The 144,179-nt window shown below is 37.7% G+C and overlaps 1 protein-coding gene across 5 annotated transcripts; it reads left to right on the plus strand.

Annotated features, from left to right (window-relative positions):
• Positions 1–10,621: 10,621 nt before the first annotated feature.
• PLS3 (plastin 3) lies at positions 10,622–109,120 on the plus strand. 5 transcript variants are annotated; one of them, XM_066356667.1, is made up of 17 exons: positions 10,624–10,762; positions 59,732–59,835; positions 64,002–64,085; positions 74,598–74,761; positions 82,160–82,289; positions 82,805–82,937; positions 84,979–85,060; positions 85,937–86,102; positions 96,923–97,065; positions 99,511–99,606; positions 101,034–101,229; positions 102,872–102,950; positions 104,068–104,182; positions 104,392–104,525; positions 105,421–105,544; positions 106,452–106,576; positions 108,145–109,120. In XM_066356667.1, exons 3-17 carry the CDS (start codon positions 64,013–64,015, stop codon positions 108,275–108,277), a joined length of 1,893 nt encoding a protein of 630 aa, XP_066212764.1. In that variant the 5' UTR covers positions 10,624–10,762; positions 59,732–59,835; positions 64,002–64,012; the 3' UTR covers positions 108,278–109,120. The 5 variants fall into 5 exon arrangements, with proteins under 5 accessions (XP_066212766.1, XP_066212764.1, XP_066212765.1 ...); XM_066356668.1 differs by having other exon boundaries at positions 59,732–59,815; XM_066356670.1 differs by lacking the exon at positions 10,624–10,762 and adding an exon at positions 45,873–45,911.
• Positions 109,121–144,179: the final 35,059 nt, after the last annotated feature.

A 144,179-nucleotide genomic window follows, 5' to 3' on the forward strand; every position in this document is an offset into this window, starting at 1 on the left:
AAAATACGTATGTTAATAATAATCATTAAATTGGAGTTCTACCTATATTATATTTGTCGATTTTTTAAAAATAAGATTCTCAACCAGCATCCAAATGGTTCTTTCCATGTTTAAGGCATATTTTATCTGCTGGAAAACTACTGAAGCAGTGAAAATTAGTGCCACAGGAGATCCACATGCTACCTTCTTGACACCTGGTAGCTCGCTGTTGAGTTGGGGATCTCCAGCAGGTAAGGCCAGAATCTTTTCCAAACTGAACTGTGTAGCTCTAGATGGGGGCCACTTTTCCCTCAGATACTCGAGCTGTGCAGAGTCCTCCCTTAACACAGCCAAATCTTGGGCCTTGGGGACCTGGTAAACACTGCTGCTTTCCCCTGACAACTCCAGAAGACCCCCACCCCATCACAAAGGTTTATGAATCCCCAGCAGGTGGCATCTGACTGTTGTATGCTAGGACTTTTACTAAGTGGCCTCACCCAGCACTGACACCGAGTCTAAATCTGTATTAATCTGGTGAACAATACTTACCCATACTTGGTGACTCACAGAGAAACTACCTCATGAAACTTGCATACTGCCAAAGGCTCTTACAGTGACTGAGTCTAAGAGGAGCCTGGCAGGCGGGAGGCAGGTGCAGGCAGATCTCGGGGTGCTTTGGGACTTTAGCTGATGTGCTCCCTGGCTCAGTTGTTAGAGGAAGGTTGGGCTTGGTATGCACCTAGGCCCTTCCCACACACACCCAGGCTTAGGAGAAGAAGCCACAAACTATGGGTCATTTTGTATCTCCAAACAGGTAGCCCAAAACTAGTCACAGGCAGTATCAGATATTGACCTGGACCACAGTCCCTCCCAAGAGGCCCCAGAATCAACACACCCATAAAAAAGCTTCAGAAAACATCAGAGTAAGATCCAATTATCCCCACAAACAGCATATCCAAAGGATTATCTTAGCAGGCACTGGACTGTGCTAAGGCAAATTCCACTTTGTGTGGTCAGCTCCTGCACAGCAGCAGTTCATACACTGTTGTGGAGGTTAATCCTCATAGTCAGGGAGCTTGAGGATTGAACCCATACACATACAGATGGGCCAACAGCAATAGAGACTTAATGTCAACAGAAAAGCTCACAAAAACCACACAAGGGACATACCTGCAGTAGCCAACTCAGGTGATCAGGAAGACTGCACCACTAGGTCCCACAGGACATCTACTATATAAAGCCACCATAGTAAGACTGAGAGACATAGGAGATCTACCGAATACATAGAAACAAACACAGAGGGTTAACCAAAATGAAAAACAAAAAACAAGTCACATGCAAAAAAACCAAAACAAATAAACAAACAAACAAACAAAAACCCAGATATCTCCACAAAGAGAACTAAATGAAATGGAGGCAAGCAATCAACCAGATATAGAATTTAAAACAATGGTTATAAGAATGCTCAATAAACATAGTGAGAACTTCAACAGCATTAAAAAGGACATAGAAAACATAAAAAAGAAGCAGTCAAAAATGAATAATATAATATTTAAAATGAAGAATACACTAGAAGAACTAAATAGTAGTTTAGATGAAGCAGAGGATCAAATCAGTAATTTGGAACACAAGGTAGCAGGAAACACCCAATTAAAGCAGAAAAAAGAGAATAGAATTCTAAAAATTAGGATAGTTTAAAGTACCTCTGGGACAACGTGAAGCATAATAACATCCACATCATTGGAGTACCAGAAGAAGAAAGAAATCAAGGGATGGAGAACCTAACTGAAAAAATAATGACTAAAATTTTTCTTAAACTATTTAAGGAAAATGATACACATGTCCAGTAATCACAGAGAGTTTCAAATAAGATGAGTCCAAAGAGATCCACACAACACACATCATAATTAAAATGTCAAGGGTTAAAGACAAAGAGAGAATATTAAAGGAAGCAAGAGAAAGTTAGTTACCTACAAAAGAGCTCCAATAAGGCTCTCAGTTGATTTCTCAACAGAAACATTTTAGGCTAGAAATAATGGGCACAAAATATTCAATGATGAAAGGCAAGAACATACAACCAAGATTACTCTATCTAGCAAAGCTATCATTTAGAATTGAAGGTCAGATAAAGAGCTTCTCAGACAAGAAAAAGTTAAAGAGTTCATTACCATCAAAACAGTATTACAACAAGTGTTAAAGGGTCTTCTTTAAAAAAAACAATAAGAAAAAAAAGGAGCAACATAATTATAAAGAATAAAATGGTAATAAATACATATCTATCAATAATCATTTTAAAAACAAATGGCTTAAATGCTCCAATCAAAAGACATAGAGTAGCTGAACAGATAAGAAAACAAGATCCATATATATGTTGTCTTCCAGAGACCCACCTCAGAATGAAATACACAGGAGACTAAAAGCAAAGGAATATAAAAAGATAATTCATGCAAATGAAAATGAAAAAAAAAAAGCTGGGGTAGTAATACTTATTTCAGACAAAATAGACTTTAAAACAAAGTCTATACAAGGAACAAAGGAGAATATGACAATGATAAAGGAACCAATCCAACAAGAAAATATAACCCTTGTACACACTCATGCACCCAATATAAGAGCAACTAATTATATAAAACAAAATTTGATGAACATTAAGGGAGATATTGACAGTAATACAATCATAGGAAGGGATTCTAACATTCCATTGACATTAATAAATAAATTTTGCAGACTAGAATTCAACAAGGAAACAGCAGTGTTAAATGATACTCCGGAGCAGATAGATTTAAATGATATTTTCTGAGCATTTTACTCTAAAACAGCAGAATATATGCTCTTTTCAAGTGTACATTGGACATTTTCTAGGATACACCACATGTTAGGACACAAAACAAAACTCAATAATGTTAAAAAGATTGAAATGATATCAAGCATCTTCTCTGACCACAAGGTATGAAACTAGAAATCAGTTACAAAGAAAAAAAACTGTAAAACAGGCAAACATATTGAGGCTAAATAACATGTTACTAAACAATAAATGGTTTAACAAGGAGATCAAAGAAGAAATCAAAAGATATTTTGAAACACATGAAAATGAAAACACAAGTCAAAATCTATGGGACACAGAGAAAGCAGTCTTAAAAGGGAAATTCGTAACATTTCAGGCCTAACTCAAGAAGGAAAAATATTTCAAATAAATAATCTGACCTTACACTTAAAGGAACTAGAAAAAGAACAACAAACCCAGCCCAAACTGAGTAGAGGAAAGGAAATAATAAAGATTAAATAGAAAATAAATGAAATAGAGTCTAAAAAACAATATAAAAGATCAATGAAATCAAGATCTGGTTCTTTGAAAAAATAAACAAGATTGATAAATCTTTGACCAGAATGAACAAGAAAAAAAAGAGAAGACTCAAATAGATAAAATGAAAGAGAAGTAGCAAAAGGCACTACAGAAATACAAAGGATTATAAGAAAACATACTGTTCACAAAAATTAAGGGATATTTTATAGCTTCATATTCATTTTGAAATATCCCCTAATTTTGTGAGTATATTATGAATAACTATATGTCAACAAATTGGGCAATCTTGAAGAAAAAGATAAATTCATAGAAACATACAGACAAGAGTCAAGAAGAAACAGAAATTCTGAAGAGACTGATTACAAGCAATGAAATAGAGGTACCAGAAGAAGAAGAGAAAAAACAAGGGACTGAGAATTTATTTGGAGAAATAATGACCTGAAAGTTCCCTAAGCTGGTGAAGGAAAATGACACATTACAACTAATGAACCTGAATCAGTAATCAAAAAACTCCCAACTAACAAAAGTCCTAGACTAGATGGTGTTTAAAGGGAATTTCACCAAACATTCAAAGAACTAATACCTATCCTTTTCAAACTATTCCAAATAATTCAAGCAGAAGGAATGCCCCCAAGCTCATTTTACAAGGCCAGAATTACCCTGGTACAAAAATCAAATAAAGACTATACAAAGAAAGAAAATTATACATCAATATCCCTGATAAACATAGATGCGAAAATTGTCAACAAATTATTAGTAAACATAATCCAGCAACACATTAAAATGATCATATACTATGATCAAACGGGATTTATTCCTGGGATTCAAGGTTGGTACAATATCTGCAAATCAATTAACATGATATATCACATTAAAAATGATAGTAAAATTCAGATGATCATATCAATAGATGCAGAAAATACATTTTACAAAATCCAGCACCAATTTATGATTTTTAAAGGAAAACTCTTAGCAAAATGGGAATAGGGGGAATGTACCTCAACATAATGAAGGCTATATATGACAAATCCACAACTAACATCATACTCAATGAAAGAAAACTAAAATTGTTTCCCGGCCCTGGCCGGTTGGCTCAGTGGTAGAGCGTCAGCCTGGCGTGCGGGGGACCCGGGTTCGATTCCCAGCCAGGGCACATAGGAGAAGCGCCCATTTGCTTCTCCACCCCCCCTCCTTCCTCTCTGTCTCTCTCTTCCCCTCCTGCAGCCAAGGCTCCATTGGAGCAAAGATGGCCCGGGCGCTGGGGATGGCTCCTTGGCCGCTGCCCCAGGCGCTAGAGTGGCTCTGGTTGCGGCAGAGGGACACCCTGGAGGGGCAGAGCATCACCCCCTGGTGGGCAGAGCATCGCCCCTGGTGGGCGTGCCGGGTGGATCCCGGTGGGGCGCATGCGGGAGTCTGTCTGACTGTCTCTCCCCGTTTCCAGCTTCAGAAAAATACAAAAAAAATAAAATAAAATAAAATAAAATAAAATAAAATAGTTTCCCTAAAGATCAAGAACAAGGCAGGGATGTCCACTTTCACCACTCTTATTCAACATAGTAATGGAAGTCCTGGCCACAGCCATCAAACAGAAGAAGAAATAAAAGACATACAAAATTGAAAGGAAGAAGTAAAACTTGCATTATATACAGATGATATGATACTGTATATAGAGAACACTAAAGATTCCAGAAAAAAACTAGTAAAACTAATAAATTAAAATAACAGGATACAAAACAAATACCCAGAAATTGGCTGTATTTTTATACACCAATAATGAACTATCAGAAAGGAAAGCTAAGAAAACAATCCCATTTACAATTGCATTAAAAAATACTAAGAATATGGCCTGACCTGTGGTGGCACAGTGGATAAAGCGTCGACCTGGAAATGCTGAGGTCACCGGTTCAAACCCCTGGGCTTGCCTGGTCAAGGCACATATGGGCGTTGATGCTTCCAGCTCCTCCCCCCTGTCTCTCTTTTCTCTCTCTCTCCTTCTCTCTCTCCTCTCTAAAGTGAATAAATAAAAAAATAAAATAAAATAAATACTAAGAATAAATTTAACCAAGGGGGTAAAATACCTATTCTTGGAAAATTATATGATACTGAAGAAAGAAATTGAAGATACAAATAAGTGGAAGCATATATTGTGCTCATGAATAGAAAGAATTGACACTATTAAAATGTCTATACTATTTAAAGCAATCTATAAATTCAGTGCACTTACTATCAAAACACCAATGGTGTGGCTCTGGCCAGATAGAGCATCGTCCTAGTATGCCAAGATTGCAGGTTCAATCCCCAGACGAGGCACATACAAGAATCAACCAATGAATGCATAAATAAGTGAAACAACAAATCATTGTTTCTCTCTCTCTCTCTCTCTCTCTCTCTCTCTCTAAAAATCAATTGATAATTTTTTTAAAGTACCAATGGCATATTTCGCCTGACCAATGGTGGCACAGTGGATGGTGCATTGACCTGGGAGGCTGAAATCCCAGGTTCGAAATCCCAGATCGCTGGCTTGAGATCTGGCTCATTCGACTCAAGCACAGGCTTTCCCACTTGAGCGTAGGGTTGCCAGCTTGAGCGTGGGATCATTGACGTGACCCTGTGATTGCTGGCTTGAGCCAAAGGTTGCTGGCTGGAAGCCCAAGGTCACTGACATAAGCAAGGAGTCACTGGTTTGGCTTGAGAACACCCCCACCCTTCACAGCATCAAGGCATGTATGAGAAGCAATCAATGAACAACTAAAGTGATGTAACTATGAACTATGAGTTGATGCTGTCATTGTCTCTCTCCCTTCCTGTCTGTCTCTCTCTCTCTCTGTCTGTCTTACACACACACAAATATCAATGGTGTATTTCACAGAATTGGAACAAATAATCCAAAAATTTGTATGGAACCACAAAAGACCCTGAAAAACCACAGCAATCTTGAGAAAAATAACGAAGTTGAAGGTAGCACACTATATCAAACTATACTACAAAACTGTAATAATCAAAACAGCACAGGCCTGATCAGGCGGTGGCGCAGTGGATAGAGCATCGGACTGGGATGCAGAGGACCCAGGTTCGAGACCCCGAGGTCATCAGCTTGAGCGTGGACTCATCTGGTTTGAGCAAAAGCCCACCAGCTTGAGCCCAAGATGCTTCTCATCTCTCTCTCTCTGTTCCTGTCTGTGTGTCCCTGTCTATCCCTCTCTCTGACTCACTCTCTGTCTCTGTAAATAAATAAATAAATAAATAAATAAATAAAATTAAAAGTGAAATTTGGAGGCAGTGAGTTAAAAAAAAAGCACAGTACTGGCATAAAAGCAGACATATAAATCAATGGAACACAATAGGAAGCCCAGGAACAAGGCCATGCTTATATGGTCAATTAATATTTGACAAAGGAGGCAACAACATACAATGGAATAGAGACAGTCTATTCAATAAACAGTGTTGGGAAAATTGGACAGATATATACAAAAAACGAAACTAACCCACCATATATAAAAATAACTCCAAATTGTTTAGACTTAAATGTAAGACTTGAAGGCATAAAACTCCTAAAAGAAAACATAGGTAGTAAGATCTCGAACATTTCTCTTTATTATTATTGATTTATTTGTTTTTTAGAGAGAGAAACATTGTTGTTCCATTTATCCACACATTCATTGATTGACTCTTGTATGTGCCCTGACCAGGGATTTAATCCATAACCTTGGCACATCAGAACGATACTCCAACCAACTGAGCTACCCCCACACAAGGATCGGACATTTATCTTAGTAATATTTTTTATGATATATCTCCTCAGGAAAACGAAACAAAAGAAAATATAAACAAATAGGATTATATCAAGCTAAAATTTTTTTGCAGCCCTGGCTGAGTATCTAAGTTAGTTAGAGCATTGTGATGATGCACAATGGCTGTGGGTTCAGTCTCCGCTCAAAAGACATACAAGAATCAACCAATAAATGTATAAGTAAATGGAACAATAAATTGATGTTTCTCTGTTTCTCTTCTTTTCTCTCTAAAATCAATAAAGTTTTAAAAAAGTATTTACGCAGCAGCAGAAAACCATCAAGACAAAAAGCCAACCCAATGAGTGGAAGAAGACATTTGGCAATGCAACATCCAATAAATGTTAGTATCTAAATTTTGTAAAGAACCCAGACAACTCAACACCCAAAACAAATAATTCAATTAAAAAATGGGCAGAGGACCTGAATAAACACTTCTCTGAAAAAGACACACAGATTTCCAATAGACATATGAAAAGATGCACAATGTCACCAACCATCAGCGAAATGCAAACTAAAATTAAAATAGGAGATTACCTCACACCTGTCCAATGGCTATCATCAATAAATAAACAAATGAGTATGGGTGAGAATGTGAAAAAAAAGGGAACCCTCATGCATCGTTGGTGGGAATGCTGATTGGTACAGCCACTATGGAAAACTGTATGGAGGGTCCTTAAATATTAAAAATGGAACTGCCTTATGATCCAGCGATTTCCACTTCTGTGTTTACATCTGAAGAAACCCAAAACACTAATTCGAAAGAATATAAGTCCTCCTATGTTCATTGGAGTGCTATTTGCAGTAGCCAAGCTATGGAAGGAACCCAAATACCCTCAATAGACAAGTGGATAAAATGTGTGGTACTTACATAAAATGGAATATTACTCAGCCACAAAAAAGAATGAAATCTTACCATTTGCAACAGTATGAATGTACCTGCAGAGTATTATGCTGAATGAAATAAGTCAGTCACAGAGAAACAAATATATGATTTCACTTATATGTGGAATCTAATGAGCAATATAAACAAACAAAACAGAATTAGACTCATGGATATAGAGAATAGCCTGCCAGATGCCAGAGGGGAGGGAGGTTGGAGGACTGGTGAAAATGGTGAAGGGATTGAGAACTACAGATTAGTAGTCACAAAATAGTCATGGGGATGTAAAGTACAACATAAGAAATATAGTCAATAATGTTATAAAAAGTATGTATGAGGCCAGATGGGTATTGGATGGAAATATTGGGAAGAATACTTTGTAAAGTACGATATATGATTGTCTAACCACTATGAAGTACACCTGAAACTAATATAAAATAATATTTATAAACTTTAATTTTAAAATATATAAATAAATAATAAATAATATTCAAATGAAAGCCTATAAGCAACAAAATTAATATTTAGATACAATTGCATTTTGGAGCCAATGCCAAAATCAAACAAACAAATTGTCATCACTTGGGCACTCCGCAGCTTTGAAACTATGGACCAGTGCACTTCTATTAAAATGACATTTATTGTCAAAAAAAAAACCTCTTGCTGAATTCTGAAATCCTTGACATTAATAATGAACAGAGACTTTTATTAAAGTTTTTATGTAAGCTTTTTTGAATAATAAACAAGAAAGCATAAAGAGCATATGTATACGATTCTTAATATTTTTACTGATTCTAAATTCTAGAACTTAAAAACAAACTAAAATGCATGTTAAGTTAAATAATCAGGACAAATATATCCATACTTGAAATCTTAGCTTGCAGAGTCCCTTCATTCTAAGTCTGTAGATTTGAATTTAAAGCAGGTGACTTACAGACAGCATGAGGGTAGAAAACTGAGGTATCATATTTAGTGTATCTAGAAATTTTGGGTAATTCTGTAAAGAATTACAGAAACTATTCCTTGGGCCAATCATTGAAAACTAGTAATCGCATTTTAGAGCTGATTGTAAATGTGCATGGTGATGCACTGTGTGGTTAACTTAAAACCACATTGAGTCCTACCTAGCAAGATAGCTCAGTTGGTTAGAGCATCGTCCCAAAGAACAAAGGTTGCTGGGGTTCCATCCGCGGTCAGGGCATATATAGGAACAGATTGATGTTCTGTCTCTCTCTCTTCCTCCCTCTCTAAAATCAATAAAATGAACATTAAAAAAATCCTGTTGAAACTGGTATTTTTGTATTGACCCAGTACAAAAATCTGTCACGACAGAAATTGAATGTTTCTGAAAGCATGACCGCCCTCTCATTTCTTTTTCACCTTCCTGTGCCTTTCATAAGGTTTTGCAGTTGGTTAATCATTAATTAATATTTAACGAGGCATTTTCCCAGTGCCAGGCCCTTCTCTGCTTGTCTAACCTTTAGGCCTTATATGTACTGCCCCCATTCTTTCCCATTTAAGAAGCCCTGGCACTGACTACAGGTTAATTTCTTTAAAGAAATTAATAACAGCAGATGAAGTGGGAGGAGGCGGGGTTCCTTCACGGAAGCATTCAATTTTTCAGGCCACTCTTAATTTAGCATTTTTACTGAAATGCGTGTAAAATGGTGTTACTGAACCAATTTGAAAATCTTTTTAAAAATTTCCATGCACACATTTCCTGAACAAACTGGTTCAGACTGGAACAAGAAAGGCTTTATTTAGACATTGTCTTCTACAGCTGTCCCACAAGCCGATCTCTTGACCGGACTCTGGAGAAAACCTCAAACTCTGGACCTCTGGACCTGCAGAGAGTCAAAGGATGGAAATGCAGATAAGGAGGGGACACCCCCACGTGTGTTAATGAAAGAGGTCAGCTATGACTTGGAGGCAATCTCATAGGCAAAGAAGAAGAAAAGGTACTCTGGAAACAGGAGCCTGTCTTCCAAGTTTTCCCTTGTGAAGGGAGACTGATGAGGATTCATGTCCATTTCTAGTCAAACGAGTGGAAGCACTTTAGTTCCACCATCCCTTTCCTCCTCCACCTCTTTCCGCCTGGATATACATACCAGACAGGTTATTTTGGTTAACAGTTTACTTGGCACGAAGCCAAAGACTTGAGAGCCGGGTCCTGGCCACAGTCTGCTCTCCAGACCTCCTAAGGAACGGGAAGATTGCTGAATTTTCCCCTCCGCGCTGCTCTGCACCTGGGCTGATTGGAACCGATTAAGCTAGTAGAAATGTCCCTTCCCATACCGAAATTCCCTTCAAGATTTCGGGGACAAACTGTACCCTGCATAGGCTTAAATAGGGGCTTGATGGCATTCAAGCTTCGTTCCCAACAGTCTCATCTTTTCATTTTTTTCAGAAGATTTTTTTGAACATTTTTCTGAAAACGAGCTGTACACTGTGGACTTTTCTAATTTCTTCTAGCCAGGGAAAGGAAGACGCTGGCGCGGGGGGACCAATCTCAGATCCCAGCAGCACAGTTCCAGTCCCCATCGCGCCCGGGCGCCCATCCCAGTGATTATGCTCCCAGCACCCCACCCAGCTGATGTGACAGGTTCGTGGCCCAATCCGCTTCCTGGTTCCCAGGCCGCCTGCAAGCATCACCCGAACCAATGGCGACGGCCGAGGGGCGGAGGGGCTGGCCCGAGGGGAGGGAGTGCTGGCTTTAGAACCGCAGCCGCAAAGATTCCGAGAGGCAGAAGTTGTTTGAGCGCGTCGGTTGGAGGCAGTCGGGCCAGATCCGGTACTCTGCGACTTTAGGTAAGTGCCTTCTCGGTAGGGGAGGGCACGAGGGTAGAGGGTGTGCCTGGGCGTTGGCAGGAGCGGGTCCCGGGGAGAGCATCACCCGGAGCCCCAGCAAGAACATGCCGCACACTAGGGCGGGGGCCAGAGCGCAGAGAAGGGGGCTGGAAAGACCTTAGCCCTAGCCTTTAGGCGCCAAAGTTGTCACTACCGTCAAGGATGGGTGGGAGAGACAGTGTCCCCCATGACCAGCACCCGCCGTAAGCACGTTTTCTGCTCTTCACTGTAGAGACGGTACTTTCCTAATACTTGCTCTTAACTTGTTGCCAACCTTGAGCTGGAGTCCCTGACGCCAACCCTTGCCCTTCTTCCCTTCTGTGGCGACGCCCCGAAATGGAAAACGAGCGCCTAACTTCCCTCTGTCGTCCTTCTCCAGCTACTACCACCCCTCCACCCCCTCCCAGCTCCGGATTCAGGAAATCCCAGAGCCCACAGCCTGCGACGCCTCCAGCCCCCGCTCACCCGCGTCGGGTGACCTCGCGGGCTCGGGAAGGGGGGTTGCCGTGTCCCCGGGAGCGAACGAGGCTCCGGTGGCCCGCGCTCCGCTCGCTTCCCTTGCCCTGAGCGAGGGCGTCGCGATCGCACCGCGTCTCCCTATGAGTAAGCACTTTTTTTCCTTTCAGTAGCCGAACATCTCTCAGGCCGTCGGGCAGTACCTTTCTGTTCTCCTCTCCCTCGCCTCCCCACCGCCCCGCCCGTCGGCGCCTTCTCAGCTCCTCGGGCTCTGTAGCCCTGAGCGCGCGCTCGGGACTGAGGCAGCCGGGGACCTCCCGGGACGCCCTGGGAGGCAGAGCCCTAAGCAGCGCCGGGAGGGTGGGTACTGTCCCCCTCCCACCACACAGCTGCACTTGTCGGTATTTACTTTTCTCCACCAGCAGTTCTTAAGCGCTGTAATGAGGGGCTAGGGGGCGCCGACCACCCCCGACCCGGCTTCTCGCCAGTCTCGAAGTTGCTGCCGCCGCCGCTGCTACTTACACTAGTGTGAGGGCGGCTCCGATGGCCTCGCTCCAGGGCAGATGATCTCAGCCAGGGAGGTGGAGTAGGGTTAAAGCCGGGCACGATGCTTCTTGCTCCTCACCTGATCAGTACCACATCCTTAGTGGGCTGAACGTTGAATTTAAGACTGAGTTGAAGATCCTCGCTATTAGGAATAGCAATAGACAGGATGCTTGGGTTGCCTGGCCTGCTACAAGGAATGGGGGATGGGAAGGAGCCTGGTTGGCCACAAAGTAGGTAGAAAACATAGGTGAAGTAAAAAACGGAGAGGTAAGTAGTACTCCACTTAAGTGGCTGTCACAGTGTAATGGGGAGCCTAAGTTTGATCCTGGAGATGCAATTTACAATGAATTCCAACGAAGTTGTGGGGAGTCCCACACATGCCAGTGGACATCACATGCCCCAAGTCTCTCATGCCCTTAGGGTAATGATCACATGGTTTCTTTTGACTTTAAGATTGAAATGTAATGGCTGAAGCCCCTATTCTAAAAATTAAAACTTCAAAAAAAGGGGAGGGGAGTGTTAACTGGTCTCTGCTCTAGGGAATTCTACTTGGATTTGAATGAGGGGTACAGAGAGGGAATTTAGTGGTCAAATACTATTCAAGATAAAACAGAAATTGTTTTTAAAATAAGGGTATGAAATATGTTTGTGCTGGGACATATCTTCCCAATGGTTCTTCAATCTAGTGATGGCTTTTATAACTTTAAATATATCTTATTATTTTTCTAGGAAAATTGTTCTTTTATTCACTCCCTATTTCATACCTAAATGATAGATTTGAGGCTATATTCCATAAGAAAGTGTTAAAAAAAAGTGAGGCTTTATCCATATTTTTGGGTCTGGCTTATATTCTAACTGTAGTATTCTCTATATCAGACATCTGTTTGAAGGTGATGGATCATCTCTTGACTAAAATAAACCACCAGTTGGCAGCCAGAGGGGAGGGGTGCGCAGGAACTGAGTGAAAGAAGTGAAAGGATTGAGAGGTACACATTAGTAATTACAAAATAGTTAATGGGGATGTAAAGTACAACTTAGACAATATAGTCAGTAATACTATACTGACTGTGTTTGGTGCCAGGTGGGTACTGGAACTATCGGGGAGACACTGTAAAGTATATGACTGTCTAACCACTATGCTGTACACCTGAAATTAAAACAAAATAACATTGAATGTAAACTGTAAGTAAAAAATTAAAAAATAATGATAAAAGAAAGAATAAAATTAAATTGACCATCAGTTATTTGCAGTTTGGAATTGATTTGATCATAAATCAAGCACAAAAACAGTGCTCACAAAATTTAACAAATCAGATTGTTTCAGTCTTTGCCTGTCAAAAGTTTGCTAGAATAATGAGAGGACACTGAACTCCCATCTTAACCAGTACCCGCCCTTGTGGCCCAAGTTATGGCTGCTTTAGGAAAAACGTGGCAGTTTTGCTATTCAGATTATATATTCCAGAGTAGGGAAATGGTCAGAGGAATCTCTGAGGTCGTGAGTTTTAAAAGTTTTGCGTATTTATAAAATAGATGTAGTTGAGACATAAAGTGAGCCTTAAAAACAACTAAAAATGAAACTGGGAACATTAAGAGATTTTGGCTTTGTATGCCTTAGCCAAAACCCCTTTGTTTTCTGCAGCAACCTCTGATTGACTCCTGTACTCCATTTTCCTGCTGTGCACGGTTTCTGAGCCAAAGAAACCAGAACTACTTTAAAGCACATAGTTCTGACCCCAAGGCTAACCTTGGGGCACACTTAGCTGGAAGGGAATTTAAACTGCACCTCACTTATTGAAGTTAATTACACTGGTAAATAACACCCCCACCCTTAGTGGAAGTGAGTTGATAATTTTGGTTTGAACTTCTGTAAATATATATATATATATATATATATATATATATATATATATATATATATTATTTTAGACAAGGAACATCAATTTGTTGTTCCACTTATTTGTGCATTCATTGGTTGATTCTTGTGTATGCCCTGACCAGAAATCAAACCCTCAACCTTAATGCATTGGGACAACACTCTAAACAACTGAGCCACTCGGCCAGAGATAGATTGAACTTCTAATAAATATTTAACCTCAACAAAAAAAGGTCCAATTAGGTTAAAGTGTTGGGAAGATAAGCTCTTTAAAATATTATTAACTCGTGTCAAAACAGGTTCACCACTAGGCTCTTAGTCCACAATATTTCATTGTGTTGAGAAGTCCACTCATCTAAAAACGCTGACTTCATTTTTTTAGTGGTATAATTTAATGAACCCAGGTTTATGATTAAAATTAAGGGCTTATAAGTCTAATTCTTAATTTCCACTGTTAGCTCTATCAACTTAAAAGCCTCTTTACCTGAGGTGGGTAGCCAAATTATTCTCTGCCTTGACCTAATATAATCAACATTGAAGCCCAAGGTCTCTAGTATGATGCCATCATTGAGATTCAAATGCTAAAACTATATTGCTCACAAAAAATTAGAGGATATTTTATCACTTCATATTCATTTTGAAATATCCCCTAATTTTTGTGAGCAGTATATATAGGCTTTATGGCATTTTAGGTAAAAGGATTAATTATAACTAGTGAATATGATTTGTTTGAGATTAAGTCTCTTTTACAAATGGTCACATGCACATTAGATTTGACCATGACTATTTATACTGGCAGAATGTCAGTATCCAGGGCACTATCAAAAACCAAATAAAATTTTGCTGCTAGGCAAACAGCGTGACTTTTACTGAAAAGAAGAGGCTGGTTTGGCCATGGTGCTTGAGCACTAAAGTAATTATTTTGGGTGAAACTGACAAGGAGAAGGAAGAAAGTCTACTTGCCATTCATTATTCCATATTCTGTTCTAGGCACTATTTCTACTTGCCTTTCCAAGAAACTTACTGGCATAATAGTCTCAGTACATATGATAAATTTGTGCATGTACTATTATGTTTAATGTAGGCTAATCTAGGTGGAATGTGTATGCTGAACCATTTCTTTATGCTATTTAGTACAGATTCCAAAAGAAGCAGGTATAAAATTGCAAATGAACATCTATCTATATATGACAACTTGGGTATATGTTTTTAGAATCATTTTGTACTTGCTCATATGATAATTTTTCTTTTGGTGAAAAGTAATCCAGAGGGGGGAAAATTTGATCTGTGAAAATAATAAAACACAGTTTAGAAGAAAACAGCTAGATCATGTTCTGAGGCTGTATAAATTATTCTGAAGAGTGATGTAACATGTAATGTATGTTCTGCTAGAAGTTTCAAAAGCTTTTTTGATACATTACACTGTTGGAAGCTCTTTTAGATACCAGTGGTCAGGACGAGCTGTTTTTAGTTATGAGCGAGCTTTGGTAAAAATTATGGCTTAGAAATACAAAAACTATCTACTCATGAAATGTCAGCCTCAGGAAAAGATCTGATAATACTTGGGCCAACTTGCAGGTAGTTATGGAGGAGAGAGAGTTTCAAAAATTCAGTATGTTTAATATTGAATTTGCCTTATTTTTAGCGCATGAAAGACAAATATTGGTGAGTATAAACTGTTTTAGGAATAAAAAAATCATTGCTGGTTAAATGAAAATTAAAATACTAAGGGGAAGCCTGACAAGGTGGTGGCACAGTGGATAGAGCATCGGCCTTGGACACTGGGGACACAGGTTCAAAACCCTGAGGTCACCGGCTTGAGCATGGTCTCATCCAGCTTGAGCACATGGTTGCCAGCCTAAGCATGGGATCATAGACATGACCCCATGGTTGCTGGCTTGAGCCCAACAAACATTGCTGGCTTGAAGCCCAAGGTCTCTGGCTTGAGCAAGGGGTCACTGATTCAGCTGGAGCCCCCCCCCACACACACACTGGATATCAAGGCACATATGAGAAAGCAATCAATGAACAACTAAGGAGCGGAATCAAAGAATTGATGCTTCTCATCTCTCTCCCTTACTGTCTGTCTGTCTCTCTTTCTATCTCCCTCTCTCACTAAAAAAAGAAGAAAGAAAGAAAGAAAGAAAGAAAGAAAGAAAGAAAGAAAGAAAGAAAGAAAGAAAGAAAAGAAAAGAAAGAAAAGAAAGGAAAAAAAGGAAGGAAAGAAAGGGAAAGGGATTAATTGGAAAGGCATTGAGTGTGGAATCCAAGGCTTTTTAGTCTTCTACAGTTTGGACAGATAGCCCATCTTAAGTAAATCATGGAAGTTCTCTGTTCATATCTGGATTTTACTTTATTTGTTAGCCATCTGTTTCCAATCTATGTATTTCACAGGCATGCTGAAAGGATAAGTAAGCTATGTAAGCTTTGGCTCTTCAGCAGACAGGTGCTATATAAATTCAAAGTAGTGTAGTAGTATATCATAGAAACACTAGAACTTTAACAAGTTTATAGAAATAGTAGTGTTCTCATCACTTAAGTCTTGCTACATTTTTATTTGTCTGTAAATGTTCTCCAGCCATCCAATTTCATGAGCAAAAGAGAAATAAAGCCAGACATAATATAATGAAAAATAAGAGAAATGATCGATAACAAGAGAATAAAAACCTATACGTAATACTTTCTTATATTTTTTATACCCTCAACTGTGCCAAGTAGCCTGTAAAAGCCATTAATATGGTGGTGGGTTTTTTTTCCCCTTCTCAAGTGACTACTGAGAAGTGTTTTGATGTTCATCACTAATCATTACAGAATCTGTTGGCTTATCATACTTCAGTCTGTTTTGTGATTGCCTGTAAAAGGAGGTTTCATGTGAAATTGCTCATGGAAAATCAAATGTTTCTCCTTATAATTGCACTCTGAGGACAACGCGCCACCATGAAAAGTGCATAATGAAGAAGGTAATCTATATTTAAGTGGTATGCCATCATTAACACAGAAAAGATAAGTGAATATAGATCTTCATATGTAAAACAAACGTGTTAGACTAGGTGGGTCATTTTCACCACCACCCCCCCATCACACACACAAGCACACTCACTCAAATTTGTTAATTTGGAATTTTTAATGTTTATTATCATCATCTTGACAATTTTATGATAGTTCTTTAACTGATGTTCTTTTGTGTGACCATGCATTTTTTTCCATTGGTTAAAATTATATTTGATGACATTTATTAAAATATCATTTGTAAAGTGATAGTAGTTAATTAAAATGAAATAAGCAGAAAGCCCTGGGTTAAAGGACTTTTAAGATAACCTGGTATTATAAGACTAGTTCTGAAGAGTAAATTGTTTTTGCTAACAGAAATCATTCTCATTTGTAAAGTCTAAGCTCTTATTTTTACCATCTCTGGTTTGAAAATTAATAGCAAATTTTTTTGTCATTTTATAAACCACTCTTTGAAAATATAACTCTGATTATCTTAAACTGTTTTATATGTAAAATTTTACTTACTATAAAATAAAATTTGTAAAGGTAGAATCATAGCTTTGAATATTGATATTATTGTGTCCTATAACATATGCTCAGATTACATAGTCACACTCAGAGTGACATTCTGCTATTGACACTGAAAGATAATTTTTAAGCTTCTTTTCTTGAATTTCTTTTTTTCTTTTTTTTTTTAATTTTAATTTTTAGAGCAGGAGAGGAAGGGAAAGAGAGAAACACCGATCTGTTCTTATTTACATATTCATTGGTTGATTCTTATATGTGCCCTGAGAGGGTTAGAACCTCCTATCCTGACATATGAGAACAATACTCTAATCAACTGAGCTACCCTGCCAGGGCCCTGTATTTTTTAACTTGCTTGCATATTCCCATTTTGCCAATTTTTATGGTCTTTTTTGATATTTTGGGGCTTGTATTTCAGGTCAGGGAGAGTTACTATTATAGACTACAAAGTGTTCTTTCAGAGGTGAAAATGACAGGAAATGGTTTCATGGGTGTATCCTACTGCTATAAAAGTCAATATGTATGATTTAGTAATCTAAATGTTACTAAAGTAATCTAAGACACTGGAAAAGTGTCTTAAGTGGTACATACTTAAGATGTTTTTAATCACTTTACTTTGGATTCAAGAAATACAGGGTCATTATAAAAATCTTAAAGGAAAGCATTAAAGGGTTTATAAAGAAGAAAATTTTAATTACTTAAAATTGTACTACCTACCATTCCTTCATATGTTTTATCTATTTCCTTTGTCAAGAGAAAGACATTTTTACCATTGGGATCATATGGTATATACAGTTTGTATCCCATTCTTTTTACTTATTACATTCTGAACATGTTTTTATGTGATCAGATATTTTTGAAAATGTTTAAAATCACTGTATGATAGTCTATCTAATGGATATTTCATAATCAATATTACTGATTCCAGGTTGTTGGAAATTTATATTATTTTCTCATCTTATAGAAAATGCTTCAGGAAACTTCCTTGGGCAAGTACCATTTTGCAACTGTTTCTCAGAGACAAATATGTAGAAGAGAAATTACAAGAAGTTTTGTTTTTAAAGATGAATTCCTTTGACAATCTCTGAAAGTTAAACATTGGCTTAAGCAAAAAGAGCCTTATTACAAACAGTGATACTCAAGGGGAAAAAAAAAGAGAGAAAGAAAGAAAGCCACTCTTTATATAGCATATCATACATGACTAAACTGGAACTGGTTTAGGTAAAGTATATGTCTTGGAAATATTTTGGTTTCCTCTGATCTAGTTAACAGGTGCAAAGCAAGATGAAGTAGGATCCTGTGCAGTATACAATCATAGGAAATTCTGTTTTTTGAAACGGAACCCTCAGTGGAGGAAGGGAGACAGGTTTGTTCTTAACTAGTCTGTAGATTTCAGGTTACTATAAAGCTCAGTTCAAGTATACAGAGTTTATTTGTGATCATAAACCTTTAGTATCCTACAGAAACATTTATTTTATTTATTTTTTTATTGCTTGACTTTAAAGAGATAGGAAAGGAGAGAGAGACAGACAGAAACATTGTTCTGTTCCTGTGTGTGCCCTGACCGGGGATTGCACCAGAAACCTCTGTGCTTCAGGATGATGCTCTAACCAACCAAGCTATCTGGCCAGGGCATCCTAGAGAAACTTTTATTCCTGTAATTGGTTAAAGCAGGGGTAGTCAACCTTTTTATACCTACTGCCCGCTTTTGTATCTGTTAGTAGTAAAATTTTCTAACTGCCCACTGGTTCCACAGTAATGGCGATTTATAAAGTATGAAAGTAACTTTACTTTATAAAATTTATAAAGCAGTTACAGCAAGTTAAAGCATATAATAATAATTACTTACCAAGTACTTTATGTCGGATTTTCGCTAAGTTTGGCAGAATAAATCTTTATAAAACAACTTACTATAGTTAAATTTATCTTTTTATTTATACTTTGGTTGCTCCGCTACTGCCCACCATGAAAGCTAGAATGCCCACTAGTGGGCAGTAGGGACTAGGTTGACTACCGCTGGGTTAAAGGACTGCTTGTTTATAGGTTTCTCTGATCTCAGGCTATTGGTCTCTTTTTATTTATTTATTATTTTTATTTTTATTTTTTTACAGAAACAGAGTGAGAGTCAGAGAGAGGGATAGATAGGGACAGACAGACAGGAAAGGAGAGATGAGAAGCGTCAATCATCAGTTCTTTGTTGGAGCACTTTAGTTGTTCATTGATTGCTTTCTCATATGTGCCTTGACTATGGGCTATCAGCAGACCGAGTGACCCCTTGCTCGAGCCAGCGACCTTGGGTCCAAGCTGTTGAGCTTTGCTCAAACCAGATGAGCCCACGCTCAAGCTGGTGACCTTGGGGTCTCGAACCTGGGTCCTCCACGTCCCAGTCCAACGCTCTATCCACTGCGCCACTGCCTGGTCAGGCTATTGGTCTTTTAAATTACATTGACATCACTCAAACTCAAAATTTTTTATTTCATTCAGGTTGCTTAAATATGTAGTATTACTAATCACAGATTCAATTGTGATAAAAAAAAATATGATTCTGCCACTTACTTTGTGCCCAGTTTCAGTATATAGTGACTCCTCCAATGACAAACACTTGACTTCAATATTTTGTATATTTGAATGGCTCCTGTACATTGCATGCACTTCTTTAAACTTGTCCTGAGCTGCTTCACAGACCCTTCGCGGATGTTTTTGTCCTATCAGTATACCAGTCTCACTAAAGACCATGTTGAAAGGTCTGTTTGACCCTACAACTTGTTCTAACCACCTCCTTTTTTCTCTTCTTTTCAACAGTATCTGTACATGCTATGTTTCATAGTCAGAATGGGTTTTAGCATAAAATGGCTTTGTTATTTTATATCTCTGACGATGGGGAATTTCTTTTAAGTCCTCTAAATCTCAACTTATCCATTTATAAAATGAGGATAATATCACTTGTTTACATTGTTGGTATTTGAATTAAATGAGAAAATTTATAAAGAAACTAGCACATAGTCTTGTACTTAATGTTAATGTTGCTTTAAATGATCTTTGTCAGGTATGTACATTTATCTTTATACCTCTTCATTTTCTTTGAATCCAAACTCTTTTTCCTTAACTCTCACCATTCAAGATAAATAAAATCAGATTTTTTTTCTGTTTTATTTAATGGCATTGTGAAAATATGCTTTCCGATTGCTTTTCATTGTGAATGTGAAGGCTTTTTAACAAAAGTTCCAGGTTGGTTTACCTAAGAAACTTGTTTATCATTTATTTTATCTTTTTGTGAGGATGTGTCACCCAAGAATTTAAAGAACTGGCTCTCAAAGGAAAATTGGAAATATGACTTCTTTAATACATTACAGACACCATTATGAATCTGTTTCCATTAACAAATATAGCTTAGATTAGCATGAAAGGTAATAGGTTAATGTTAATGTCTGATTTGGGGTGCGGGAGGGAACAAATGCTTCAAGTTCTTCAGTGTTCCTACAATAGCATAAATAGTAGAAATGTGAATGTTAGAAAGTTTATTTTTGAAAAAATAAGAGCAGAGAAAATTTAATGAAAGCATAAAATGCTGGGGACAGCAGAAGGTTATAAATTAAATTAATATCTTTCCAAGATGACAAAAAGCCTTTAGAAATGAGTGAGTCCAAAACATATTAATTTAAAATTTATGATGACCATTACTTCTTCCAGTGAAAGTTTTCAAAAGAAAAACCAGGAAATGATAAAGGACATTGACACATTCAACAAGTATTTTGAGCAGTTTGTGGGTCTTCAGTTTAAAGCTACAGTTGAATCATTTTTGCAAGTGTTTATGAATAATGAAATTTTTATATTTTGTCTTAGGATAATTAAAAAAGACAAATATAGCCAAATTATCATTAAGTGTGGGTAAGAAAAGAGAATTATTGATAGAATTACATGTTTAAAAATAAGAACCAACCCATGTATTTGGTGTCTTACCCTGACTCCAAGTATTCCAGGATTAGTTGGACTTGTGAAGAACGAAAAAAAAAAAAACTAGAATATATTTATAGAGACTAGAAGAAGGGCAAAAACTTCCCTAACTACAGAAAATTATGTAACTATTATGTAAAAGAAGGCTTATAAGCCATTTATAAATAGATGTAAATCTCAGGAAAACTTTAAAATGTCCTCAAAGTTCTCAAATATGTGTTGTGATAGTTCAAACAACAAATGGAGTAATAGTTAGAAATGGATAGTAACATGTACAATACCTTAATTAGTCTGTTTGTGGAATGATTTCATCATCATTCAACTAAAAAAAGTTTAATGAAGACACTTAATGCTAGAGCTACAAATATGTATAAGATACATACTCCTGCAGTCTAGAAAAGAGAAAAACACAAAAGTAGCGTTTGATTTAATAAAACCTAAAAATACCCTCACATGTAGAAAATGAACTTAAATATGGCCTTTTTTTCTTAACATAAATAATTTCTAACTTTAAACCTTGTGCCAACAAGTACAGTCATTTATAACCCAATATAATCAAGTCTAAACTAAGAACAAATCAAATTTAAACATTGTTATTTCTTTGCAAAAATTATTGCATTCTAAAAAAGTGCCTACAATGAGTTAATTTTACTTAAATAGAACATTGCCCAGCCTATAAATGAAGGTCAGCAGCCACCAGTGTCTTGGAATAAAATAGCCCTTTGGCAAGAAAATGAGCCACACCCCATTTAGTTTTTACAAAAATAAAATTCTTTCCAGCTTTACTAAATTGTAGATGTTGTGCTCAACATGTACTTCTGCAGTAGTTAGTTCTGCAACTGTGGAAGTATCCGTGTATGCAGAAGCCCTAAAAATCATTGATTCACCGTTAACTTATACACACAGCTCTCATACTTTCTGTGGTAAAGCATTCTGTCAAGTTTTGTCTGACTCAAGGACATTAGTAAGTTAACTGTAGGTATAACTGATGCCTTACTTTCCTGCCTTGAACTTCTTGAATGTCACAAACTTTAAAATGAGTAGGAAAACCCAGGATTCCAAATCTGATCAGTTTCATTTGGGAGGAAGGGAATCAAATGAATGTGCTATGCCCAGTTGTGCTATGTATGTCTCCTGTATGAGGAGACAAACTATATGGTTTTCTTCAAAGACACTAGTATTGTATTCCTGCCATGTACAATAGAGAAAACTGTATTTCTAGGGGGAAAGGGAAACAAACCCTGAGGGAAGGCCCTATTCTACTAGTTGTTCCACAGTGCACCTGACACAGAGCAGGTCTCCATATATACATTTGAAAGAGAGAAAATTAAATGGCTGTGAATAGTTCTTGCTGAATAATAAGCTTCATTTCTTTCTATAGAATGAACAATATTCCACTGTATAAAGATTAAATTGTGAAATCCTAATCAGTAACCTATGAGTCACCTTGAATACAATACATAATGATGCAAACCTATAAGAAGACTAAGCAAGTGGCTTCCTTGGTTTTCTTTCTCTTTCGGTTATTTTAAAGGAATGGTCATGAGTAAATGTTATGGATTGCACTTTCATTGTGAAAACTGCTTGACTTTAGAGATAAAGAGGAAATTGGAACACACTAATATTTTTCACTTAAATTTATTTTTTATTCTCAATTACAGTTGACATTCAATATTGTATTAGTTTCAGCTGTACAACATAGTGGTTAAACATTCATATAACTTACAAAATGATTCCATACATTTTACACCCACCATGTATAGTTAGTATAATATTATGTTCCCTAAACTATATGTTACATCCCCAAAACTATTTTGTAACTGCCAATTTGTACTTAATCCCTTCACCATTTTCACTCAGCCAGCCACTCAAGCCCCCTCCCATCTGGCAACCATCAGTTTGTTCTCTGCATCGATAAGTTTCCTTCTGTCTTGCTTGTTTGTTTATTTTGTTTTTTAGATTACACATATGAGTGAAAACATATGCTATTTGTCTTTCTCTGACTAATTTCACTTAGCAAGATACCCTCTAGGTACATACATGCTGTTACATATGGTAAGATTCCATTATTTTTTATGGCCAAATAATATTTCATTGCATATATGTACCACTTCTTTATCCATTCATCTTTTGATAGGAGCATTTAATCCATTTACACTTCAAGTAATTATTGATAGAAATGTAGTAATTGCCATTTTATTCATTGCTTTGTGGCCTGACCTGTGGTGGCGCAGTGGATAAAGCATTGACCTGGAACACTGAGGTTGCCGGTTCAAATTCCTGGGCTTGTGCTGTCAAGGCATATACAGGAAGCAACTACTACAAGTGGATGCTTCCTTCTTCTACCCTCTCTTTTTCACTCTCCCTCTCCCTGCCTCTCCAAAAATCAATAGAAAAAAAAATATTTAAAAAAAATTGTTTTCTGATTGTTTTTGTAGGTCTTCTTTGTTCCTTTCTCATTCTCTTATTCTCTTCTCTTGTATATTGTTGACCCACTGTAGTGTTGTTCCGTTTGGATTTCTTTCTCTTTATTTCTTGTATATTTCTTACATATTTTTGGTCTGTGGTTACAATGTGCTTCATATATACCAAGCTATGTTTATAGCAGTCTATTTTAAGTTTATGGTTGCTTAATTTTGAAACATTTTATAAGCACTACCATTTTTACTCACCCCCTCCTTATATTTTTGTCATTTCTTTACTTCTTTTGTGTGTGTTTATATGTCTCCCTTGATTTCCTATTATAGTTACACATGATAATTCTACTTTTTGATTTTAACCTTTGTACTACCTTTAGTGTTGGTTGATCCACTGCTTTTATTATGTATTTGCCTTTGTCAGAATATTTTTCTGTGTGATATTTTCTTATATTTTTTCTTCTTCTTAAATAAGTCCCTTTAACATTTCTTGTAATACAGGTTTAGTGGTAATAAACTACTTCAGCTTTTTCTTATCAGGGACGCTCTTTTATCTCTCCTTTGATTCTACATGATAGCCTTGCTGGGAAGAGTAATCTTGGTTGTAGGTCTTTGCTTTTCATCACTTTAAATATTTCTTGCCAATCCCTTCTGGCCTGCAAAGTTTCTGTTGAGAAATCACCTGACAGTTTTATGAAAGCTCCTTTGTAGATAACTAGCTACTTTTTTCTTGCTGCTTTTAAGATTCTCTCTTTGTCTTGAACCTTTGGCATTTTAATTATGATGTGTCTTAGTGTGGGTCTATTTGGGTTCATCTTTTCTGGGACTTTGTACTTCCTGGGCTTGTATGACTATTTTCTTCACCAGGTTAGGGAAGTTTTTCAGTCATTGTTTCTTCAAATAGGTTTTCAGTTCTTTGCTGTCTTCTACTTCAGACACCCCATGACACAAATGGTGTTTGTTTGATGTTGTCTTAGTGGTTCCTTAACTATCCTCATTTTCTTTATTCTTTTTTGTTGTGTTGTTTCAATTGGGTGTTCTCCACTACCTTGTCTTCCAAACTGGTGATTCGATTCTCTGCTTTCTCTGATCTGCTGCTGATTCCATGTAATATACAGTGTGTCCGTAAAGTCATGGTGCACTTTTGACTGGTCACAGGAAAGCACCAAAAGATGATAGAAATGTGAAATCTGCACCAAATAAAAGGAAAACTCTCCCAGTTTCATACCTATTCAGTGCAGTTCAATGTGGGCTCATGCACAGATTTTTTAGGGCTCCTTAGGTTGCTATCCCGTATAGCATCTACAGACTTGTTACTGACAGATGGCCTACCAGAACGGGGTTTCTCCACCAAACTGCTGGTTTCCTTCAACAGCTTATCCCACCAAGTAATGTTATTCCTTTGTGGTGGTGCTTCGTTATACACACGCCGATATTCACGTTGCACTTTGGTCACGGATTCGAATTTAGTGAGGCACAAACACACTGAACTTTCCTCTGTACCGTCCACATCTTTACTGGCATGGCCGTGGGCTGCTCCGCTGTATACACAGTGTTACATCATCATCTGTGTGAGCATACATGCTGCCACATCATCCTGCAGAAACTGGGAGAGTTTTCCATTTATATTGTGCAGATTTCACATTTCTATCGTCTTTTGTTGCTTTCCTGTGACCCGTCAAATGTGCACCATGACTTTACAGACACACTGTAGTCTTCCTTTCAGTTATTGTAGTCTTTATTTCTGACTGGTTCTTTTCTGTGGTTTCTATCTCATTTTTAATGTTTCCTATGTACTTGTTTAAGTTCTCACTGAGATAATCTATTATTCTCTAAGTTTATCATAACCAGTGTTTTGAACTCTGTATCTGGTAGATAGATAGCTTGCCTCCATTTTTTTAGTTCTTTTTCTGGAGTTTTATCTTGTTCTTTAATTTGGGACATATTTTTTTATTTTCTTATTTTGGCTGCCTCCCAGTGTTTGTTTGTATGTATTAGGTAGATTTTCTATGTCTCCCAGTCCTGGCATAGTGGCCTTACATAGTAGGTGCCCAGAAGTGCAGTCTATTTGGTCACCTGAGTCAGGTGCTCCAAGGGTGTTCACTATGTGGGTTGTGTGTGCCCTCCTGTTGTAGTTGAGCCTTGATTGCTGTTGGCATGTCAGTGAGAGTGATTGCCTTTTAGACTGATTGGCTGTGAGAATTGGCCATAACTTCAGCAGAAAAGCTGTTTTGTCAGAGCTGACCTCACAGAACGGGATTTGCTCTAGTGAGGCTCAGGTGCTTGCCCCGTTGACTCTTTGAGTGTGTTGTTTGTGGTTCTAATCAGGTGGTTCTCTGTTATGGTCTGAATCCAGCCACCTGGTGTGTTGGTTTTGGGGTGTCTTGGGAGGGACTCTGGTGCAGGCCAAGATCAGCCACTGCCTGTGTCCAGACTGGGTCTACCTGGTAGGAGCTAGAAAGTGATTTTCAGTTGGTAGATGCTTGTGCAAGACTTGGAGCACTTGAGAGAGGTTGTGTTGTGAACAAAGCCAGCTGCCACTAGTGCTGGGCTTGTGGCCTCTTACAAGAATTATGGGGCATGCCACAGCCAGCTGCTGCTTGTTTGGTGTTTGTGGACCATTGACAGATTTTAGGAATGTCCATAATATGGGCAAATGCTGGCTCCTGTGTAGGTTAGCTTTTGAAAGAGGTTCTAGCTACATGCATAATTGGGTGGGTCTGTGTCTCAGAGATCACTAGGGCAGGGTGATTGCTGTGTTAACTGGGTTAACAGAGACTCAATTTTGGTATCTGCTGTGACTGCAGGGTGTGGTAGTGGGTGGGGGGATGAGGGAATCCACAAAAGAACAGTGGCATCCCAGCTTCTGTTGCCCCTCCAGCCATCATCTTAAAGCCAGACAATTCAGTTCCTCCTCCTATATCCCTGGTGCATTTCAAATTGCTGTTCCTTCACTGGAGCTTAGGGTGAGTGTGAGTAAATAAGTCTCTGTGCAGGCCCTTTAAGAGGATGCCTGTATCTGCAGCAGCTCTATATCTCACCTCAACTAAGTCCCTGCTGATTTCCACAGCCACCTGTTCTGGGGACTCTTCCCCCACTGGTGGCCTGGGCTTTGGAGTCCAGTGCGGGGCTTGGAACCCTCGCTCTTCTGGGTGGACCTTGCAGTTGATTAATTATTTTTAAAATTATTTTAATTTTTCCTCCTAATTTTTTTTTAAGATTTTTACTTATTGATTTTATAGAGAGGAGAGAGAGAGAGAGAGACAGGGATGGGGAGGAGCAGGAAGCATCAGCTCATAGTAGTTGTTTGTTGTACTGGGCAAGCCTGGGGTTTTGAATTGGTGACCTCAGCATTCCAGGTTCATTCAATACCTTATCCACTGCACCACCACACGTCAATCTCCCTCCTAATTTTTAATGACCACATGTGGGTGTGGGACCAGCCCATTTTGACTCTTCTACCTCTCTTCTACCTGTCTTCACCTGGTTTCTTCTCTCTATCCTTAGTTATAGGAGTTCTATTCAGCTAGTCTTCAGATGGTTCTCAAGGGTGTCATTCTGTAAGTTAGTTGTAATTTTACTGTAGTTGGGGCAGGTGAGGACAACACTTACCTACTTTGCCACCTTGACTGAAAGCCCCTCTTTTCACTTTTTATAGCACTTTTATTGAGATATAATTCACATTCCATACCACCCATGTGTACATTTCACTGGATTTTAGTATATTCAGAGATATAGGCAATCATTCCATTCCCACAGTCATTTTTCAAACATCTTCATTACTTCAGAAAGAAACCCCATACTCTCAAGCTATCATTCTCTCCAACCCTCCACCTTCTCAGCTCTAAATAACTACTAGTCTACTTTCTGTCTCTTATAGATTTCATGATTCTGAACTTTCATATGAATGTATCATATAGTATATAGTCTTATATGTAACATATAGTGAGTGTGTGGGTTCTTTCACTTAGCATAATATTGTCAAGGTTCATTCACATTATAGTGTATATCAGTACAGTACTTTATTCCTTTTTATAGCTGAATAATATTCCATTGAATGGATATAACATTTGTTTATGTATTTACCCATTGATAGACATTTGGATTATTTTCACTTTTTGGCTATTATGAATATGGGACATGTTAATATTAAATGTCTAACCACAGGTCACCTAATTAGTTAGAGATGGTACTGAGAAGATAATATTTCATGTACCCCACTACTCTGCTGTTAATGTAAATCCTTGTTTTGATTGACTCTGAGCAGTATTGATTTCTACATCTAAGTATAGCTATACTTTCTTGTTTCCTGATGCTTACTAGCTTGTTCCCAGTACCTTTGTCTTTAGTAGTATTTTTACTTGAAAAATGGAAATCCTGTAAAAGTTGTATAATCACCTTTTGTAAAATTTATTTTATAGTAAATGTTTAAAAATTCCTTGTTTAAACACATTTACTAAACACCATCTCTAAGAACTAAAGGTGAGCAGTATTAAATGCAGAGAAGTAAATGATAAACGCTTTTAAACACAATCATTTTAGTCTGCCTAAAGCATTATTGGTCACATCTAATATATATATAATATATATAATATATAATATATATAATATATAATATAATATATATATACACACACATATGCATGCACACACACATCTCTAAATATATATATTTACACATCTCTAAATATATATATATATATTTACACATCTCTAAATATATATTTAGAGAGAGACAGACAGGGACAGACAGACAGGAAGGGAGAGAAATGAGGCACCTTAGTTGTTCATTGCTTGCTTTCTCATATGTGCTTTGACTGGTGGGCTCCAGCTGAGCCAGTGACCCCTTGCTCAAGCCAGCAACCGTGATGTCATGTCTATGATCCTATACTCAAGCAGATGACCCTGCACTCAAGTTGGTGTGCCTGCGTTCAAACCAGATGAGCCTGTGCTCAAGCCAGCGACCCCAGGGTTTTGAACTTGGGTCCTCAGTGTCCCAGGCTGAAGCTCTATGCATTATGCCACCGCCTGGTCAGGCTAATATATTTATTTTTGAATTTTACTTTTGAAATATGAGATAATATGTACAAAACAAAACTGAAAAGATAAAAAGGAGCACAAAGAAAAGGAATGAAGCCTTCTGCCCTGACCCCAATTCCCACTTCCCTTCCCAGGAGGTGACCATTAGTACTAATTATTTATGCATCCATTCAGAAATGCTATTAAGTACATTTAACACTTGACATTTTCAGAAGAGCTTGGTGTTTTAGAAAGCATGGCATTAATATTGAAGGAGTCTTTATCTTTTGAGTTTTTAGGGGAGAATATGAAAATGAGGGATTATCCAAAGATGGTAAAAAATATATATATCACTTTCAGTTTCAAACCAAAGCTTTTCTCTCAAGTACCTTTGACCCCAGAGTCACCTGCATGGCATAAGGTCAGAATAGCTAATGACGCCTAGAACCCAACTCTGCCAATATCTTCTGAATTCACACACAGAGAAATTCCTGGCCACAGTCTCACTGCTCTTACGGGCAGTTAAGTATCTTGCAGGCCCATTAGGAAAGAATAAGCTTTTCTTAGAGGAATTTCAGTCAATAAAAGCTACAATTTCTGTAAAATGCAATTAGAACTTCCTACGTAATTACTAAATCCATTTAATAGGTCTGTACTCGTTAACAGTATTCCAGGCACTGGTATCACTAAGATGAATAAAACAATATGTCATTATTTGAAGAGCTCAGAGTCTAATTTGCCACTAATGTTTTACACATAAGGAAACAGAAGTTTAAATGATTTTGATATGCTTCAGCACATGGTGGTCCATGGTTGAAGATAGTCATAGAGGTTTTCTGATACCTACCTGATCCATCACTCTTCTCAGCATAAATTTAAACACTACATCCAGGGTTCAACTTTGTTTAACAAGAACGCCTCTTCTTCCCTGAATCAGTTTATGCTAACTGTTGTTTTTTTTTTTCAGATATTAACAAAATGGCAGGTGCCGTGTTACTAAAATTGACATGAACTTTTTGAAATTCACTTCACCTGTACCTAAAGCAGCTTCCAGCTCCTTCATAGCTAATGGAAAGCCATTAGCAATAGCTTTGCATTTGTAAATTATTTTGCTATGTCATATCTTTAATCCAAAGTACTCCTTATCCTAACAAAACTGCAGTCCTAATTATTGATCTTAAAGTTTCCTATATTGTAATACATTGAAAAGATTTTGAAAACTCTAATTCCAATACACTATATTGGGTATAACCTATAAGGTTCTATCAATTTTGATTTCTTCTAAACTAGATTTTCTCACTCTTGTAGAACCAGTATTTGTATTATTTTATCACCAAGAAAAATATTTCCATTTTATTCACTTTTTAAAATATTTACTGTCTATTAATATGTCTGGTCCTATTCCAGGCATTGGGAGTTATACCTGTGACTGAAACAAACAAAAATGATCACCACCTTTATTAAGTTTACATCCTACTAGAGGCATATAGAAAGTAAATGTTGATATAATATAGTCAATTCATATAGAAATTTATTTATTAATTAATATAGAAAATTAAAATAAGATTGAAGGAATAGGGTGTGGGAAGAAGGGCATTGTTATTTCAAATAACAGTAAAAGTAGGTTTCACTGAGAGGGAGTTATTTGAGGCAGGTCATGAAGGAAATCAAGGGGTGAGCCATGTGAATAACTAGGAAGAAATAGCATTTGAACAAGTAAAATCTATTTTGAATAACAAATACCTAAATTGTCATGCATTGATGGGTTTTAACCCTGAAATTCTCCTTTATATCAGTTTTCAATTTGGGTTTTAAACAGAAAGAAATTGCTTTACCTAGATCAACTATTCTAGTGGAGTCATAGATTGATTGTATATGCTAAGGATATTATGTTAGTAGTTACATCAATAATGTTTTGAAAAGATTAATGGGAATAATGTTTAAAACAGAAAATGGAGTTAAAACAAGTAAATTTTCTTCCCTTTTTTCTATTAATTTAATTGTAATATATTCTGTATTTAACTCTAAATTAGATTTTTCAGTTAAACTTTTTACTTTGCAACAATCTTAGACATATTACTTACAAGAAATGCCACAGAGATCCTATGTACCATGTACCCCATTTCCCTCAATGATAACCTTTTGCAAAATTATAATACAATATCAAAGTCAAGGTATTGAAATTGATACAGTCAAGATACAGAAGAGTTTCATCACCATTAGAATACCTTTTGTTACTTTCTTATAACAACAAACACACACACACACACACACACACACACACACACACACACACACACACGAACTCCAGCTTTCTCGCCCTCCTCCATTCTTACTGCTGGAAACAACTGGTCTGTTCACCATTTGTATAATTTTGTCAGTTTAAAAATACTATAAAAATGGGATTAGAATATGTAAATTTGGGGGATTGATTTTTTACTCAGCATAAGTCTCTGGAGATTCATCTAAGTTATCTATATCAATACATCCTTTTCATTGCTGAGTAGTATACCATGGTGTAGATAAACCACAGTTTATTTAACCATTCACCCACTGAAGGATATCTGGGCCTTTTCTAATTTTGACTATTAAAAATAAAGCTGTTGTAAACATTTGTGTACAGATTTTTGTGTGAATGTAAGTTTTGTTTCTCCAGAATTAATACACGAAGAGTGCAATTGCTGGGTTGTATGAAAGTTTCATGTTTAGTTTTCTAAGAAACTACCAAAATATTTTTCCACAGTGACTGTACTGTTTACTTCCCCACCAAGAGTGGTCCAGTTTTTCCACATCCTTGTCAGCATTTTGTATTGTCATTATTTTTTTATTTTAGCCATTTTGATAAGTATATAGTGATATCTCATTTTGGTTTCATTTTGCATTTCCTGTGCTTAATGATGTTGAACATCTTTTTATGTGTTTATTTTCCACATCTATATCCTCTTCGGTGAAATGTGTTTTTGTATCTTTTGCCTATTTTTTAATTGGATTGGTTCTTTGGGGGGACTGTTTTTTTAATGTTGAGTTTTGAGAGATCTTTATATATCTAGATAATAATCCTTTGTCAGATATGTGCTATACAGATATTTTCTCCTACTTTGTAGCTTGTCTTTAGATCTTCTAAACAAGGCCTTTCATAGAACAAAAGTATTTATTTTGGCAAGGCCAAATTTATTAATATTTCCTTTCATGGACTTTTTGGTGACATGACTAAGACTTCTTCAACAAACCTGGATCCTGAAGAATTTCTCAGAATTTTTTTCTAAAGTTTTTTGGTGTTTTGTTTCACATTTAAGTCCATGACCTATTTTTTGAGTTTATTTTTGTGCTAAGGTATCAGGTTTAGGACAAAGTTATTTTTTTCCTTATGATTGTCCAGTTGCTTCAGCACCATTCTTCCACTAATGTGCTTTTGCATACTTGTCAAAAGCAGTTGAGTATATTTGTGTAGGTGTATTTCTGGCTTCTCTGATCTCTTTCATTGTCCTGTGTCTATTGGTCTGTCTTGATTGCTATAGCTACAAGTGAGTGATTCCACCCACATTATTTTCAATATATTTCACCTATTCTAAGACCTGTTTTTACCACATAAAATTTTTGGAATAAACTGGTCTATGACTATAAAATAAACTGTGCCAGAATGTTGATAGATATTGTATTAATAAACTAGAATTTTGAGATTGCATATATAGTAATTAGTTAAAATGATAATTCCATTAAGAAAGATAATTTCACTTTTTCTATACTCTCATAGTAGTTATTATTTTCTAAAGTGCCTATTTTTATAATTTTTAAATCATTGAATGAATATTACCATATTTTTTGCTTCATAAGATGCACCTGACCATAAGACATACCTAGGATTTTAAGGAGGAAAATAAGAAAAAAATATTCTGAACCAAATGATGTGTTAAAATATTTAATAATAAAATACCATATTTTTCGCTCCATAAGACGCATGGGCGTTTCCCCCTCCATTTTTGGGGGGAGGGGAAGTGCGTCTTACGAAGCGAAAAATACAGTAACTGGTTGTTTTTCTATAATTTGGATGTCTTTTTTACTTTTTTTTTTTTTTTTTTTTTTTTGTATTTTTCTGAAGCTGGAAACAGGGAGAGACAGACAGACTCCCGCATGCGCCCGACCGGGATCCACCCGGCACGCCCACCAGGGGGCGATGCTCTGCCCTTCTGGGGCGTCGCTCTGCGCGACCAGAGCCACTCTAGCGCCTGGGGCAGAGGCCAAGGAGCCATCCCCAGAGCCCGGGCCATCTTTGCTCCAATGGAGCCTTGGCTGCGGGAGGGGAAGAGAGAGACAGAGAGGAAGGAGGGGGGTGGGGGTGGAGAAGCAAATGAGCGCTTCTCCTATGTGCCCTGGCTGGGAATCGAACCCAGGTCCCCCGCACGCCAGGCCGACGCTCTACCGCTGAGCCAACCGGCCAGGGCCTGGATGTCTTTTTTAATCACCAGAATTGAAGCTTTCCCCCCCAAAGGAATGACACATTCTTTTTTGATTTAGGTATATAATATTCAAGTTCTAAATTATTGATTTGTTTTTTAATTTAACATTTTTTGAAAAGTTACTTTTAGAAAATTTTAAGACCACTCATTAGATTTCTATAAGTGGTCTATAAGATTATTAAACCTATTGTTCTGCCTTAATGAAAGTATGGTTTATGCCTTCTATTGTCTCAGATAAATGCATTTCCCCAAATAGCAAAATATAATGTACCACTGTCATTGGGATTAGGATATTGAAGTTTGGAATGCTTTTGTTATTGATGAATAGTAAGTCAAAGTTTTTAAATTAGAACTTTTGTGCATTCTCATGGTTTGATTATGCAAAATAACATTTTTTTTCTTCTTTTTCCAAGTGAGAGAAGAGTAGATAGACAGATTCCCGCATGCTCCCAACCAGGATCCACCTGGCATGCCCACCAGGGGGCGATGCTCTGCCCATCTGAGCCATTGCTCCTGCAACCGGAGCCATTCCAGTGCCTGAGATGGAGGCCATGGAGCCATCCTCAGCGCCTGGGCCAACTTTGCTCCCATGGAGCCTTGGCTGCGGGAAGGGAAGAGAGAGACAGTGAAAAAAGAGAGGGGGAAGGATGGAGAAGCAGATGGGTGCTTCTCCTGTGTGCCCTGGCTGGGAATCAAACCCGGGACTTCCGCACGCCAGGCCAACGCTCTGCCACTGAGCCAACTGGCCAGGGCCACAAAATAACATTTTCAAAATTACAAAAAGAATCTGGTGCAGCTTTTAATTTAAAAAGGACTCTTGGAAACTATTAAGTGTTAAAAAAAAAAAAAGCTAAAGGAACTTAATGGTTCAGGATGAAGGCACAAAAAAACCCCTTTGGCTCTTTTTTCTATCCTGTTTATATTATAAATTGGCCTTTATTGCTTTAACAAAATACTATATCACTGGTGGCCTATAACATTATGAATATGGTATTAAGTGGTTAGACTTAGAAAGAAGGAATTTGACAATCACATCTAATTATACTGCCTTAAATACAGTTAGCAGAATTACTTCCCAATAATGAAAACTTCTCTATGTTATAGCATATGGTTCATAGTTTTAGCATTATCATTACAGTGAAATTTGCCTCCACTAGTGTCAGTGATTTGTTTCTTCTTCACCTACTCCTAACAGCTACAGCAAATGTATAGCTACATATTCTGTGAAGGAAGAAAGCAATACGGGGGGTAGGGGAGACAAGTGGTTTATAGTTGTTTGTATGCAAAATAATAAATAATAATACAAAACAGTGTTTCCCATTCTCACAACTATAAACTTACTTTTGCCCACCTCTATATAATGGTACTCATCATAAACAGATATCTCAACTTCTTTCTTCAAATACAATTTATCTGTATTTTTTGTATTTATTTGGTCTAATGAGAGACTTTTAAAAGCTCATTCTCTAAAGCAGGAATTCTTAGAGCCAGTGAGATTAAGATAGCTTATCTCATCAAAAGAACCCTGCTAGTGGCTTTAGCCAATTTCTGAGATAACATAGTACCAGGGAGAAGGACAAACTAGGAAAGGTAAGAAGTTACTCTTGCATAGATGATTTGCTAACTCTATGATTTTTAGTAAGTGAAGGCCACAAAAGTCACTTTGGTGGCAGAATTAATTATAATGAGACTTAGTCTCATTATATAGTCTCCCCCACCCCTCTTCCTTCATCTGTGCTTTCAGTTACCTGTGGTCGATCACAATCTGAAAATATTAAATGGAAAATTCCATAAATAAACAATTTATCAATCTATAAGTTTTACATTGTGCACTATTCTGAGTAGCGTGATGAAATCTTGCACTGTCCCACTCCATCCCACCAAGGGACAGGAGTTATCCCTTTGTCCAGCATATCCAACCGTTATATGCTCCCCACCTGTAAGTCATTTAGTGACCATGTCAGTTATCAGGTCAGCTGTCACTGTCTCATGGTGCTTGTGTTCAAGTAACTCTTAAGTGGCTTAATACTATGTCACAATGCCTACATCTTATACCTCACTTCATCTCATCACATAGGGCACCATATCATCTCACCATGTGAGCATTGTTTGAATAGAAAGGGGATATAACACTTTATGACTCTACGTTATTTTTGCTGCCAATCTTAAGGATAAATCTACATTGTGTTCCAGATTCTGTGTTGAGCCAAACTTAACAATGACCATTATGTGTAGAAAATAGCAACCATTGTTGTTGAATTGAACTATGGCTAGAGATTAAAATCTTTTAAATTAAGCTAATAAAATCTTAATGGCAACATAACCAAATAAGTTAACATAAGAGAAGAATGGGTAGAAGTAGAAAACGGTGCAACTGTTGAATTATACCTGGCAAAGGAACCCTATAGTATATACAGGTGGTGACTGTTTATTTGTCTAAAAAAATTTCCAAGAGTATTCTCACACAAATTTGGATTTTTCAGCTAGAACTCTAAGTGGACTGTTCATGACAAACTCCCAATAAAATGGAATTAACTTATGTTGTGTTTAGAAAGTGTATATATGTGTTTCGAGAATTACATGGAAGAATTAAACTAACAAAGTACTTGGTGGTTTTTTAAGTGAATATTGGCAATTTTTCTTTTGGAACATGTCACCACAATAACAGCGGAAGTCAGAAAATATTTTACATGCAAACATATCTGAACCTCTTCATGAATGCATTTAACACTTTGAAGTGATAGAAACATCTGGTAACAAGTAGAAACAGCATCTTATAAACTGTGGCTTCATGTTACCACTTCATGTGAATTAGTCATTTAAAGAGGTTTTATATGTCTTCTTAAGAACTGACAAGGTTAATTTTGGACTAGGGCAGGCAGGCTGGAAATGCTAAAGCAGCTTTTTCTTTTGAAGGTTTGATTATTCCTTATGAGGTCAAAAAATAGTTGTTTTAAAGCTTAGAAAGGTAAAGTAGTAATATTTTCACAGCCAAGTGAGATTTTTCTTTCTTTTTTGTGTAGCAATTTTGAGGGAAAACACGATAAAATTCAAAGTTCTTTATCATTTCCACCCCATTTCTTTTCTCTGAAATGCTTTTTATTTTGTAAAAGTGAAGAATTTGCCTTGGCCTGGTGGCTCAATGAATAAAGAACCCTCCCAGCGTGTGAAGTCCCGGGTTCCATCCCCAGTCAGGGCACATATGAGGAGCAACCAGTGAGTGCACAACTAAAAGGAACAACTAAGTGAAACAATGAGTTGATGCTTCTCTCTTTCACTCTCCCTTCCTACCTCTCTCTCCCTCTCTATCTCATCACTGGAAAAAAAAATTTTCAGATAAGTTTTGAGTACTGCTGCACATTTTATCTGAAGTTTGAATAGGGGAAATTTTACAATTTACAATATACGTATATGGCAATTAGTTAGATGATAATTAAAGTAAAGTAAACATCTGATTTCCTTCAAATTTTATATACATTTTGATTATTTGATTCTCACTTTTATTTTTTACTTATCTGTGATCAGTGTTATAATTAGACCCCTTAAGTAACTGGGGAGTGTTACCAGTTTAACTTGTAAATATATTCTTTAGATGGGCTTGATTTGAGGAGGGGGGTGACAATGAAAAGATGTAGTAGTCCTGGAAATTAATATTGAAGTATGGCATTTGTAAGCATTGTCTTCGGTCTGAAGAATTATAGAGTACTTAATATATTTAACATTCACTGTGGAAAATGAATGGACTGCCCAGTTATTTTTGCCTGTATGAGTAGTATGAGAGGTGACTCAAAGGAGATGACATGATGGTTCCTGTCCTGAAGTGAAATAAGATGATGGGTTGTGGTGGAAAAATGATGTGATCATGCCCATATTTGCTCACATCTTTTATTCACTTCCTTTTATAGAGGAAAACCAGAGAGTCTCGTTTCTTATTTTTTAAGTTTTCTTTTTGTATTTTCTTTTCATGCCACTATTCCTGTCTTTTTCCTTAAAATTGCATTGTAATGATTTGCAATTATCTAAGTACCCCTTATGATGGACATAATGGAGGCATTATACTAACCATTTTAGGGAATTGATTACATATACGGACACAGACATTCTGAGCCCATTGGATGCAAAAGACACATTTCATAAATTTTGTATTTCCTGATGCTGTGTAGTCCAGTGGCTTTTACAGAGAGGATGTTCCTTCAGTGTTTGTTTCGTGAATAAAGACAAACCAGGAATATTATTTTTTGTTTTCCAAAATATCAAATACTTTCATACAAGCATATGAAATTTCTTTAACTGTATTTTTATAGAAACGTTGAAACATTGAAAGTAAGATAGCACAATGAACTCCCTGACTTCAACAATTCTCAATATTTGATGTTCTCATTTTATCTTTTCTCTGCTCTTCATTTTTATTTGTCGTTTGGGATTTGCTTTACAATAACCCACATATTATTTTACCCATAAGTATTATAGTGCCCTTACTTTGTATTATTTTTAAATAGTAATAATTTTTGCATTTCATACAGTTTAACTTTCAAACCCTTTCTGTTCTAAATTATGTCAGAGTAAGAAACTTACAGTTTATCAGGAGAAAAATATAATTTGCTCCCTAAGAGCTGGATACTTTTTAAGTAGTTTTGTAATAAATATATTTCCTTTCTCATCTTTTTTAAAAAATGTATCAAAAGTTACTAAACAATATGATCTTGATAAATTCATGACTCATGGACATGATCCTGATTCTGCAAAATGTGCGGACTGTAGATTGGTCCCCTCAAAATTGATATCAATGCATTAATTTTTCTTTTCATAATTCATTAGCACAGAATTCATGTTAAAAACCTATTCTGGCCCTGGCCGGTTGGCTCAGTGGTAGAGCATCAGCCTGGAGTGTAGAGTCCCGGGTTCAATTCCCGGCCAGGGCACACAGGAGAAGAGCCCATCTGCTTCTCCACCCCTCCCCCTCTCCTTCCTCTCTGTCTCTCTCTTCCCCTCCCGCAGCCGAGGCTCCGTTGGCGCAAAGATGGCCCGGGCGCTGGGATGGCTCCTTGGCCTCTGCCCCAGGCGCAAGAGTGGCTCTGGTCGCGGCAGAGCAACCCCCCCCCTGGAGGGGCAGAGCATCGCCCCCTGGTGGGCAGAGCGTCGCCCCCTGGTGGGCGAGCTGGGTGGATCCCCGGTCGGGCGCATGCGGGAGTCTGTCTGACTGTCTCTCCCTGTTTCTAGCTTCGGAAAAAATACAAAAAAAAAAACAACCAAAAAACAAAAAAAAACCTATTCTGGTCATTGTATTCTCAGTTTTGAAATTTTTTGAAGCCTACAGAGCTTATGTTTTTAGTCTCTAAAAATGAATAACTCCATCATAAATATCACTATATTAAGCAGCAGTTCTCAAAAAAAATGGAACAGTCAAAATTACTTGCATAAAATATTACTTGACTTTTCACTGTGTTATCATTTATGCTGGTGGGTAAAACTGGAGCCTTTGCATGCAAGGGAGTAGCACCACACTGTCTTAGTTACTGTGTTCAACGTTATGCCCTCCCTTTCAGAAAAAGACCTACAAAATAGTTTTCATTTATGAATATCCTTGACGAAGCAGGAAATACTAATTTTATTAAATCTCAACTCTTAGATATACATCTTTTTAATAGTCCATGTGACAAACCTGACCAGGCGGTGGCGCAGTGGATAGAACGTCGGACTAGGATGCGGAGGACCCAGGTTCGAGACCCCAAAGTCGCCAGCTTGAGCATGGGCTCATCTGATTTGAGCAAAAGCTCACCAGCTTGGACCCAAGGTCGCTGGCTCGAGCATGGGGTTACTCAATCTGCTGAAGGCTCCTGGTCAAGGCACATATGAGAAAGCAATCAATGAACAACTAAGGTGTCGCAATGCAAAACTGATGATTGATACTTCTCATCTCTCTCTGTTCCTGTCTGTCCCTATCTATCCATCTCTCTGACTTTCTTTCTCTCTCTGTAAAAAAAAAATAGTCCATGTGACATGATAGCAAGTACTTTAAAACATTTCTGCTGTATGTGGATGTACAATGGGTGTCTTTAGGAAAAGCACTTTTCCAATTGTTTGAGTTGCAAGCCAAACTAGCTGTATTTTTAATAACAGAAAACTGCTTTTATTTTAAAGATGAAATGATATATTAACTGGTTATTCCAGCCTGAATATTTGACCCATATTTTATCAAAAATGAATCAAGTGTGCCTATCACTGCAAGAAAAACTGAGATTATCTGCAGCCAATGATAAAATTAAGCTTTCAAGCAAAAAATTCAAATTTTTGCAAATTTGCATCAGCCACCAAGTGTCAATATTTAGACTTTTCTAATGACATTGATGGTGTTTTTATTGAAAGTGATTTGTTAGCTACTGTAAAATGAAGTGTGACAGCATTTGGAAGATCTGCATTAGTCAAGCAGTATTGTTCCAAATGATCAGTACTTGATGTTACAAAATCAATCATGGGTGAAAAGTCCCTTTGAAGCAGGGGTAATCAACCTTTTCATACCTACCACCCACTTTTGTATCTCTGTTAGTAGCAAAATGTTCTAACCACCCACTGGTTCCACAGTAATGGTGATTTATAAAGTAGGGAAGTAACTTTACTTTATAAAATTTATAAAGCAGAGTTACAGCAAGTTAAAGCATATAATAATAATTACTTACCAAGTACTTTATGTCAGATTTTCACTAAGTTTGGCAGAATAAATCTTTATAAAGCAACTTAACTATAGTTAAATCTATCTTTTTACTTATACATTGGTTGCACCGCTACTGCCTGCCATGGAAGCTGGAACACCCACTAGTGGACGGTAGGGACCAGGTTGACTACCACTGCTTTAGAGTATAAGGTAAACCAATAAATTTTAATATAACGGAGTATGAAAAATTAATTATTCGGTATTTTATTCCACACTGTAACTAACATTAAATAAATTTCCACTTCTCGAGTTTTGGCATAGTATTATAAAGAAGAAAATCCGTAATTATCTGAAAAGGCTCTTAAAATCATTTCTTTTTCAACAACATGTTGATAAGAGACCATATTTTCTTATATACTTGATTCAAGCAACATATTGCAGCAGATTGAGTGCAGAAGTAGATATGAAAATCTAGCTGTCATTGTATCATTGTATTATCAATAATTTAAACAGTAAGACAATTGCAAAAATCTAAACATACTACAATATACTCTTCTTGCTAGAGTTTTTTGAAAATATAGTTACATTTTTATTTTAAAATGTTATTTATATTATCATGTAATGGGTTTACTTTTGTTTTTAAATAATTATCTTTATATTTCCTAGTTGTAATTTCTAACTTGATAAATTACATTTACTGATCTAACACAACTATCGAATAGCTCTTTGGGATTTTCAGGTCTTAAGGCCAAAAAGTTTAGGAACTGCTTAGTTAATAGGATGTTTTATTTTTGCTTCTTCTCCTTTATTTTCTTTCCTTTTCTATCCATCTTTTTTTGAATGAGAGTCCCTCAGGATACAATGGTATAGAGCACATGAGTTACTCCATTGTATGATTTTATTAGCTATGAACAGAGCACAGATGTCTTTTTTCCAGTTTAATTGAAAAATAAATGACATATAACGTTGTATTAGTTTAAGGTATACAACGTGATTTGATATTTTTATATATTTTTAAGTGATCAGCACAATAAATATAGTTAACATCCATCATCTCACATAGTGCAGTTTTTTTCTTGTGATGAGAACTTTTAAGACCTACTCTCTTAGCAACTTTTAAATACACAATTTAGTATTGTTAAGTATAGTCACCACAAATGTCTTTTTTTATTATTTTTTATTTTTAATTTATTGTGTTGACATGGTTTCAGTATCCCATGCAATTTAACACCCTCTACCACTGCATCATGCCCCCATGCCTCCACAAAATTTCTTTCCACCCTTATTTTCCCTTCTTGGTCCCCCTTTTCCTATCTCCACCCTCCCTACCCCTCTGGCTAGTGTTACCCTGTTGTTTGTATATATGTGTTATGTATATATAATTTTGGCTAATCCTTTCACCTTTTTTTAGCAAGCAAGAGAGAGAGGGACAGACGGACAGGCAGGAAGGGAGAGAGATGAGAAGCATCAACTCATAGTTGCGGCACCTTAGTTGTTCATTGATTGCTTTCTCATGTGTGCCTTAACCAAGGGGCTCCAGCCAAGGCAGTGACCTTGGGCTTCAAGCCAGCGACCTGTGGGCTCAAGCTAGTGAGCACAGGGTCATGGGTCATGTCTGTGATCCCACACACAAACCGGCAACCCTGCACTCAAGCCAGATGAGCCCATGTTCAAGCTGGTGATGTTGAGGTTTCAAACCAGGGTCCTCAACATCCCAGGTCGATGCTCTATCCACTGTGCCACTGCCTGGTCAGGTTCTGTTCACCTTTTTTCATCTCATCCTCTCTTCCCCTTTCCTTCTGACAGCTGTCCATCTGTTCCCTGTGACCCTGCCTCTGTTACTGTTTTGTTCCTCGGTTTATTGTGTTCATTAGATTCCACATATAAGTGAGATCTTTTAAATTAGTTCCTTGCCTTGTGTGTAATTCAGTTGATAATTTTTTAAAGACTTACTTAAACCTATCATCTATTTTAACATTTTGTTTTAGTGATTAGGTCAAGGTTTATAATTTAATATATAGTAAGACATTCTATTCTAACATTTTGAAAGATTAGATTACTTTGTTACACAATACAAAGCTAATAGAGATTAATTGGGGAGACATTCCTTGGAATATTTAAATTAGGATATTGTGTGGTTTATTCCGCTACCCAATATGAAAACAATGAGTACATAAACCAGATCTACTTGATTGTTAAAAGTGACATCCATGCAACAAGAAGTTTGTGAAACCAATACTGTTCCTACTATACATTTTCTGAACTTTTCAGTATAGTCCAAAATCACAGTAGTGATTTTCTGCATGTTAATTTAGTACCTATTTTATGTTAGATCTCTTTGCTTTAATGCTTCACTCACTGTGGGGTTGTTATCTGTTTACTTTATAAATCATAAAGATGGGTAAAATCCTGTTTCACTAAAGGATAATAGATTAGTGTTACTGAGGTGTGTCATTAAGCATAGTAGGAGATACGTCACTGTGTGTCACACATGGGAAAACTATACCCGGTACTGGGTGTGGTGAAGAGCATGACATTTGAATGAAAGTTGGAAGAGGCGTTAAAAATACTATATCTAGGTCTTGTGTTCTCACTATATTACACTGATATGTCTGTGAAACTCATGTAGTGGAGGGTGTGCCTCTTTCCTTCCTTTTCCACCCCAAGAAATGTGTGTGTCCACAGGTGCATGTGTGTGAACTTTTAAATTTATGGATTTGTTTGGAGAGAGAGAAAGAGGGAAAGATTGATAAAGAGCATTGCATGAACAGATAAAACATAGGTTTGTTTCCATTGACTTTCTTCAGCATTCATCATGATGAATTTGAAATGCAATGTCAAAGTTGCTTTCATTCTGTGGTCTGCATATTAAAATGTGAAGTGTATTATACAACCCTTGCCACTGTCTAGTCCCAAACCAATCTTCACAACTCATAGTAAAATTAGAAATTCTGTTCATATGCCCTGGCTGGTTGCCTCAGTGGTAGAGCGTCAGCTGGGATTGTGAATGTCCCAGGTTTGAATCCCAGTCAGGGCACACAGAGAATCGCCCATCTGCTTCTCTACCTCTCCTCCTCTCACTTCTTTCCTTTCTCTCATTCTTTCTTTTTCTCTTCCTCTCCTGAAGCCATGGCTCAATTGGAGCAAGTTGGCCCCGGGCACTGAGGATGGCTCCATGGCCTCCGTCTCAAGCACTGAGAAGAGCTCAGTTGCTGAGCAATGCCCCTCCAGATGTACAGAGCATCACCTCCTAGTGGGCTTGCTGCATGGATCGCGGTAGGGGTCCATGTGGGAGACTGTTTCTGCCTCACCCGCCTCTCACTGAATAGAAAAAAAAAGAAAAGAAATTTTGTTCATACAGAGTCACACACATGCACATACACACACTCCTCTATCCCCCAACCCTGTGCACATCACACATACCTCAGATGATGAGTGAAACATTTCGAAGGTTACAAAATGGGCCATAGATTAAAACTGGTTGAACTACTGATATGATAGAACAGTCTTTCTGGAAATGTTAAAGTGGTTAGTAAGTAGAAGGTATGCGTTTTTGAAGAAAGTATCCATTCCTAGAATTTTGACCACAATGTATTGTAATTTAAATAAATTCTATTATGTTATGGTGAATACATTTTAAAGTCAGCAACTTGGTGTTGATAGGTTTCACTGTGATCAAAGATTAGCCTTAGAGTTCAGAGTGCTAGAAAGTGTATACATTCCAGATGACCAAATGAAAGTCAAGGAAGCCCTTTCCAGGTACCCTTATCATTGAAGAAGTTAATAGCACTTGGGACAGACCCATCTACATGGTCTGGAGTGACAAATGTGTCTGAATAAAAAGTAAGGCTGGAAAACCCCCAACATCTCTGATCTAACACTAATACTGTCTTCTTACCCAAGGCAATTGCCTGTGCCCCAATTTTCTCTGTAAAATGATGATAATACATACATGTATATCCTTCCAGGTAGCTGGAAGTGCTTTAGAGTTACTTACTATCTCGTATTCCCTGACAGACCAAAGTCAGATAAGTGCTATGCTTGTTTTACAAATAGTAAATTTGTAGAAATTGAGAGTTGGGAAAGTCAAAGAGGCTTCAGTCAGTGAGTCAGTGATAAAGACATAGAAAAACACATCTTCTGGCTCCTGCTGCTATATTCCTTCTGTTCTGAATAGTGTTGCCTTTTGATATTGGGGGGGGGGGGGTTGTGATTGATGAAATAAAGTTAAGTGCTTCTGTTAAAGAGATAAAATGTAATGCAGTGTCTGCTAATGGTGGTCAGTGATGAGGAAAGAACACTGCCTCCTAACAGGGACTGTCCAATCCTTTTTACAAATGAGTGCAGTGTGAGTTGCCTCCTTATTCTGGGAATTCATTATGTTATCATAAAATGCTTCACTGTATTTGGTTTATATTATTTATAAAGGACTGGAGTAGACATCATCTCACTTTCATTCTTATTAGGTAGATAGGGCAGATGATATCATGCTTGTTTTATCCCAAGTAAATTATAATAATGGCTGCCACTTACTGAGCACCTTGCTGGAGACCAATGCTCTTATATACTTCTATTGTCTCATTTAATCATCATAGCAACCCTTTGAAGTATGTGGAGTTAGCTCCACATTTATAGATATGAACATGGGGCTCAGAGAAGCTAAGTAATCTGTTCAAGGTCATACAGACTTCAAATTTGTCAGACTCCTAAGACCCTGATGCTCCCACTGCACGCCATTTCCTTTCAAATGATTCTCAGCATTAGACATGGTCTCCTGAGCCTAGTTCTTCGCTCTTGTTGATTTTCTTGATTTTCTGTTCTCTCTCATAAAGGGTACTCTGTACAAAACAGTTGCTGAATTTAGCAATTAACTGATTAAAATTGCTAGACAAGTTAAAAAGCAAATTTCAGCAATCATATATCAAATAGCAGCAATCATATATCAAATATTTACTTATGCCAGGCTATGATCTAAATTCAAACACACATTATATCACTTAAGCATCACAACAGTATACAAAGTAGTTACTATTATGAGAAGTAGTTAATATTATCATTTCTTGATGAGAACATAGGCACAAGAGCTTAAGTTACTTGGCTATGGACACACACAGGTAAAAAAAATTGTGAAACTAGCCTGATCGGGCAGTGGCGCAGTCGAGCGTCGGACTGGGATGCAGAAGACCCAGGTTCGAGACCCTGAGGTCGCCAGCTTGAGCAAGGGCTCATCTGGTTTGAGCAAAAGCTCACCAGTTTGAGCTCAAGGTCGCTGGCTCAAGCAAGGGGTTACTCAGTCTGCTGAAGGCCTGCGGTCAAGGCACATATGAGAAGGCAATCAATGAATAATTAAGGTGTTGCAATGCACAACGAAAAACTAATGATTGATGCTTCTCATCTCTCCGTTCCTGTCCGTCTGTCCCTGTCTATCCCTCTCTCTGACTCTCTCTCTGTCTCAGTAAAAAAAAAAATTGTGAAACTAGATTTGAACCCAGTCTGGCTCTAGAGCTCTTAACTGCTCTATAGTCTTGCCTCTCAATAAAAAATTCAGTTCAAGTATTGGCTTAGTTCCTATATGCCACACTGGTAGAAAATATAGTTCCTACACTTAACAACTTATGTATTTCAACAGAAAATAAGTGTAGTAGATACAACACCTAGCTCATGGAGGGTAAATGTTGTATGAAGAATATGAATAGTTTTGGATCAAAATGAAGGCTAGAGAACGTAAGTCGTCTGAGAGAATTGGTTCGCCTTTCTAAGTAATGTACTTTACGAAGGACTAGTGACTTGGGCACTGGGGAGAAGCTGGCTCCATCCACGTCTTCTAAAATAAGCAGGTTACTTGGCTAATGTTCAAACTCTAAATAGGTATGTGGGTTGTAGCTATTTGACCTGAATCAACTTTAAATTCCCTGGTGTTCTTGCATGATTTCAGTGGTGCTGGAATGAAAAAATTATGTTTTCTCTAAATGTTGTGAAGTTAGAATTCAGTAATATTTGGCAAAAATCCTGTGAGGTTGACAGGAAGGGGATTCATAAGTATTATATCATTCTTTTGTCAGGGTGTTCTTTTTTTCTAGCAGGAAGTGTTATGACTTGCTTTCTAAAGTTGCAATTGTAAGAAGAATGTTGGGTTTCCAGATTGGTGTTCTGAGCGTGGGAGGTTCCTCTTATTAGTGCTCCAAGAGAAGAACAGGTTTGCTCTCGTCTTCGCAGAAGGGTAACTATTTTAACATAATTTTGTTAGGCTCTAACTTTTAAATTACTGAATATTTAAGCAGAAATTTACTTCAAGAAGTTTTAAATTCTTATGTGTTTTGGTAGTTAAACATTTGGAGACACTTTCTAAATCTTCTTTATTCAGGTAGAATCAAATTTAAGACAAATTTTTGAAGTTTAGAATCTAACCTGTTCCTTAAATAGTCTGACTTTTCTTTATTTGGGGGACTATTTTAGGAACTTTGTACTTTTTAAAAATTGATTTTGAAATCCTAATTATATAGCCATACTTACCAAGTTAGATGATCAAAAGTTTAAATGACAGAAACCATTACTCTATATTTTGTGGGGTTAGAATGGGAGTTTAAATGCCTTTGATTCCTATTAAATAGATTTTCTATATTCTGTGAAATAAGGTGAGGTAGCTTTCATGACAACATGTCCTGGTTAGATTGGTATTTTACTGTTACAAAATGACCTGTGACAAAGAGTTGTCCTAGCGTTTACTTATACTTTACAAAATAAATGAAAACGATTGGTGATGAAATTTTTGTGGTGTTATTTTATAATATAGTGATAAGTGATTTTTGGTGCTCACAAAATCTCTAGGGTTTTCCATCACATGGTGATCTTGTAACTTCTACTTGCCCTTGTTTCAATATAGTTAGGTATATAAACCCCAATTCTGGGTTAAGGGTAGTGTCTCCAAGGAGTTGTACTTAATACACCTGTATGAAGTAAAAAGTGAAGTATGAAACAAAAGAATCTAGTTTTCAGTTAACAGGTACTATATTTGAGAACCATATGCGCAGGGTATGGAACACTGCAGGAGATACTTTTCAGTGTCTAATAGATAAGCTCTCAATTTAGCTCAAAGTCTAAGCTGAAATTTTATCTCATGATTTCTGAGTTGTACATCATAATATTTGGTTTTAGTTGAAACATGTTACTTAGTCGGATCTTGCCTTGTGTTGTGTGTGTGTGCGCAGGTTGCTCTTAGCTGTAATGTTAAATTTCTAAGGAAAGGAAAATGGAAATACCCTTTGGGCGTAAAGATTAAGTAATTTCATTAGCAGCTGATACTTTATTCATAAATTATTCAGATATTTTTGAAAAGTGTCAAGGTTTACTTAGGAAATATGGAAGGGATTATACCTTCTTAAAAGAAGAGGACACTTTGCTATTGTGAACAATGCTGCCATAAACATGGGGGAGCATTTCTTCTTTTCAAACAGTGCTATGGTGTTCTTGGGGTATATTCCTAAAAGTGGGATAGCTGGGTCAAAAGGCAGTTCAATTTTTAATTTTTTGAGGAATCTTTATACTGTTTTCCACAGTGGCTGGAAACAGCCTAAGTATCCGTCAGAGGACAAGTGGATTAAAAGGGTTTGGTACATATATACTATGGAATACTACTCAGCCATAAGAAATGATGACATCGGATCATTTACAACAACATGGCTGGACCTTGATAACATTATACAGAGTGAAATAAGTAAATCAGAAAAAGCTAAGAATTATATGAACCCATACATACATAGATGGGACATAAAAATGAGACTCAGAGACATGGACAAGAATGTGATGGTAAATGGGGGGGAGGAAAATAATCTGCAGATGTTGTCTCTGAACATATGTACCCAGATTTATCAATGTCACCCCATAAAAATTAATTAATAATGAAAAAAAGAGGACACTATTTCCATCCAAGCAGTTAATACACTTTAGCTTTGTAAAGATGAGGGAGGAGTGATGTTATTTTGTTGTCTTTGGGTTTGCTATAGTATAATTCATCACATGCAAAAAAGCTTTTAGAATGTAACTAAGATATAATTAAATAACTGTAAAATTCTTCTTTGGCAAGAATTTAAAGAATGTCTTCAATCTGAGTAAATTGAATTGAATGTTGCTATTATTGCAAAAGTTAATTACTTATTTGTAAATAGCCATTGCTTTAAGATATTATCTTTTTTTATAAAGTACAAAAAAAGAAGAGGAAGCTTTTACTTTAAATGGAAGTACTGGATATTCCTCCAGGAAATGACACAGACTTGGGTACCCTTTGTGATTTAAGTGACTCATAGGTATCGGTGCTTTAAAAAAAAGATTAGAATCTGGCTTATGATAGGTTCTAGAATAAAATAGAGGTAATTTCTAGAAAATGAAATCCTGAGGTGTCTGGGGTTTGCTTTAAAATAATTCAGGATAGAAAAAGAGGAGAAAAAGAGGGAAAAAGGACAGGAAGGGATTATAAATGAAGCAATTGTGGGAAATCACTAATAAATGTAGACTCTGGGTGATAGGCTTATGGGTGTTTGTTGTACTATTTTCTCTTGTGTCTATATGTTAAAAATGTTCATAATACAATATTTAAGTATAGCTTTAGTTTGGGACAATGTACATTTATTTCTAAATGTGAGTTTTATCTCTAAGTTGCAAATTTCTCAGAACAGAATTTATACATGATGTGTACTGTAAAGGTGAACTGTGCTCCTTGATTGCCACAGTTGTTGCAAGTACAAACTGTTTCTGAAAAAAATCTTTCTGTGTGACTTTCAGTTAAATTCAAAGGACAGGTTACAAACATCTTAAAGAGTTTTGTAGTATCTTGAATTATTGATCAAGAGTAATAGTAAAAGCATACTAACAGGCCAATTACATGTGAAGAATGTGAGATTATTATATGTCTTGACTATTTTGTTCATGGCTTTCTCTGAGAGAATATGCAGTTTACAAAACCACATGGACAACTATTTATTTAGCCTGCATTATGTTCAAGTTAGTTGACTTTCCCTACTTGCTTTCATCACAGTTTATTCAACAAACATATCGTAGGTGCTTATTATAAACTGAGATACAAAGGCACCACCCCTGCTCTGGAGCTCACGGACAAGTGGGGGAGACAGAGGAGTGGATGTCGTCACATGCTGAAAGGCGCTATAAGAATTGGGGATAAGGGGGGGGGGTTACTGGTTAGCAACTATGACTTTATGATGCATCTCCTTTTAAACAATACAAACATTAAATTTTGAGGTGGCTTAGTGTAGATATTAGAGAGGTAGAAAGAAAGCTAAGATAGCTTGGTTTAACTCTATACAGTTTCCCATGCATGCCTTGGCAAATAACAGCCATCTCTGCTCCCCTGCCCTTCTTAATAACCCTTCATATGTTCCTGATTCATCCTCAGGGGTTGTTGGAGCAGCATACATGAAGGAGATAGCAATGTCTTATTCACATTAAATAGTAAGCTAATGCCTGGCCTGTGGTGGTGCAGTGGATAGAGCGCCAGCCCGGAACGCTGAGGTCCCCGGTTTGAAACTCTTTAAGTTTTCTGGGTCAAGAAACATAAGATAAGCAACCAATAAACAACTAGAGTGAAGCAACTACTTCTCTTTCCCTTTACCTCTGTAAAATCAATTAATATAATCTTTAAAAGAAATAGTAAGCTAATGTTTAAGTTTCCTGAAAGTTCATGGATGAACACAGGACAAAAATTTCATTTATAGATGGGCTGCTACTTGTGGTTGGATAACGGGTATAGTCAGCCTTCTGTGACTTCAAGAACCTTCCAAAGTTTTTTCTCAATTTATTTGGAATTTAAAACATATTTTATTGTGGAAATAGTAGCTAAGGTTTTTCAAATCATTTCACAAACATCTCTCAAATGGTAGACTATGTTAATCGGAAATGTTATGTTTTCGTGTTTCTATTATTTTAATCTAAGTGAGTTGTAGAAGCATGGTTGCTAAACATATCCAAATTTATGTTTCATCAGCCAGTTGATTATTCTTTAGTCACAAATACTGTATAACCTAACAGTATACAGGCACTGTTACACAGTGCCTCGTGGAAAAATACTGTTAGTTTATTTGAGGTTATCTAGCAATGTCCCCTTTTTAGTTGTACCAATTTGCAGCTGAAATGTCAAGTAGAATTACCAGATCTAGGCTTGAAAAACAACCTGCTAAGTAGAGTGTGCTGTACACATTGAATATTGCTTTCATGGTCTACGGCCATACCACCCTGAACGCGCCCGATCTCGTCTGATCTCGGAAGCTAAGCAGGGTCGGGCCTGGTTAGTACTTGGATGGGAGAATATTGCTTTCATGGAAGTGTGCTTTTTACATTGACTAAAATAAGCAATTTTTAATAATGCTGTGGGTCTAAAATAATGAACAGTAAAATCCACTTCTTTCTACTTGAACCTTTCTTAAACTTTCAGGACTGGGAACCTGTGACGCATATGGGGACATTTAGAGTTTGATTCACTTGTTTTGACTTGAAGAGTAACAAATCATTAAATTGAGAAAGATACATATAATCTCTTAAACTATTGCAGTTACTCCTTTACCAAAAGTCTGTTCAAGTTTTCTAGAAGGAAGCAAACAAAACTTCAAACCACATGCTCCCTGCGAAAAATCAGTTGTAAGGTTACAAACTAATCACCAAAAAACTATAAGTACCATAGCAATGGCTTATGGATTTAAAAAAATCTTAAAATAAAATCACATAGTTACTTGAGTGTTTGTATGTGCTTATACTAAGTTATTAACACTGATAAAATGGGCGTGGTTAATCACAGTACTTAGCATTTATGAGGCTGAAATTAAGCAATATTAAATATAGTGAAACAGGCACGTCATATATAAGAATAAATGCACCATAGAGAATAGAAACATTTGTGTCCTTATTTTTAAAAAGTATGACCTGTCTTATTGTCAATACCCATTTAACACCAGTGTTTTGAAGAAAGAACTTTTAGAATATATATATATTCTGTATTGAACCTGTTGCCTATATTCTGTATATTTTGCACAATTATAGTTTTGGTGATTTCAGTTCAAAGATTAAGTGAATCCCTTATCCTTTCATGAAAACAGGTGGGTACTAGCTACAGAAGGGTCTCTATCTACATTTTCTGGCAGCTGTTCACACTTCTCAATATTGTGGTCATGCTTGTTAGGAGCTTTGAAATTCTCTTCCATAGGCTATAAAAAGCATGAGCTTTCTTTTTACAAAGCAGTGTGTATGTAGCCTCTTTGTTTTTGTTTTTATGGTAAGAGTAGTTAACTACCTTCTCTCACACACACTCTTTTTTTTTTTTTCCCTGAAGCTGGAAACGGGGAAAGACAGTCAGACAGACTCCTGCATGCGCCCGACCGGGGTCCACCCGGCACGCCTACCAGGGGCGATGCTCTGCCCACCAGGGGGCGATGCTCTGCCCCTCCGGGGCTTCGCTCTGCCGCGACCAGAGCCACTCTAGCGCCTGGGGCAGAGGCCAAGGAGCCATCCCCAGCGCCCGGGCCATCTTTGCTCCAATGGAGCCTTGGAAGAGAGAGACAGAGAGGAAGGAGGGGGTGGGGGGTGGAGAAGCAAATGGGCGCTTCTCCTATGTGCCCTGGCCAGGAATCGAACCCGGGTCCCCCGCATGCCAGGCCGACGCTCTACCACTGAGCCAACCGGCCAGGGCACACACTCTTTTAATTTTATATTTGATGCAGAACTCTGTCCTGGGCAAAGTCCCTTAACCACCCTGGGCTCTTGTTTCTTCCATAATACAATTTCAGTAATTTGGATATTGGGCATGCTGAAAATTATTCTCTCCCTCAAAACATGGCAGGCAGTTGGATCATTTTTTGAGTCTTGCTTCTGTGCCCAGCATCAAGCAATGTATTTTTATGGGAGTACAAGAGAGGAAGATGAAGTTTAGACTCTGTTCTTAAGAAACCATCTTGAGGGCCCTGGCCGGTTGGCTCAGTGGTAGAGCATCGGCCTGGCGTGCAGAAGTCCTGGGTTCGATTCCCGGCCAGGGCACACAGGAGAAGTGCCCGTCTGCTTCTCCACCCCTCCCCCTCTCCTTCCTCTCTGTCTCTCTCTTCCCTCCCACAGCGAGGCTCCATTGGAGCAAAGATGGCCCCGGCGCTGGGGATGGCTCCTTGGCCTCTGCCCCAGGTGCTAGAGTGGCTCTGGTTGCAACAGAGCGACGCCCCGGAGGGGCAGAGCATTGCCCCCTGGTGGGCAGAGCGTCACCCCTGGTGGGCATGACGGGTGGATCCCGGTCGGGCGCATGCGGGAGTCTGTCTGACTGTCTCTCCCTGTTTCCAGCTTCAGAAAAATACAAAAAAAAAAAAAAGAAACCATCTTGAAATAAGACTTGCAGATCAAGTGGTTAGACAAATATTTGTGAGCTGTTGATAAAGAATGGTTCTCTGTTATTGGGGAAGATGATTCTCTTTGGCCACGTTTGAGGATCTGTGTAGAGGAGGCAGGTGATCTGAATCCCGTAGGATGGTGTGTCCCTGCCTGACTGTCCTCACATCTACTTGTATGACTATAGAGGCAGGAGTCTATGCAGAGATGAGTAAGCTGAATTTGTACTCTAGTAAAGTTTATAGTCTTGTTAGTGAAATAAACTCATTTAGTAAGTCTGTGCTGAGAAAGCTATATAGTATTGATTGAAAATACTGACTTGAATGTCCAGCAGACCTGGATTTGAAACCTGGGTCTGCCTCTCTCTAACTATGTGACTCTGTGGAAGTTATTCAAATTCTCTAGGCCTGTTCGCTCTTTTGGAAAATGGGAACAACAACATCACTTGATTCTTTAGAGTTTTTCTGGGAAGTAACTTGGATAATGTATAAAAAGCATTTAGTATAGTTCATGCAAATAGTAAGTCCTCCATAAATGTTAGCTGCTCTAATATAAGCTTACAATGATATGTTATTATATTGTCTTAATTATTATTATTACCTACTCTGGAGACACTGAGATAGGGGCTGGGAATGTGAGGATTGATGGGATACAGTACCTTCCATCAAAGAACTTTGTATAGCATTATTAAATACTATTATTGTGGTGACTATATTTTTCCCATTCAAAAATTTGTACATATGAACTGAGAGTAAATCAAGATATTTAAAGTTAGAACTGTCTGAAAGAATCTAGCACTGGCTGTAATAGAAGAAAAACACACAGTTCTGTGAGAGTACTGAGAATAGAGAATTTTTGTCTCAGATGGGGACCATCCAGAGACTTCTTTGAAGATGCTCTTGAAGAGTATATAAGAGGTAGGTGAAGAGCATTCCACAAAGGAGGACTGGAGGTGAAGAAATACTTGGCCTGCTTGGGAATGGGGTATCTTTAAAGAGTGTGATTCAAGGATGCAGTGCATGTAATGGGAAGTAACATTGAAAAAATAGGCAAGTCTCAATATAGAAAAGTGTAGGACCTTGAATGTTGTGCTTTAAAGTTGGGGTTTTCTATTGTGTGGAATATATCATAAATCAGCTCTTCAGGAACTTAGCAGTATAAAAATTACATTGGAGGGAGACAGGACTAGACAAATTAGCTAATAAGGTTTTGGATTAGGCCACACATGAGCTGAAAAAAGGGTGTGATGGAAGAATCCAGAATGCTTAGTGATTTACTTCACTCCTCCCTCTGCTTCTTGTGGCCAAATTTTGGCCCCAAATTTGTAAACCTGTAGACTGAAGAAAGTGGGGAAGTTGAAAAGGAGATCTGATTTAGCAGGAGAGAGAGTTGAAAAGGAGAGAAATAATGTAGCAATAAGTTCAATTGTAGACACTTAGACTTTCTTGACTGTAATCCTCACTGAACTTCCTTCTCCTTTTGCCAGACGAGCAAGTCCAAATTTTGACTATAGTTCTTCTAATTTGAATCCTGACCTGCTGCTCCAGTTGTATCTATCAAAAACTCTAGGCACAATGCTCCAACCACTCTTTCTCCAGCTCCAAAATATCATTATCTCTTTATGTCACTGTGCCTAGAAAGCCTTTACTCCTGACATCTGTCTGAGATATTTCTACTTATGTTCTAAGATAAAGTTCAAAAGTTACCTTCTCTGGAAAACCTTTCCTGACACCCATTAGTAAATAATATGACTATAATAGCATGATAACACTAATATATCTTTCTTTTTCCATCTGTTTCCCCCACTAGATAGTAGTAAGCTCTTCGAGAAAAGGAAACTTTGGGTCTTAATTCTTTGTACTTGTAGCACCCAACACTACCTAGTACATACCAAACCTTCAGTTAAGGCTTGACTACAAATAGCTAAGTGGGTGAATATGGTAGACATTCAAGTTGAATTATTTTTGTTTCTGAGAGGAGGGAAGATTGTGAGTCAGACACCCTCATGTGCCCCAACCAGAATCCACCCAACAACCCTGTCTGGGGCTGATGCTCAAGTATCAAGCTATTTTTAGTACCTGAGGCTGACATGCTCAGAACAACTAAGCTATCCTTAGCATACAGGGCCACACTCGAACCAATCAAGCCACTGTCTATGGGAAGAGAAGGGGGAAAGGGAGGGGGAAGAGAAGCTGATGGTCACCTCTCCTGTGTGCCCTGACAAGAAATCAAACCAGGGACGTCCATATACCCAGCTGACTCTCTATGCACTGAGCCACTGGCCAGGCCCAAAATATTCTAAAGTCATTCGGAAACACAGAACTGGAGCTTGGGTGATCATAGTAAGAGTAGGTGAGCTGTAGCTCAGGGTTGCACACCCAGCTGACCTAGAGACTAGTGCTGCTGACTTGCCTAACTAGGGAGGAGACAGGGTGGCAGTTTCTGTTGGTACAGGTAGGTATGTGAAGTGTGGGTGTTCCAAAGCCCTGCCTGTTTTGTATGGAGGAAAGGGGATAAATAGACACCTTTTTGTTGACCACTGTTGTATTATTCACACATAAAAGTGACAGTTATGGTTTTTCTTTTCATTTAAAGTCAAATAATGTATTCTCCATATTTTGCCCGCTCTTTGTTGCTTCTTCATGGCACTGGCTTAAGTATGTGTCGCCAAATCTCTGATTTAAGTAATCAGTCTTGCTTCCCCAATTCTATTTATCTGGCATACTAGTGGCTGGGATAGTCTGTGGTGCATATATCCCCTCCCATTTTCTTTTAGTTGCCTTTCAATGTCAAGAAAAAAAATATTTCATTATCAGCTCTTAATTATCCACGGATGAGTGTCCCAATGTGTGTGCTCTGCCTCCTGGCTCACGTGGTACCAAATGACACAGATTAGTAAATAGATTACTCAGTCAGCTGCATTCCTATAGTGAAGCACTTTAGGGGATGAAAACAGGCACCCCTTCTCATTCCCGTCAAATACCTTTCAGAATTTGAGTAGTAGTTTCAGGTAGTCATTTGCAGGTACACCTTTCTCAACAAAGATTTGTGTTCAGGGTTAAGTCTAGTCAGTGGAGTGGTTTCATAATTGCCGTATTGTTAGTCAAACTCCGTAATTAGCGATGACTTCATAGGCATAAGATTCCTCTATGGGTGACGCCCTGAATTCAGACCCTGCTGTACACCGTATCCTTTTAGGAAAAAACAAACAAGGTCTTGTTTGCTTTTGTTTTATTCCCTTATTTGAAAATCTCTTTTCCTGTACCTCAGATGTTTAGAGAGAGAGAGAGTTTTGCTTTTTTCCCTGCTCTTTTCCCTTTATAGAAGATGCAGGCTTCAGAGCTGAAGACAGATCAACGTGCTCTGCAGATGAGAGAATTCAAAAAAAATATGGAGACCTGGGAGCCTTTCCTATATTGATTAGTATTTTATTTGGTAAATTTAAATGGAGGAAAATCAATTTTTAAAAAAATATTAGCTCTGTCTCTCCCTCCACGTAAATAAGGTTCACTTTTGTGGGAAGACAGAGGGGGAAACTCAGACTTTCCTGTTTGCCTGTAAATCACATACTATGAATTTGAGGTTGAACTTTTTTATTCAGCAAGTAATATTTATTTCTTCACTTTTTATTTTTCATTGTTTATGGGGAAAAAGTGCAAATTACAAAGAGTGTAACAATATTGACAAGCTGTTAGCTATTTTTAAAAGTGGTCCCGAAATATTTAAAGTAAAATTTGTATATTTTTCTTAGTATCCCCTGTCTACTCTTCAAGTAGTGTTTAGAAACACCTGGTGAAGGAGCCAAATTGAGTCATGGGTAAAAAGTAGGTATCAGCCTTTCTTTAGGCTTATCCTTTTAAAATTACTTTGGCTAAAAGCTTATAGTTTTTATATATGAAGGACATCTATTATGCTCTAAGCAGTAATTATAGGACAAATGAGATAACTTTTCATATATCCCATTTAAAAGGTTTTTTAGTAGAATGAATGCTTTATACAGTGTTGGGCAAAAGTAGTTTTACAGCTCTTCACTGGCAAATAATACAATAATAAATAAATATACAAAAATAAACTCTGTATGTCACGTACTTATAACTGTAAACCTACTTTTGCCCCACCCTGTATTAATATAGCCTCTCACAATTAGACATTCATTTATTCCACATTTTCTTTCTTTTTTATTAAGTGAGAGGCAGGGAGGCAGAGAGATAGACTCCCACATGTGCCCTGACCAGGATCCACTTGGTAAGCTACCGGGGGATGTACTGCCCATCTGGGGCCACTGCTCCATTACTCAGCAATGGAGCTATTTAAGCACCTGAGGCAAGGCCATGAAGCCATCCTGAGTGCCTGGGTCCAACTTGCTCAAACCATTTGAGGCATGGCTGCAGGTGGGGAAGAGAGAGAAAGAGAGAAAAAAGAGAGAGAGATGGAGAAGCAGATGGTCGCTTCTCCTGTGTGCTCTAACCGGGAATCAAATCCGAGACTTCCACACGCCAGGCCAATGCTCTTCCACTGAGCCAACCAGCCAGGGCCCACATTTTCTTTCATTTAAGATTTGAAGTTGCTGTAAAATACTTTATATTTACAATGTACTTTCACGTGTCATGTTTAATCTTCACAAGGACCTTGGTGAAACAGGTATTATTTATTGTTATTTTCAAATGAGGAAACTGAGGATCAGAGAAATTAAATAAATTTGCTCATGGACAAACTGATAGGAAATAGCAATGCCCAGGCACTAATTGACGTCTTCTGATTCCACAACCAACAGTCTTTTCATTAAAACAACTACATTCTTAGGTAAAGAACAACAGCTTGCTATAGGGGCTCAAGACTGAATGAAGGGCAATAATCATGTCAAATCCTCTGTCTAGCTTCTAAGCCCTAGTCTGGGATGTTTTAGTTGCTTTGACAGGAGAAGGCCCCAAAGTACAATGCTCCATGAAGAGCAGTACAGCTTCCTTAACTTTAATTTGGAAGAACATAATTTTTAAAAATCTGTTAATGCTACCTACCTGGCAGTCTTTCTTAAATTATTTAAATGTGATGTTTTCTCTGAAGAACAACCCAAGTGCCCATCAGTAGGTAGGTGGATTAAAAAAAAATGTGGTATAATTACACAATCAAAGTGCTCTGCAGATGAGAGAATTCAAATTCTATGCAGTCACAAAAAGAAGGAAAACTTACCTTTCGTGACAACATGGATGGACCTGGAGAGCATTGCTGTAAGTGAAATAAGCCAGACAAAGAAGAAAAGCACCATAAGATTTCACTTGGCCCTGGCCGGTTAGCTCAGTGGTAGAGCGTCAGCCTGGCGTGCGAAAGTCCTGGGTTCGATTCCCGGCCAGGGCACACAGGAGAAGCGCCCACCTGCTCCTCCACCCCTCCCCCTCTCCTTCCTCTGCCTCTCTCTTCCCCTCCCGCAGCCGAGGCTCCATTGGAGCAAAGATGGCCCGGGCGCTGGGGATGGCTCCATGGCCTCTGCCTCAGGTGCTAGAGTGGCTCTGGTGGCAACAGAGCGACGCCCCGGATGGGCAGAACATCGCCCCCTGGTGGGCGTGCCGGGTGGATCCCAGTTGGGCGCATGTGGGAGTCTGTCTGACTGCCTCCTCGTTTCCAGCTTCGGAAAGATACAAAAAAAAAAAAAAAAAGGAAAAAAAAAAGATTTCACTCATATATGGAATTTAATGAACAAAATGAACTAACAGACAAAATAGAAACGGACTCATATATATAGAGAGCAGGCTGACAGCTGTCGGGGTAGGGGAGTGTTGGGTGAGGGAGTTGGAGAGATAGAGCAGAAAGGACAAGAAAAACCACTTATGGACATGAACAACTATGTGGCGATTGCGAGGTGGGGAATGGAGGAGGGGATGGGGGGGATAAATGGTGATGGACTAAGACTTGACTTGAGGGGTGAACACACAATACCATGTACAGTATGTTGTGAAATTGGACCTGAAACCTGTATAATTATGTTAACCAGTGTCACCCTAATAAAATTCAATTAAAAATAAGTAAATAATTTTAAAAAGAGAAGACTTTTCAACACAATAAAAAAAGATAGCATTTAGTTACTCAGTTTCATAAAACACACAATCAAATACTAAGAGGAGTCTTAAGGACAAAGCCTTTTTTATCTTTTAATTTATGTGGGGGATGCGGGGGTCTGAAATAAATAGCTGATTTAAAGACTGATTTGTATCAACTAAAGCATATATTGTGAGCCTTTAACTTTGACTTTATATTTTTTAGTTTTAGCTTACTTCAGAGTAACATTTATTTATTTGCTTTCAAATAGTTATAAATAAGTGAAATTGAGCACATTTAAGTGAAAGACTTTATATTAAACTATTCTTTTACTCTGGACCAAATGTGCCCAGAAATGTTGTTTGGCAGATATATACATTTTTCAGTTCTTTTTATTCTTATTCAGGTGTGCCTCGTATTGTCGCTTGTAGATGAAAAATCTTTTACAGGTATGAAAGAAGTCGCTTTAGGCTTTCATTAAGATAGTTAGACAGGAATAAGAAGTTAGAAAGCTTGAAAATATATTTTGGGTTTTTTAATGCTGAGTTATATTAATATACTTTTAAGTATATGGGTACCTTCAAGTCATTTCTATGAAATGTAAGTATATCCTCATTGTGTAAGGGAGAAAAAAAGTACTGCTTTCCTAACCTGTGTTCAAAGGAATTAATAATCCTTACCATTTCCAGAGCCTCTTCCCTTCTATATCTTTTATTGTGGCCACTAATTCACTTTGGGTTGAATTATAATTATCTACATGTTTGCTTTTTTCAGATTGTAAATACCTTGAGAGTTAGGAACTAGGCATCTAACAAATGCCTAAAATATTGATAAAATTGTGTGAGGATAAAAGTGTATTGTGTTGGGGAAAGTTACGATGAAGAGAGAAATAGATTTCCGCCCTATTCAACCCTGCTGCCCGCAAAGGGGAGAAGTGGAAGGATTTAGTCAAAACCCACTGGTCAGCAGGAATGAAGGGTGGGGCAGGCAGGGTTCTGTCCAGAACCATCTTTGTCTACTTTTCTTTTGTAAGGAAGTGATATGGTCGTATGAGAATAAAATTAAATGTCTTTTTTTTTTAACTCACATACTTTAGATTATTTCTGACTCACAAACTGCCCAAACTGGAAAGGACCTTTATCTCTAAAGGAGAGGCCTCGTGTTTTGAATTTTCTGAGGCAGTCTCACTTTCAGACTTTCTGTGCCATTATCCTATATGGTATAATTCATGGAGATGGATAATTCTGTATTAAAAGCATGATTACTTAAATTCTGTGTGAAGAAATTTTGAATAAATCCTATATAGTATTTTTGTAACCAGAAGTATTGAACATCATATTACTAAAATATAGACTTTTTTAAGATTTTAATTTATTGATTTGAGAGAGAGAGAGAAAGGCAGGGGCCAGGGAAGCAGAGCTCTCATATGTGTCTTAACCAAGCAAGCCCAGGGTTTTGAACCAGTGATGTCAGCATTTCAGGTTGACACTCTATCCACTATGCCACCACAGGTCAGGCTAGACTTTTAAAAAGCACTGTCATTGGATTGCAGCTTCACTTACGAAAAATTGTTTTTTATGCTCAATCTTTCAAATTCCCGAGTTCATATCTAACTAAAGTTCTTTCTTTACCTTATAGATCCTGAGACTACTCTCAAAAGTGTTTTTACCCAACTTATCTACTGAAAAATTGTCAATCATCTGTGATCTCTTAACATCACAGGCAAGAAAAGTTTGCGAACAGCTAAGTTCTGTTTTATGTTCTTGTGAAGTTTATTTTTATTTAATTTTTTTTAAATTAGTCATTATAAATGTATATCACATTATGGTGGAAACTGAGCTAATGGTATAATATGGTCACTTTATAATATCCCAGGAAATTTGCCTGACCAGGCAGTGAAACAATGGATAGAACAGAGCGTCAGCCTGGGATGCTGAGAACCCAGGTTCAAAACCTGAGGTCACCGTTTTGATCACTGGCTCATACCGCTTGAGTAAAGGCTCACCAGCTTGAGCACAGGGTTGCCAGTTTTAAGTGTGGGATCATAGACATGAGCACATGGTCACTTCCTTGAGCCCAAGGTAGCTGGCTTGAGCAAGGGAGTCATTGGCTCTGCTGTAGCCCCCCATCAAAGCACATCTGAGAAGCAATCAATGAAAAACTAAAAGTGCTGCAACTATGAGTTGGTGCTTCTCATCTCTCTCCCTTCCTGTCTGTCTGACCCTCTCTTTTTTCTAAAAATATAAAATAAAAAATAAAAACTTTTTAGGGATTTGAAAAACCTGGGTTTGATTTCTAGTTCTGTGGATTCTCCCAGCCTAACTAATCTAATAAGTAAAAAGATGGTACATATATTTTTTCATATAAGGGTGTTGTGAGGGTTCAGGGAATGAATGTGAATTTAGTACATAGTTGTTGAATGGATATATTTATTAAGTACTATTTTAATGAGTGCCTAACTACGTGCCTGACAACTATGGCTGTGAAAAAGACAGATGCCGCCTAGCTCTCTCTTAAGAACTCTCTACTGAGTATTTGACTTAATGTCAAAAAGATGAGTTATGCCTGACCAGGCGGTGGCACAGTGGATAGAACATTGGCCTGCGACACTAAGGATCCACGTTCAAAACCCCAAGGTCACCAGCTTGAGTGTGGGCTCGCCCACATTGAGCAGGGGCTCACCAGCTTGAGCGCGCAGTCTCTGGCTTGAGTGTGGGAACATAGACGTGAGCCCATAGTCGCTGGCTTGAATCCCAAGGTGGCTGGCTTGAGCCCAAGGTCACTGGCTTGAGCAAGGAATCACTGGCTCGGCTGGAATCCCCCAGTAAAGGCACATATGAGAAAGCAATCAATGAACAACTAAAGTGCCACAACTATGAGTTCATACTTCTCATCTCTCTCCCTTTCTGTCCGCCTCTATCTGTCTCTCTCTGTTTCTCTCTCCCTCTCTTTCTCTCTCACCAAAAAAAAAAAGGTGCATTGTGAGTAGTTTTTAAATTTTCAATAAAAATGTCTAAAAGGGTTAAGTATAAGATCTCAGATTTGTATTTTGTACTGTATAGTTTGTGAAATTTAACACAGAATATTAGTTTGAAAAGGCAACACATTTAGAGCAGTGAAACTATTTTCTTTGATACTTTATTGGTGGATATATATCATTATGCAGTGTTTGTCAAAACTCATAAAATACAACAACAGTGAAACTAATGTAAGCTATTGGCTTTGAGTGATTATGATGTGTTAATGTAGGTTGTAACAAATGTACCACTCTGGTGTAGGATGTTGATAATGGGAGAGGCTTGTGTGTGAAGGCAACGGTTATGTTGGAACTGAACTCTACTTTCTGTGCAATTTTGCTGGGAGCCTAAAACTGTTCAAAAAGTAAAGTTCTTAAAAAGATTAAAAGAAAAAAAAGTTAAAAAAAGCAACACACAAATATTTTTATTTCATTGTCTAAAAATTATTAATAGATTTGTATTATATTTGGGGATTAACCATTGTGATACAGACCTCCTTACTGTGTAGCAGCATTTCTTTAAAGGTCAAGACCATAAATATTGTGGGCCAAGAGGCAAAATTGAGATTATTAAATTATTGATATCAAGGATATAACCTTATTTCCACAAAATTTTACTGATGAAATTTGAAATAGAATAATAATGAATACAGCCTGACCCGGTGGTGGCGCAGTGGATAGAGCGTCGGACTGGGATGCAGAGGACACAGGTTTGAGACCCCGAGGTTGCCAGTTTGAGCATGGGCTCATCTGGTTTGAGCAAAGCTCACCAGCTTGGACCCAAGGTCGCTGGCTCGAGGAAGGGGTTACTTGGTCTGCTGAAGGCCCGCGGTCAAGGCACATATGAGAAAGCAGTCAATGAACAACTAAGGTGTCGCAACGAAAAACTGATGATAGATGCTTCTCATCTCTCTCTGTTCTTGTCTATCTATCCCTCTCTCTGTCTCTGTAAAAAAAATAATAATGATAATAAGTACATTTTTTTAGTAATTTAGGTTTACTGATGAGAAGAATGGCAGTTGTGGGAATAACACTTCATTTAATTGAGGTTCAGAGTTAATGTGCCTTATCATCAAAATTGACTGCAAATGTTTATGTTTATCTGTAAAAAACATACTTTACCCAGATGTGGCCCACAGGCCATAGTTTGCCAATCATTGCTCTATAGATGAAATAGATAAAATAGAGCCAAACCTGAAAGGGTGTAAACTCAAATAATGTTACGTGCATAAACATGTTTATTAGCACACACACATTTCTATATTAAAACCAAATGTAATTTAATTGATTCCTCTTTTAATGAGAGTGACTGGAACATGTGTTAGTGTGCTATTTAAAAATCAGTCTTTTCACAATCAATGATTTATTTCCAACTTCAAAAACAAAACCAAACAGTTCCTTCTTCATTTATTTCTTTATCGGCCTTATCATATAACATAGCTGAAAAATGACATTGATACTTCCAAGATTCTGCCTGGAAATATCCTTAACTAAACCCTCAAGTTAATTAGATATATTTCCAGCTTCCAAATTGCTGCAGCTAGCACTTTTCCCTATCTTTTTACCATTACATTTGGGTCTTACTCCAGCCTCCGATACAACTGTCCTGTGACCTTTCGGTCTTCATTATCTGTTTCTCTCTACAGCTTTCTTGCCTCCATCTGCCGGCTAGTCCCCAAGTCAATGACACATGTTTTAGGGTTTTTGTTTCATAGCACCCCAACTACAGGTAGCAATTTCTTTTTCATTTAGCCTTTGTTGTATCACAAAGCACTCTGAAACTTAATGGCTTAAAGCAATGATGATTATTTCTCACAATTCCATGGTTTGTCTGAGCATCCCCTCTGCTGATTTAGTCTAGTGTCATTCAGAAGGTTTGGTTGACCTGGGAGGTTAACTGGGCTGGGAGGCTTGAGGTGTCTTGAGTAGAGGTTGGCACTGCTGTTGACTAGAGAACTTTGGTTCTCCTTCTCATGACCTCTTATCCTCCAGTAAGATAAACTGGCTTTCTTACTTGGCAGCCTCAATGGAGTGTTGAACATACAATGAATGATCTTAAAGTAGCTTGATGGGAAAAAGTAGTAACTGTAAGGTGAAAGAAACATTAACTAACCCTACAGTGGTCATCATTGCACAGTATATACATATTTCAAATCATCAAGTTGTACACCTAAAACTTACACAATGTTATATGCCATATATATCTCAAGCTGGAAAATTGAAATAAACAGTAATATAAATTAAGAAAATAAACAGATTGTTACATTTTACATGATTCTTTGGTCATGTAATTTTGACTTATTTTGGACACGTAACTGAGAATTGCTGGTATGTATCTTCCCTGTCATTGCCCAGCACCCAGGCTTTTCCTTACACTCTGAATGTAATGTAAGATTTCTTTCCTTGAAAATAAGATTCAGAAATATTTTTTCTGCGTAACATTTGGTAAATGATTACCTCTCATTTGTTTGTTTTCTTTATTTTGGCTGTAGCTACTAATGTGGGAACCTATTCAGATGGCATTGGTTTTCTGTTTCAATTATTCCTAAGATGAGAATTTCACAGGAGTGCTTATAATATATAATATATTTATCACACAAAGATTTTTTTAAAAGATTAGTGGCCCTGTAAACTTTTTTATTTTTTATTTATTCATTTGAGGGAGAGAAAGAAAGAGAGAGAGAGAGAGAGAGAGAGAGAGAGAGAGAGAGAGAGAAGCAGGCAGGGGGAAGATCAGGAGCATCAATTCCCATATGTGCCTTGACTGGCAAGCCCAGGATTTCAAACCGGCGACCTTGGCTATCCAATTTGACACTTTATCCACTGCGCCACCATAGGTCAAGCTATTTATCACACAAAGTTTTTAAAGTATGAAACTTTGTTTCTCTTCAGATCTTCTTTAAATGGATGAGATGGCTGCCACTCAGATTTCCAAAGATGAGCTTGATGAACTCAAAGAGGCCTTTGCAAAAGTTGGTAAGTATTTTTTGTAGTATAATTATAGGAAAGCAATCTTTATTTGTCCCTAATTAAAATTATTTATCTAAAAAAATTATATGAGTGATTAATTATGAACCTTAGGGTAAGATAGTTAAAATCGGTGGGGTAAACTTTTAAAAGCTATACTTCAACTGTATTATTTCTAACTATATCTAATATCTAATATGGTCAAAGGTTTTTGGTTGAGGGTCTCAGTCCTTAACTAGGGCTGCTGGGCTCCTGAAATATTTAGACAAATTTGGTGGTGTTAGCATATTTGATGAATCATTTTTCTGAGGAGAGGATTTGGAGCTTTTACCATATTCTCAAAAATCATTAGGCGCTCTTTTACCTTTCCCTAATTAGCTTGGCTTTGTTGTTTTTTGGGTTTGGGTTTTGTTTGGTTGGTTTTTTTTTCGTGTTTCTTCAGTGCCTTTCCATAATGCCAGCTGTCTACCTTCACATTAAATTATATCATCAAAATAAGATGAGAAGGCATAGCATGCCTTTAATATATAACAAGTCTTAGAATTCAGCCACTGTGGAAGCAGTTTATAGTCTTTATATTACAATTTCAGTGCTCAGGTCAAGTCAGTAGAGATAATGAGAAAATGGTAGAACTGAATATTGTTGTATGTGCTCACATAAGTCAACATGTGTTTAGAGAAGTAAACTATCACTATTTGGTATGTCCTGATTAAAGGATATGACGGTGGATCATAATGATTTGTTGTTTAAGTCAGAACTTAGTCTTTGACCCATGTTGAAAATGCCATTAGTGAAAAGGAAGAATGTGTACATCTCTATTCTCATTCATTTTTTAAATTGATTTTTGAGAGAGAGAGAGAGAGAGAGAGAGAAGAGAGAGGGGAAGGGACAGAGATGAGAAGCATCAACACGTAATTGCTTCTCTTTAGTTGTTCATTGATTGCTTCTCACATGTGCCCTGACGGAAAAGGGAAGGGTGCTCAAGCTGAACCAGTGATCCTTGGGCTCAAGACAGTGACCCCACACTCAAGCTTGGGAATCTGTGCTCAAGTGGCAACCTCGGGATTTTGAACCTGGGACCCCAGTGTCCCAGGTCTACACTCTATCCACTGCACCACCACCAGTTAAGCTATTCTCATATATTTTTTATCAACTTTTCTATGAAGGTATTTATTAGTAATGGTCTTGGGAAGAATAATGAGCCCCAGCCAGAGTGACTATTCATAATCCCATCAGAATTCTAATTAGAAAAATCAAATACTGTAGTCTGGAATCTAACACGAGTGTGTGTTTGTGTGTGTGTGTAAAAAGGCATTATACGAAGTGAAATAAGTAAATCAGAAAAAAACAGGAACTGCATTATTCCATACGTAGGTGGGAAATAAAAGTGAGACTAAGAGACATTGATAAGAGTGTGGTGGTTACAGGGGGAGGGGGGAGAGGGAAAGGGAAAGGGGGAGGGGGAGGGGCACAAAGAAAACTAGATAGAAGGTGACAGAGGACAATCTGACTTTGGGTGATGGGTATGCAACATAATTGAACGACAAGATAACCTGGACATATTATCTTTGAATATATGTATCCTGATTTATTGATGTCACCCCATTAAAAAAATAAAATTATATAAAAAAAGGCAGCCCATAGGTACCACTTACTTTAAGATTACTACCCAGTCTAATATTAGATTGGTTATGAAAAAAACGGCAGGTCAGTTCTTGGCTGCAAGAAAAATCTCATTATTCTGTAGAAATAGCCTTATAATTATCTTTCAAATTACATTTCCTTTGAATCTTCTGTTTTATTTACATTCATCTTTCAGTGTTAGAGACAGTCCAATTTGTTTTTTCTATGAATAAATTTTGGGGTAGGGACCATGATTTATTTATTAATGCTATTTTTTTAATCTTTAAGACCTTGCTTCCCTCAAACAAATGTTTATTATTCAATATAGGCCTTATTCTCATGTGCAGCATATTGGAAATATTTTTATGAATAATATTTTTTTAACTTAAAGATCATTCAAAGATGTTTGCCTGATGGGACTGGAACATGTTTATCAGCCAAAGAGCTTAATTGCTTCTTAAAAGCTTAATAATGTAAAGAGGGTTGACCGATTACCTCCATGGAAGAAACATTGTTAAATTGCACCTGAGAGATCAGTTAGATTGTGCTGTCTTATTTTTAAATCATACATTTTGAAAAAAAAATAAATCGTACATTTTGAAGGATTTAGGGTTGCTAAACAACTTCCCAAAGGCAGGAACTTGGACCATTGGAGTCCCTACCAGGCACCTATTCCTAAGGTATGCAGACTCTTATTACTTTATGTGCTACACATAGGAATTCTGGAGTCCGAAATTTCTTCCTGTTCTACATTTTATTCTTTTGTATTCCTCCTTCTGTATCTAGCTCAGTGTTTCACATATATTAGGTTCTCCATAAATATTTAATGTATTGAATCCCAAGGAATTATACATAGTCTTTTCATGTACTGGGACTTTGTCATTATCAACTGTAAACTCAAAAGAGCCTTTGATATGAAGATTTTCATCATGGTGGAATTTAATACTAAAGGTTTTGGCCATTACATTTTAGCACATAAAATTTATATATTTTTTTAGCATAATAAAGGCATTTGTGTAGTCTTTTAGAAAAGTATTTAAGGACCCAGCTGAAACATTTTAATTTTCTTCTAAAATCTTTGTAGTTTTCAGTTGTCTTTAGTTACAGAGCCGTCAGGCAACTGTCAAAGGTGTTATGGAAATCCCTTTATTTATTTTTTTCATCAATCAGGGTAACTTGATTTTAAAAACACACATAACTTATTTTCCTGTCAAGAACAATTTTTTCTCATTTTGGAGGTAGTGAGGACTACTTGGTCTTAGTTCAATTGTGACAAAATATGGAAATCATTACATGATTTTTCCCATCTATTAACAATAATAGCCTTGATTTTTCTCTTTAGAAATTCAGCAAAATCATAGAGTGTGGAGAAAATCTCTGTAATTACCACTAATCACAGGTTTTGTTCAATCAATTAGTAGTGCTTTGAAACTCTCTTTACTAGCAATAAATATTAAGTTTTCTTTTCACTCACTTTCTGCACCTGCTTAATGTTAAGCTCTAAGCCTTATGTTTTCATTTAATTATTCTCATTTTCTCAACATTTGTTTCTAGTATTTCCCATTGGTACAGCAGAAGCCTTCATTCTCATTTTTTTCTACTTCATATTCTGCTTTAATTTAAATGCTGCAATACTGCATAAGTTCTTTCTAAAGAAGAATAAATGGAATAAAGAGAACAGGCCTGGGGGTCATGCAGTCACAGTCCCAAGATGTGGTTCCCTGAGTACAGGTCATAGCACTTGGCCACCTTGCGCCCTTGTCCCCTACCCTTCACTCAGCTGAATACCATTCTCTGGAATCCCAGAAGGTGCAAGCCAACAGTTGCCCATAGACCCCAGGCTTAAAAGGGAGTTCCTGCTTCAGCACAACAACCCCAGCTGCAAGGGCCCATCGAAGATCCTGCTTTGACTTGTTGAACCTACACAAGATCAGCAAATGTCTATCCCAATTTCAGTCCCACTCTCAAGACCTCACTCTTAGGGGCTGTGTGATTGGAATTGGGCCCTTCTTCTTGTATTATAGTTAAAACTGACAGAAATAGGAAAGAAAAACATATCCAGGAAGGAAAATTGGGTCAAATATTTAACATCTTATATTAAGTCTGGCAATGATGACTATCTGTATTTTTGTTTAAATAAATCTTCTATTAATCATTAAAAAATAGTAATAATAAAGAATAAATAAAACTTTCAGAACATGTAGGAAGTAAATATTTACCAACTAGAATATGTCTTTTATATTCTAACCTTGTTATGGAAGCTAGAGGTCATCTGAATGATTACTTGGAATAAAGATAAATTCATGTAATGTAAGTCTTTTCAGATTGGCCTTAAGTCCTGCAAACACTTACATCTGACTTTTCTCTCTCCGAAGCAACTGCTACTGTGCTTTTTTTTTAAACATGAATTCAGCAGTTTTAAAATAAAAGAATAATGAGGTTTCTTAAATGACTAGGAATGATGTGGGTATATTCCTTTGAGGTTGCCCACCAAACGAAGCCAAAAAATGTTGGTTATGGTGACTGTAGCTGTAGCAGATTTTCTCATCTCAGGAAGTTGAGTTGTTTCCGATTACTTGATATTCTCTAGTATATAAAACCACATCATTGTAATGACACAAAAAGCATGGTGGTTTAGTTTGATTTACTTTTAGTATTCAATAAAACTATACCTATACCGGTGCATATTTGTTTTTAATTATTACTTAAAAAATAAAAACTATAGCCAACCAAAAAGATAAACCAACTGACCAGTGTTCTTCACTGTGCCACCTGGCTAATTATGTATGGAATATTGGAAGTGGAGGTCTTAGAATAGTCTGAAAACCACGTTTGAGGGTGTGGAAATGGAGTGAGAGTGGGGATGTGGGGGGGGGGTAGCAAGAGCACACACGTGTGTGATCGTGTGAGCATGTGTGCAGCTGTGTATGTATTTGTAAGGTGGAAGAACGAGAGCAGGTGGGAAAATGATGGTCCAACTGCTGGAAGTTTTGAGTTGGAAAGGGATTGCTAGACAACATTTTTGATTGCCTGGTCTCAGCTCTCTGACCTAGTTCAGCCTTCAGCTGCACTTGACCTTCGCAGTAAGGGATCTACTATTAGTATGAACTCTTAGGTAGCTACCTTCATTCTGCCTTTAGCTGGGACCCATTAAACTGCCTCTTATATTTGCTGTAATGAGCTACCTCAAATAAGCGGGGAAAGGCAAAACGTGTGTTCAGCTAAGCATCTGGAGATGATTAGCAGCTGCCTTTTCTAAAGTTTTAATGCCAATGAAAGCTTGACTTTTACTGCTTAGATTTTAGGATGGAATATAATCTAAATTCTTCTGCACAGGTCTTTTGGCTGAGTATTTTAAATCAGTATATTGTGTGCTTTCATGGGCATTCGAGATCGTGTGTGTACGTATGTGTGTAAAACCATTATTGTTAGATTCCTTCTGTCTTTTTTAGTGCAAAAACTTAGTGGAATTTATCGATGAAACTACATGGAACTTTTAAACCTAACTGTTCTGAAAGGAAGTGCATCTGTACTTCATTGTTTGTTTGTTTGTTTTCTTTAAATCCTAATGAGCACTGTCTAGAGTGGGTTCATATAGAGGTTGCATCTGCGTTGCAGATGAGGACACACATATATGGACCTCTTTATAAAGAAAGATACTAGATTTAGACAAAGTCAAGGATGGTTAAAGTAACACAGATACACATACACAAAATCTGGAGGTCAAAGGAAACCCCATACTTTCTTACTGTCAGATTTTCAAGACTAAGTAGCACCCCAAAAGATGCGTTTGAAGGGATAGATTACCTCACAAACCACCTGGACATGGCCAGTGTAAAACAGCAGCTAAAATCAAAACCACTTGAAATTCTGGCTCAGCTTTCTCCAGACAAGTACTTAAAATAGCTTAAATAACAGGATGCAAGGGGAGGGAAAACATTTCCTTTTAAGGATATGCATTCTTGGTGTGATTCAAACTTCTGCAGGAACAAGGCTGCATAATAAGTTTATTTACTTTAAGGTTACTTGGGGGGGAGGGTGTTAGGAGAGTTAACTAGCATTTAAAATAATACTTGGTAGAAGAGCATAATGAGGTTTCTTTTAAAAACAGAATGCAGATGTGAGTCGACATGTGTCATGAGAGAGAGGGAAGAGACACAGAGAAAAAGAACCTGTTGCTTCAGTTGGTTCCTTCCTGATAATTCGGTAGCCAGGATGAAGGGCTAGCCTCTCTGGTGCGGCATTGGGAGACTCTTAGGAATTATTTTTTAAGTATAGTGATTTTTTATTTAAAAATAAGAACACTTAGTCAATTTATCGAAATTTAGCTCTACTTTCTGTGGGAACTTTGTTCAGTGGGTAGGTGGAGTTTCTTTTTTTCTGCCTCCTATTAATGTCTACCTGTACTACCTGTATTTTCTGGACCAACAAGTTGAGACATGTGCTTGCAGAAACAATGAGAATGCTCTAGATAATATAGGTTGTATGACAGACATCTACTTTATCAAGTGATTGAATACATGTTACTGAAACAGAAGTCTTCAAACTGCAGAAGCTGTCCCACCCCATGCCAGTGTATAGTTAATGAGGAAGTGGCAACTGAGGCAGAAAGGGGTTTCAGAATATTTGCACCTTTAATGAGAAAATCAAAGACTGCCACCATGCCAGGAGGTTGTGATTCTAGTTTCTGATTGTTAAAACTGTTTTTCAGTTTAGGTGTGTGTTTTGGGGGTCAGTTTATTATTAAATACTCATGTTTGTGTCAAACTTAGGAAAGGAAAAGTTCACCATCAAACATAGTTTTGAGCTCCTGCTTAATAATGTCACTGATGAGGTGAAAGCTCTCTAAAATGCCGCTGTGCTATCTCATTTTCTGCCCTTTCAAAGCAGAGCACATTACATCTTTGGTATTGTTTAAGGGGTGTCTGTGTGTGTTGGTTGGGGATTGGAATAAAATTAGCATAAAGCTCTTTAAATAATTGCACCCTATTTTGTCTTTTAAGTGCTTTACTAGCTGGGGGATTTTGTAAAATTAATTGCAAGCTGCCTTATTAGTTTCCCTCTGCCTTCTTATTGAAATTGAAATTGTTTTCTTCAAAAGGTATGATTTAGGAGCTAGGAATAACACTAAAATGCCTTTGATCATGGGAGGTAATAACAGCTAGATCTGCTGAGAAAATAAGGGAAAATAGCAGAATAGGTAAAACTTTAAAACTGTGTAAAATTAAATGACACATGTTCAATGATTCTTTTCCCGTGTCAGCAAAGATAGAAAATAGATATTCTAATGACTCAAAAGTTTTGCAAGGATTTTAAAGCCATGGTTTCAAGTAAAAACCAGGTTGTCCTGTCTGGTTAATTTCTGTATATAGTATCTAGCCCAGTGCCTGCCAAAGGGTAGGTACTCAGTTCGCTCTGGAGGTTGACTTAGGCTAAGTAAGTGCACATGGTCTTTCTTAATAAAGTAAAGCAGGTTTCTACATTTAGAACAAGAGAGAGGTCCTGACCTGACAACCATCACTGGTCGTCTACTTGGGTACTCCTGGGTGGGTGTGTCCACTCAGAAAACCAAATTACAGATCTGAAGGCCACTGAGTGGGGACAGAATTAGAACAAAGTGAATGAGATTGAATGTTATTTAAGGGATATTTCCGCCGTTATGGTTTCCTGATGGAACTGCCATTCAGTCTTATAGTGATGTTTCTGTGTTTTTTTATCACTGTTGTTTAATTTTGTTTTTTTAAAATGCTCATTAGATTGAAGCATTCTTTTCTTGGTTAACACTTGAGAATCAATGATTCTACAAAAATAATTTTCCCCATTGCTCATTACATGCAAGGTATGGTGCTACATATTGGGGTAGGGGATAAAAATGATTTAGAATAATCTTTATCGGAGGATTGGCAACCTAATTTGTCATGTAATGACAAATTCTTGTTCCTCCAACCTCCCTGCCCTCTTCAAAATGCTCCTGTCAGTTACTAAAAGCATCTGTTATTACTACTCTTACTTTGAAATAGAGTTTCCGCATGTGGTTATTTTATGTTAGTTACATTTTAGGGTGGCTACTTCCTGGCATCTTTTAATCACATCAGTGAGCTTCTAATTAATGCTCACGAGAGGTTATTTCAGAAGGGGTTGACGAAAGTGGTAGTTCTCCCCATTGCCCACACCTCTGCAGCAGATAAACTGCCAGATAGACCAGACTATCCGGGCCTTGGTTTTCACATAGCTTCGAATTCATTATAGTTCTTCAATTTCTGTTTTTAAACATCTCTACCTTCTACTTCCAGTATATTGCTAAGAATACAAAAAGAAAAATTAAGTACCTGTATGCTAGATCTAAATTGGAGTCAAAAACAAGATTAAATTATGTTCAGATATGTCATTTCAGAAGTCACAAAAGTAGAATATATTTAAAAATATTTTTCTATCACAAATTGCTAAAGTAGACAGTTTTGATAGGAATGAGCTATCTCTTTCAGTAAATGTGCCAGGAAAAAATGGACTATAGTTAGATAATGAGGTATAGCAATGATCTGAATATTACTCTATATCTATTTTTAATATATATTATGATGTTATCTTTGTGTGTGTGTGCGCGCGCACACACGTGCGCTGTGCGAAGTCTTGTGCATATTGAATTTAGAATCAGAGTGTGTTAGAGCCAAAAATTGACCTTAGAAAGTATTTAATCTAAAGCACTCCTCTTACAGATGAGAAAAGTAAGACCCAGATAGATCAATTGTGTAAATTAGTAGCTGAGATGAAATTTGATATTGTATCACACTTAACTCCCACTGTTCCGTCCATTCAACTCTGCTGTACGTCTGTCGCTCACTGTGCCACACTCACAGTGAGCTGAATTTTAACTTCTTAAAGAAATGGGAGGAACAGATTAGTATATGTATGGGAGAAGGCTTATTGAAACTCAAAGAGTTTCATCCATCAGAAGCTGCTAAAATCCTGCAGTAGTTCTCTGTGGATTACTTTGTTCTTTTTTAGTGACTGCCAGTGTTGCTGGGTTGATCTTTACATATAAATACTTTACTAATAAAGTGTTTAGTGTATGAACTTTGTCTAAATTCAAATCAAAAGAAAGTGAAGATGTACCCTAGGAATTGTTTTACCTTGAAGGAAATATAAGCAATTTTCAGAAGTGCTGAGTAGTTTGAGAATGGTGTTTTAAAAGCATAGATATTTTAACTGATAGATTGAAAATGTAATCATCTATATTTAAGAATATTTGTTTGAAGTACTTGTCATTAAAACTGAACAGAATTTCATCAGCCTTCAAAGCACTAGGAAAATGGTTTCATATAAGACATTTAATATTCTTATAATTGGCAAAAATTAGCCAATATGAAATACACTTAGGTAATACTTAGGATAAAGTCCTAAGTATGTTTCATGGCCTTTAAGAGCTTTTATAAACAACTCTCTAACCTCATCTCTCACTTTCTCTGCTCACTCTGCTAACATCATACTGGATCTTTTCTGTTTCCTACACACAAGACTTTCTTCCACATCACGGACTTTACATTTGCTATTTCCAACACCTGCCATCTCTTCCCCTAGATATCCATATGATTTGCTCCCTTACCTCATATAAGTCTTCATTCAAATACAACTTCTTCAAAATGACAGTCAAAAATGTCTCCAGAAGTTTCTGAGTGTCCCCTGGGAGGGGTGACAAATTAGCCCCCATTCTAACCTCTTGTTTTATTTTTCTTCATAGCACTTATATTACATTATATTTTATAGTCATACCTCATTGTTATATTTGCTTATTAGTTGTCATTAGAATGTGAGCTCCTTGACAGCAAGGCTTTCTTTCATTGGTTGCAGTATTCCTAATCCCCAAAACAGTACTTGCTACATAGTTTTTAGGTAATATATCAAATAGATTAACTATTCACAAAACATTTTCTTGAACAGTGCCATGATCGTCTTGGGTCATTTCTCTATTCCGGTTGTTTCCTTTTATTATAATAATTAAATTTTACATGAAAATGACTGGGGACATAAGGGATAAAAAGCATTGTTGAACAGTAAGTATTTGAAATTTATATATATATATATATATATATATATATATACACACACACACACACACACACACACACACACACACATACCTATGTGATTACAATCCTCGGTACACTAGTCCTGTCTTCCTTTCTCCCTTTAAATTAATTTTTGGTCATTGATCAGTTGTTTTTGTTTTTAACAGTTTCAGATTAAGCATCATCACTACTGAGATACATACTCTGCTAAAACTCTACTAGCACAACTAAAAAGTTTTTTATAGAATCATGTTAAACATTTGCATTACTCAGAACTGCAATTATTTTTATGAACTCTATTTGTCTTGGACTAATGTTTATTAACATTAACTCTTAAGAAATTGGTACTGAAGATGGAAGCTTAATTTCAGGTGTGTTTTATAAGTGATACAATCAGCATTAATTCATAAAATGATTCTATTAGAATTAGATTAATGGAAGAATAAAATATCCAAATGGATACGGTACAAAATGTCTTATACCATATCAGCATTTTATTGGTATACAATCTATTAATTCTTTTTAAAATTTCTATTAGCTTCATGATTTAATACTGATTTTATTAAACACCTGTGCTTTCTCAATACGTGGGTTGCAATTTTAAGCAAAGCTACTTATACACTGTTTAATATATAGGATACATGATGTAAAACCTTGCTCTTTCTGTTAAAATTTGTTTTTCCCTTTCAAACAATCTACCATACCAAACAAAAAAAATGATTATATTTAGGTGAGCTCAAGAACTGAGCCTTAAAGGATGAAAAAAAATAAGTTAATTTATTTTTTTTCTAAAACTTATTTTCTTTTTTGTTTGCTCTTCCTTTTTACAAAGATCTCAACAGCAATGGATTCATTTGTGACTATGAACTCCATGAGCTTTTCAAGGAAGCTAATATGCCATTACCAGGATATAAAGTGAGAGAAATTATTCAAAAACTCATGCTGGATGGTGACAGAAATAAAGATGGAAAGATAAGTTTTGACGAATTTGTTTATGTAAGTATGTGGGAAATGCACCATTTTTATAAGTAATGATTGTTCCTTTAATATAGTGGGATCATATAGTCATATGTACCATTGTATTAAGTTCCTAAATATATCAGATTAGTACTATTATAACTAATAAAATTTCTCTCATCCTGTCCACTAAATTTAGTTAGTTCTTTTAGCCATTAGAATACCTTTTAAAAATTGAGAGAAAGAGCACTAACATAAAGTTATAACACTCCCCACTTTGTAAGATGAATAATCTCCTTCGGGGCTTCATTAAAGGGCATTTTTCAAGGTGCTAAATGACATCCTTGAAGTGCTCTTTCTCTCTCCCTCGGTGAACAGTGTGTTCCCAAATTTTAATGATACACCCTGACTCACAGACTGGGAAGTTTCCTGAGTTGAACTTTCTGATTAAAAAGATGTTTCACTACTCTTGTGGTACTAGTGTTTAGCTGTTCCATTTTCTCTAGGATGATAATTTTGATAATTAAAAGTTAGAAGCATATCTTTTTAGTTCATTGGAAGAGGCATTTAAAATTCTTGTGTTCTTCTCTAGTATCATAAAATAATATTCTTCAAGGATAGGGCCTGGTTTCTTCATTTTTTGACCCCCCTCAACACCTGGTTTATTGTTCCAAACTCAGTCCTTGGATAGTGTGTGGAGCACTCACTGTTGAAGCCTAATGATTTTAGGTGGTGGCAAGTGAGGTCTAGACTTGCTGGACGTATGCCATTTTCCAGTCCATATTCATTGACAAAGTTTATTCAAGATGTATGTTTAAAACATAGCTGTTGATTCTTCCCTCAATTAAGAACACCTTTAAGCCCTGGCAGGGTTGCTCATTAAGTTAAAGCATTGCCCTGATGTGCCAAGGTTATGGGTTTGATCCCAGTCAGGGCACATACAAGAATCAACCAATGAATGCAAAAATAAGTGGAATAACAAATTGATACCTATCTATTTATCTATCTCTCTCTTCTTCTCTCCCTTCTTCTTTCTCTAAAATCAATAAATTAAAAAAAATTTTAAAGAACACCTTTAAGAACATGGTCAATAATAATATTGTAATTACTCTGTATGGTGCCAGGTGGGTACTTGAATTATTAGAGGAATCAGCTTATAAATTATATAATGGTCTGACCACTATGCTGTACATCTGAAACTAATATAAAATAATATTGACTGTCAAAAAAAAGAACACCCATAAGATTTTGTTGTTTTTATTATTAAAGACTGAGTTTGACTAGATCTAATTAGGCATTCTTTATAGTATTTGTAAATCAGTGCCTAATATTTATCACAAACTTTCTAGCATGCTTATTTGCCCTTTTTATGGTTTATTTTTGCCCCAAGATAACATATATCCCAACAGTAACCCCAGGAACTGATATTCTGATATGTTCTCTCTAAGTAGAATTAACCTTTTTTAAGAGCAACATAAGAGTTCAAGAAACAAATTGACTAAGGAATGATGTCTACTCAGTTGATAATGTTTTGGGGGGTTGGGATTGTTACTGTTTTAAAAATACAAATGTGTATCATAATTATAATGATATAGTTCTTGCCACCTTCTTTTGAAATACTGATTTCCTCCCCACAGTTTTTGTCTCCAGTTATTGCCAAAGCCTTTTGTTTTGAATTCTATGTTCAACAGTAAGTTGAGATGACTTGCAATATGAGCACTTGCATGTCCTCTAATGCATAACTTGCCACCGTTTTACTGCATGTTTAATTGTGAGTTTAAAGCAGCTCAGAGTGACTGTGATTGGTTATTTTTATATAATTTGCTGCTCAGAATTTTTGAATCTAGAAAAAACAGACTTAAATCATTAGGATTTGCAGTGTGTCAGTATTGTTAAGATTAAATTATTAAAGTGTCTTTGAGAAGAATAATCTTAGGGAAACAATTTTGTATATTTTGAAATTTTCCAGACTCTACACAGCTGTTTTTGTAGCCTTTAAGTGAGGAGGTATGATTCCCTTAGTATATTCTTGAAAAGTAGCATGCATAATAACTTTGGCATCACCAGGGATTTTTTAAGCAAACCATTAATAAAAACATTATTGGTTAAAATGGACAGTTTAGAATAGGAAGGAATCAATATATTTATACTCTATTTTTCAAATTTTAAAAACAACAAAACCTGAGTTCCTGAAAAAAGAAGTGACGTGCACAACATTACTCAGGGGATTAGTGGCTTTTCCCAGTCATCTTCCTTCTATTCAAGAAATTTGAAATATGAAAGACAGTAAAAATAACCTGCCTAAAGTTTCAGAATGATACCATAATGACTGTACTGAAAAAAAGATGAGCATTTAAGCAAATGTCTGTTCACTCCCTTCTGCTTTGTGATCAATGAAACAGCCTACAAACTATCATATGGGGAGATCTTAGTTATCAGAGAAAGACAAAGTGCGAAATTCTTGTCAGGTATTAACATAAGGAAATAGAAATACACTTGTTGGTGCATATTAGCATTCTTTTTTTCATTTAAATTGCTGCTTAAGCGTTGTTCGTGCAAACCATTCTACAAACAAAAGCAGTTTTTTGTGTGTGTTATTTTGGAGAAGAATATAAGTCTCCAAATTATATGTAAACTTCAAATGTTAAAATCAAATGTCATATGCCATTTTTGTTTCTTGTATGTCAAAGTTAAATTACTTGGTTTTTGTGCTTATAAATATATTATTAAAAAGATAATAAGTGGGGTTATTTTCCTGCATCTATAAACACTGATACAACAATAACTTCTTTCAGCAGAAATGTGTGCACTAAACTCTTATTTTCACAGTGAGAAACTTGCTTTTGCTAAATGGTAGTGAGTTGTTCACCTGTTTGAAAACTTTTACTAATAGTACCAACCTCATAGGATTAAATAACTTCATATAAGTAAAGTGCTTAGAACGGTGCCAGGCATATAACAAATGCTATGTAGGTGTTAGCTGTTGATAGTTATTTCCATTTTTAAAAAAGAGCAGGGTTCTTTTCCTGTTATTATTAAGTTTAGGCCTACAACAGATTCAAAAAAAAAAGTAAAAATTTAAAGCTGCTACTTTGAAAACAAGCCTCAAACACTGGAAGCCAGTCGGGTTTTTTTGTTTGTTTTTTGTTCTTTTGTTTGTTTGTTTGTTTGTTTGTTGCAATTCTTTCTGAAATATTTCCTTCTTAAGTTCTATGCCTCTGGACTTTTTCTCTTTTTTTGGTTTGGCCACTAGCTCTGTGCTGAGCTAGAAAGGAGATGGAACTTTTCTAAAATTTTTATTGATTTTAATTTATTGTGTTTATATAGATTCAAGTGTCCCACTGAATATCTCTCCCCCACCCCCGTGTTCCCCTCGGCCCCCCCTTGCCCCTTTCCCCAATGCCTTCCCCCTTCCCTCCAGGATTTGCTGTCCTGTTCTCTATACTGCTGTGTTATATATATGTATATATAATTTCACTAATCTCCCTTCTCTGATTCCATCTTCTCTTCCACTTTCCCTCTGACCGCTTTCCCTCTGGTCCCTTTGATCTCTCCTCTGCCTCTGTTCCGTTGCTCAGTTCACATTGTTCATTGGATTCCTCAAATGAGTGAGGTTATATGATATTTTTCTTTCTCTGCCTGGCTTATTTCACTTAACATAATAGTTTCCAGGTCCATCCATGTTGTCACAAAAGGTAAGATTTCCTTCTCTTTCACGGCCCCATAGTATTCCATTGTGTATATGTACCACTGCTTTTTAATCCACTCGTCCACTGACGGACACTTGGGCTGTTTCCAGATGTTGGCTATTGTGAACAATGCTGCAATAAACATGGGGATGCATTTCTTCTTCTGAATCAGTGATTTGATGTTCTTAGGATATATTCCTAAAAGTAGGATGGCTGGGTCAAAAGGCAGATCCATTTGTAATTTTTTGAGGAAAAGGAGATGGAACTTTTAAAGGAATAAGAAACATATATATTCCATAAAAGAGACTGGCAAAGACTTGTCCATCCAGAGCGAGCAATGCACCCCAGGAGTTCGTTCACACATGATAAGGCAAGTCCTTCCTCTTCCAGGGAAAACAGCACCAGACAGTGAGTCATTAGTATCACAATAGGCAGCATTGAAAATATTCATTGAGAAGTCTCCAGCACAGTAGTTGGCCTTGTGTTTGTGTTATCTCTGTTTTCAGAGATTCTTGTCAAGCTAAGGCTTAGACTCAAAAAGCTTTGTTATCCACTAGAGCCATTTCTTTTCTAAAGTAACAGATAAAATGCAAATTCTCATGTAGTGAACCAATGTAACGGATACATAAATCTTCAATTATATTTTTATCTTTTAACTTGTTTAATCTAAAGAACAGAGAGAAGTACTATAAAACTGAAATTTTGAGCTTGGCTGCAGTAAATTTTTTAAATATTTAGAAAATGAAAGTCCCGTAACTTTTCTAAGACAATTAAAATTTAACTACTTTAACTGCAAGTTTGAATGTTATTTCTGAGCGCTGGGAGTTTAACTGGAGCCATGTAAGTAATTGCATTACAATATCGCACAGCATACATTTTTATTATTATTACTATTTGTATCGTTCCTCTTTTCCGTGATGTATATGGATATAGATTTATTTTTAGTTAAAATTATAATCATGGTAACAACCTGATTTTAAGAAGCAAATGATTCTTGAAACAAAAGTATTTGTAATAAAAATAAATTTTCATTTGTCATTCTGAGGCAGTGACATTTTGGACATTCTTTTTGTCATTCCACTGCTTGATCATGGGGAAACGTACAAATTTTAGATTTTAGTTTACTGGACAATGTTTTACTAAATGAAATAGAGTTCACAATGAGGTAGAATGGTCAATATTGTTTCTCCACTGAACCTATAAATAGTTATCAAAGGAGGAGCTGTGGGAGCTAAATGCATCCCAGTTAAAACTGCTGCATTCCAAGATAACCATTGTGTTGTATAATCTTGGCTTGGAAGTTAAGGTAAATTGAATGAAATTGAAGTTGGATTTGCCCTGGCCGGGTAGTTCAGTTAGATAAAGCACCATCCTGATATGCCAAGGTTGTGGGTTCAGTCCCCAGTCAGGGAGCATAAAAGAATCAACCAATGAATACATAAACAAGTGGAGCAACAAATTGATGTTTCTCTTTCTCTCTCTCTCAAATCAATCAATAAGAAATTTTTTAAATGAAGTTGGATTAAAAAATCAGAGTATAAGTAAAATTAATTTTAATAATTGGAAAATTACCCAGAATGCATGAGCCAGCTTCTCACTACAGGAGTCAAGGAAGCCAGAAAGAAAGGAGAGTGATTTCACTAGCTGTGTGCAGTATTTAGAGTAGTGGGGGCGGGGTAATCTATCTACATATACGGATATAGACATCCACACACACATCCATTCTAAAATTTTACCTCTGAAATTACAGATATAGCACGAAATCCCAGCTATAGAGATTGAATAAGCTTGATTTTGTAAAACTTAATGCTTACTGTTTTTCTATATAGAATTGGGATTATAAATCCAATGAAAGTCAGGATTTAAGAAAGCAATAGGAAAATATGATTTTGTGATAGGGCTGCTAATAACACCAACAGCAACTTTTCTACCAGTTGTAAAAAGTCACTCTCTAGGTGGATTAGTTACAAAAGGGTTTCCCCCTAGAAAGACTAAACATTAAAAGGCACTCCTGCTTTCTGCCTTACACAGTCTAGTGCAAGACATAAGGCGGGCCTGGTTAGTGGGGCATGGGCCAGATCTCAGTTTCAGCTTCTGCTCATGCTTGCTCTCCCAGATGCAACATAGAACTGAACTGGTTCTGTGGATTTCAAATGTAGGCTGCACTTCTTGAGATGAGTGTGTGTGAGAAAGAGAATACATACTTATCAGTAATGCTAAAGTCCTTTGAGTTATTTTCTCTTTGTTCAGCAAATTTTCCATTAGGGCCATAAGTTTCTTCTGATAAGTGCACTTACATGTTCTAAACATCTTTTAAAACAATATTTGTGAAGATGCTGTATCTTGCTCTTGTTTTGCTAGCAGTGGCTAATTTAGCCTTGCACACTGGTAGATCAGGAGTAAATTTCGGGTTAGGTAAATTCTAGCATTAAAGAAATACAGTGTGTCCGTAATGTCATGGTGCGCTTTTGACTGGTCACAGGAAAGCAATAAAAGACGATAGAAATGTGAAATCTGCACCAAATAAAAGGAAAACCCTCCCAGTTTCTGTAGGATGATGTGGCAGCATGTGCAGATGATAACGTAACACCATGTATACAACGGAGCAGCCCAAGGCCGTGCCAGTCGAGATGTGGACGGTACAGAGGAAAGTTCAGTGTGTTCTGTAGCTGGCTAAATTAGAATCCGTGACCAAAGTGCAACGTGAATATCGGCGCGTTTATAACGAAGCGCCACCACATAGGAATAACATTACTTGATGGGATAAGCAGTTGAAGGAAACCAGCAGTTTGGTGGAGAAACCCTGTTCTGGTAGGCCATCATCAGTCAGTGAGGAGTCTGTAGAGGCTATACGGGATAGCTACCTAAGGAGCCCTAAAAAATCTGTGCGTGAGCCCACATCGAACTGCACTGAATAGGTATGAAACTGGGAGAGTTTTCCTTTTATTTGGTGCAGATTTCACATTTCTATCGTCTTTTGTTGCTTTCCTGTGACCAGTCAAAAGTGCACCATGACTTTACAAACACACTGTATATCGATGGTCCTTTAGGATGTCCATTTATTTAATCAAATGGTGATAGTAGGGTGTGATGTGTGCTTTGCTACACCCCGCTCTTGTACAGTGAGAATGTGCAGCTTCATTTAGTTAACCCCATTCTTTGTTGTGCAGAGAAGCTGGGCTTCATAAATGCACAAACAAGACAATCACTGAAAAGCCCCTTTTCTGTGTTTATTTTCAGTAATCATCTATTGCTGCCAATATAACGCATTCTTTTTGCTTTATTATTCTATACATTTTGATTAAACAAACTCTTACATCAATAAATAGTTTTTTTGGTTGAGTCATAAAATTTCATGTTTCTTTGCACTAAAAATTGTGGTTAAAGAAAGGGAATCCTTCAACCTCTTCTTTCCAGGTAAAGAGCAGTGTCCCTTGTTCATAGAAAATTAACAGATTTACTCATGCCTTTGACCCCCACTAGTTTTCAGCTTAAAGTGGATTCACTGCATGTGGCACTCCGTGTTTTTGACAAGTGTGTACAGTTGGCTTTCTGGCGCTTCGTTTTCGGTAGCAGTATTGTACTTGTTCAGCACTTTAAAAACTCAAACCTCGTTCTCCGTCTTTTTTAACGCTCATCACCTATGGTAGAAATTTTAAGTGATCAGAGAATTAAAGAATGAAAATATGCTTATTGTTCTGCCTACTTTAAAATTAATTGTGACTCGACAATATATTTTAATTAACAGATTTTCCAAGAGGTGAAAAGCAGTGATATTGCTAAAACCTTCCGCAAAGCAATCAACAGGAAAGAAGGGATTTGCGCCCTGGGAGGAACGTCAGAGCTCTCCAGTGAAGGAACACAGCATTCTTACTCAGGTGATACTTCCATGTGCCTTAAGTGAACACAATGAACTAAGTGAGTGCATGCTATCATGTCAAGGAAGGTCTCTAGAAAAACACTGCCTCCTGACTAAGACTACAGAAGTCTTTTGCCACATGTGTTTGGACTTGCGACTTAGCCTTGCCATAAAGGCATTATAAGTATTTATTGCACGGCTTTGTTAGCTTGCAAGAGACATGATGCAATCTGTGCAATGAGAAGCTTTATGGTAGCAGAGTTCTACAGTAATAGAAAAGTGATTTAAAAAATTTTTGTCACTAAATTTTCTAAGAATCAGTTAAATCTGCTGGGGGGTTTTTGTTGTTGTTGTTGTTAATTTTATCATTCCTAATAGCCACTGGTTTGCCTTCAAGTGCCTGCATTTCCAAAGAGGATCACCACATGTTTGTAACTCATTAACGTTCAGCATTACTGAAAAATTATTTTCAGCTTTACAGTCATATTTGACCTAGAATATGAAGTAATTTCTTATTATTCAACATAATTTTAGAGGAAGAAAAATATGCTTTTGTTAACTGGATAAACAAAGCTTTGGAAAATGATCCTGATTGCCGACATGTTATACCAATGAACCCCAATACCGATGACCTGTTCAAAGCTGTTGGTGATGGAATTGTGCTTTGGTAAGATGTTGCCTTATTTTATATCCAAGTTTCCAAAGATAGTGTTCCACGTAATTAATGTACTTGTTTCTGGATGCTTGACAGCTTCATCTTGGGAAACAGAATTGAAAACTGTCTTGCTTTTGCCCATTTCATTTCTTCTCTAGGTCTGTCTGTGAAAGTACCACCAAAACATAAACCTAAAACTCAGTCATTTAGCCTGGGAGCCTCTTTATAAGGAAGCTCTGTCTCAGCTTTAAATTTCTTCTCATCATTGAGCAACTAGAACCGTGATAGCGAACCTTTTTATATAAACCACCCACTTTTGCAGTGCTGGTCAACCTGGTCCCTCCCCCAGCTTTCATGGTGAGCAGTAGCAGAGCAACCAAAGGGCAGAGCTACTGCCCATCATGCAAGCTGAAACACCCACTAGTGGGCGGGAGGGACCAGGTTGACCAGCACTGCAAAAGTGGGCGGTTTTTATAAAAAGGTTCGCCATCACGGAACTAGAATATTACAACTTTGTTGAACGTAAATGTGCCAGTATTTTTTCATCCTAACGTATCATAGCTTCCAAAAGAAAAAAAAAAGCCTACAGTTTTCACTCTCCAATTACTTGTTTCTGAAAAATGCATTTGTCACTGCTGTTACCCCAGAGCCAACAGTATCTTGGCAGAAATGATGTAAGATAATCAACACTTTGTCAGTTGATGTCCCTATTTATAAAGGCAGTGTATCACAAGGGTTAAAAGCACGCCCTATAATCACTCTGCCTGAGCTCATAATCAGGCTCTACCACTCAGTAGCTTTGTAACTGTAATCAAGATTTCAGTCCCTTTCCATTTCACTTCCCATCTATTATGATCCATATATTGTTTTCCTCATAGGGCTGTTGTGAGTGTTAAGCAAGTGACTACATCCATACAGAGTGTTTAGAACAGTGCAATGGATAGATTTTTTATGACAGTACACAAGACATAAGATTTCTTTTGGCAATAAGGTCATTTTGCTTGTTTGAAAAATTGATTTTTTTACATATAGGAAGTCCTCTATTTTGTCATTTATAAGTGATAAAGAAATAATTCCTCATCTGATTTGAGCAAGGCTCACCAGCTTGGACCCAAGGTCGCTGGCTCGAGCAAGGAGTTACTCGGTCTGCTGAAGGCCCGTGGTCAGGGCACATATGAGGGAATGATCAATGGGCACGAGGGTGTCGCAATGAAGAACTGATGATTGATGCTTCTCATCTCTCTCCATTCCTGTCTGGCTGTCCCAATCTATCTCTCTCTCTGACTCTCTCTCTGTCTCTGTAAAAAAAAAAGAAAGAAAGGTATGTTTTAAGGCAATATTATAAATATCTAAAAATTTAGAGTCTAATTCCAAGTTTTACCAAGCAAAATTCTTCCTAATAAGTCACAGATTCTAGCCTAATTAACATAAGCTTTCTTTCTATCACCGTTGTATTACCTGCATCAAATACACTGTGCCTGGCTCATTATTTAGGTACTCAATAAACATTTGGTGAGTGAAAGACTCTCATGCCCCATTAATTCTCTTTGTAGATAAATGGCATTTTTAATTATAAATATAATCTAGAAGAGATTCAATTTCAATGTGGGATTTTATCAGTTTTTAACATTTATTCAGTAAAATTTTTCTCAATATTCAAGTTATTCATTTTTATAAAAGAATGTGGAAAATATTTTAAAAATAAAATGAGAAAATATACACAATCTCCAACTTAGAAGTACTCAACTGCTGTAAACATTTTGATAATTTTTAATTTGTACTTTATATATTTTTTAATATATATGTGTATATATTTGTATATATATATATAGATTTTTGGTGATCAATATGATAAAAATCATATATTGGATTTATTTTTTGAGATTACATGAAAGATATAATAAGCCTTGAAATATTTGTAAATTTTTATAGACTTTAAAAATAAATCACTCCATATTATAGAATTATATGCTTGAAACTATTATTTCATTAACCAATATCACGCCATAAATAAAAAATAAATAAATAAACTCATTTTTAAATTTTGTTTCAGTAAAATGATAAACCTTTCGGTTCCCGATACAATTGATGAAAGAGCAATCAACAAGAAGAAACTTACACCCTTCATCATTCAGGTATGCACTGTTTTCCCCTCTGTCTTCTATGGAACTACTACCTGAGGACTGTGCTCCAGACTCTAGGCTCTGTACTTGTATCTTCTCATTTAATTCTTACAACAACTTTGAGTTTAGGATTGTTACCCAAATTTTACAGGGAAGAGGGCTGGAACTCAGAAAATTTCTGAGCTTGCCCAAGATTAATGATGGAACTGAACTTGAAATCCAGATCTAATTCCAAAGCCCTATATTATTTTCGTTACATATATGGTTCAAACATGCAGAAAGAAGCAAACATACAGGGTGTGGTAAGTAGGTTTACAGTTATTCGTATGGAAAATAATACAATTATTAAATAATAATATAAGAATAAACTGGGTTTTAGAACTGTAAACCTACTTTTGCCACGTCCTCTGTTTAAGCTGTTAATTAGCATATTTTAAAAATGGAACATTTTTCTTTTCATTAAGTGGGTATTAGACTGTTAGCAAAATTTCCTCAGGCAAGAACACCTTTTAGAATGTGGAGATTGGAAACTTCTAGAACTCTTTCAGCTTTATGCAATAGACCTCTCATTAGAAATTTTTAGTAATATAACAACCTACATGGATATACTTACTCAGGTCACTCAGCCTTTCCTTTTAGTGACCAAATAAAAATACCAAGTTAACTTCCCGAGGAGTTCTGGAAAAGACAGTAGCAATAAGGCTGAGATTTGTTTTAACTATGCTTTTAATACCAATGTCTGGAATTTGTTTTCTGTGGATCATGTGTGGCTGAAACTTGTACCAGGTTTTAATTTTCTCGTTAAGTATTATTTTCAGTGAAAGGAGGAGTAGACTCCTAAAAAATGGAAAGGTCAAAAAGCAAGTGGGTAAATTGGCTGTCTTGCAGGAAAACTTGAACTTGGCGCTGAACTCGGCTTCTGCCATTGGGTGTCACGTTGTGAACATCGGTGCAGAGGATTTGCGGGCCGGGAAACCCCATCTGGTTTTGGGACTGCTCTGGCAGATCATTAAGATTGGTCTGTTCGCTGACATTGAATTGAGCAGGAATGAAGGTAATGGGACACAGTCGTTATTTTGAAAATTGTTTATCGTTTTATTTTATTTTTATTTTTTTTTCTCGTCATGCAGAATGTCATACTTTCACTTAATTGAGGTGATTAGATGATAACTAGAATTAACATAAGGTAATGCTATACTGTTATTCAGGAAAACAGCCTAATTATAACTTTCTTCTTTAGTAGTAATTAACATTTGTCTGACACTTGAGAATTCATTTTGCAGTAAAGACACAAAAGCACAGAGAGTTTAAGGAATTTTCCCAAAGTCCTCAAACTTTAATCTTTTCTGCTTTGCGCACACAAACCCCACCCCTTCACCACCTAGAGCACTACCACTGTGCGCCATCTCCTATTATTTATAATTCCTTTTATATTTTATTATAAATTTAGACCTCTTAAAAATATTCTAATCTGCGTTTGATAGTCTCATATTTCCTAAACCAGCAGAAACATCATCCTTCTTCTAGCATAGGTTTTTAGATCACATCATGAATTTGTAGAATGTATAAGCATATATAATACAATTGTCATGGGAACCTAAGAAGTACTACATTATCCTTCCCTATAAAGTTTAAAAATAGTAAGCACCACTGAAAATATTCATATTTTATTCCAGATATCACCATTCCTATCCTCAGTTACTTTTTGGAAAAGAATATATATTTGGGGTTCTCAGTATTTCAAGGTCTCATAACATCTGTCAGGAGTCTTGTTTTATACAATTTTATCCATTCCAAGATTCTGCATTTCAAGAATTTATTACAATTAAACTTTCAATCCTCTCATAGTTACCTATATTTGAACAAATACAGTTTTTCTAAGTGCCGGCCTTCTTCACAGTGGTGTTGGTCTTGTTAAAGGGGTTGAAGTCCATTAGAAAGAGAAAAAAAAAAGACAACAAAATAAAATTACACTAGCTCAGGTCATAAGTCAAATGATTTATCTTTGACAGGGTCTTAGGTGTATAGGTATCAGTCTGTTTGATCCTTTCTAGCTTTTGACTTGGCAGAGTAGGGAGCAGAAAGAAGGTTCTGTACAAATGATCATGCCATCTCTCTCATTGCTTAAATCTCTCAGTGCCAAAATGAAATGTCATGAAGCTGAATCTGTGAAAGATAAAATTTGCCTGATATAAGTATTACTTAGATCTCTTCAGAAATCAGGCACTTCCAATCTCGTTTAATATAAATCAACATAACTCAATTATATTTTATGCATAAAGATTGCACAACTTCTTCACAAAACAATGCTTAAATTTAGACAGTTCTCTATGCCAGCAATTTTCAACCGATGTGCCACAGAATTTTTAAAACATGCAATACCTGACTATTTAATCAGGGGCAGTGACCTCTTTTCCCTTAAATAGTCAAATAACAAAATGACAACAGCCAACACAACAATAGCCATACTATGTGAATGAATCAAAATTATCCCTATTCTTTTTGTCACGTCAACAAAACTATATTTTTGGTGTGCCACAGTACTTTAGCGATTAGTTTCTATGTCCCATAAGTTGAAAAGGCTGAAAATCACTGTTCCATGGAAGCATTCAAGCTCTACATATTTTTTGTAAAAATATTTACCAAAAAACACCCCTCTGTTTCTTCCACATTCAATTAAATAAAAGCTGTGAAGCAGCCTTTACATGTTAGATACTATAGAAAATATAAAGTTGAATTATATTCCATTATAAACAGGTTTAACCCTTCAGGAGTTAATTAATTATACTTCATTGTAAATACCATAATTTTTCTATGTTCCTTTAAATGTTAAGTAAAAGTCTCCACTGTTTTAAACATTGGCCCCTAAATCTTTGATTTTAATATTATTAAACAAGGACAATTTATATACATATGTGAAATAATGTGAAAATGCTCACCTTAAAAGCTATAATTTATTTGGTATTTGGAATGTGAAGAATAAAAAAGGTGGGAAAGCCCTGGCCAGATCGCTCAGATGGTTAGATCATCCTCCTAAAAGCACAGAGGTTGCCGGTTCGATCCCTGGTCAGGGCACAAACGGGAACAGATCGATTGATGTTCCTGTCTTTCTCTCCTTCCTCTCTTGCTGAAATCAATGAATAAATAAATAAAATAAGGAAAAGGTGGGGAAATTGTAATATTGTATATTGTGTATTCTCATAAGACAATGTCTATATCTGTATCATCTTATAATTACCTACCTATACATTTGTCTTTTATTAGACTATGAGTACCTGAATAACAAGAAATAAGTCATGCTGGGTTTTGTGCCTCTATTATTTATTTATTTAATCTTTTTTTTTTCTTTTAAATCATTTTTTTATTTTTTTTATTTTTTTTTTAATAATTTTATTTTTTTAATGGGGTGACATCAATAAATCAGGATACATATATTCAAAGATAACAAGTCCAGGTTATCTTGTCGTTCAATTATGTTGCATATCCACCACCCAAAGTCAGATTGTCCTCTGTCACCTTCTATCTTGTTTTCATTGTGCCCCTCCCCACCCCCTTTCCCTCTCCCATTCCCCCCTCCCCCCCCGTAACCACCACACTCTTATCAATGTCTCTTAGTTTCACTATTATGTCCCACCTACGTATGGAATAATACAGTTCCTGGTTTTTTTCTGATTTACTTATTTCGCTTCGTATCATGTTATCAAGATCCCACCATTTTGCTGTAAATGTTCCGATATCATCATTTCTTATGGCTGAGTAGTATTCCATAGTGTATATGTGCCACATCTTCTTTCTCCAGTCATCTATTGATGGGCTTTTTGGTTGTTTCCATGTCCTGGCCACTGTGAACAATGCTGCAATAAACATGAGGCTGCATTTGTCTTTACGTATCAATGTTTCTGAGTTTTTTGGATATATACCCAGTAGAGGGATTGCTGGGTCATAAGTTAGTTCTATTCTCAGTTTTTTGAGGAACCACCATACTTTCTTCCATAATAGTTGTACTACTTTACATTCCCACCAACAGTGTATGAGGGTTCCTTTTTCTCCACAGCCTCTCCAACATTGCTATTACCTGTCTTGCTAATGACAGCTAATCGAACAGGTGTGAGGTGGTATCTCATTGCCGTTTTGATTTGCATTTCTCTAATAGCTAAAGAAGATGAGCATCTTTTCATATATCTGTTGGCCATTTGTATTTCTTCCTGGGAGAAGTGTCTGTTCATATCCTCTTCCCATTTTTTTATTGGATTGGTTGTTTGTTTGTTGTTGAGTTTTATGAGTTCTTTGTATATTTTGGATATTAGGCCCTTATCTGAGCTGTTGTTTGAAAATATCATTTCCCATTTAGTTGGCTTTCTGTTTATTTTGTTATCAGTTTCTCTTGCTGAGCAAAAACTTCTTAATCTGATGTAGTCCCATTCATTAATTTTTGCCTTCACTTCTCTTGCCTGTGGAGTCAAATTCATAAAATGCTCTTTAAAACCCAGGTCCATGAGTTGAGTACCTATGTCTTCTTCTATGTACTTAATTGTTTCAGGTCTTATGTTTAGATCTTTGATCCATTTTGAGTTAATTTTTGTACAGGGGGAGAGACTGTAGTCCAGTTTCATTCTTTTGCATGTGGCTTTCCAGTTTTCCCAGCACCATTTATTGAAGAGGCTTTCTTTTCTCCATTGTGTGTTGTTGGCCCCTTTATCAAAAATTATTTGACTATATATATATATGTGGTTTTATTTCTGGACTTTCTATTCTGTTCCATTGGTCTGAGTGTCTATTTTTCTGCCAATACCATGCTGTTTTGATTGTCGTGGCCCTATAATAGACTTTGAAGTCAGGTATTGTAATGCCCCCAGCTTCATTCTTTTTCTTTAGGATTCCTTTGGCTATTCGGGGTTTTTTATAGTTCCATATAAATCTGATGATTTTTTGCTCTATTTCTTTAAAAAACGTCATTGGGCCCTGGCCGGTTGGCTCAGCGGTAGAGCGTCGGCCTAGCGTGCGGAGGACCTGAGTTCGATTCCCGGCCAGGGCACACAGGAGAAGCGCCCATTTGCTTCTCCAACCCTCCGCCGCGCTTTCCCTCTCTGTCTCTCTCTTCCCCTCCCGCAGCCGAGGCTCCATTGGAGCAAAGATGGCCCGGGCGCTGGGGATGGCTCTGTGGCCTCTGCCCCAGGCGCTAGAGTGGCTCTGGTCGCAACATGGCGACGCCCAGGATGGGCAGAGCATCGCCCCCTGGTGGGCAGAGCGTCGCCCCTGGTGGGCGTGCCGGGTGGATCCCGGTCGGGCGCATGCGGCAGTCTGTCTCACTGTCTCTCCCTGTTTTCAGCTTCAGAAAAATGGAAAAAAAAAAACAAAAAAAAAACACGTCATTGGAAGTTTGATGGGAATTGCATTAAATTTGTATATTGCTTTGGGTAATATAGCCATCTTGATTATATTTATTCTTCCTAGCCAAGAACAAGGTATATTCTTCCATCTCATTATATCTTTTTCGATTTCCCTTAACAATGGTTTATAGTTTTCATTATATAAGTCCTTTACATTCTTTGTTATGTTTATTCCTAAGTATTTTATTTTTTTTTTGTTGCAATCATGAAGGGGATTATTCTTTTGAGTTCCTTCTCAGTTGTTTCATTGTTGGCATATAGTAAGGCTATTGACTTCTGTATGTTAATTTTGTATCCTGCGACCTTACTGTATTGGCTGATTGTTTCTAGTAGTCTTTTTGTGGATTCTTTGGGGTTTTCGATGAATAGGATCATATCATCTGCAAAAAGTGATACCTTTACTTCTTCTTTTCCGATATGGATGCCTTTTATTTCTTTGTCTTGTCTGATTGCTCTGGATAGAACCTCTAGTAACACATTAAATAAGAGTGGAGAGAGTGGACAACCCTGTCTTGTTCCTGATTTAAGGGGGAAAGCCTTCAGTTTAGTGCCATTTAATATGATGTTAGCTGATGGTTTATCATATATGGCCTTTATCATGTTGAGATATTTTCCTTCTATACCCATTTTGTTGAGAGTCTTAAACATAAAATTGTGTTGTATTTTATCAAAAGCCTTTTCTGCGTGTATTGATAAGATCATGTGGTTTTTGTTCTTTGTTTTGTTGATATGGTGTATTACGTTAACCGTTTTACGTATGCTGAACCATCCTTGAGATTCTGGGATGAATCCCACTTGATCATGATGTATTATTTTTTTAATATGTTGTTGTATTCGATTTGCTAGTATTTTGTTTAGTATTTTAGCATCTGTATTCATTAGAGATATTGGTCTGTAGTTTTCTTTTTTTGTGCTGTCCTTGCCTGGTTTTGGTATGAGGGTTATGTTGGCCTCATAAAATGTGTTTGGAAGTATTGCTTCTTCTTCAATTTTTTGGAAGACTTTGATTAGAATAGGAACCAAGTCTTCTTTGAATGTTTGATAAAATTCGCTGGTATAGCCGTCAGGGCCTGGACTTTTATTTTGGGGGAGGTTTTTAATGGTTTTTTCTATTTCTTCTCTACTGATAGGTCTGTTTAGGCTTTCTGCTTCTTCTTGACTCAGTCTAGGAAGGTTGTATTGTTCTAGGAATTTATCCATTTCTTCTAGGTTGTTGAATTTAGTGGCATAAAGTTTTTCATAGTATTCTACAATAATTCTTTGTATATCTACGGTGTCTGTGGTGATTTCTCCTCTTTCATTTTGGATTTTGTTTATATGAGTTCTTTCTCTTTCTCCCTTGGTAAGTCTTCCCAAGGGTTTGTCAATTTTGTTGATCTTTTCAAAGAACCAGCTCCTTGTTCTATTAATTTTTTCTATAGTTTTTCTGTTCTCTAATTCATTTATTTCTGCTCTGATTTTTATTATCTCCTTTCTTTGGCTGGTTTTGGGTTGTCTTTGTTCTTCTTTTTCTAGTTCCTTAAGGTGTGAAGTTAAGTGGTTCACTTGGGCTCTCTCTTGTTTGTTCATATATGCCTGAAGTGATATGAACTTCCCTCTTATCACTGCTTTTGCTGCATCCCATAGATTCTGATATGTCGTATTGTCATTTTCATTAGTCTGTATATATCTTTTGATCTCTGCACTTATTTCTTCTTTCACCCATTCATTTTTTAAAAGTATGTTGTTTAGTTTCCACATTTTTGTGGGATTTTTTTCCTCTTTTTTGCAGTTGAATTCTAGTTTCAAGGCTTTATGATCAGAAAATATGCTTGGTACAACTTCAATTTTTCTGAATTTGCTGATGTTGTTTTTGTGGCCCAACATACGGTCAATTCTTGAGAATGATCCATGTACACTGGAGAAAAATGTATACTCAGTCACTTTGGGATGAAATGTACTGTAGATGTCTATCATATCCAGGTGCTCTAGTGTTTTGTTTAAGGCCACTATGTCTTTGTTGATTCTCTGTTTGGATGACCGATCTAGAGCCGTCAGCGGTGTATTGAGGTCTCCAAGTATGATTGTATTTTTGTCAGTTTTTGTTTTAAGATCAATAAGTAGCTGTCTTATATATTTTGGTGCTCCTTGGTTTGGTGCATATATATTAAGAATTGTTATGTCTTCTTGATTCAGTGTCCCCTTAGCCATTATGAAATGGCCATTTTTGTCTCTGAGTACTTTTCCTGTTTTGTAGTCAGCATTATCCGATATGAGTATTGCTACACCTGCTTTTTTTTTTATGTTATTTGCTTGGAGTATTGTTTTCCAGCCTTTCACTTTGAATTTGTTTTTATCCTTGTTACTTAGATGAGTTTCCTGTAGGCAGCATACAGTTGGATTTTCTTTTTTAATCCATTCTGCTACTCTGTGCCTTTTTATTGGTGAGTTTAATCCATTTACATTTAGTGTAATTATTGATACTTGTGAGTTCCCTATTGCCATTTTATATCTTGCTTTCTGTTAGTTTTGTGTCTTGTTTGATCCTTCTCTTTCATTTTTCTATCTTTTGTTTTTATTTGGTTGTATTCCATACATCTTTCCTCTGTTGCTATCTTTTTTATCTCATGTGCTTCTGTGGTGGTTTTTTCAATGGTGGTTACCTTTGAGTAATGAAAAGGGTCCCTACCCTGTTCATTGTAGCGAACTATTTTGTGAGTACTTTTGCACTCCATCGTCCTTTGCTACTGTTAATCTCCATCTTCTCCCCCTCTTTCTTTTTGTTGTTGTCACAGTTTAAATTTGGTTTTATTGTGTTCTTCTTGGAGCTTTAACTTGTGGCTCTGTTTTTTTTTTTTGTTCTTTGTATCTGATTGGAGAACCCCCTTTAGTAATTCCTGGAGTGGGGGTTTTCTGATGATAAATTCCCTCATCTTTTCTGTATCTGTGAATGTTTTTATTTCTCCTTCATATTTGAAGGATAGCTTTGATGGGTATAGTATTCGTGGCTGAAAGTTCCTCTCTTTCAGGACTTTAAATATTGGGGTCCACTCTCTTCTAGCTTGTAGAGTTTCTGCTGAGAAATCTGATGATAATCTAATGGGCCTTCCTTTATATGTTGTATTCTTCTTTTCCCTGGCTGCCTTGAGAATTTTTTCTTTGCTGTTGGTTTGTGTCAATTTCATTATGATATGCCTTGGAGTAGGTTTGTTGGGGTTAAGAAAACTCGGAGTTCTGTTTGCTTCTTGAACTTGAGGCTTTAGTTCTTTCCACAGGCTTGGGAAGTTCTCATCTATTATTTGTTTGAGTATGTTCTCCATTCCATTTTCTCTCTCTTCTCCCTCTGATATACCTATTATTCTTATGTTATTCTTTTTGATGGTGTCAGATAATTCTTGTAGGGCTATCTCATTTTTTTTAATTTTTGAGTCTCTTTCTTCTTCTCTCTGTTGTGCCTCAAGTTGCTTGTCTTCTATTTCACTAATCCTCTCTTCTATCTGACCTGTTCTATTAGCTAAGCTTGTTACTTCGTTTTTCAGCTCGTGAATTGAGTTTTTCATCTCTGTTTGATTTGTTTTTATAGTTTCAATTTCCTTGGACATATATTCTTTGTGTTCATTGAGTTGTTTTCTGAGCTCCCTAAATTGCCTTTCTGTGTTTTCTTGTATATCTCGGAGGATTTTTAGGATTTCTATCTTGAATTCTCTGTCATTTAGCTCCAAGGTTTCCAATATATTAAATTTTTTCTCCATAGATTTTTCCTCATCTAGCTGTGTTACCTCTCTTTCTTTTGTATCCATGATATTCGATTTTCTCTTCCTTAATGGCATCTGAGGGTGGTTTTGTTCATAGTATTAATGAGATTTAATAAAGAATAAAAAGTTAAAAAAATAATAAAAAAATAAAAAATCGAAAAGTTTTTTTTAAAAAAAATTAATAATGAAATAAAGAAAAATAAAATAAAATAAAAATTTTAAAAAAAGGAAATTATTTCCCCCCTCTTTTTTTCCCCTCCTCTCTTCTCCTCTCTTCCTTGAGAAAATCTTGTGGTGAACTGTGAATTATAACATACAATGCCTGTGATGGAGGGCCTGAATTGGGGAAAAGTAATAAAGGGGCAAAAAAAAGAAAAAAAAAAAGAAAGAATTGAGCGTATGGACCCACAAAAAGCAAATAAGGAAAAAATTTGGGTCAAGAATAAAATGATTTGCTTTTAGGTGTTGGTTGTCTAAGAGTTATGATGAGAGGAATAAGAGGAAAACGGAAAAATGGGGGGACAAATTAAAAAATTACTATTGTATTTAGTGGAACAAGAACTAGATAAAATGGAGAGCCAGGGATGGGAGCACTGCTAGTGAGTTAAAAAGGTGAAGTAAAAACCCCCCAAAATGCCACAAACATAAGTTTGAGTCCCAGATAAGATAATTTGTTATTGAGGTTTGAATGAGAGGAGATGTAAAGGAGAAAGGAAGAAACTAATATAGAGGGAGAAAAGAAAGAAAGAGAGAGAAAAAAAGAGGGAACCACTAAAAGAAGAAAAAAGAAAGGAGAGAGAGAGAGAGTTAAGGGTTTTGGAGTGCAACCCTCTTAGAGAGAAAGGAAGAGAAGAGAAAAGATAATGGGAGATGTAACACTTATGGGTAGTGTAGTTCAAGGAGAGGAGAGAGTAAGACCGGCAGAGAGTTAATTGGCCAAATTGGAGGAGGAAAAAAAGTATCAAGAATGAAGATAAGAGAAACAAACGAACAAATATAATAAAATGGGATAGGTTATAAAGTCTGCAGATTATTCTTGATTTTGAGAGGTTATCTTCTTGCTTTTTCTTTTCTCTCCCTCTTCCTGGTCGGTGACTCTGTACCCCGGGTTCTGCCCCTTTGGCATGCTCAGGTAGAGGTTTGCAGTTGATAAGTCTCTATGGCAATGTCATGTATTGTGCTTTAGTCTCGTTGGCAGTCAAGGCTCATTAGCATTTATAGGCTCCGACAGTGAGAGAGTCTGCGTTCCTGGAGCCTTTCTCCTAGTCTTTCCTTCCTCAATTAGTAGCCTGATAATCCAGCTATGGGGTTGCTGCTGCCTCTGCCTGGATAGTAAGAGGCTCAAAGAGCTGGCAACTCCCCACTCTATTTCCACTCAGCACAGGGCTCTGGGTAAGGCTCAGTCAGTCAGAGCTGCTAGCATAATCAGGCGGGCTTTCCACCCACTCAAAGACCTCTGGCTCTGCCACTCTGTCCGGTAACACAGGTGGGCGCCCACTTCCGGGGCGCTTGGAGGAAACTCTCACTCACTGTCTGCACGTGCAGACCAGGATATCTGGCCAGCAGTCTCACGCTCTGAGTGAAACCCCCAACCGCAGGGAAAAGTTGCAGCGTTGGAATTGAGTCTCGCTCCGTCCCCGTGCGCGGCTTTTGCAAGGCGCTGGGGCGGCCCGAGATTCCGCTTTGGCCCACACAAAGGCCCCTGACTCTGCCCCTCTGTGCGATAACACGGGCGTGCACTGCCGAGGCACTTGGAGGAATCTCTCATTCACTATCTGCGCGCGCAGACCAGGATATGAGGCCGGCCGCGTTTCCCTCTGAGTGAAACCCCCTCCAGCACAGAAAATCTCCACCGTTGGAATTAGTTCTCACTCCCTCCCGTGCGTGGCTTTCCCAGGGCGCTGGGGCTGCCCAGAGACTCTGCCCTCGGCCCACAGAAAGGCCTCTGACCCTGCCTCTCTATGGGGCAACACGGGCACCCACTCTCAGGGCCTAGGAAGAAATCTCTCGCCCACTAACTGCGCGCACGCCGACCAGGAGACCGGGTAAAATGGCCGCCCCGCTTGTCTTTCTTTGTTTGGGTTTGGCACGAGTGTTAGCTTGTATTGCCCGGGTTGCCACAGGATCAGTTTTCCTCGGCTTGGATCTCCGTGCCACAGCCTGGTTCGGCCATTTGTGCTGCGGCCTGGATCTATTCACCCCCTTTGCCTGCCTCAGTTTCTATATTCACAGTTACCAGAGAAAGCCGCCCTGTTTAGGTTAGTGAGGAAGGCGGAACATTTCTTACTCCCTATTTCCTTCGGGGTTTGGTTATATATTTAGCCAATTTTTCACTTGACCATACCTTTGGGTGTATTGCGAAGCATCTGGAGGCTCCAAGTATAGGTTTTTCTGTTTCTGGTTGAAGATCTTGTTGAGTTTGGGGGGAGATTTATCGGTATCGCTTCCTACCCTGCCATTACTCTGACGTCATCCCATTTTTTTATTTTTAAATTACAGTTGGCATACATTATTATATTAGTTACAGGTATACACTCCATTGATTTAGAGTGTATTTATATACATATGTGAAATAATGTGAAAATTATTTAAGTATATGTCAAGTTACATATTTGAGTATAGTGTCACATATTTAAGTATAGTGTCAAGTTATACACCTGTATTATTTGGCAGTGTCAAAAGACTGAATATATTTGCAGTGACCATTATCATATCATGCACTGGTCATAGATTTGTTTGTTTTCTTACAGCCTTGGCTGCTTTACTTCGAGATGGTGAGACTTTGGAGGAGCTTATGAAATTGTCTCCAGAAGAGCTTCTGCTTAGATGGGCAAACTTTCATTTGGAAAACTCGGGGTGGCAAAAAATCAATAACTTTAGTGCCGACATCAAGGTAAATGCAACTGTGCAAAGAGCCATACCACTGTGGGTGATGTAATGACTAAAGAGATTTCATCCCAGCTTAACAGAAGGAAAATCTTACCAGTTTATCACCAAGACTCGTTGCTTCTTGGCCCCAGTGGTAGATTTCAGTAGAGAAGTGGAGCCAAGTGAGGTGCGTGAGCACCAAGTCTAGCTTGCATTTTGTGGAAAAGGCTTAAGAGTATTACAGTCCTAGCATTTTATATTCTGCTTACTATTAAACATGGAGTATTAAGGAATGGGCCATGACTACTCTATTCCTAACTGTCTTTCCCAGGCGTCGGTGTACCTTTTAGTAAAGACCGAGAAGAGAGAGAGGGCCTCAAGATTCCCCTTCCGTTTTTTCCCCCTCTCCTGTCATGTGTTCCTCCCTTTAGACACTGAGTTCTTGAGGGTACTGATGAGCCCTTATATATGTCTGTGTCTCCTACCTCAGCCCCTGCCCCAGTGCCCCCCTACGACATTCATCTTTGACACAATATTTAACACATAAAAAAACCGTAAACATTCCTTGTGTTAAATAGAATTCTGGAGTTCACTGCTCACTATGAGCAGCAGGGAAAACCAGCAAGGGAAGGAGACATTGGTAGCATTCATCTACCACATGGTGCCCTTGGCTTTTCAAGGAGAGAGGGCCAAAATTGTCATAGCAAATATCATGGAGTTCTCATTAACTGACTGCACTCTCTACCAAATCCAGATGTTGGGACAGGGAACAAACTCAGGGATCTTTACCAGATGTCACTGACCAACAGGCCTATGAAAACAATAGGCTGTGATCATATCAATTTGTTCAGTGGAATATTTGCACTACTGATTTCATCAGTGAAAATTATGGCTAGCCCCAAAATATCTAGACTGGTTGCCCTCACCCTTTCTTTGAACTTGCACACCATGTTTGGCCCAGCATATTTTGTTTTATGCATTAGCTGTTTTCCTGAAAACCATTCATAAGTGCATTGCATATTCTGCGATATATCTTAAATGTACAAAAGCAAGTCTTATTTTAAAATGAAGCCTGCCATGAACGTTTTTAAACGGCAACAAATTGTTCAGTAATGTGAAAAGTAATTTCTAAAATATTCATATTCAAGTTCAAATTTTTACCTGCAGAATGGAATGTAGTAAGTACAGACTCTGCTGGGTCTGTTCTTTACCTGTTTTTCTCAAATATATAGGATTAGGTTTTGTATTCTTTCTGCACTTTTAGTAAGTAGTTGTAAACCACAGCACTGTCACAACTGTCATGCACTATTAGAACAAGGAGAATCCTGTGCCCACTAATGGTAGGATCTGGGTTTACATTTCATGAATTACTTGAAAATGGCTTTCATGCACCTGATTTTACCCATGCTTAGAATAATTTAGAGTAATGGGCATCAAAACCACTTGGGTAGCTTATTTAAGATGCAGCTTTCTGGGTAGCTCCCAAAGAATCATCATAGTTTGTAGGTATGGGCTTGGATCCCATACTCAGCATTTAAACAACATCCCAAGGGAACAGGATGCACAAAATCTGCAGAGCTTACTGAGAAACATTCCTTCGTAGCCTGTCTGGACCATCAAGGCCCAGTAATAGCAAACTATCGTGGCTGAGAAGGCAGTCTTCAGATGTAGCAAGATTAAGGCATTGCGACTGCAATTCCTGTCCTCTGGTATTCCAGAGAGGGAAAATTTTACTTGATATGTATGTTGAAGACTCATATTAAGTGTTTACACTAGTATAATGATTTTCAAGCTGTGTTCTGTGGAGTGTCCACACAGCCTAAAGTCACCCAGCCCGTCTCCATTATGAGCAGTGCCACTTAGTTTTTGGAAGGGGGATTTCAAGTAAAAGTTCAAGTGCAAGAATTGAAGAGCTCAAAACAGACTTGGTTTTGGTTAAGTATATTCAGATTATAAAGGGTTAAATGTTCTTTCTCCCGCTGAACTTATTTTTAAAATGTTTCCATTTAAATTTACAATTAAGTATATCTTTAACACAGCTAATCTCTTCTCCATAGGATACGGTGTGTATTGTACTTTGTAATGATATAACCTGTTTATTTTCTCTTTCCCTATGCTTCCTGGATTTCTACTTTCCCTCTGATTTTTCTTGCTTGTTTTATCTACCAAGCTTATTGACTTCAGTAATTCAGTGAAGGTACAAAACTAGTTATGTACTTACTAGCATTCTTTATTGACGACTTCAATAAATTTTAAAATTATGACAAAATCCAGTTCATCCACTTTCAAGGCAGACATAAGACCAGACAGATGAACTTTTCTGGGGAAAAGATCTGTTAAACTAGAAGACAAAGAGTTGTGCCATATATTCTCATAAAATTCAGTACAAATATCCTCCCAAACACGGGACAGTAGGATACATTCATTCTTTGTAAATGTGATCTCACTGACATTTTCAATTCATTTGTAGGATTCCAAAGCCTATTTCCATATTCTCAATCAAATTGCACCAAAAGGACAAAAAGAAGGTGAACCACGGATAGATATTAACATGTCAGGTTTCAATGTAAGTAGAGGTGTTTCTTTTTCATTTTACCATCGTACAAAATTATTGTCAATTTTTTTATAACTACAAGAATGTTTATAATTATATGTAGTGGTATTGACAGTTTTAAGTATTATTTTTAAATTGCTGTACTTGTCATTCAGAGGCAGAAAGACTAGCTTTGATTTATTTCAAGATTTTATTAGTGAGATACATAATTATGGTGGTATTGGTTTATAATGGATGGCATAAAATATTCAAAGCAAATATTAGAGAATAAGTACTGACCTTTCCTGAATATTTGGATCACAACCACAGTGATAGATTTAATAACTTCATATTTGTGTGTGTGTGTGTGTGTGTGTGTGTGTAATATATATATTACTCCTGTGTTGAGAATATGTTTCCAAACTCCTGATCCATGAAATACATTTTGGGGAACTACAGTCATGAGCCATGTTCTTGGTTACATCGTTAATTTATTCAATGATTCAATGATCTGGAACAACTTTCTTCCCAAAACCGGATCTCACTTTGTTCACCCACAAAGTAAGGAGTTGGGCTAGACTGTTTAGTGTCAGGTTTCTAGGATCCTGTCATACTTTATACCTATTAGATATGGAATGCATTCTTCTAATCTTAAAAATCCACATTTCTAGCCTATTATGCAGTAGGATTGAGTAGATTACACTGGCTAAACCATTTATGCTGCCCTTACAAGAAAAGAATTTGTGACTAACTTGATCGCTTATATTTCTGTCTATATGTTAAATATGAAACTCTTAGACTCAGGCCATTCTTGGTACAGATGAGACACCATCCTGTGCACTAAGGAAGAAGGGTGCCTGGGTAAATGGCAGCACTATACTACTAATGGTTTTTGATTCTGAAAAAGTTCTTCAGTCAGTCCTCCCTGATTGATCTTTCTCTGTCTCCACCCTCCAGAATCCTTCTAGGATTCCCCATTGATTCTAGAGTTCAGTCTGAAATGTCCTGCTTAGCATTTTAAGGCCCCTCCTTCTCTCCTAGCCAGTGTTACTTCCCCCCTAGTCTGTACCCACCAAACACTCATTTTAGATATCTCAGAGCCTTTGTTCACACTTTACGCTTGTTTTTTCAGTGTCTTTCATCTTTTAGCCCTAGACCTTCTTTAGGACTTAATTTTAAAATCTGAATGAACAGTTTTAACTTTTTCTTGGGTTTAGCATGGGAGATGTAATCCACGTTGAGTCTAATGTACCTGTCTTTAAATATGTGATCTGGTGCCATCTAGGGTATTTTCAAAGGTACTGCAAATGGAGAACAGCCAACTTTTTTTTTTTTTTTCATTTAAAACAATTTTGTGATAAGTACCGTATGTTGTCCAGGAAAAAGAAGAATCATATCGTAAGGAAACATTTCTATATTTTTGGTATGGCCTCTTAAAATGTCTTCTTTTACTTCAACAGGAAACAGATGATTTGAAGAGAGCCGAGAGTATGCTTCAACAAGCAGACAAATTAGGTTGCAGACAGTTTGTTACCCCTGCTGATGTTGTCAGTGGAAACCCCAAACTGAATTTAGCCTTTGTGGCTAACCTGTTTAATAAGTATCCAGCACTAACTAAACCAGAGAACCAGGATATTGACTGGACTCTATTAGAAGGTAACTAAAAGTTTTTCGAATTCTAATTAGTGGAGCTGCAGAGCAGAAATATTCAAGCCACGATGACTTCATAATCTTGACTTACTAAATTTCCTTATCTACTTTTCCTTAGTAAACATGTGCTAGAAGTAGACTCAAGGACTAAGTAAAAAATGACAGCTAACAGAAACGGATGATACAACGGAACTTTTAAAGCAGGGGTCCCCAACTTTTTACACAGTGGGCCAGTTCACTGTCCCTCAGACTGTTGGAGGGCTGGACTATAAAAAAAAATGAACACATCCCTATGCACACTGCACATATCTTATTTTAAAGTAAAAAAACAAAACGGGAACAAATACAATATTTAAAATAACAAGTAAATTTAAATCAACAAACTGACCAATATTTCAATAGGAACTATGGGGCCTGCTTTTGGCTAATGAGATGGTCAATGTCCGGTTCCATATTTGTCACTGCTAGCCGAAACAAGTGATATGACGGCTTCCATAGCCGTTACGCGTGCGTCCTGCGTCACCGGAAGTAGTACTATACGTGAGCCACACTGCGCTTTGCGGATGCATCCTGTGATCCTCTCACTGACCACCAATGAAAGAGGTGCCCCTTCCGGAAGTGTGGCGGGGGCCGGATAAATGGCCTCAGGGGGCCACAGTTTGGGGACCCCTGTTTTAAAGTAAAGTAATCTAAGACCACTCAGTTTAAGTCCCCTTAGTAAACCAGTATCTTATTTTAATATTTTAGAGTTAGATCACTTTTTAAACCTCCAGAAAAGTGCACATCTGCATAAAATTTGACCTATAACTTTACAATATTTATGTTTCATTCTTCCACAGTCAGACTAACTAGAACTAGCTCCCTGTTCTTTTCACACCCACTTACTAAAAAAAGAATAATAATGTATGGTAATTATTTAAGTTTGGGGAAGAAAGTTTACCTTTTCCAGGCTATATATGTATAAAATGTAGTATTTAAAAATTAACAAGTATAAATAGTAGTTGTTGAAAATCCATTGGCATTACTATGTAATTTGTAAATTTTATGCTTTTGAGGTTTCAAGTAATTTGTTGCTTTAATATATGCATGTAAAGGAAGCATTCATGTGTAGTTCAGTGAACACAATACAATATACAGATGATTTTTATAGAATTGTATAACTGAAACCTATATAATTTTATTAATCAATGTCATCCCAATAAATTCAATAAAATTTTTAAATGAAAAAATAAAAATGGGTAGAGTGAAGACTTAAATTAATATGAATATAGGTTTGTATGACCAGAACAAATTTTTTAAAACATGTACAGACTACACTTGATAATATCAGTTACTTTGAAGTACAGGGACTTAGGGAGATATTAAGGAAGAATTAGAGGGGGGTAAAAGATTATCAAAAGTTCCTAAATGTTTAAATTGCTTAACTGGTTATAAGAAGGTTATAGTCTTTGATTTTAAAGTAAACTAACAAATTTTAAAAATAAGCATGTGTCCAGAGAAAATGTATTTAGAGAGAATGCTTGGAGACTCATATTGGAGAAAACCTCTAGATCTGTAGAGAAGAAATAATCTTATATATTGCTTGACATTATGTGCATATATTCAAAGTATTTAATGAATATATAAAATTTGTGAATATTCTTAATAGGAGAAACTCGTGAAGAAAGAACCTTCCGTAACTGGATGAACTCGCTTGGTGTTAACCCCCATGTAAACCATCTCTACGCGTAAGCCTTCCTACTGTATTGTAAATAGTAACAATCACGAATGGGTCTACACAAATAATTATAGCTCTAAACATTTTCTAAATGTTAGTTTGTAGTGATTATTTATATTGGAAAATGTTGAGTCATGACTTCTGTTAATCATTTTCCACATACACAAATGCACAAATTATTTCTTTACACTGCCATCAACTCTAAGTGACAGAATGCATAAATGTCTTTCTGGTGAGAGATACTCTAATTGGAGACAAAGATCAGTGAATACCTTAGGCCAGGGGTTGGGAAACTTTTCGGCTGAGAGAGCCATGAACGCCACATATTTTAAACTGTAATTCCGTGAGAGCCATACAATGACCTGTGTACGTTACGCATTATCCAATAAAAATTTGGTGTTGTCCCGGAGGACAGCTGTGATTGTCTCCAGCCACCCGCAACCATGAACGTGAGCGGTAGGAAATGAATGGATTGTAATACGTGAGAATATTTTATATTTTTATCGTTATTATCTTTTTGATTAAAGATTTGTCTGTGAGCCAGATGCAGCTATCAAAAGAGCCACATCTGGCTCATGAGCCATAGGTTTCCGACCCCTGCCTTAGGCAGACCATTCATGATACTTGGGGGCCTTTGTGCTCTCTCTGCTCTCTCAGCCTGGAATGTTCTTTTCCACATCTAATGCCTCACTCCCTTACTATATTCAAACCACTGACTCAGGTCAACACTGATTCAGGTGTTGACCCCCACCTGCCACTTTCTAACCCCTAACTCTAGCTCTTCTTTTCCCATAATATTTAGATCCATACCCCCAAAGTATATCCATTTGCCCATGTACTTGTCTTTTGTCTGTCTCGCTCTCTGACTCTAATGTAAAACCAGGGATTTTTATCCTATGTGCCAGCTTCTAGAACAGTGTCTTGCAAAACACTAAGCTCTTTCAGTAAATAGTTTTTAAGTGAATCGGATGGTCTTAGCTCTATGTTCATCATAGATTGATAGAATATATGTCTTGGACATTATCTGTGATTTTATATATCTTGTTTGACAGTATTTGTTATTGTTTTTAAGAAAACAAAACCCAAGCTGTCTGAAAGCACTAATTAAATTATTTTTAAATCATTAGTGACCTGCAAGATGCCTTGGTAATCTTACAGTTGTATGAACGAATTAAAGTTCCTGTTGACTGGAGTAAGGTTAATAAACCTCCATACCCAAAACTTGGAGCCAACATGAAAAAGGTAGATAATTAAGTTGCCACATATCTTTATTAGAGATTATTTTTCTTCTAAATTTGTTTCTTTTGTTTGGAAATCTCTTAACTCTGAGTTTCTTGCAGACAGGAACTTATGTGTCTTATTTATTTTTGTTTGCTAAGCACCAGACATCGTACATGTATACAGATTAAACAAATGCAAATCTTAAACCATTTACTTCTGTGTGTTTGCAGCTAGAAAACTGCAACTACGCTGTTGAATTAGGGAAGCATCCTGCCAAATTCTCCCTGGTTGGCATTGGAGGGCAGGACCTGAATGATGGAAACCAAACCCTGACTTTAGCTTTAGTCTGGCAGCTGATGAGAAGGTATGATACCCAGTTTTAGCAGTTTAATTTTCACTCTAATACAGGTCTGTGATCTAGTCCTTTTTTTTAAGATTTTTATTTATTGATTTTTACAGAGGAAGGGCGGGGGAGCAAGAAGCATCAATTCACAGTTGCTCCACTTAGTCCATTAATTGCTTCTTGTATGTGCCTTGACTCAGTGAGCCCAGGGTTTCTAACTGGTGCCTCAGCATTCCACCTTGATGCTCTAGCCACTGCACCACCACAGGCCAGGCATCTAGTCCTATTATTTTTAAGCAAACATGTCACTGATTATACCTTTGAAATTTTTGTATTTAGACCCTGAAATGAGCTTAAGTAATGAATAGATATTGGGTGTTCTGTGGGACATGATGCCTCCTTGAAAGTTGAAGAACAGAACTGGGAATATTTCCTTGTCTCATGGGAAACCTGACCCATAGACCTGAGCCTCATCTAGTGTCAGTGAATAAAAAAAAATAGTCAGCAAAAATTATGAACATCCCATGTATCCATTTGAAAAAGATCTCTTAATTATAATGCTGAAAAGCATTTATAATGATTGGTTACCAGCCAAAGCATAGCTTATTTTAAGACATTACCACTGGACTAGTACAAACTGGGCCTGCTGTCAACTGTTAGGCTTGCTCATTAAAGCACTGAGAACGTTGAGCCCCACCACCACCACCACCACTACTCACTACTGCAGAGGGTGGATCAGGAGCAAGCCCCTTCTACTTGAATTTTTTTTCCGTATAGGGTGACTCTCTTTCCATGAAATTTTTAAAAGTTTTTCAAACTTAAAGAATAAAAAAATGGAAAATAAAACATCTTCCTAATGTTTAGATTTTTTTCTCATAAAGTAGATTGGGACCTTTTCTTCTGCTTCTTCTTTTAGATATACCCTCAATGTGCTGGAAGATCTTGGAGACGGTCAGAAAGCTAATGACGACATCATTGTAAGCTGGGTGAACAGAACATTGAGTGAAGCCGGAAAATCAACTTCCATTCAGAGTTTTAAGGTGATGATGGGTGACTAGTAAACATTACGTTTGCTGGAAAGTATCTGTAATTTTGGAACGACAACCTTTGGTTTCTTTGTGAGTGAGAATGATCATTGGACTCATGGAAAGATTCTCTTTTAATTCTCTGGGCTTTCGTTTTGGCAACTTTATGTAAGTACCAGGGGTCCTCGGGTTACAACACAGTTCCAATCCTACAACTGTGATGTACCCCAAATTTTGGTGTGAGTCAAAACACACCTTAGCCTTAGTCACTTACGTATCCTAACACAGTTGTAAAATCCTAATCTAGAACATAAAAACACAACTAAGCCACAGAAAAAGGAAAAGAACATAAATATACTACACTGTACACTGTACTGCTTATTCTTCTGCTGCCCACAACCAAACTAGTTTGCCCATGTAGTCCATAAGTACAATGCTAATGGCATAAGCATAAACACTCACGTCTCAACTTTTATAGTTTTTATGAGAGTGAGCACTGTAAACTTGAAACGTTGTAGTAGAGACTGTGGTAACCCGAGAACCCCCTGTAATCATACTTTTTTTGTTTTGTTTTGTTTTTGTTCCTTTGAAGTGAAAGGAGGGGAGATAGAGAGACAGACTCCCACATGTGCCCCAACCAGGATCTATCCGGCAACCCCGGTCTGGAGCCAACACTCAGACTAACCGAGTTATCCTCAGCACCCAGGGCTGATGCTCGGATCATCCGAGCCACTGGCTGTAGTAGGGGAAGAGAGAGAGAAGGGGGAGAGAGGGGAAGAGATGGGGAAGAGAAGCAGATGATCGCTTCTCATGTGTGCCCTGACCAGGGATCAAACCCGGAATGTCTGTACCACACGTTTTACATATTGAAATTTGTATATATTGAAATTCTTAGATTTTTTTCCCCATCCTTTTACACTAGGACAAGACGATCAGCTCTAGTTTGGCAGTTGTGGATTTAATTGATGCCATCCAGCCAGGCTGCATAAATTATGACCTTGTTAAGAGCGGCAATCTAACAGAAGATGACAAGCACAATAATGCCAAGTAAGGGATACTGCACGATATCCTGGCGGGCGAGAGCCGGGTAGATCTTTATTCTCATTCAGATTTTGCCAGTCAAGAACTCTGTTACCTGGGGGAAACCTCTTTGAGCCTGAGAGTCCTCCTCAGTAAAATGGGAACAATAATAATGACCTTCGAGATTTTGAAATGCATGAAATATATGAGTCTAGAATTGTGCCTGACTTAGTAGTTGCTAATCAGTTGTTGCTTTAGTGGATTACATAAATAATGTAGTGTACATATATGTTGTTGTTGTTGTTTAATGCAACTCAGCTACAAACTTACAATAAGGGGGAAATGAGCTAAGGATAATCAGGCCTTAGATAAGAGTATTCTTCTGCTTCACTTTTTAAAAACACAGTGTCCTCTGATGTCTCTTTTACTGTACATCGATCACTCTGACTACATATGTTGAGCTTATTAACTTGCTCCATAAATGGGCAGGATGCTTAACCCTCAGCTGAAAATGTGCTTTGGAAGCTTCCTACTCATCTCTTCCCTTCTTCACCAGAGACCTTGACTGTGACCTGGTTTCATGGGCAGTCCCTGTGGAGCTTCACTAACATACACTGTAAATGTGCCCAGAGTAGGGTGTCATAGGCTAGCTAAGAAGCATTACTGTGATAAAGATTCCTCTTCTAAAACAGTGGTCCCCAACGCCTGGGCCACGGACCAATACTGGTCCGTGGGTCATTTGGTACTGGTCTGCAGAGAAAGAATAAATAACTCACATTATTTCCATTTTATTTATATTTAAGTCTGAACAATGTTTTGTTTTTTAAAAATGACCAGATTCCCTGTTACATCCGTCTAAGATTCACTCTTGATGCTTGTCTCGGTCACGTGATACATTTATCTGTCCCACCCTAAAGGCTGGTCCATGAAAATATTTTCTGACATTAAACTGGTCCATGGCCCAAAAAAGGTTGGGGACCACTGTTCTAAAACACCTAGAAATGCCTCATGTATTAAGGTGTATTCTTGCAAATTTCCCTAGCTGGATATATCTTTTTTTTTTCTTTCCTTTCTTTATCTTTTTTGTTCATTCCTCTGGCCATTCTGATCATGTACCATGTATACTCCCTCCATTCCCTTGAATATTTGAAAGTATTCACAGAATCTACCAAAGCAACCTGAATTTTGCACCTGGCATAATTTTCTACCCCATATCTCTAAGATTACATGAGAGTTTTATATATCTTATTAAATGCTCAATGAGAATATCAGTATTGATTGTATAGCCAATCTGGGTGATTATATGTATATTTTTTTCATATCAAATCAGTGCTTCAATATAATTTTCATTTTATATTGGAAAAAAAGGAGTGAATAAATATTATCAGTCCCAAATAGTAGAGCTTAAAAGCCTGATGTCACTTCAGAGTAACTTCAAAAAGAAAACAATGGAAAGTGAAACTGTTCCAATTTGAACTTTCAGTATATAAGCTTTACATCCCAACCAAATGATTACATAAGAGAAAATAGATGTCTTATATTTTGTGCTTGATTGACAAGACTTTCATCTTAATTTTTGTTTTCTTAAAAAATAGGTATGCAGTGTCAATGGCTAGAAGAATTGGAGCCAGGGTGTACGCTCTACCTGAAGACCTTGTGGAAGTAAAGCCCAAGATGGTCATGACCGTGTTTGCATGCTTGATGGGGAGGGGGATGAAGAGAGTGTAAAATAACCAATTCCAATACAAACAGCCTTGCTCCCAGGTGCATGATTAGCAGGTCAGCTATTTCCAGGTGAAGTGTTCATGGCTTAAGGAACTGTGGATCATTTAAAGGACTTTTAGTTTTGATTAACAAGACTAGCTTTTCCTGAGAGCCCTCAGGGGAAAGAGTTTTCATAAAGACAACTCTTCTTTCCCGTAGTCATAGTTGGATTTGTCTGGCACACCCGAGATGTGCTCATAGCCAAATCATTACTCTCCTTCTAGATGCTGCCCTTGACATCTCCCATCACTCTGTTATTTCTGTCTATGTATCTTTTTCCCTCTTAGAATGTCCACCTCTTGGGAATTACTTAGATGGTTGGATATGAATTATTATTAGACCATAATTTTGCTTTCCATCCAGTATGCTAGTTCTTAATTAAGAACTGTGGTCAGAGGGCATTTAGTTATGAATATCCTTTGCTTATCATTATATACTGAAAATTTGTGGAAGTAACTGGCTGTGCAGAACGTAACAGAAGCTTTCATATTCTTTTATTCTTAAAATCAGTATCTTTTTACAGTATTCTTTCTACATGATCCTTTTTTGTACATTCAAGAATATTTTGATTATATTGAATAAGACTGCTGATTTTGCTACTTTTTTAAAAGGGTGTTCAAGTAAGTAGAAAACATACATTATAGGTAAAGGAAAACAAATGTGCATCTTCCCCCTCATACCCAAACTGTAAACAGTTGACATATTTTGTCTTAAAACACTTGGTTCAGTATCTGCTTGTTTGTCTTAAAACCTGTATCATCAAACTCTTTAGATTTAAAATACTGTTGAATATGACACTTTTGAGGAGAGAGTGTGCTCAGAACTTAGGTAGGATGCAGTAGGCCAAGTATGCTAAGTGTACAATAGAATTTCTAATTCTACACCTAAGACAAGGAAATGTCACTAAAAAATAAAAATATGTATGTAGGTCTTATGTACGCTAGCTTTGTCAAGCTGTTTGCTATAGTTTTCAAGATTATAATCTTGCTCTAACTCTGAAAAGTGATGTAATCTGATAGCAATGTATTAGTTCAAATAAAGGCATTTACATAATAATTTGTCTCGTCATGCTTCTGTTCCTTAGTAAAATGCCAATAGTATTTGCTTGTTCTTTTTATCCAATATTTTGACTCTTTTTGCAGTGTACTGTGTAAAATAATGATTATTAAATTTAAGCTTTTGAAGCTGAATTACAGGAACTGAATTAAGGATAATACAAATGAAGAAAGATGGTTTTCTTCAGCTTACAAAATATTTGTTATTCTCTTTCTCCCTTTTTCTTTATTTCCCATCTCACTCAATCTTTTTTTTTTTGAGGAGGGAGAGAGAGAGGAAAAAAAAGCATCAACTCATTGTTCAACTTAGGTGTGCACTCATTGATTGGTTCTCATATGTGCTTTGACCAGGGCTCAAACTGGTGTCCTTGGGGTTGAGCCAGTGACCATGGGATCATAACAGCAACCTCGATGCTTCAGGATGACACACCATCCACTTGCACCACCAGCCAGGGCTCACTCAGTCTTTTCAATGTTCAATGATATTCAGAAGACCAAAACAATGGGGATCGGAACAACCCAGAAAAAAGATGGTTTATAGCAGGTTTTCTCATCTTCATTATTATTGAATTTTGAGCTGGATAACTTTTTTGTTGTAGGGGGAATGGGCTATTCTCTGCATTGCAGGAGGGTTAGCTGTATTGCTGACCCCTACCCACTAGACGTCAGTAGCACACTCCAGAGTGTAAATCAAGTACATCATCAGATATGACCAAATGTCCCATGGAGGGCAGAAGCATCTTAGTTGACAACCAGTGGTTTACAGTACCATTTTAAGGCTTTGTGTGAATGAGTAATATGAAATACAGTCCTCTGAGGAACTGCATGGTGATGTTATAAAATATTTTGTATTTATAGTCTAAGTAAAAAAGACTTTTTAAGTATGATACAAACCCCAAAGAGATAAAAATAAAAGAATGGTAAATATGACAACTCTGCTTTTACAAAAACATATAAATAAATACAATAAATAAAATATAGATGACCAAGACAAAAAGTTTAGTCCCATTGCCTTAGCCTATTTGGGCTTCTATAACAAGATATCATAGACTTGGTAGCTTATAAACAATTTACTTCTCACTGTTGTGCAGTGTAAGGTCAAGGTGTTGGCAGATTCAATGGTGTTGGCAGCTTCAATGTCTAGTGAGGGTCTAGTTCTGATTCATAAATGACTGTATTCTAGCTGAGTAACCGAACATGGCATAATGGTCATGGGAACTCTGGGGTCTCCTCATTCATGAGGGATCCACCCTCATGACCTAATCACCTCCTAAAGGCCCCACCTGCAGATACCATCATGTGGGAGATTAGGTTTCAACATGGGAATTTTGTGGGAGGTAGAAATATTTGGTCTATAACAGTGTTTTTCAACTGATGATGCAATGATTATAGACTCTATAATCTTCATACAACATCAGGGTGGTTAACTTTTTTGCAGACCAGCACAAAATTTCTGGCAGACCAGCTATTACAAACCAAAGGTTTATAGTACCCATATAATGCATTAATTTTCTTAATATAAAAACAGTTTATGAATAAATAAAAGACAAGTCTTCTGCAAACATACACATAGCAGGGTAAAAACTGATGAGGTAAGGATAATCACATTTTATGACCTATCTTCTACCTTGTATTGTCTATGCTTATCCATATCTGTCTCAGTCAAAGTACAAAGGTTCTCTATAACTAACCATGGCCTGAATTCCTTTTTAAATTTTTAATTAAATATAGTGGGGTGACATTGATTGATAAAATGATACAGGATTCAAGTATACAGTTCTATAATATATCATCTGTATATTGGATTGTGTGTTTACCACCTAAAGTCAAATGTTATTCTGTCACCATATATTTGACCCCCTTTACCCTTGACTGTTTCTCCCCCACCCCCTTTTCCTCTGGTAACCACCACACTATAGTCTGTGTCTATGAGTTTTTGTTTATTTATTCATTTTCTGATTTCAGCCTAATGCTTTTGAAGCAAGATAGAAAAGGTTTATTGCAGTGGTCCCCAACCTTTTTTGGGCCACGGACCGGTTTAATGTCAGAAAATATTTTCACGGACTGGCCTTTAGGGTGGGATGAATAAATGCACAAAATAAAATTATGCAACCGGCATAAAAACTGTGGTATTTTTAAATATAATTTTTGAACTTATGAGACAAGCGTCAAGAGTGAGTCTTAGATGGATGTAACAGAGGGAATCTGGTCATTTTTTAAAAATAAAACATCGTTCAGATTTAAATATAAATAAAACGGAAATAATGTAAATTATTTATTCTTTCTCTGAGGACCGGTACCAAATGGTCCATGGACCAGTACCAGTCTGCGGCCCGGGGGTTGGGGACCACTGGTTCATTACATCTTGCCCTTTCTTCCAAAAAGAAGCTGATTTCTTGGGTGGTTCACTCTACCTTAAGTGTTTGTATAAAGGATAGTTAAGCATTTGTAGAAAGCAGTGGGCATGAACACACCATTTCGCTCTTCCTCCAAATCATAGACTAAACTTATTAATATATAAAAAGTCTAGCATAGCTATAAAAGAGAAAGTTCCATTATAAAAATGGACAAAAGAAATGAATATTCAATGCAAAAAAAAGTATAATTAACCAGTAAACATAAATTTGGAATGATGATTTTCAAAAGTAATGAAGGGTTATGGATTGAAATCAAGCAAGGACTTCTTTTAGTCAACTTTTAGAGCAGTTTTAGGTTCACAGCAAAATTGACATATAGAGATTCCCATATACCTCTTACCCTCACCAATGCATAGCCTCCCTCACTGGCAACATCTGATTCCAGCGTGATACACTTGTTAAAACTGATGATCTTGTATCGATACATCATTATTGCCCAAAGTCCATAATTTATATTAGGGTTTATACTTGTACATTTTATGAGGTTTGACAAATGTATCCATCAGAGAGAATAATTTCACTGCTTTGAAAGTCCTCTGTGCTCAGCCTAATAATCCCTCCCCTAGCCCCTTGCACCTGGAAAACACTGATCTTGCTTTAGCTGAGCCACTGACCCCTTTCCAGAGACCTTGCGATCATGTCAAAAATCCCGCGCTCAAGCCATGGAACCCGCGCTCTAGTCATGACCTCCGCGTCCCAGGTCGACGCTCTATCTACTGCATCACCACTGGTCAGGCGAAAACTGATCTTTTTACGGTCACCATGGTTTTGCCTTTCCCAGATAATCCTGGAACATATTTGAAAGTTGCTAACAGAGCAACTCTTAAAAGTTCTCATCACAAAAAAAGAAACATGTAACTATGATGACAGATGTTAACTTATTGTGGTGATCATATTACAACATATGCAAATGCTGAATCACAGCGTACATCTGAAACTAATATAATGTTATATGTCAATTATCCCTCAATTTTAAAAAAACAGGAGGGGTACTCTTCCTTCTCCTCCTCCCTCTCCAATCGAGTTCTGCCTCTCAACTTAGATCCAAAGTCCCTTCTTTTGCCTCTGTAACTTGTTTTGTAATCCTTTTTATTCTACCTCTGTGACTTTCTAAATAAATTTTCACTTATATATTTATTGATTGATTTAGAGGTGGAGGAGAGAGAGGGAGCAAGAAGCATTTGTATGTGTCTTGACCAGGCAAGCCCAGTGTTTCAAACCAGCGACCTCAGCATTCTAGGTCGACCCTCTATCAACTGTGCCACCACAGGTCAGGCATAAATTTTCTCTTATTAAAAAAAAGAAGAAGGTAGAAGGTAAAAAACAGTAAACAGTGAAAAATGTGATTTTAAAAACCCAGGAAATTTCAAACAAGTGCTGGCAATAATGTGGAGAAAAAGGTACTCTCATGCATTGCTGGTGGGAGTTGGGAATGTAGATTGGTACAACCATTATGGGAAACAGAATGGAGGTTCCTCAAAAATTTTAAATGGCTTGACCAGGCAGTGGCGCAGTGGATAAAGCATTGGGTTGGTGTCGGGAGCCGATCAACAACTGCTGGCTGACAAGGCCACAGCAGAGAAGATCCACAACTGCTGGCTGACAAGGTCACAGCAGGAGAAGATCCACAACTGTTGGCTGACAAGGTCACAGCAGGAGAAGACCCACAACTGCTGGCTGACAAAGTCACAGCAGAGAAGATCAACAGCTGCTGGTTGACAAAGTCACAGTAGAGAAGACCAATGGCTGCAGGTTGACAAAGTCACCGCAAAGGAAAGGCACAACAATACTTCCCCCTTTGACCTTTTGAATTAATCTGGCCTTATATCCCCCCTTTTTCTGGGTGTGTGCTATTATTTATGGCACAGGGATAATAGTACCGTGCTTTCCCTGTAGATTCATAGTAATTTCTTTGGAAATGAGACAGAGGATGTGAGTTCCACAGAAAAGCCTGTAAGCCCCTTGAACTGGGCTCATAGACATAAGAGGCTGGCCATGATATCCCTCATAAAGGGTTAAGTTTGTATGAGAATTTCTTCTTATTAATCATGTTAGAAAGAATAGATTGTGACTTATGAATAGGTAGGAAACAGTAACTATACACAGAGCACTTCTCAGCCTTCATTTAATCCATCCCTTTTCCTCTCTAGCCTTTTCATGTGGTAGAGTAGAGAAACTTTCCTTTCTTCTTGCATACCTGACCTGCAGGTGGTGGAACACTCTGAGAAGAATAAAGTTAGAACTTAACTAGTGTATGAATATAGTAAATAAATAAAATTTGACTAGACAATAAAATCTTAGGTAAGGTGTAGTGGAATAACCCATTGCATGGACTTGGATGGGAACACAGCCAACAAGAAAAGAATGTTTTGCTAAGAGAATTGTTTTGTGACTGAAGGCAGTTGCTGGGCTTTTCTCAGTAAAACATTCTCATGAGATTTTTGTACTTTCCTAGGTTTTCCCTTCAGATAAGGAGAGGAATGTGGTGGGATCCATAGAAGCAATAGCAATTAATGCCTTCTGATATTATGTTGCTACTAAGCTATCTTGCAGGTGCACTCCATGTATCTTTAAGCAAAAGTTACTCTTGATGTTATGACAATTTCTCAGTAAACAAGCCTTTTGAAGTCTTGTGAATAATTAGGACACTGCATGAACTCAGGGCCATTTGCCTGAGCAAGCAGTGGTCCTTTGCTAGTCCTTGATGACTTCGTCTGCTGATCTCTCTCTCTGCGCCCCTGACTCACAACAACAGTAAGGTAGAGTTATTAATTAGTACTAATCTTTTAGAAGTTTGTACCAATATTGTTATTGCTATTCAAGTTATTGTATAACTGTACTTTGAATGACTTACCACCTGATTTATAGCTTATAGATATGAATTAACTGTTACCTAGAAATATGTAACCATAGTGAAACAAAAACAATGATTAATCAATGTATTCAAAATACCATGTGATTGTAACTTAGTGTGTGTGTATAAAAAGAAAGCTAGACCAGCATTTGGCAGAGATGCCTGGCAGTAAATGCTAACGAGAGAATAAAGAGAAAATAAAGAATTCAGCTCTCTTACTCGACTTGCGCCGACGCTGTCTCTTCCTGTGGGACCCCTGGATTCCCCCCCGGGGCTGGACCCCGGCAGGCTGGGACATGGAGGGCCCAGGTTTGAAACGCCAAGGTTGCTGGCTTGAGCACCGGCTCAATTCTCTTGAGCCAGCTTGAACGTGTGGGATCATTGACATAACCATATGGCCTCTGGCCTGAGCCCAGAGGTTGCTGGCTTGAGCATAGTCACTGTCTCAGCTGGAGCCCCCAATTCAAGGCACATATGAGAAATGAGAAAGCAATCTAGGAATAATTTAGGTGCTGCAACGAAGAATTGATGCTTCTCATCTTTCTCCCTTCTTGTCTGTCCCTGTCTGTGCCTCTCTCACTCTCTCTCTCTCTCTCAAAAAAAAAAAGAAAAATTAAAAATATAACTGCCTTATGGCCCAGTGATTCTACTTCTGAGTGTGTATCTGAAGAAACCCAAAACACTAATTTGGAAAAATAATGTTCATTGCACTGTTACTTACAATAGCCAAGCTATAGAAGCAACCCAAGTGCCCATCACCAGAAGATCGGATAAAGAAATGGTACATATATGGAATGAAATATTACTCGGCCATAAAAAAAATAATGAAAGCTTACCATTTGGGACAACATGGATGGACCTAGATGTCATTATATTAAGTGAAATAGGTCATTCAGAGAAAGACAAATAGCATATGATTTCACTCATATGTGGAATCTAATGAACAATATAAACAAGCAAAACAGAAACAGACTCGTAGACAAAGAGAACAAAGTGATGGTTGCAGAGGGGGAGGGGAGGTTGGGAGACTGCATGAAAAAGATGAAGGGATTAAGAAATACAGATTGGTAGTTGCAAGACAGTTATGAGGATATGAAGTACAGCATAGGGAATAGAGTCAATAATAACTATGGTGCCAGGTGAGCATTAGAAACAACAGAGGGAACGCTGTAAAGTATATGACTATCTAATCAGTATGCTGTACACCTGAAAGTAGTACAAAATAATATTGAATACAAACTGTAACTGAAAAAAATTAAAAAGCTGGGCCTGTATGTAAAAACATACTTTTACTTTCAAAAAATATATAGGAAATTGGCATTGGTACAAGCCACAGTGCTTATTCATATTTCACCAATTTTACATGCACTTTGTACTCATCTGTGTGTGTATTTCTATGCAGTTGTATCGTATATAGGTTCATGCAACAACCACCACAATTAACGCTCCCTAGAGCTCTGTTTATAGCCACATCTACCACCCTTCTTTCATCCTTAACCCCTGAGTCGATTAGTGGATTCTTTATTGATCTATTAGTCTATCCACCTGCCAATAGCACACTGTCTTTATTACTATTTTGTCTTTGTTGCTACTTAATAAGCCTTAACATCGGGTTCAATGCTTCTTCCCATTTTATTTTTATTTTTCAAAATTGATTTAGCTGTCCTACGTCCTTAATCTTTTCTATTTCTATAAAAAAAATTTTGAGGAAATTTCGATAGGAATTATGTGAAATCTATAGATCAATTTGTAGAGAACTGACATCTTACCTATGTTAACTCTTCCAATACAAGAGCATAGAATATTCTCTATTTAGGTCTTCTTTGATTTCTTTAATTAGGATTTTAAACTTTTCAGTACACAGACTTTGTACATTTTTTTTAAGTTTTTACCTAAGTATTTTATTTTACTTGTATTTGTTTTTGTAAATTCCTTGGTATTTCCTACATAGTCGGGTCATCTGGAAATAAAGTTTTTTTTTCTTCCCTTTCAACCTAAAATTTTGTTAAGAAGTTAGATCTCATGTTAAATGTTCTTACCACCAAAAAATAATTTTTTAAAAAAAGATAAAACGGGCCTTGGAAGTTTTGTTCAGTGGATAGAGCATTGGTCCCGTGTGCAGACGTCCCAGATTCAATCCCTGATCAAGGCACACATGAGAAACTATGATCTGCTTCTCTTCCTGTCCCTCTCCCCTTTCTCTCTCTCTCTCCCTTCAACAGCCAGTGGCTTGACCACCCCAGGTGCTGAGAATACCTTGATTGGTCCAAGCATCAGCTCAGTTGATTCAAACATCAGTCCCAAAAGGGGGTTGCCAGGTAGATCCACTTGGGGCACATACGGGAGGCTGTCTCTATATTTCTTCCTCTCACTTAAAAAAAATAACAAAACTAATCATTGTGTATTTAATAGAAAGCAGGCTTCTGTCCTTTATATACCTGTAGATACCTTCCTTGGAACACCACATAGGAAGGTGTACTTAAAGGACCAACAAACCTAGCCTGTGGTTGTGCAGTGGATAGAGCGTGGACCTTGAATGTTAAGGTCACCGGCTCTAAACCCTGGGCTTGCCTGGTCAAGACTCATATGACAAGCAACAACCAAGCAATGAACAACTGAAATGAAGCAACTATGAGTTGGTACTTCTCGCTTCCCCCCTCCTCTGTAAAATCAATAAAAAATTAAATCTTTTGAGACATAAAAGTGAGACCAAGAGACATTGATAAGAAAGAGTGTGGTGGTTACGGGGGGAGGGGGGAGAGGGAGAGGGAAGGGGGAGGGGGAGGGGCACAAAGAGAACTAGATAGAGGGTGACAGGACAATCTGACTTTGGGTGATGGGTATGCAACATAATTGAACGATAAGATAACCTGGACATGTTATCTTTGAATATATGTATCTTGATTTATTGATGTCACCCCATTAAAAATAAATACAATAAAAAAAATTAAATCTTTTTTAAAAAGGACTAACAAAATGGAGATGGCAACTATATAACAGGAAAGAACTAGTACTTATGAAATGTTTTTATATAAAACTATCAAATACCAGGTATAGGGACTTGCAGTGACTCATAATGAGGAGTTTATCAGACTTTGTATACTTTGTGAAATGTCCCTCAATGAAGAATTTAGGACTTTAATCTTCCTCTTTTGTCGTTTTTTATCCAACCTACTTCCTATGGATGGAGAAGTTTTCAAATTATCTTTTCTATAGAGACTTCTGTTAAAATGGTTTTCATTAATAAGTAATTAATCAACTAAACCATACTGAGCACCTGCTTTGTCTCAGGTTTGTGTCTAAGGTCTGACTGAAAAAGGTGAATGAGACATTCTTTTCCTTGAGCTCTATGGTTGTGTATCTGGGACACAAACAATCACAAAATTATGTGTAACAACAGAAGATTGTATCAGGTAGGGGCACAGAGTCAGAAAGGGTAAATCGAACAGTGGTAGACAGAATGTGTTGGGGGGTCAGCAAAACCCACAACATGAAGTGATGCTTTAGCTGGGGAACAGTTTCTTACAAGTTTGACTAGAGATAAAAGGGTCCAGGTAGACTTTTTAAATCCTACAGGCATCTTGAGGTCTAGATTTGATCTACACTCGCTCTCAAGTTTCAAAATCTTATTTCAAAACTGTGCTGTGCTCTTTAGATTTCAGGGAAGAGGCTCCTTATAAAACTTGACAGCTTAGACTTAAAATATATGTAAGACATCACCAGTTTCCCCTCTCACAGACAGTATTACTGGAGAGAAAGAGGAAAATAGCCCCTGGCATGGGAGCTGGTCTGGCACTCACAGCTAGTCCTAGTTATTCTCCTCTGTTAGTAAACAAATGCACAGAACACCAACATCCAGCAAAGCTCCTTTGTGATTGTGATAAAGCGAGTCAAAAACAGGACCGCAGCATTATCTTGTATGAACACAGACAAAACAAGGTTGTTCAAGTCTCAGAAATGAACAAATATCCCCCTCTGCTGGCTAATATGAGGTATCGCAGCTGCTTCCCCATCACCACCACCACCCATACAGTTTTAGCCTGGGTATAATTTTGTGTGGTTGTGCAACGTTGATCGTAAATATTTCCCGTCTTTATATCCTTAAAACTTATACCTTGTTTCCTCTAATAACTGTTCCCAATTTTGCTTATCCCAAATTATCCAGGCTCCAAATTCAGAATAAAAAAACTATTAAGGTGTCTTTTATTCCTAAACTCTCTATGCATTTCTTAAAATGGCAATTAGGGAATACAACGATTTGCTCTTCAATATTATTTTTTTAAAAGGACAATGAGGATAAATTTTTCTAACTTTTAATTACATCATATTACCATATTCAGATTCAGAAAACAATAAAGAAAATTAATAGAATACTAAAATTATAATTATTAAAGCTCTAAAACAATTCTCAAATTTCCCAGGCCCAAAGTACTGACATTAACTCTGATGACAATAAGATCAAATCTCTCAAGGGCCCATCTATTATTTCCTTATATGTCAATAAAAAGTTGCCTCATGCATTTGGAAATTTCATTTTCAATCCCAGATTCTACTTTATATTTCAGTCTAATGCAACTGAACATTTCAGGAGACTCATAAAATATCTCATTACAGGACCATTGGAAACCAAATACATTTGCTTTTTAATTTTTTTATTGATTGATTTTAGAGAGACAGGAAGGGAGAGAGTGAAGCGTTCGTCTGTTGTTCCGCTTAGCAGTGCACTCTGTAGTTGCTTTCAGTATGTGTCCTGACTGAGGATCAGACCAGCAACCCAGGCGTGTCCAGATGAGCTAACCAATGGGGCAACAAAATACATTTTCAAAATCCACACGTAAAGATCCATCCATAATCTGCCACCTTGACATTTGGTGTTCTGAAAAAGCTACAGAAATAAATCTTTCTTTGAGACTTGATTTTAAAAATATATCTTGTTACTGTGTATCAATAAAACTCCAAGGCATTAATACTTAGATTTTTTTAAGTATATAAAATTTTTTACTTAGAAAATACTATCACCCCTGGCCAGTTGGCTCAGTAGATAAAGTGTTGGCCCAGCATATGAATGTCCCAGGTTTGATCCCCAGTCAGGGCACACATGAAAAGCAACCATCTGTTTCTCTTCCTTTCCCTCTGCCCCTTCTCCTCCTTTTCCCCATCCGGCAGCCAGTGGCTCAATTGGTTAGAGCGTGTCTCGAAACACTGAGGATAGCTTGGTTGGTCTGAGCACATTGGCTTCAGGTGCTACATATAGCTCAGTACTCGAGCATTGGCTCCAAACAGGGTTGCCCGGTGGAACCTGGTTGGGGTGCATGCTGGAATCTGTCCCATTGTCTCCCTTTCTCTCACTTAAAAAATTAAAATTTAATTAAAATTTTTTTTAAATGCCATCATTTCTTTCCACACTTCTGAACATCCATTTCAACAGAAGACTAGCTGAAGATTCTTAAGGATCCTCCAGAAGCCACTGACAGCAGAAGTAGACAGCTTCTATTCAAGATTACAGAACGAGATTGTTTTGAAATTTTTAATACTCTTCTGTCCCTTTGTCTTTCTATTAATATTACCTAGGATTACACTTTTACATCTTCAGTAACACTAATGTAATCTCCTTTATCTTCATCCTAGTATATTTTAACCTTTTTTAGCCCTTTTCTACCACGTAAGGGAAGATAAAATCCTCCTACCAGAGGGGAAGGGAGTAGAGAGGTAGAGAGGGTTAAAGCAGGATAATCGGTGATGAAAGGAACCTTGACTTGGGGTGGTGACCACACAAACACAATACACAGATGATGTATTTGGACAGATGATGAATTGTACATTTGGCACCTGTATAATTTTATCAGCCAATGTCACCCTGATAAATTCAATTAAAAAATAAATTCTTTTTTCCGAGGCCACAGGTACTGCTCTGAATTTAACTGATTGTTGCATCTAACATTCTCCACCAGACCCTGCTGACAGTAATTTAATATTAATTCCTTTAAACATCTCAAAAGGCAGGCTAACCAGATGGTGGCACAGTGGATAGAATGTTGGTCTGGGATAATGAAGACCTAAGTTCAAAACCCCAAAGTCGCCAGCTTGGGCACAGGCTCACCAGATTTACCACGAGGTCACTGGCTTGAACATGAGATCATCGACATGACTCCATGGTCACTGGCTTTAGCCCAAAGGTCACTAGCTTGAGCAAGGAGTCACTAGCTCAGCTGGAGCTCCCTGGTCAAGGTACGTTTGAGAAAGCAATCAATGAACAACTAAGGTGAGCAACTATGAGTTGATGCTTCTCATCTCTCTCCCTTTCTTGTCTGTCTCTCTCTCTCTCTCAATAAATAAATAACATATCAAAAGAAAGAATCCCTTTTATAGGCCCCTTCTGGTACATAAGCTTCCTTCTTATCATTAATCCTGACCTTCAGCCTTATAGAAATGAAACTTGACCTCAGATAGTCAGACTTGCTTATTTTAAGGCTATTATGATACTATTTGTAATACCCAGCCAAAAAAAAAAAATAGACTATAATATTAGGGCTTTCCTGATCACAATAGTCAAGTCATTCTCTTCAAAAAACACATCATTCTATTTGGCTGAATTTTTAGTTTCACACAAGAAATTTATGTTGAGGGCCACCGAACTGGTTTACTCTTGTTGTGGTGAAAGATACTTATACTCCCAATACAGTTTACCCCTAACCAGTGTACCACGTTTTATACGGATAGACTTACACCAGCCTGCCAGATGCTAATTTATCCTGCGTATTCAGAATAATTGAAAGCCTCCCCCTCATTTTTAGAGGAATTGTTCTGTATTTGTACTTTAAAAGCAATTTGTTCTCCACTTACAGTTGATATACAATATTATGTTGATTTAAGGTGTACCTTGTGAGATGCTTTTAGATATTTAAAAGTACTGTCCCTTCAGTGGATTATGTTTCTTTGGGAAAAATACCCAGAAACTTCCACATTGTAGTACACAGAAACTTTTTTTTTTTTTAGAGAGAGAGAGAGAGAGAGAGAGAGAGAGAGAGGAAAGAGAAAGATGAGAAGCCTCAATTCATAGTTGCATCACTTTAGTTGTTCGTTGATTGCTTTTCATACGTGCCTTGATGCGGGGGGGGGGGGGGGTCCAGGTGAGTCAGGAGTCAGTGATCTCTTTTTCAAGCCAGTGACCTTGAGCTCAAGCCAGCGACCTTGAGCTCAAGCCAGCTACCTTAGGTTTCAAGCCAGTGATCTTGGGATCATGTCAATGATCCTGCCCTCAAGCCGGCAATCCCGCACTCAAGCTGGCAACCCCACACTCAAGCCGATGAGCCTGATTTCAATTTGGCGAGCCCAGGGTTTCAAACTCAGGACATCAGAATTCTAGGTCAGTGCTCTATTCACTGTGCCACCACTGGTCAGGCTAGAAGCTCATCTAAAAATAAATTTTAAAAAAACTCCCAGAGGCATAACTGATTCTGTTTTCATGAACACTACATTAGTTACAATTCCCCTATTAGGGATAGTATCACTGGCCAACGTTGTCCAAAACTTACTTCAGATACTGACAAAAATCTTAAGCAACACAACTTCAACTCTGAAAAACAAACTATTCTAAACCCATTACTTAGGATTGTTATGGACAGTCACATAGTCCTTGATTACCTCTTAATTAGCCACAAGGGAATTTATGCTACAACAAACACTCCTTGTTGTACCTATTGATAAAATTAATTCGTATATCAGTACCCACAAAACAGAGGCTGCCCCAGTGGTTCGGCTATATCACAAATCTAAACTTAACTGAGCCTGCACTTAAGAGAAATACCTGTCAAGGAAACTTAACATACTCCAATTATAATCCTGAAACTCAACTTTAGCTATTTACCCTAGGAAATAGAACCTGCTAGCTCTACAAGGAAATCCCTGACCTCCTAGCCAATCCTGCCCTGTTTCCACATTACCTCTTCCAACACTATATAAAATTCATTCTTCCAAAATCCCGCAGGAAGAACCGTCCACTGATTGTGAGACATTGTACTCCCCAATCTATGCAGTGTTTTCTCTTCAGTAAAGGACATCAAACTCATTATTATTTTTTTTTAGATTAGTCATTTGATAGTTTTGGCAAGGAGATGAGACCTAAAGACAGCTGCCAAAGATTCTAGGCGTGGATGAAGAAGATACTCACACAGCTCTCTTAATTGCTTTCCAATATCAAAGTTCTCAGATGGATCTCCTCTTATTCTGAATTTTCCTATTTGAGTTTCTTTGTCTTAATCCTTCCAAGTGGAATCTTAAGGGTATGAGAGACTCCGGATCTTTGACACTGATGCATACCTAAGACCTTTGGACTATTGTTTATTCCTTTTTCAAATTATAAGAAAAAGTTTATTTAGAAAGTTACAGAGATAGTAAAAGTGAGCCATAGAAAAAATGGACTAACAAAATAAGTTACAGAGGCAACAGAAGGGTCATTGAAGCTTAGGAAAGTACACTGGAAAAAAAGACTCCAGAGAGAGTGCCCGGGGGAGAGGAGAGAGAGCAAGAGAGCATGCTGGGCTGCTGTTTAATCTCCATGGATTTGTGTTTTTACCAGTCTTCTAGTTTCATGTCCCCGTGGTCAGAAAATATGCTTGATATAATTTTGATCCTCTTGAATTTATTGAATCTTGTTATGTGGCCAAATATATGGTCTATCCTGGAAAATATTCCATGTGCACTTGAGAAAAATGTGTAATATGCAGTTTGGGGACAAAATGTCTTTTTTTAATTTAGAAAATAAAATGTAATGGGGTGGCATTAATCAATACATAAGTTTCAGGTTAACATTTCTACAGCATTTGAACTCTTGATTGCACTGAGTGCCCATCAACTAAAGTCAAGTCATTTTCCATAATTGTATATATTTGTCCCTTTTTACTCCCCTGCCTCCAAATCCCTCCCCTTGGTAACCACTTCACTTTTATCTATGTCCATGAGTGTCAGTTTTATATCCCACTTATGTGTGAAATCATATAGTTCTTAGCTTTTTCTGATTTACTTATTAAACTCAGTATAATGTTATCAAGGTTTATTCATGTTGTCGTAAACGATCCTATGTCATCATTTCTTATGGCTGAGTAGTATTCCATTGTATATATGTACCACATCTTCTTTATCCAACCCTCTATTGAGGGACACTTTGGTTGTTTCCATGTCTTGGTAATATTGAATAATGATGCAATAAACACGGGGGTCCATGTGTCTTTCTGTACCACTGTTTTTGAATTCTTGGGCTAGATAGTCAGTAGAGGGATTACTGGGTCAGATGGTAGTTGTATTCTTAATTTTTTCAGGAACCACCATACTTTCGTCCATAATGTTTGTACTAATTTGAATTCTCACCAGCAGTGACTGAGGGTTCCTTTTTCTCCACAGTCTCTCCAACACTTGTTATTACCTGTCTTGTTGATAAAAGCTAATCTAACAGGTGTGAGGTGCTATCTCATCGTAGTTTTGATTTGCATTTCTCAAGTCGCTAGTAAAATTGAGCACCTGTTTTAACACTAGTGTATGTATGCCTGAACATTGGTTTTGTTCACTTTTATGTTGTATATAAAGGGAATCTTATAGCCAAAAACAGTCAGTAGTAATATTCTCTAACATATAATACCTATACACAGCTACGCATTTTTCATGCATTTATGATCAATGGTTGTAAAATGCCAAAAAATCTACTAAAATTTTCCTTTTAATTAGTTGATTCTCTTAAAGGGGAATAAAATCATGCAGCTCAAGAATCGCTACATGAAACCTGACCAGTGATGATGCAGTAAATAGAGTATTGACCCAGAATGCTGAGGTCTCTGATTCAAAACGCTGAGACTGCCCACTTGAGTGGCTTGAGTATGGGCTTGCCAGCTTGAGTGAGGGGTGGCTAGCTTGAGTGCAGGATCATCACCATAATTCCAAGGTCACCAATTTCAACCCAAAGGTTGCTGGCTTGAGCAAGGGGTCACTGGCTTAGCTTGAGCTCCAACCCCCATCACATACAAGAATTAATCAAGGCACAACTAAAGCAAAGCAACTATAAGTGGATGCTTCTCACTCTCCTTTCTCTTTCTCTCTCTCTCTTTCTATCTCTCTCTCTCCCCCCTGTCCTATCTCTAAAATCAATAAATAAAAACATTTTTTTAAAGAATTGATACATGGAGTCCAGGTTATACATTTATTTCTGTTCGTTTCATAAACAGCACAGGTCATGATCCTGGAGGAAAAGATTCTTGAGCAAAAGTTATAGCTATGGTGATAGTTTAGCACTCATTCCAGGTAGAGGAGTTGGAGTAGGCGGAGCAACTCCTCTGAGTGCAGGTGCTGCTGGTGCTGGGAATGGCCCTCCATATGCCTGTAGATGTCTTCAAATTTAAAAAGAACTTGAGAGGCCACACTCCTGAAATATAAGCAAGTACATCCAATATTTAAATGCTTACAGTAAGATAAATATGCAACAAATAATTCATAACAATAGAAATTTGTGTTTTCCATAGATTCTACACAGTTTATTTACCAACATTCAAGAACTTAACAGTACATGAAAAAGACTTGTATAGATATTTGATAAGCATTTTAAACTCTACACAATGGGTATTTCTGCTAACACTCTAATGCTAGCAGAGTTGATATCCTTATAAAATATTTCTGAAATACTATTCTAAGATAATTATAAACATATTTTATAATAAACATGTGCAAAGAAGAATTACTCTAAATTAATATAGTTAGTGTGAAACATGAGTAAGATTTTAATACAATTTTTAACCAAAATTAGTCCCCTTACTATAGCTAACTATCTCCTTATGAATGCTTGTCATTTATTATTAGCTTAAGACAGACCTTGGGGATTAGTCCATTGGTGGGGGTGGAAATGAGAGAGTAATTGACTTCTCCAAGATGTGAAAAGGGAATTTTGAGGATAGGGGAAAAAACAAAAGTTTTATTTAAAAGAAATTATCAAGTATAGTGAATCAGAATGAGTCTAGGAAAAGGACACTAGATTGAGTCAGTTGGAGTTCACTGGTAACTTTTGACATAATTTTTAGTAAAATGGTAGAAAGAGACCAATTTAAAAAATAAGCACCTGATGAGCATTCACTATGTTTATATGCAATTTTCACATTCTGCACAATCCTTCTAAACAAACATAAGCTGTCTTGAGGACAGTACTTAATCCGTTATAAAGTTTAGATACTCTGATGAAAATTTTAAGTATATATGGAAGCTTTTGTCAAAGGTGGATCTATAAAGTTCATATGTTATCAAATGAAAGTAGCTGAGATTTACAGAGGTTTACAGAAGGATTTAGGGAACCATTAAAAAGATCTTCTCTTTGAAAAGAACTAATGTAAACCCAATTATTCACATAATGAAAATTTTTTTTCAAAAATGGTTTCACAGATGTAATATATTCTGTCACAAAACTTTCAAAGAAGTTTAAGAAATTAATGCCTGAGTCTTTTCCACACATGAAAATTGTTTATTTGTTCCATCCCTGGCCAGGTAGCTCAGTTGGTTAGAGCATCATCCCAATTTGCTAAGGTTGTGGGTTTGATCCCTGCTCAGAGCTCATACAAGAATTAACCAATGAATGCATAAATAAGTGAAACAAAAAATTGATGTGTCTCTCACTCTCGCTCTTCTCTCTCTAAAATAAATACAACCTCTTCTAAAAGTGACCTCACACAAATGGCAGCATGAGAGATACTTCTGATCTCTTTCCTTAAATTTTCAACAAATTGAACAAATATAACACAGTGAAGGAACCCTAGCTGGGCTTGCTGCTGTGCCTGAAAGATCTGCCCAATGAATGGACTGAATGTGGGACTGGCTGAAAAGTGGGGCAGAAGATAAAACACATTTGTAGTTGGCTCTGGAGAGGAGAGAAAGCAGAGAACTGAATTTTTCTCTCTTCCAGCTGGACTCAGTATAAGGTCGGTGGATAATGGGGAAAGGTCAGGCCCGGGAACTTTGGCTAGGACTGCCCACAACCAAGTGCACCAAAAGAAACTTCGCAGGAACCCTTTGGAAAAAAGTGACCATCTGCCAGCCAGTGAGATTTCACCACATCATATTAGCTCGACCACCTTAGGGACCCTTTAAATATCTCCCACATGGGTCACCACTTGCGACTTCCTTGGCCTCCATCTTACCTTGGGGCCAGGGAACCTTGCTGGGCGGGATGCACTGTACTCAATAAAGCCTTTTGTTATTCCACACTTCATGGCTCCGGCCCCTTCCTTCCTTCCCGGCAAGGAAAAACACCTTACATTTTGGTGCCGAAAACCCGGGAGGAGTTTGAAGTCCACAAGGACTGCTCCTCTTCCCTTCCCCTCCAAGAAAGAACCAGGATCTATGACCTTCCACCCACTTCGGCGCACGGTGCGGTAAGTCCCCTGCCTCCGCCTTCCCCTCAGTTCTTTCCGCCGAGACTCCCTGTCCAAAACCATAGCTGTCAGGGAAGACTTTCCGTTCCAAGTGCATGTGCTTGCGGAGATGTCCGGAGCACATCCACTTTACATTTTCTGACCGTGGCCAGACCTTGAGTTTTAGGACACTAATACTCAAATCTGACCACTCCGAGGACTGAGGGCGGCCATGGGGGCACAGGAATCTCCTTCCCTAAAGAAGAAGAAACTGTTCTTCTTCTCTGCTGTAGCCAGGCCACTGAACCTACTGAATTAGCCTCCTGAAGGGACTTTCGGTGTTAACAGCCTCACCAATTTAACTATCGCCAAAAACGCTGGGAACTGATTGGAGATCTCTTACATACATAGCTTCTAATTATTCACGCACCCATCCTTAATCTCTGTGCCACCTGTTCCACCACGCAGGCTTTTTTTCTGGACAGAGAAACCTCACCTAAAACCTCCACTCCTGATCTTTCCTTCTCCACGGACTCCCAATTCTCTCTCCCTCCTGCCTGACCCCTGGGGGCACCCCTCTCTTGGGACTTCTCTGGTCCCTCTGTGGACCTCTTTTGTGCTTGGGTCTCTTCCCTCTGAGAGCCCCCTCCCCTCCCTTTGCAAAATCCTGTTTCTTATTCACCACTACCATCTCTCTTTCTCCTCCCCTGCTGGTCAGGGGCCCTTCCCTTCTCCACTGTGTTATTAAACCCCTCCTCCATCAGGCCATTCTCCACCTACTATTGGCTCTTAACACTGGTTTGCAGGACCCCAATGGCCAACCCCAATTTTCTTACAGGAAGTTCTGGCCCTGTCCTGCCTTTGGCTCCAGCATTTCCTGCTGGATCTGGGTGCCGGACTCCACACGAACCCCCCTTCTCTTATTCTCAACCCCCCAAACCCCTATCCAGGACCTGTGAACACGGCATTTAAAGTTTTTAATGGTCCCAACTAGTAGAAACAGGCCAAGGCTGTTCGTCAGGCCCGCATGCAGCAGAAGGTAATGCTCCAAACCCAAACTCTTGTGGCAACCCTGAGACCAACAGAGCCACCAGCAGCTTGCTTTAAGTATGGCAAGCAGGTTCATTGATCCCGGCAGGGCCCCTGCCGGTAGCTGCCCACTGAGCCCTGCCCTGACTGCAAACAGCCCAGTCACTGGCAGAGCGATTGCCCCTTTGGGCAACAGGCTTTTCCTCAGCACCTCTACGTGGAGGACAAGCCGCCCAAATGGGAGGCAAATCCAGCCAGGTAAGTGCATCACTCAAACTCCTAGGACACAGCCTGGACTCGGAGAACCCAGGGTATGCTGCAACAAGTGGGTAAGTCCATCTCATTTCTTGTAGACACGAGGGCTACCTTCTCTGTTTTGCCATCACACTCTGGACCTCTAGTTCCCTTATGGGTCTCAGTTATAGGAATGGGTGGGTCCCCTTCCTTTCCCCTTTTATGCCACTCCTGACATGCAGTTTTGCCTCAAGCTTGCCTCCTTACAGGACCACTGGCAGTCGGAACCACTGGACTCCATTCATCTTCAGCTTACCAAAAGGCTGGACCCTACAAATCCCCTATTACTCCTCTCTTTTTTTTAAATCTTTACAGGACTGCATCCGCAAAGTTTCTCAACTCACGGCCACACAGATGTTCCTCCTGACACCCCTCCAAGCCACCACCTTCCAATCTCCCCCTCCCCACAATGCCCCTAATCAGCAGGAAGTAGCCAGATGAATAAATGGTGCCCCTTTTCTATTTAACACAAAAGGTCAGAATGTAAGGTTGGTGGATAATGGGGAAAGGTCAGGCCCGGGAACTTTGGCTGGGACTGCCCACAACCAAGCATGCCAAAAGAAACTTCGCAGGAATGCTTTGGAAAAAAGCAACTGTCTGCCAGCCAGTGAGATTTCACCACGTTATATTAGCTCGACCACCCTAGGGATCCTTTAAATATCTCCCACGTGGGTCACCACTTGCGACTTCCTTGGCCTCCATCTTACCTCGGCGCCAGGGAACCTCGCTGGGCAGGATGCGCTGTACTCAATAAAGCCTTTTGTTATGCCACACTTTGTGGCTCTGGCCCCTTCCTTCCTTCTTGGTGGAGAAAAATACCTTACACTCAGGAAGAGAGATTTATTCTGAGCCAGGAAAGGCAGAGAGACTGTGGGGCAGGGGGAAAGGAGCTGAACTAAAGCAGGCACAATCACATGCAGCTTACCAAGGGCTGCCCATGTCACTTGGTTGCAACCAACCTGTGTGGGCTTGTGCTCAACCTGCAGCACTCACTCCACCAGTGAGCGCTGAGCCCAAAGTATCTGGCCCTCACAGCAGGGCACGAGTTCCATCACAAGGTCTGTCAGTGGGCAGTGGGCACTGGGCAGTGCCTGGCTCTCCTGGCAGAATACTAGCTTCATCACAAGTTCCATTAGAGAGCGCTGAGCCCAAAGTGCCTGGCTCTCTCAGCAAGGCACACACTCCATCAATGAGTGCTTAACCCACAAAAAACAGCCCATGCAGTATGGTGCACTTGCCAGAGCTGGTGCCAGTATACTAGCAGCTGCCCATGCTTTGTTCACTGTCATGGAAAAAAAAGTGTGCAACCCCAACCTCCTAGATCCCACCTCCCTCCCCAAGCGATAGGGAGAGGGGCAGTGGGAGACTCCCACATTTGACTCTCTGGTACTACTCTCTCCCCTGAGAGATGGAAGTGCTCTGCATATGATCCCCCTGATCTGCTGAGATGTGGGGAAGAATGACAGGAAACCTGAAATCAATACTGCTAAAGCTGTAAAGTCAGCTGGAAAGCATTTCTCACAACATGACCATCCACCAATGTGACTGCAATCCTGTCTACATCAGTACCACAGCAGAGGTCTGTCCAAGAATTTCACAGAGCCAAAACTTGTAGTATAGCATCAGCTACTTGAGGGAAAAATTGCTTCTTTTTTTTTTTTTTTTACTTTTTTTTGTATTTTTCTGAAGCTGGAAACGGGGAGAGACAGTCAGACAGACTCCCACATGCGCCCGACCGGGAACCACCCGGCACGCCCACGAGGGGCGACGCTCTGCCCACCAGGGGGCGATGCTCTGCCCCTCCGGGGCGTCACTCTGTTGCAACCAGAGCCACTCCAGCGCCTGGGCCATCTTTGCTCCAATGGAGCCTTGGCTGCGGGAGGGGAAGAGAGAGACAGAGAGGAAGGAGGGGGGGTGGAGAAGCAAATGGGCGCTTCTCCTATGTGCCCTGGCCGGGAATCAAACCCAGGTCCCCCGCACACCAGGCCGACGCTCTACCGCTGAGCCAATCAGCCAGGGCCGAAAAATTGCTTCTTGTTAAGGTTTTTAACAATACCACTCTCAAATACTATCAAGGAAGAAGAAATCATACATCATGGAAACACAAGGGAGAAATATAATTCAGATAGATAATGAAAAATCTCCAGAAAAATAAAACTTCAATTAAGGGAAATCTTGCAGTTAAATGACAGAGAATTCAAAATTGAAGTTCTAAAAAAACTCAATGAGTTGCAAGAAAACACTGATAGGCAATTTAATGAGCTCAAAAAACGAATTGATGAACAAAAAAAGTACTTTACCAAGGAGAATGAAACTTTAAAAGGCAACCAAACTCAACACATGAACTGAAATATGAGGTAACAAGCTTAGCTAATAGAACAGACCAGATAGAGGAGATAATCAATGACATCAAAGACAGGCAACTACAGATGCTACAGAGCAAAGAAGAGAGAGACTTACAAATAAAAAAAAATGAGAGAGCTCTACAAGAACTGTCTGACTCCATAAGAAAGAGCTATATAAGAATAATGAGTATATCAAAAGAAGAGAGATAAAAAGGAATGGAAAACCTATTTAAACAAATAATTGAGGACTTCCCAAGTCTGTAGAAAGAATTAAGGCCTTGGATCAAAGAAGTAAACAGAAAACTGAGTTACCTTATAATAAAATTGTCACAAATCGCCTGACCAGGTGGTGGTGCAGTGGATAGAGCATCGGACTGGGATGCAGAAGGACCCAGGTTCGAGACCCCGAGGTCGCCAGTTTGAGTGCAGGCTCATCTGGCTTGAGCAAACAGCTCACCAGCTTGGACCCAAGGTCACTGGCTCCAGCAGGGGGTTACTCGGTCTGCTGAAGGCCCATGGTCAAGGCACATGTGAGAAAGTAATCAATGAACAACTAAGAAGTCGCAACAGCGCAACGAGAAACTGATGATTGATGCTTCTCATCTCTCTCTGTTCCTGTCTGTCTGTCCCTGTCTATCTCTGCCTTTTTAAAAAAAAAAAAAAAAAAAAAAAAAAAATCTCTCAGATTGCCTGACCTGTGGTGGCACAGTGGGTAAAAGCATTGACCTGGAACACTGAGGTTGCTGGTTCAAAACCCTGGGCTTCCCTAGTCAAGGCACATATGGGAGTTGATCCTTTCTGCTCCTCCCTCCCTTCTCTCTCTGTCTCTCTCTCTCTCTAAAATGAATAAATAAAATCCAAAAAAAAAAAAACTGTCACAAATCAATGACTAAGAAATAATCTTCAAGGCAGCTAAGGAAAAGGAGAATATAACATATAAAGGAAAGCACATCAGATTATCATCAGATTTCTCAGGAGAAACCCTACAAGGAAGAAGAGAATGGACCCAAACATTCAAAGCACTGAAAGAGGAATTACCAGCCAAGAATACTATATCCATCAAAGCTATCCTTCAAATATGAAGGGGAAATAAAAACTTTTACAGACAAATAGAAGCTGACAGAATTTGTTACCAGAAAACCCCTACTGCAGGAAATACTCAAGAGGGTTATTTGACCAGATACAAAGAACAAAACTATAAGTAAAAGCTCCAAAAAGATCACAATAAAAACAAGGATAATCTGTGACAACAGTAACATGAAAAAGGAGAGGATAAAAATCAGCAGCAGTAAAGGAGGGTAGAGTAGAGAAGCACTCATATGATAATGGACTCTTGTAAATATGACAAGAGTTACCTAAAGGTAACCATCCATAAAAATGCCACTACTAAAACACATAGCTTATAAAAAGAAATAGGGGAACCAAGTATGGAACACCATCAAACAAAAACAACTGACAGAAACAAAAAAAAGAAAAAGAAAAAGGAGAACCAAAGAAGACACAGAGCTACCAGAAAACAAAACATAAAATGGCTATAGGAAATCCTCAAATGACAATAACTACCCTAAATGTAAATGGATTGAACTCACCAATAAAGAGACAGAGTAGCAAAGTGGATCAAAAAGCAAAACCCAACCATATGCTGCCTTTAAGAGACACATCTAAACTACAAGGACAAAAGTAGGCTCAAAATGAAAGGTTGGCGGCCCTGGCCGGTTGGCTCAGTGGTAGAGCGTTGGCCTGGCGTGCAGGAATCCCGGGTTCGATTCCCGGCCAGGGCAGACAGGAGAAGCGCCCATCTGCTTCTCTACCCCCCCTCCTTCCTCTCTGTCTCTCTCTTCCCCTCCCGCAGCCGAGGCTCCATTGGAGCAAAAAGATGGCCCGGGCGCTGGGGATGGCTCCTTGGCCTCTGCCCCAGGTGCTAGAGTGGCTCTGGTCGCGACAGAGTGATGCCCCAGATGGGCAGAGCATCGCCCCCTGGTGGGCGTGCCGGGTGGATCCCGATTGGGTGCATGCGGGAGTCTGTCTGACTGCCTCCCCGTTTCTGGCTTCCGAAAAGTAAAAAAAAAAAAAAAAAAAAGTGAAAGGTTGGGAAATGATTCTCCAAGCAAATAATACCCAAAGAAAAGCAGATGTAGCCATACTCATATCTGACAATGCTGACTTCAAGACAATAAAGGTAACCAGTGACTAAGATGGTCATTTTATAATGATAAAGGAGACATTGTATCAAGAAGACACAACACTTCTTAATATATATGCGCTGAATAAGGGAGCACAAAAACATAGGACATCTACTAACTGATTTAAAAATAGAAACAGAAATGATGACATTGGATTATTTACAACAACATGGATGAACCTTGATAACATTATACTGAGTGAAATAAGTAAATCAGAATAAACTAAGAACTATATGATTCCATACATAGGTGGGACATAAAAGTGAGACTCATGGACATGGACAAGAGTGTGGTGGGAGGGGGTTGGGGGAGAGGAGGAGCACAAAGAAAACCAGATAGAAGGGGATGGAGGACAATTTGACTTTGGGTAATAGATATGCAACATAATAAAATGTCAAAATAACCAGGAGATATTTTCTCTGAACATATGTACCCTGATTTATCAATGTCACCCTATTAAAATTAATAAAAAAAGGGAAAAAAATAAAAACAAACAAAAATATATATTTATACTTGGAGATCTCAATATACCCTTGACAGCTCTAGATCTATCATCCAAAAAAAATCAATAAAGGAATATTGGCCTTAAATGACACACGAGACAAAAATTGACATAGTAGACATTTACAGGCCCTTTCATCCCAGGACTTCAGACTACACATTTCTCTCCAGTGTACTTGGAACATTCTCAAGAATAGACCATATGTTGGGTCACAAAACTAACATCAACAAATTCAGGAAGATTAAGATTATACCAAGCATATTCTCTGACCATAAGGTTTTAAAATTAGAATTGAGGATGTCAGAGAAATGGCGCCATAAGGAGCGATACCAATAAATCATCCCAAAAATTCAACAAGATCTTCAACCAGAGACAGAAAAATCTATCCTTGGAGACTCCAGAAGTTCCACACTAAAAGCGAAGGTATGATCGAGCGAAAAATTGGCTAAATATATAATCAAATCCCAAAGGAAATAAGGAGTAAGAAACACTCTGCCTTCCTCACTAACCTAAAAAAGGGCTTCTTTCACTGGGAACTGAGAGTATAGGAACTAAGGTAGGCAAAGGGGGTGAATAGATCCAAGCCGCAGCACAAACAGCCGAACCAGGCTATGGCACAGAGATCCAAGCCGAGGAAAAACTGTGCTTGTGGCAACCCAGTAAACCCAAGCTAACGCTCGCGCCAAATCCAGACAAAGGAAGGCAAGTGGGGAAGCCATCGGCCCCGATCTCCCGGTCAGCGAGTGCAGATAGCGTGCGAGAGATTCCTCCTAGAGCCCCAGGAATGGGCACCCGTGTTATTGGACAGAGGGGCAGAGTCAGAGGCCTTTGTGTTGGCTGAAACCAGAGTCTCGGGATCGCCCCTGCGCACTGAAAAGCGGCACGCGGGGAGTGAGCAGGAGCGAAATTCCCTACGCTTGAACTTCTCCCAGCGGGCAGGGTGCCACCTCACCCAGGGTGAGAGGCAGCCGGCCTGATATCCTGGTAGGCGAGCACGGATAGTGGGCAAGAGATTCCCCTGGGAGAGGGCGCCCGTGTTCCCGGACAGAGGGGCAGAGTCAGAAGCCTTTGCGTGGGCTGTGACCGGAATCTCAGTGTCACCCCTGCGCACTGAAGAGTGGCACTGAAGAGCGAAAGCGAGATTCCCTATGCTCGAACTTCGCAGGGCAGGTGGGGCGCCTCACCCAGCCATACAAGCTAACAGACCTGTGAAGGATTAGCTCAACTCACAGTCAGCTCGCCTCCCAAATGACCTATGCGACCCTAACTGACAAGATCTCTCTCAGGTCAGCGATCTAAGACAAGGGGGGAGATATTTTTTAGTACCTCTTGTTATGCTATAAACATAGGGGTGGGGGCAACCTCTGATTGGCAGAGCTTGCATACCCAGGGCTATATGTTAAAAAAAAAGGATTTGACAGCCTGTAAGTCTTCCTGCTTTACAAACAGCGACTAGGGCATCTCCTACCCAGCCAAAACAGGTTACAAAGTGCCAAAAGCCTGGGGAAAGTGGTCCCACAGAGTGATGAGGCATCGGGACATGCCTAGAGGCACATAGAAAGGGACCTTGAAAACAACTAACTCCCAGCCCTGTCTGATTATGCTAGCGGCTCTGACTGATTGAGCCTTACCCAGAGCCCTGCGCTGAGTGGGAATAGAGTGGGGATTTGCCAGCTCTTTGAGCCTCTTACTCTCCAGGCAGAGGCAGCAGCAACCCCATAGCTGGATCATCAGGCTGCTAATTCAGGAAGGAAAGACTAGGAGAGAGGCTCTGGGAAAATGAACTCTCTCATTGCCAAAGCCTGCAAATGCTAATGAGCCTCGACTGCCAACGAGACTGAAGCCCAATATATGACATCGCCATAGAGACTTATCAACAGCAAACCTCTACCTAAGCATGCCACAGGGGCAGAACCTGGGGTACAGAGTCACCAACCAGGAAGAGGGAGAGAAAAGAAAAAGCAAGAAGATAACCTCTCAAAATCAAGAATAATCCACAGACTTTATAACCTATCCCATTTTATTATATTTGTTTGTTTGTTTCTTTTATCTTCTTGTCTTGATTATTTTCTTCCTCTTCCAATTAGGTCCTTTAATTCTCTGCAGGTCTTACTCTCTCCTCTCCTTGAACTACACTACCCATAAGTGTTACATCTCCCATTATCTTTCCTTTCTTCTTACTTTCTCCCTATGAGGGTTGCACTCCAAAACCCTTAACTCTCTCTCTCTCTCCTTTTGTTCTTTTTTCTTCTTTTTGTGTTTTCCTCTTTCTTTTTTTCTCCTTCTATATTAGTTTCCTCTTTTCTCCTTTACTTTTCCTCTCATTCAATCCTCAATCACAAACAAATTATTTTATTTGGGACACAAATTTCTCTTTATGGTGCTTTGGAGGGTATTTACTTTGCTTTTTTAACTCACTAGCGGTGCTCCCAACCCCGGCTCTCCATTTTATCTAGTTTTTGCTCCACTAAATACAATAGTAATTTTTTAATTTATTTCCCTTTTTCCTGTTTCTGTCTTTTCCCCTCATTATATCTCTTAGTCAACCATCATCTAAAAGCAAATCATTTTACTCTTGACCCAAATATTTTCCTTTTTTGCATTTTGTGGGTCATTACCACCTTTTTTGCCCCTTTATCACTTCTCCCCAACTCAGGCCTTCCATTACAGGTAGTTTTTGTTCTACTTAGCACAATATAATTCACAGTTCACCACAAGATTTTCTCAAGAAGGAGGGGAGAGGAGAGAAGAGGGGAAAAAAAGAAATAATATTTTTTTTATTTTTTAATTTATTTTGAACATTTTATTCTTTATTAATTCTCATTAACATTATCAACAAAACCACCCCCAGATGACATTAAGGAAAAGGAAATCAAATATCATAGATACAAAAGACACAGAGGTAGCACAGATAGATGAGGAAAAATCTATGGAGAAAAAATTTAATATATTGGAAAACTTGGAGCTAAATGACAGAAAATTTAAAATACAAATCCTAAAAATACTCAGAGACATACAAGAAAACACAGAAAGGCAATTTAGGGAGCTCAGAAAACATCTCAACGGCCTGACCTGTGGTGGCACAGGGGATCAAGTTGTTGTGGACCGTTAATGGCAAAAAGCCATTATAGATTCGAGGCTTGGCAGGGGGCTAAGTTCTACCCCCTCCATGTCCATATTTGGCTTTGATGCTGAGTGTTTGCACCCACTCCACTTCCTTCCTTGGGTTGCAGGAAGCAATATACATGCCCTTCCTCTGACTCTTTGTTTGTTTCAGATGTTTGTAAATTTCACTAATGCATCCTGTTTTGCCTTGGGAGAGTTCCTGTCTTAGCCTTTGATGTGCAACTTTGTATCAGGGTCCTTGATTTGCATAGGTTTATATAATAAAGTGAACTGGGGCTGTGAGGCACTCAGATGCTGCCAGGCAGTTTGAAGAGTCCTCCCGGTCCCATTGGTTTTGTTCTGAAAAAGTGTGTTTCCTCAATTCCGCACCGTTATTTGGAGCTGCGCTGGTCCGCGGCATCAAGTATAGACCTGGAATGCTGAGGTCACCAGTTCAAAACCCTGGGCATGCCCCATCAAGGATCATATGGGAGTTGATGCTTCCTGCTCCTCCCTGCTTCTCTCTCTCTCCTCTCTCTCTCTCTCTCTCTCTCTCTCTCTCTGTCTCTGTTCTCTAAAATGAATAAATAAGTAAAAATAAATAAAAAAAAGAAAACAATGCAACGAACACAAAGAATATATTACCAAGGAAATTGAAACTATAAAAACAAATCAAACAGAGATGAAAAACTCAATTGACGAGCTGAAAAATGAGGTAACAAGCTTCGCTAATAGAACAGGCCAGATAGAAGGTAGGATTAGAGAAATAGAAGACAAGCAACTTAAGGAACAACAGAGAGAAGAAGAAAGAGACTCAAAAATTTGAAAAAATGAGAAAGCCCTACAGGAATTATCTAACTCCATCAAAAAGAATAACATAAGAATAATAGGTATATCAGAGGGAGAAGAGAGAGAAAATGGAATGGAGGACATATTCAAACAAATAATAGACGAGAATTTCCCAAGCCTGTGGAAAGAACTAAAGCCTCAAATTCAAGAAGCAAACAGAACTCCGAGTTTTCTTAACCCCAACAAACCTACTCCAAGGCACATCATAATGAAATTGGCACAAAACAATGACAAAGAAAAAATTCTCAAGGCAGCCAGGGAAAAGAAGAATACAACATATAAAGGAAGGCCCATTAGATTATCATCAGATTTTTCAACAGAAACTCTACAAGCTAGAAGAGAGTGGACCCCAAAATTTAACGTCCTGAAAGAGAGGAACTTTTAGCCACGAATACTATACCCATCAAAGCTATCCTTCAAATATGAAGGAGAAATAAAAACTTTCACAGATACAGAAAAGATGAGGGAATTTATCAGTCAGAAAAAACCCCATTCCAGGAATTACTAAAGGGGGTTTTCCAACCACATACAAAGAACAAAACAAAACAAAACCACAAGTAAAAGCTCCACCAAGAACACAATAAAACCAAATTTAAATTGTGACAACAAAAAAAAAGTGGGGGGAGAGGACGGAGATTAACAGTAGCAAAGGACAATGGAGTACAGAAGTACTCACAGGATAGTGCACTACAATGAACAAGGTAGGAACATTTTTCATTACTTAATGGTAACTACCCTTGAAAAAACCACCAAAGAAGCATATGATTTAAAAAAGATTGCAACAGAGGAAAGAAGTATATAATACAATCAAACAAAAACAAAGGATAGAAAAACAAAAGAGAAGAATCAAACAAGACACAAAACTAACAGAAAGGAATGTATATATAAAATGGCAATAGGGAACCCACAAGTGTCAATAGTTACACTAAGTGTAAACGGATTAAACTCACCAATAAAAAGGCACAGAGTAGCAGAATGGTTTTAAAAAGAAAATCCAACTGTATGCTACCTACAAGAAACTCATCTAAGCAACAAGGATACAAACAAATTCAAAGTGAAAGGTTGGAAAACAATACTCCAAGCAAATAACATCCAAAAAAAGGCAGACATAGCAATACTCATATCTGATAATGCAGAGTACAAGACAGCAAAAGTACTCAGAGACAAAAATGGTCATTTCATAATGATTAAGGGGACGCTGAATCAAGAAGACATAACAATTCTTAATATACATGCACCAAACCAAGGAATACCAAAATATATAAGACAGCTACTTATTGACTTTAAAACAAAAACTGACAAAAATACAATCATACTTGGAGACCTCAATACACTGCTGACAACTCTAGATCAGTCATCCAAACAGAGAATCAATAAAGATATATTGGCCTTAAACAAAACACTAGAGCACCTGGATATGATAGACATCTACAGGACATTTCATCCCAAAGTGACAGAGTATACATTTTTCTCCAGTGTACATGGATCATTCTCAAGAGTTGACCATATGATCAGCCACAAACATAACATCAGCAAATTCAGAAAAATCGAACTTGTACCAAGCATATTTTCTGATCACAAAGCCTTGAAACTAGAATTCAACTGCAAAAAAGAGGGAAAAAACCCCACAAAAAGGTGGAAACTAAACAACATACTTTTAAAAAAATGAATAGGTCAAAGAAGAAATAAGCACACAGATCAAAGATATATACAGATAAATGAAAATGACAATATGACATATCAGAATCTATGGGATGCAGCAAAAGCAGTGATAAGAGGGAAGTTCATATCACTTCAGGCCTATATGAACAAACAAGAGAGAGCCCAAGTAAATCACTTAACTTCACACCTAAGGGAACTGGAAAAAGAAGAACAAAGACAACCCAAAACCAGCCAAAGAAAGGAGATTATAAAAATCAGAGCAGAAATAAATGATATAGAGAATAGAAAAACTATAGAAAAATTAATAGAACAGGGAGTTGTTTCTTTGAAAAGAGAACAAAATTGACAAACTTTTGGCAAGACTTACCAAGAAAAAAAGAGAAAGAACTCATATAAACAAAATCCAAAATGAAAGAGGAGAAATCACCACGGATATCATAGATATACAAAGAAATATTATAGAATACTATGAAAAACTTTATGCCACTAGATTCAACAATCTAGAAGAAATGAATAAGTTCCTAGAACAATACTGCCTTCCTAGACTGAGTCAAGAAGAGGCAGAAAGCCTAAACAGAACAATTAGTAGGGAAGAAATAGAAAAAAACTATTAAAAACCTCCCCAAAAATAAAAGTCCAGGCCCAGACGGTTATACCAGTGTATTCAATCAAACATTCAAAGAAGACTTGATTCCTATGCTACTCAAAGTCTTCCAAAAAATTGAAGAAGAAGCAATAATTCCAAACACATTTTATGAGGCCAACATAACCCTCATACCTAAACCAGGCAAGGACAGCACAAAAAAAGAAAACTACAGACAAATATCTCTAATGAATACAGATGCTAAAATACTAAACAAAATACTAGCAAATCAAACACAACAACATATTAAAAAAATAATACATCATGATCAAGTGGGATTCATCCCAGAATCTCCAGGATGGTTCAACATACGTAAAACAGTTAACGTAATACATCATATCAACAAAACAAAGAACAAAAACCACATGATCTTATCAATAGATGCAGAAGAGGCATATGATAAAATACAACACGATTTTATGTTTAAGACTCTCAACAAAATGGGTATAGAAGGAAAATATCTCAACATGATAAAGACCATATATGATAAACCATCAGCTAACATCATATTAAATTGCACAAACCTGAAGGCTTTCCCCCTTAAATCAGGAACAAGACTGGGTTGTCCACTCTCTCCATTCTTAATGTGGTGCTAGAGGTTCTATCCAGAGCAATCAGACAAGACAAAGAAATAAAAGGCATCCATATCAGAAAAGAAGAAGTAAAAGTATCACATTTTGCAGATGATATGATCCTCTACATCAAAAACCCCAAAGAATCTATAAAAAGACTTCTAGAAACAATAAACCAATAGAGTAAGGTTGCAGGATACAAAATTAACATACAGAAGTCCACAGCGTTTCTATATGCCAACAATGAAACATTTGAGAATGAACTCAAAAAAATAATCCCCTTCACGATTGCAACAAAAAAATAAAATACCTAGGAATAAACATACAAAAGAATATAAAGGACCTATATAATGAAAACTACAAAGCATTGTTAAGGGAAATCAAAAAATATACAATGAGATGGAAGAATATTCCTTGTTCTTAGATAGAAAGAATAACTATAATCAAGATGGCCATAATACCCAAAGCAATATACAAATTTAATGCAATTCCCATCAAAATTCCAGTGACATTTTTTAAAGAAATGGAACGAAAAATCATCACACTTATATGGAACTATAAAAAACCCTAAATAGCCAAAGCAATCTTAAAAAAAAAAAAAAAAAAAGAACGAAGCTGGGGACATTAAAATACATGACTTCAAACTATATTATAGAGCCACAACAATCAAAACAGCATGGTATTGCCAGAAAAATATACACTCAGACCAATGGAACAGAATAGAAAGTCCAGAAATAAAACCACATATATATGGTCAAGTAATTTTTGATAAAGGAGCCAACAACACACGGGAGGAAAAAAAGCATCTTCAACAAATGGTGCTGGGAAAACTGGAAAGCTACATGCAAAAGAATGAAACTTGAGTATACTTTGTCCCCTTGTACTAAAATTAATTCAGAATGGATTAAAGACCTAAGTATAAGACCTGAAACAATAAAGTGCATAGAAGAAGACATAGGTTCTAAACTCATGGACTTGGGTTTTAAAGAGCATTTTATGAATTTGACTCCAAAGGCAAGGGAAGTGAAGGCAAAAATAAATGAATGGGACTACATCAGACTAAAAAGTTTTTGCTCAGCAAGAGAAAATGACAACAAAATAAACATACAGCCAACTAAATGGGAAATGATATTTTCAAACAACAGCTCAGATAAGGCCCTAATATCCAAAATATACAAAAAGTCATAAAACTCAACAACAAACAATCCAATAAAAAAATGGGAAGAGGACATAAACAGACACTTTTCCCAGGAAGAAATACAAATGGCCAACAGATATATGAAAAGATGCTCATCTTCATTAGTTATTAGAAAAATGCAAATCAAAACTGCAATGAGATACCACCTCACACCTGTTAGATTAGCTATTATTAACAAGACAGGTGATAGCAAATGTTGGAGAGGCTGTGGAGAAAAAGGAACCCTCATTCACTGTTGGTGGGAATGTAAAGTAGTACAACCATTATGGAAGAAAGTATCTAGTTCCTCAAAAAACTGAAAGTAGAACTACCTTATGACCCAGCAATCCCTCTACTGGGTATATACCCAAAAAACTCAGAAACATTGATGCATAAAGACGCATGCAGCCCCATGTTTATTGCAGCATTGTTCACAGTGGCCAAGACATGGAAACAACCAAAAAGCCCTTCAGTAGAAGACTGGATAAAGAAGATGTGGCATATTTGCACTATGGAATACTACTCAGCCATAAGAAATGATGACATCGGATCATTTACAACAAAATGGTGGGATCTTGATAACATTATATGGAGTGAAATAAGGAAATCAGAAAAAAACAAGAACTGCATTATTCCATACGTAGGTGGGACATAAAATCGAGACTAAGAGACATTGACAAGAATGTGGTGGTTACGGGGGGGGGGGGGGGGAGGGAGAGGGGGAGGGGAAGGGTCACAAAGAAAACTAGATAGAGGGTGACGGAGGACAATCTGACTTTGGGAGATGGGTATGCAACATAATTGATCGACAAGATGACCTGGACATGTTTTCTTTGAACATATGTACCCTGATTTATTGATGTAACTCTAGTAAAACTAATAAAAAATAAAATAAAATAAAATTAGAATTGAACTGCAAAAATAAATAAATAAATAAGAAGTAAAGAAACCCATAAAAATGTGGAAATTGAGCAGTATAATTCTAAAAAATTACTGGGTCAAAGAAGAAATAAAAGCACTGATCAAAAGATATATATAGACTAATGAAAATGACTATATAATATGTCAAAATTTGAGGGATGCAGCAAAAGCAGTAAGAAGAGGGAAGTTTATGTCATTACAGGCTTATATCAAGAAACTAGAAAGATCCCAAATAAAGAGCTTAACATTACATCTTAAGGAATTAGAAAAAAACGAAGACAACCTAAAATCACTAGAAGGAAAGAAATAGTAAAAATTAGGGCTGAATTAAATGAAATAGAGAACAGAAACACTATAGAAAATAATTAATATAACAAAAAGCTGGTTCTTTGAAAAAATCAATAAAATTGATAAACCCCTGGCTAGACACACTAATGAAAAAAAAAGAAAGGACTCATATAAACTAAATCCAAAATGAAAGAGGAGAAATTACAACAGATATCAAAGATATACAAAGGATCATTGTAGAATCCTATGAAAAATTATATGGCACTAAAATCAACAATCTAGAAGAAATGGAAAAATTCCTAAAACTATACAGTCTTCCTAGACTGAGTCTCCAAGAAGTGGAAAGCCCAAATATACCCAAACGCAGGAAGGAAATACAACTACCAAAACTTCCTCGAAAATATAAGTCTAGGGCCAGACAGCTACACTAGTGAATTTTACCAAACATTTATAGAAGAGTTGGAACCTATCCTTCTCAAAGTCTTCCAAAAAATAGAAGAAGCAATACAACCCAACACATTTTATGAGGCCAACATAACCCTCATACCAAAACCTGGCAAGGACAACACACACAAAAAGAAAACTACAGACCAATATATCTCATGAATACAGATGCAAAACTCCTAAACAAAATACGAGCAAATCGAATACAACAACACATTAAAAAAATAATACATCACAACCAAGTGCGGATCATTCCAGGAGCACAAGAATGGTTCAACATACGTAAATCGATTAACATTTGATATATAGCATATCAACAAAGCAAAGAACAAAAATCATATGATCCTATCAATAGATGCAGAGAAGGCATTTGATAAGATACATCGCTTTATGTTTAAAATACTCAATAAAATGAGTATAGAAGAAAAATACTCAACATAATGAAGGCCATATATGACAAACCATCAACTAGTATCACACTACATGGTGAAAAACTGAAAGCTTTTTCTCTAAAAGCAAGAACAAGAGAAGACTGCCCACTCCATTCCTATTCAACACAGTGCTGGAAGTTTTAGCCAGAGTGATCAGACAAAAGGAAGATATAAAAGGCATTCATATTGAAAAAGAAGAAGTAAATGTTTCACTTTTTGTAGATGACACGATCCTGTATATAGAAAACCTCAAAGACTCCACAGAAAGAATAATAGAAACAATAAACTAATAGAGTAAGGTCACAGGATAGAAAATCAATATACAGAAGTCTATTATTGCTTCCATTTATGCAAACAATGAAACTTCAGAAAGTGAACTAAAAAAATAATCCTTTTTACAGTTACAACAACAACAAAAAATAAAATACCTGTGGATAAACTTAACAAAGAATATATATAGGATCTATATACTGAAAACTACAAAGCATTATTAAAGGAAATTGAAAAAGACACAATGCAATGGAAGCATATTCCATGTTTATGGATTAGAAAAATCAACACAGTTAAAATGGCCATATTACCTAAAGCAATATACAAATCTAATGCAATTCTTATCAAAATTCCAATATCATTTTTAAAAGAAATGGAACAATAAATCATCAGGTTTATATGGAACCATAAAAAACCTCGAATAGCCGAGCCTGACCAGGCGGTG

The sequence above is a fragment of the Saccopteryx leptura genome, chromosome X (assembly GCF_036850995.1).
Source record: "Saccopteryx leptura isolate mSacLep1 chromosome X, mSacLep1_pri_phased_curated, whole genome shotgun sequence".
In the NCBI taxonomy this organism is placed as follows: Eukaryota; Metazoa; Chordata; class Mammalia; order Chiroptera; family Emballonuridae; genus Saccopteryx; species Saccopteryx leptura.

Coding starts and splice junctions, on each gene's coding strand:
- PLS3 (XM_066356669.1), top strand. CDS start 64,013: ATGGATGAGATGGCTGCCACTCAGATTTCCAAAGATGAGCTTGATGAA. Junction 64,086..74,597: donor AGAGGCCTTTGCAAAAGTTG/GTAAGTATTTTT, acceptor CTTTTTACAAAG/ATCTCAACAGCAATGGATTC. Junction 106,577..108,144: donor GACAAGCACAATAATGCCAA/GTAAGGGATACT, acceptor CTTAAAAAATAG/GTATGCAGTGTCAATGGCTA.